The sequence below is a fragment of the Balearica regulorum genome, chromosome 5, assembly GCF_011004875.1.
Source record: "Balearica regulorum gibbericeps isolate bBalReg1 chromosome 5, bBalReg1.pri, whole genome shotgun sequence".
Classification (NCBI taxonomy): domain Eukaryota; kingdom Metazoa; phylum Chordata; class Aves; order Gruiformes; family Gruidae; genus Balearica; species Balearica regulorum.
This window is the reverse complement of record NC_046188.1, coordinates 42743258-42864731: the sequence shown is the minus strand read 5'-3', so window position 1 is coordinate 42864731 and position 121474 is coordinate 42743258. Positions and strand designations below refer to the sequence as shown.

General features: G+C 46.7%; 4 protein-coding genes across 5 annotated transcripts; 2 read left to right on the top strand and 2 right to left on the bottom strand.

The window, feature by feature from the left end:
* Window positions 1-3285: 3285 nt before the first annotated feature.
* On the bottom strand, window positions 3286-12104 carry PPP1R14D (protein phosphatase 1 regulatory inhibitor subunit 14D). Its single transcript, XM_010299312.2, has 4 exons — window positions 11326-12104; window positions 6408-6503; window positions 6162-6194; window positions 3286-4138 (listed from the first exon to the last, which is right to left on the bottom strand). Exons 1-4 carry the CDS (start codon window positions 11506-11508, stop codon window positions 4070-4072), a joined length of 381 nt encoding a protein of 126 aa, XP_010297614.1. The 5' UTR covers window positions 11509-12104; the 3' UTR covers window positions 3286-4069.
* An 8861-nt stretch (window positions 12105-20965) lies between these two features.
* SPINT1 (serine peptidase inhibitor, Kunitz type 1) lies at window positions 20966-41378 on the top strand. The gene is made up of 11 exons (XM_075754488.1): window positions 20966-21130; window positions 21316-21785; window positions 30700-30851; window positions 32368-32506; window positions 33579-33749; window positions 34453-34479; window positions 35457-35582; window positions 36461-36511; window positions 37322-37492; window positions 38210-38266; window positions 39385-41378. Exons 2-11 carry the CDS (start codon window positions 21359-21361, stop codon window positions 39579-39581), a joined length of 1518 nt encoding a protein of 505 aa, XP_075610603.1. The 5' UTR covers window positions 20966-21130; window positions 21316-21358; the 3' UTR covers window positions 39582-41378.
* Window positions 41379-59732: 18354 nt separating this feature from the next.
* RHOV (ras homolog family member V) lies at window positions 59733-66761 on the bottom strand. The gene is made up of 3 exons (XM_075754487.1): window positions 66422-66761; window positions 62889-62947; window positions 59733-62581 (listed from the first exon to the last, which is right to left on the bottom strand). The coding sequence occupies exons 1-3, from the start codon at window positions 66615-66617 to the stop codon at window positions 62141-62143; spliced, it is 696 nt and encodes a 231-aa protein (XP_075610602.1). The 5' UTR covers window positions 66618-66761; the 3' UTR covers window positions 59733-62140.
* An 8733-nt stretch (window positions 66762-75494) lies between these two features.
* On the top strand, window positions 75495-91861 carry VPS18 (VPS18 core subunit of CORVET and HOPS complexes). Of its 2 annotated transcripts, none has more exons than XM_075754485.1 (5): window positions 75495-75675; window positions 84433-84574; window positions 84755-84846; window positions 85584-87454; window positions 88181-91861. In XM_075754485.1, the coding sequence occupies exons 1-5, from the start codon at window positions 75585-75587 to the stop codon at window positions 88907-88909; spliced, it is 2925 nt and encodes a 974-aa protein (XP_075610600.1). In that variant the 5' UTR covers window positions 75495-75584; the 3' UTR covers window positions 88910-91861. The 2 variants fall into 2 exon arrangements, with proteins under 2 accessions (XP_075610600.1, XP_075610601.1); XM_075754486.1 differs by having other exon boundaries at window positions 75504-75675; window positions 85835-87454.
* Window positions 91862-121474: the final 29613 nt, after the last annotated feature.

Below are 121474 nucleotides of genomic sequence, written 5' to 3'. Positions count from 1 at the left end.
ACAGGTAGATAGGAAAATTACTTGAGTTGTTCTGATGTGGGAGCTCAAAATGAGCCCTGTGTTACATGAAGTTTAAGTAAAGAGTTACTTCCCTGAGGAGCTGGCAGTCTTAAAAATTAAAACAAAATGCTGTTCTGGCTTTGTGTTATTGTAGAAATGACACTTTTTCATTGCTATTTGACCTGGATAATTAGTCATTAGCAAGACAGCCCAATTTTGTCTTAGGTTAAATCCTTTGCCTTTTGCACGTACAGGAGAAGATGCAAATACTTGTTCTTATATCTCTCTTCTAAGACTGATCCAGTCCTTTGGGTTTCAGCCTATGTCCTTCCCAAGCAGTTAGTAGACATTTTAATTCTTACTTTACAGCTGGGTTGTTTTTGTTTCTTTTTTTAAATATCTATCTTAGTATGAGCTGGTGTGTTACTTGCAACATTTTGAACGCTTCATCAGCCACAACCAAACTTTGAGCTCCTTGTGCAGTTAGGTAGCCTGTGTCTCGTAAGCCCTGCCTTGTTCACATCAGTAGGAAAGGAGCAGGTTACAGCCAGAAGCAGTTTATTTAGTTTCCCGGATTGGTTTCTGTGGGGTCATCCCAAGGCATCCAGAAATGCACCCAACCCAACACCTGAAATAGACCTTAGTCATACATGGAAGAGTCTCTTCAGTCATATGCGCACATGCTGATGCTTTCCCTGCACCACTAATGGACATTTTTGTGGCTGCTGAGCTTTCTGCATGTAATTGGCCGTTTTAGTGGCAGCCCAATCACCTTTCCCTGAAAAGCCATTCCCACTGTAGCTGTTGGCTCAGTGATTTCCGTGTAAGAGGGGTAGAAGCAGTATCTAGATCAGCTGTCTGCAGGAAGCAAACCTAGCTGAATCTGTCATTGTGAAAGAGGAATGCTGCATGACTTTTAAGTGGGTAGTGCCCTTTTAGCTGTGTTGCTTACTCCCTGTCCTTGCCTTTGAAAAGGTGCTGGTAAACCAGTAAAGATATTGGTAAACAATGAATTCCTGACAGGCCAGATCAACTTCAGTCATAGCCATTCAAGGACTGAAGAATGCTTGGTATCTTCAAGAAAGAGAGTCAGCTTCTTTGCTTCTGTCTTTGTAGCATGCCATGAGGGTGCAAGAAAATTTGCTTTCCCTCTCAAAATGTTTTGTATGTGAACTATCAAACGTAGGCTCCCCGCAAAAAGAATTCAAAATAATGATAACACAGCTTACAAAGGCAGGTCTTGGCTTAGTTAAACTGCATTAACTTGCATTTGCTATGGTTCATGAGCATGTACATTGTCTCAAGTGCTATACATGGTCATGTGTCTAAATGTAGCAGTCAGAATATTTTTAAAGCCAATGTCAGTGTTGATCATAACTAAGGGGAAATTGCATAAAAGGTTATTTTATGCAGCTTCATAAACCTTCAGTTGGAAAAGCACATGAACTTTCATACCTTCTGAGTTATCTTGGTATAATCAAGAGGACAAAGGTCCTTTAAAGAAACATTCTTACACAGTATCTGCATACCAAACATGACAGCCTTATGCTAGTGATGGTCCTGAGAAACAGCAAAGTTAACTGGAAGCTGTTTGTAAAAAAAAATTAAAAAAAAAAATTAGTCTATCCTTATGGTCTGGGCTGAGAACAGCCAAAAAGTAAATAAAAAGCAAGTATGATTTATTACTTTTAAGAACTAAACAAAAAGAAGTTGCTCTGCCTTATTTTGCTTTTTCTTTTGCACCAGTGAGCTGAGAAATCATCTAGCACTGGCCACATCTTGCTTTCTTCCCCATGATCACACTGTGCTCATTTGAAGCACTCCCATGTGGTAGTAATGACCTTGTTATGTATCAGAACCAACTGCACGTCATAGGGGCTGCAGCTTACTCTTTATCTGCTACTTGCAGAATAAGCACAAATTCTGACAAGCAGAGTTTCAAGAACCTACTTTTTCCTGGGTTCTGACAATGTCTGCTTTAAAGCATAGACAAATTTCTCTTTTCATCACTCCATATTGAGGGAATACAGAACAATACGCAGGGTGGAGAAAATCTATCTTTTGGGCCAGAGGAGAGGCACCCCAGGTCTCTGCGCTGTCACAGCTCAGCGAAATAAAGCAAAGACTCTTGGTCGGGTACATAATTAATCTGGACTCCTACGCACTACTGTGCTGCAGCTAATTACAACTCTAGTTTAGGACACTCAGCTTATGGCCTGTCCACCTAGATCTTCCACCTGAACTTCTGTTTGAACCTAATGTGTGTTTTTAACAGTGTTCAGAGCTCTTTGTCAGTGTTCCGCTCTCCTTTCTCAAGGGGTGTGATACATGGATCTTCTTAGCAGGTGTCAATCCATGAGCAATGCCAGATCTACAACCAGTGCGGCTCTGGATTTAATTCTGTTCTTGTTGGTTTACTTACAAAGTTGAGGTTTCAGAAGGGCAGGCATGTCCTATTAGCCCTTTAATAAGCCAAAAATGGCATGTTCCTAGGGCTACCACAGATATATATGGACTGATAAAGAAAGACCATTTCTGCAACCTAGCGGGTGAAGCTTAGAGCCTCTTTGAGCAGCCTTAGGACAAGGTATGAGCTGCATGGCTCGCTAACTTCCAGGAGGCTGTCAGATACAAGAACAGCATGTGAAGGGAAGGAAGCCCTTACATCACAGTTGTTATGGCAGCTTGGATTTTGTCCTGAGAGATGACACTTCTGCTGGAAAATAGGAGAGAAGCAAAAGGTAATAGTCATTGCCCTGTTACTGTTAAAGATGAAAAGACTAATGTATTTAAGATATTACTGGTCCAGCCCAAGAGTTCTTGTTTGTCTATGTTAGCTAACCTGCATGTCCCTTTTGTTCCAGAGTTGGCCCCTTCTGTCCCTGTCTGACAAAACATGTACTGAAAAGCTGGCCTTGAACATAGTGGTACATAGGAGCCCCTCTGGATGCGACTCAGCAACTCATCTCTCATTTTTGAGTGGCAGGCATGAGAGCGTAGGGGCAGGACATAATGTGAGAGTCTGCTCTGCTTAAGCACTCAGCCTCTGTTTGCTGTCTTATTTCCTAGCCACACGTGTCAAGTTACTGACTTGCTGGAAGGCTGGATGTAGTTTCCTCTGTATTTTTCCAGGCACACATTAGTTGTAGCCAAAAGAGTTTGTGCAGGAAGACAGTGTGTCCTAGTTCACTTCTTATTTGTGAGACCAACCTGTCTGCAAAAGACTTGCTCTGATATGCTCCCTACAGGGAAATTAGGAGCGGGTATTCTTTCGCTTCAGTTTTTCTTGAATGTCTGAAAAGCAAACAGTGCACGGCTGGTTTTCTCTGTTTTAATATACAAAATAAGCATTTTCCCAACATCCTTTTAAATTATGAGAAAAATCGTTCCCAGACCTTAGTCCTTTAGAAGATGCTAAATTCCACAAAAAGGAAAATCAATCTCTCTTCCATTAGCCTTAGCAGCTGTTTCACTAACTTCCCCTTAAGTAGACCAGGTGCACCTAAACATTTTCCTTCCATCCTACTGTGTATTTTCTGTCCAACTTTCATGAATAACAGAGGCTTAATAACTTACAAAGTATGTGCAATGCTGTAGAGTCAGGTACAGCAGTAACAGGCAGGAGATCACACCTGGGGCCCAGCCAGACTGAAACAGGGTGCACCTTAACAGTAACTGATTTTCCATGGTGATGATGAGTGATAACCAATGCCTTGTTTTCCTTGCAGTGGACGGAAAGAAGTCTTCATGAGCTCCTGAGAACTGTATTCAGTGCTCCTCAGCCAGTATGGAAGTTCCTAGAAGAAACTAAAGGAGGGACATCTTGTCCTGTTCCCCAGGTTAAGATGCCCTTTAAGAATCAGGAAAATATACAGTTTAGCTCCCTGCTGTGTGCATAGATCTGGAAGAAGTGGAGACTTCAAACCACTGGTACAAAGTTCACAAACTTGGTGATGTTTCTCAACAGTAAGTTCTAAACATATTCTGACGTGATGTTGCTGATCCTGGTTTTTGTGGGCAAAACAGACGTTTCCTTGTAACCAAAGCTGGGTGTTCCATGCGGGCAAGGTCATTTCTTCTGAAGATTGGTGACTCTCCGGAGACCTTTCAATCGACTAAGCAATTCTGTAATGAAGTCCTACAATGAGAATTGGTTGAAGAGGGATGCCATGTTAATTCCAGTTTTCACCAGCCCAGAGTACTATGACACATGCATTATTCCCACATTCGCCTTCACATTGAGCAGAAACCAGAATTTTGACATCTATTGAGCAAACCTATCTTTTAGCTTAGGAAAGGAGACCTTTTAATGGACGAGACAGGTCTAAAAGCCCCTCCACTTCCCCTGGCTCGCTCTGGAGAAGCCATGTTTACTTTCTCCCCTGGAGCCAGCCTGCCCCTCTTCATCCCAGATGCCTGCTTTTTCCGCCTTGAGATGACCTCAGGATGCTGTTGTCCTCTGTTAGGTTCCACTGCTTCCTGTTGCCACCATAACCTCCTGCCCACTTCTGCTGCCCTCCCAATCTAGGACAAAGCAGGCTGTCCCTCTTGTTGAACCTGTAAAGCTCCATGTTGTGGATTGCAAACCATCCTGGAGCTGTGCCAGCGCTACAAGGAAGTGGCTGGCAGAGAAGAGCTGGAGCAAAACACACATAGGACTAATGATAACCTGAAGCAGGGGTTGAGAACAGGCAGAGCAGATAGATGAGAAGTTAATGGAGATAAACTCTGACTACTTTGCTGACACAGCCAAGGACTATGAACTAAACTGGACCATCTGGTTATTCCAAGCAGAAGTCAATGTGACTAGTGCAAACTTTACCCTCTGCTTGACAAGTAATATCACCATAAAGGAGTGTGCAGCCTTTCTTCACGCAAAGAGATAGCTACATATCCATGTAATTAGGCAAGATCACTGAAAGTATTGCACCTTGTTACCCTTGGTGCTGCGTGGAAGCCCACCTTCCTCACTTGGGTGATCAGAGGTTACCTGCCACAGCATGCTCTGGTAGTAAATGCTGAGGATCATACATACCTTTTCAGTCAGTCCCTTCAGAGGAAACCAGTTTGTTTCCTGTGTTTGCTTTCTGCTAGTAGGCTGTGTGGTCTTTCAAGGGGACTGGATTCAAGATCACCAAGGTGAAAGTACGTATTTTTGCCGATGGGGCAGCAGCAACTGTTTGTAGTTAGCAAGTACTATGTTGTCTGTGAGACATTTTCATGGCTCATGAATCAGTAGAGCAAACTCTGTTCAGTTATCTCTCTGGGAATGTGCGCTTCTTGCCCAGATCTGAAATTCTGACACCCTGAAAACTATTTCTCTATTGCCAGCCTTCTCTGCTGAACCCCTGCTAGGAGACTGACTGTAATGACTGCTACAGCTGAGTTTAATTTCAATGGTAGTTGTGCATCCACCTCCTTTCCTGTATGTTCATTACTGTACAGCTATATAGGCTCAACGAGATGTGGAGACTGATAAATGACGTCCAAGTCACATGCCGTGCACGTGACTGAAGCAGTGGTGGTGGACCCCATTTTGCACAATGCAGTGCAGGCAATTGCTGTGTGATGCGTGCACTACACTGCAAAGGATTTGGCTCCACTCCTTTGGGCATTGTGACAGCTTGTGGGATTTTTTTAACTCTCTAACTCAAAACCCATGCTTGTAAAGTTCACATGGGAAAAAACCCACATGTAAAACTAACTGCTCAGCAATTACCTGCCCAGTCCAATCTCAGGGCCATCCTACGTTCTTGTCACTTGTAACACTAGCGTGGTTTAAGCTAAGAATGCATTCAGTTAAGAGTATGCAAGATGGTTATGTGAGCTGTATCACTGTCTATGGCTTTTCTACACTGAGACCATGTAGCAACTCAGCCTGGTCAGCTCAGGATGTCCAAAACATGGAATGAACTTTGGCTGTAAAGCATAATCCCTTATTTGCTCCACTGCTCTGCCTGCAGCTCGCCCATGTAAATTTACATGTATTTTTCTAACACAGCCGAATAAAGTGGCAAACACCTCTCATTAGGAATTAAACAAATATGCAGCATCATGTTGGGCACAGTAATATCTTGGCTATTCAGCTAAGCAGCAACAGACTCTTGCAGCACAGTATAACATACATACATATATATATATATAGATGGTGCTTCACTCACCTCTGTCGGGCTGGAGCACTCATGGAGGATTTCCTAAAAGCCAAGGAGGAGTCATTTTAGTATTTTATAAGTTGACCTATTCTCCCCTCCCTACAAAAAGGGTATATAATCTTACTACATTTGGCAGGCTAAGACAGAGGGAATCAGCATGCAATGTTGTATACACATATTCTGTAACCCACACACCACTGCTTCTCTTTATGAAAGAGGTCCCTAACTTAAAGTCACCAAGTCCCTCTATCTGACCTGTAGTTTTAATTTTTGTTCTTCATTAGGGACCTCCAGGAGATCTTCAAGATCAATTTGTGGTTCAGGAGCTGCTGCCTCTGTTTCCTCTCTTAGCTAAAAAGAAAAAAAAAATACACAGTTAATAAACCTTCGAACTTCTAAGAACTCTAGAGGCCATCTTTGAAGAACTGAGCAGCTGAGAAGGAGCTAGTTACAATAAAATAATGCTGCAAAGTTGAGGTTAAGATATAAATCATCTCAAAATAAAGAGGTTCTTACAAAGAGGGCATGGATTCCATCCCCTCTGTGGTATCTGCAACAGCCACACATCATGATGTTCACATTCTTCATCTTTTCCCACCTCAACACTTGATACTGCTGCTCAGGGATCACGGTCCATCATGAGAAGACTCTTTCAAGAATATCCAGCTGCAATTGCCAACTGCAATGCAGTGTAAGCCAGCCTGGGAGAACCCACATCTATGAAGAGCACGCACAAGGGTTCACCAAATAGAAATCCAGCGGGCTTAATCCTAGAGATGCACAACTAGTACAAAGAGATTTTAGGTTTTTAGGCTATATACATTCATATAGTTGATATTTGTACTAAGGCTTTTTGCAGTAACAGAGAGAAAAACAATTACGCTTTTGAAAGGCCTAACGCTATTTTGTCAACTTTCTCTAACAGACATGTCAGGCATATAATATTCTCTAATGTAAGTGAGACCCCAAGCTTTGGCGATTGGAGTAATAATCTTGTCATGCATGTGGGTGTTACTTGGAAACTTTTGTAAATGTGGTCACAGACACATTTTAGCTCCACACGTCTCTACAAGATTGTAAGGAAAGCAGGCTGTGGCTTCCAGTGTATTTGCAAAATGAATCTTTGACAACATGACACTAGTGATATTTTAACATAATAATCAGCAGAATAAGGATACTGAGTAAAAAGTGCAGTGCCTAATTGCTGGACAGCATTTATGGATGGGTATGTAAAACATTAAATAATAAAGGCAATACTTACAGGAAAAAAAGAAACTTTTTCTGAGCAGTCTCTGATACCAAGCCAAACAGGAAGTAGAAAACCTTTGTTCAGCTTTGCTATGCAGCTGATTTGACAGTACGTAATAAAGCAGAGTTAAATATATTGTACTGTGACCCATACAGTATTTCTTCTTAAAAGTAATAGTTTTCATGTGACTTTATACAACAGGTGTTGATTCAGCCTGACTTTATCTCTGGCTGTTGTGGCAGCTGTTCCCTCTCCCCCACCCCACCCTCTGCAGTGGGATGAGGGAGAGAATTGAAAAGGAAAAAAAAGTAAAACTCATGGGTTGAGATAAAGACAGTTTAATGGGACAGAAAAGGAAGATAATAATAATAATAATAATAATAATAATAATAATAATAATAATAATAATAATAAAGAAAATACAGGACAAGTGATGCACAGCACAATTGCTCACCACCCAAAGCCTATGCTCAGCTAGTTCTTGAGCTGAACTGCCTCCCAGCCCACCCCCCAGTTATATACAGAGCATGACATCATATGGTATGGAATATCCCTTGGCCAGTTTGGGTCAGCTGTCCTGGCCATGTCCCCTCGCAGCTTCTTGTGCACCCCCCACCTTCTTGTTGGCAGGCCAGTATAAGAAGCTGAAAAGTCCTTGCCTGCTTGGCAACAACTAAAACACCAGTATGTTATCAACATTATTCTCATCCTAAATACAAAACACAGCACTATACCAGCTGCTAGGATGACAATTAACTCTATTCCAGCTGAAAGCAGGACACTGGCTAAGAAGCTAAATAGGCCAGGAGAGTGAGAGAGGCCACAAACTCCCTATAGCTTTTTCATCCTAGTACAGACAGTGTTCTGGCTTCCAGGTGCAGGGAATCATCTTGAAAATCAAAATTGTCTCCTGAGTCTTAGTTTTGTTGCAAAAAGGCTCATGACAGTAAATAGCATTGCATTCAGATTACCTGTATCAGGAGGCGATGTTTGAACTAACTTTACTGGCATTTGAATCTGCAATGCTGTTCTGACTCTGTCACGGGGGTTTCTGGAAGACACTGAGGAACGTTGCAAGGCCAAGGGCAGGTGGAGCAAAGGAAGAAGCTGACAAAGAGACAATGTAATGGAAGTCGATGGATCCAAGGAAGCCCAGACTAGCAGGGCTAACTAAATAGTCTTGCCACAATGCAGAGAGGAGAGCAGGAGGACCAGCTGGACACCTGGGTGATTACAAGTTATTTACTGTGGCACATGTATTTATTTGAAAAGATCCTGTGTAACCCCATGTTGTACCCTGTTAACGTCTCTGACCAATGATGGCATCATGTTATGCAGTTCCTGGTAGCAAATCTCTTAGGTTGGCCCAAATACACCAGGAAGCTGGGAAACCTGTTGTGCTGGAGAGGTGCTAGCAAGGGCAATCCACTGGTAATCTGTTCCTGTAAGGGCATGGCTGGATTTCTCACGTGCGCTTGCTGGGATTTTGTAGTAGGGAAAAATCCCTACTACTACTCTGATAACAGTAAACAGCTCCTAATTCTCAGAATACCAGAAGTGATAATGTAACCTGACTTGTTTTTCTGACACCTTTACAAGTGTATATATGTAGACTTGGGCAAGTAAGCAGCACACAGGGAGCCTCATCGTGGGTCATGTTACTGGTGGTACCAAGAAGTGCTTCTTGTCTATCTCAAAACCAAACACACACCCTCCCCCCACCCACCAAAAAACTCCCACAAACAAACAAACAAAAAACCCTACCCCAAAACCCAAACAAACAAGTTTATCTTTAAAAATGCAATAATTTCCCAAAGGGCAAAATGGCAAATCTCAACAGCCAGGGTAAAGGCTCTCTGAACTCACCTACCAGCCCCAGGGACAGTCCCTTAAAAACCAGTGGAGGCATAGTTGGCAAGTGACACTGTCACTGCCACTGTTCTTATGAACAGCTGTCACCTACCAGGACCACCACTCTAGCACTTCGCAGAAACACTCAGTTTTGCTTGTCTGACTTGGTCTAATGATACCATCTGCTCCTATGCATATAATATAATATGTACACTATAAGATACAGCTGAGAATGTATTACTATCATTTTTTAAATTAAACAACTGGAAATTCAGAATTAAGTCTTGAAACAATTATGAGCTTTTATCCTTTGTCATTTTTGCTAATCAAGCTATAAAATTGTTTCAGAAGTCTAAAAACATTAATTAACAGAGCAGAAGCAATAATATCTGCATTTTCAGAGAAGCCATGCATTTGCAACAGAAGGAAGTAATTTTTTCTCCATATTTGTTTTCTGTTGTGTGTTCTTTGCATATGGCATAAATTCAAACAGAAATTAACTATTTTACTCTCCCAACATGGCAGAAGAACCTGGTACGTTCCCAAATACCAAATAGGAAACAGTCACACAGAAAATCATGATGATGATAATAAACAACAACAGCAACAATAATAATAAAGACAGCCTCAGAGACAGGTCCTGAAGTTTGGCTCTTCAGCTGTGGAGCTGATACCATTCCATGGCTCTCAGGCCCAGAAAACCAGCCTGGAGCTCTCCCAGGGCAGACAAAAGCTTCTCTGTACCATCACGGCATACAGCACAAAAATCGCCTTTCCTGGGCTGTTCTAACACGTCCACCCCCACTGACCATTGCAATCTGAAACTGCTGGTGCTCAGAGTGGAAGACTCTAAGCAATCATCAGCTCTTTTTTCCTTGTATTTCAAAAATGTGCTTAACACTGTGCTGGGGTGCAAATACAGAAAAGAGGGGAGAAAGATCTTGACCGTTTATTTAGTCTGTCCCCATCCAGGACACGTGTAAGCTGTTTTACACAATTTCTTAAACCCATCTGTGTCTTCTGTTGAAGATGTACTGAGTCATAAGTCAAGAAAGCTATGTTCTCTTGCTGCATCAGCCATTGCCCTATAGATTAAAGCAAAAACCCCAAGTCAAGCTATTTAATGGGTTTAAGACCGTGATGTGCAATGTGGGCAAAGCCTTTCACCTTTTCCTGTACCACACTCCAAAGGAATTATCTCAACCGTGGAAAAGCACTAGCCCTTCTGAAAGCTCCCAGTCTAAGTGCCGTCCATCTAAGCACAAAATATGGATAGAAGCAATACTACCAGGTTAAAATTTCAGTGTATGCAGCCAGTGCTGGAACCCGACTTACTTAAATATCACATCACCCTGAAGAAAAAATGTCACGTGCCCTGCAACAGCTCAAGTACAGACTGGTTCCACCCAGGCACCGGACCTAGGCACTCCTGGATCTCTCTTAGCAGGACAGCTCTCAGATAGGCAAGAAGCACTTAGGAGTGACTCTTCCGGGTGCAAAGGGAATCTCAGGCAAGGAAGACAGCTCGGGGGGATTTGTGAAGATAAAGGCATAAGATCTCTACACACATCATTTTTTTCTTTCTTTCCAGTAGGGTGTCCAGACTCTGTAGCTACAGCCATGGCATTATCCTGAGTATCTCATTCAAAGAGCAGCTATAGCTACACTGTTGTGACCAAAAGAGACGCAGATGCACCGAATAGCTCTGACCCAGCTAGCTCAGATACTGCTTGCAGCAAAGCCACCGACCACGTGGAGCTCAGCAACAAGAAGCAGACGGGGTTTGTACGTCTCTCCAAGTCCTGCGACTCATGCTGAGCAATAGCTGCCCCCCGCCCCCAGCAGATGCAAGACCAGGCAGTTTAAAGTTAGCTGGATTACATCAGCGCCAGCGTCTCTGACTGCCGACAGACCAGTCAGAGAGAGTGCTGTAGCAGGTGGCAATAAGATACGTAATGAAGACTGAAGATGAGAAGCTATTTCCACTAAGGCAGAGCAAGCAAAACTTCTGTCCCAGGGCCTCTAGTCCCATTCATCTGACAAGTGAGGGGCTGATTTGCCCCAGCTACTCACCCGGCATTGGTACAGCTCCTGCAGCTGGGTGTTGATCCATTCCTCCAGGTCTAGCCAGCGCTGTAGGTCTTTACGGTTGTACTTTATGGTTAATTTGCCCAGTTTTCTGTGTGAAGATTCCTCACCAGGTTTCTCTGGTGTCTGGAAAGTCACCCGGGGCAGCGCGCTGGAGCCGCTGGCCATGCTCACTGCTTCCTCCTCCTCCTCCGACAGCAGGAACTCGCCTTCCTGTGGGCTCCCTCACTCCTTTTCTCTGTCTCCTTTAACCAATGCCTCTCTGCAACTAGCGGCTCACAGCACAGGCTACTTGCAGAAGCGAAAGGCGAGTAGCATTGGTGATCCCAGGCAGAGAGGTGGGGGAGACCGCACGGCCGGGGCAGCAACCAGGCTCTGCAGGCAGAGTTACAGCACCAGACTCTTGGGTTTCACCGTTGGCCGGTGCTGGGAGAGGAGTTGTTGTAATAACATCTGTTGTTAAAAGAAGCCAAGTGAACCAGGGAATTGATGAACCAAGTCTGTTAATATTTAACGCAAGTCAGCTCCAAGGGGTGGGGAAGAAGGAAGTTTTAAATGACTGTTTTTCTACAGGCATAACTTATGTGCATGTGCAATTCCAGAGGGCTGATCCATGCATAATGCATTGAATCCTGCTGTGTTCAAGCTCCACAAGCCTCTGTAAACTACTTTGCCTGCAGCTACAGGGTTTAGCTGCTGTTGAAATGGTGCTTTTGGCATTTTCCAGCTAAAGCACTGGACCCAGCACAGAAAAGAAGTGATCTGGAGTCAGGTGGCTACATCCAGTATTTTACAAGAGTGGGAATACTGGGTCAGTGACACTGCAAGCCAAACTTGGACTCAGCAGTCCCATTTTACATTGTTCTACAATCTCTAAATTTACTCCAGCTTTCTCAAAAATTTCTGTAGAAATCCCAGTGGCCTGAATTTGAGATAATTTGTGAAAAGCACTTCTGAGATAAAATAAAATATCTGTGCTCTCATTAAAAAAAAGTACAGTATTTGACATGATGACAGTGGAGGGGAAGACCTGTGGGATATAGCACTATGTCCTTCCCACATAAACAGGTAAACAGGTAAACAGGTTCACCTGTGGAAACATCATAAACTGCTATCTACTATATATTATCAGTGCTTCATTTGCAACCTGTTTCTTACCGGAAAACAGGTTAAAGGTCTGCAGCATTATTGCCCTATGCCATTTTAGAAAGATACATGTGAGCAGTGCTGATCAGAGGAACAAAAATCAGGCTGGCTGTGTTTATGGGGTGCCAGGGCACCGGGGACACCTGCGTTCCCTCCAGATGCTGTATCACACCTCTTTATTCATCTGTTCCCAGAGCCCTCCGGCAACCTGCCCAGGGGGCTGCCCTATCGAAGGGACAAACCAGCTGAGACCCTCTGTCATGAAGCAGATCCAACAACCCCAGTCTCATGATTTATGTGGAAAACGCAAGTAAGTGTCTGCTGCTCCTGGCACCCAAGGTACTTCCAGTTTGGGGACCAACAGCTAGATAAACCAAAGGAAAAGCAACCAACCCTTCTCCCACTGATAGCTTCTGCTGGGCAGCATGGGGCAGTTTCCATGGGGGCTGGTCTCCTCTGGAAGTTGTACCCAGGTCCCCCTGCCAAAGCCAGATTCCTGTGCCCAGAGGGATGGTGGTACAGCCAGCCAGCAACATCTTGTACACAGGGTGATGGAAAAACGGGCAGGGCCATTCCAGCCCTTCTTTTCATCCTGAATTTGAGCAGAATATAAAAGTCTTTTCTGATGGAAAATTCCACAAAATGCTCATCCTGAAACTTACTTCCACATCAGTGAGGGATAAAGTATTAAAGTATATCTGAAACTGATATTATCTTCTCTGCTTTTCAGACAGCCTAACATTTCTATTCAGAAGAGAGCTGTCAGCTATTTGATTCAAGCAGCTTTACCCATTTTCCCTCACTGCTTGGCTGTATCCTCCCTCTAATCTCACTCCTAAAACTCTCTTATTCAGACCAGAAAAAACCGTGTTGTGAGAGGCTCAGAGCATACTCAGTGAGTGCAGATTCTTTAGAGATTCTTAACTGTTAGTAACCTTGTGAAACCCATTGAACACCCTATAATGTGTTTATAACTATTGACTTTTCCAAGGTTAATATGCTGGCCCAACACGGATAGATTTTTCACAACGTAACTCTGGACCAAAGGACACACACTGCCAGGTGTCAAGTTCCTGTCTCCAAATATAAGTGCTCTCTATTTTGGGGTTCAAGGAATGACATTTTTTAACAGGGCAAAACAACTTATATTTTCTTTGGTCCCGAGGAACTCCAGACAGGCTGGCATTAAAACCAGAGAAAGAGGACAAGACTTACAAGAGAAGTTACCTGGCATCCCTGAGTCTGTCCAAATATTTGCAGCGGCTGAAGGGCTGGCAGGGAAGTTGCCCCCTTCCTCCATCCCCTGTGCTGACTCTGCTGCTCTTCATTGAGCAGTTCAGTTCGACTCCGCATGAAAGATGGGGTTTGCCCTGTTAATCTTTTGCCAGCATAGTTGAATGTATGAAGCACAGGATCCAGAGGTCACAGGATAGGTGTGAGAAAGAGGGAAAGGGGAATGTAACCTGCCCTATGGCTCTTCAAACAGCTTGAGCCGCTGTTGACTTGTAACCTCGCTTGAGCATGAGCAACGCACTGAGATGCCACATCTAAAACGGTCCACAGGCAGACTCACCCCACCGTCCGTACTCTATCGACAAAGTAATAAGCAGACGCTGGTGCCCTCGTGCTGCTCTATCAGTGTCACCCTATGACGTAATAAGACATTCAGATGGGCATGTCAGAGGCCTTCTCAGGAAAGCTGTAAGCCAAAATGAGCCAGATTACAGGATGTTCATCATACTGCTTTGGCTTATGTGAGCTTACTCATCAATTCTTTGTAGTGAGAAGGTGGCAATATAGAAATAAATGTTTACAGATAAAGGACGCCTCCTCCAGTAATAAACTATTTTAATCTATCATTAAAGCAAGAGGAAGAAGCAAAAAGACTGTGTGCAAGATCACTCCTTGAGGGTGTGGTAGAAGTTCCTGCAGGCACAGGACTGGGTGCTTCATACAGGGTAAGCGACATTGTCCCCTTTGAACGAGGCAGCATCTCCTATGGGTGCAGCAGCCACCTGCCAGTGCTGGTAAGTGCCAGCTGCCACCAAACAAGAAGCAGCTGCACGACTCTTTTCACAGTGCTGCACCCCATCCTGTCCTTCCTTGTGTCACAGCAGATTCAGGTGGCCAAAGGGACAGAGGACATTCACCATTTTGTTTGGACACGCACAGTGGGAGGATCTCAGAGATCTCAGACATGGCTGGGAGATGAGATCTTATTTTCAACCTAGTTATCTCTCCTTATAGCCTCAGGCATACAACCTGGGCCAAAATTTCAGAAGTGAACACACATACTTGGGCAACTAAGTCATCTAATCAGACAACAGGTTTTTTCAGAAGAGCTGCGCACACATAAGCTCCAATGGACCTCCTGCTGCAGTTGCTGGTGACCATGTCCCCCACAAATCTGCTTATTATTTATGTAGGTTGGTAAAGAGGGTTTAAACATGGCCAACACATTTGAGTGTTAGACTGAAACACTGCGCCTCAGTTTCCATGTGTGTTACCTGGGGTTGCTGCTCCTCCAGGCCTGCCCTAAGAGTGAGGTTTTGCCTGTGAAAGGAGAGAGGGATTCAATACTGTGGAGCTGGGCTTTTGTGACTGTCTATGGCCCCAGAGAGGGCCTCCAAACCAAGCTGAGCATCTGCATCGTGGTGCCAAGCAGCTGTGACACTGCTCCAGGCGGCAGAGCAACTAAGTGCACGAGGCAGATCTGGTTACGTTCCTCTGTTCTTGAAGCTAATAATCTCCATCCCACACCTGTGACCTAAGCTGGTGCTTCTCTTTCTCTCTGAGCTGACGACTGTGGTGTGTGCTCAATAATTCAGCAGGGTCCCGGCTCATCTTTCCAGAGAACCAGGTTGGCCCCTTTCTCTTGAGTCCCAGCCTAGAGAGGAATGTTTCCCTTTGAGACAGCCAGAAGCCACTCTCCACCTGTTTTAGAAAATAATCACTTTCCCTGTGGTTGCAAACATGATAGTTAACACAAATTAAACCAGGGAAGACAGCAGAGGTGACTGTATCCATACTATGTTGACTCCCCAAGGTAAAGAGGTTCTGCATTCTCCTATGAGCAGGAAAAGGCACAGAAATAATTTGTGCAGATCAGAAAATGTAGTCAGGGCTTGAGACTTAAAAAATCCAGAGCCCCGAGTGAGCAACCTCCGTACACCCAGCATCTTGATGTCTGTCATCCACTTCTCTCATCCTCCAGTGTCTCCACAGGAGCATGGAAACCAAAAAGGCTGCACCATTGACCCAGAGCTCTAGCAAGAAGAAGGAGAGTGCATCATTTCTCGCCTTCAACTCCTGGATACTTAAGGAAGCAGCCAGGGGTTTCCAGCTCACATAGTCCTCACCTCTCACCTGAGCAGTACTGCTACCTCCCACCAGCACGTGGAGAGGAGCCTATATATTCTTCAGTCAGGCGACTGGTAATCTGTCTTACTCCTCTCCCAAGATAGTCTCACCTTTCATAAGGCAATGAAAGGGCAGTGAGATGGAAGAATGCCAAGAGACAGAAGAAAATATTTCCCAACTTCGTATTTGACTGATCAACCCAAAATTGCACTATTTTGCACTGCCTCAGAAAATAGACGGGTCTCGGCACTGAAGAGGTCAGGCGAGCTAGCCTGCCTGCCTGCCCTCCCTCCTGCCTGGTACTGGCAGTCAAGTGAAGCGTAAAGGCTAATGGCTCATCAGAAGCTGAGAAGGATAAATGAGAAATAGTTTTACTTACTGCTTCGGCACACCAGAGGAGTACCAAACCCTGGACTCTCTCCTCATTTAGGCAATTAATTCTGCTTATCTGTGTTCATCCTCAGTGGGATGGGTAAGTATCTCCACTGAGGAGGAACACCCCCCCTCCCCTTGAATACTTAGGTGAAGCTGACAACATGAATTAGATGCCAAAAAGATTATTTGGGGATCTTTGAAAACCTATCCATGTTGTTTTGTTGCCCTCTCTCTTGTATTGCTTTCCTGTTTTCTTACAGAAAGAAGCCTGCAGCACTGAAAGCATTATCAGTGTTTTCATGTGGCACAGAGGTTTCAGCAAGCCCGTGAATGGTAGAGTTGGAGACGACAGAAGCACTGGCTGTATAGATGAAGGGGATCTGCCTTGTTTTCCAGCCTTCTTTCGACATTTCAGACTTGCAGAGGTCGTCTGTATAGTTCTTGCACCAAGAAGCTTATTGTGACCTGATCCCCTTGAGAGGGTGCAATTACACTTGCAGGGACCGTACTGCTCACGCCTGCAGGGAAATCGCCGTCTACAGACACAGGGGAGAGCAGCGTTTCACAGGACACACTGGCAGCTGGCCTCAAGGTGTGGAAAGGCAGAAGGTTCCCGGGGATGCAGTCACTGTAGGAAGTGATGGAGGAGAGACTCTGAGGAACCCCACGGCGGATCCTGTTCCACTCACAGGTGCTGTAAAGAAGAGCTCAGGTTGCCTACAGGGAATTCAAGCCGAAATGTTCAACTTATTCTAGTTACTGCAAACTGAAGTTTTGTTGCTTCACAAGAGGAGCCATTTCCATACCTATCTATCTCCCTGTAAAAGCCTAGTGTAGACAAGACAAAAATGCAGATACTTGCTCAGTGTAACTAATCTCAACACTATTTTTCCTTCTTCCTTTCCCACTGCTCCTACCCTTATGGGTTTACCTGGACAAGCAACATTAAAATAAAAGGCAGTGCCGTGCAGGGCTATAGACAAGAACTTCCCCAAAGAAACAATACACCCTCATTGTAACTCCCTTCCCCAAAGCTGCCCCCGATGCAATGGGAACAGGTCTCTGAAGGACTCAGCAGCCTGTCATCCTTTCCCTTGCTTTGTTCCACAGGACCGGTGGTTAGTCACGGCCCGATGAGGTCCCTCCCCGTCTCCTTCCTTTGCCACATCTTTGTGCCATCACTTGCATCCGGGTCTCGCCCCTAAACCACACCAGGAGCTTTAACCTGAGGCAAATACAACAAAACAAGCAAGAAAGCAAACCTGTCTCCCAAGCGTTAATTACACACAGAGCGGTTCCCAGGTAAAGCACAGCAGAATGGATTCATCTGCAGCAGCCGGTGGGACAAGCTGCTGTCAGGAAGTCATTGCAGGCGGTGATGCCATGGAGCTGGCCTGCACAACGGGGAAAAGGGGACCTGGACCAAGTCTTCCTTATTTTTCTGCCTGTTGGGGTCACTTCCTTCTGGAAGGTGGGCATCCACCTGCTGATGGGTGCTGGGGTCTCCATAGCAATCACAAGAAGGCAGGTGATGCAGGATCCTGCACCGAGTTTGTTACAAGCCATGCATGTCTAAGAGCTCCTGTAATCTTAGTCAAATATTAAACTACGGTGCAATTTAACCCTCCTGAGTCATCTCCTGAATAGTTATTGCAGGACTGAGAACAGCCACTTCTCAAAGACAGACAAACATTAACCATGACTCACTGTTTCAGGACCCCTTAAAAAACACTCCCAAGTCATAAAAATCACACACCCTACTTTCTCTTTACACTAATATGAATAACACACGGCTCAGCTGAAGTCGTGGGAAATTACGCATTTGGCAGAAGATGAGGGCTGCGATAGGATTTCTACGTTAGGAGGGCAAGGAATAGGTTACTGAGTTGGAAGGAAAGCTGCTGCAACAGAGAGAGGTTCCTAGTAGAAGTCCCTGATATTGGGACAAATCTCAATTAAAATTTTAATTACTGAACCTCTCCAGAAGAAACCGGGCATATTTAGAAACTGTGCTACCAGCACAGAGGTGGGATTCCTTACTCCTACAGTGAAGGACCAAAAATGTGATCTTTAAAGGCTGAATGAACAAGCTAGACCCATATGCCAAGCAGAAATAAATGGGTCAAATTTAAGAATACAGAGAATACAAAAAGTAAGATTACATACTTAGGAAATTATCATAAAAATTTTAGCTGGGGGCTGATCAGCTGAAAATGGTGGAGAGAACAAGACCAAGATCCATCAAACACGTACTGTTCATAAGATGGCTCTGCAGTAAGCCTATGAACGATACCAACATGATGTATTCAGCAACATATTTCCAGCAGAGAGAATATTAAATACTTGGTAATGGTGATCCATTCTTTAGACTGTGGCATCGAATTCTGTAACACACTTAGTAAAACCCCTGAAACTGGAAAATGTGCTGAAAAAAGGACATTAGGATAACAGAGGGGAAATGGAGACTCTACCATAAAAGAAAGATTGAAAGATCATGGCTTGCTTGCACTACCAAACCAAAGACTGAGTTAGGATATGATTTCACTAAAATAAATACAGCTGAAGACGACAAAAGGAGAGAAGCTTTTGAAATTAAAGGACAATATTGCACAAGAAAACTGAATATAAAGTAACTGTAAATACACTCGCGGTGAGCAGCAGCAAACCTTGCAGCAGGATGCTAGCACAGCCTTCTGCTGGGAGAAAAAGTGATTGAAACCTCCTATTCTTAAGGCTAGGACTGATCAGCTTATGAAGGGGCTTCATAACATTAAAAAAAAAAAAAAAAAGCTAGAGATGCCAATCCAGGAGTCTGTCCAGCTCTACGTTTGCAGGAGTTACGTTACTTGGCACAGGCAGAAGCGACGTCATGTCCTTCAGGTTTGCAGGAAACCTTTGACAGAGATTTTTGTAACACAACACGACTGCTGAGGTAGGTTGGATTATTGCCAGTTAGACAAAAATACCAAACCAGACTGTTTAGGAGCAGTTCTGCCAGTGCAGAGAGCCAAGCACGGTTGCTGGTTTGCAAAGGGGACACAGCAGCACGCTCCTGTGTCGGGGAACTGCACTGAGTCTCACCTGACTCCAGATTGAAAGCTTCAAATATTTATCCAGGAAAAAAATATATATCTTCTCCATGTTAAATACAAGAGAGAGCCCCCAGCAGAATGCCTCAGGAAATGCAGAATAAAAAGAGGAGACAACTTGTCATTTTTATTTATCTTTCCTGTATTTCGAAGATGTGCAGGACAGCAAGGTCAGCTCTCCCTTTGCTGCTGGCACGGTCTGCAGGCAGGTCCTAAAGACCAAGTATGGAGATGGGGGCTGAGTGTGGGGTGGGAGACTCCCACCTGCTTCGGACAAAGATTCATATAGCCCATAAGGAAAACAAACATCTCTCTGCTCTGCAGACGCGCATGTTTCCTACTGCCATACCATCTATTTTCATGGTTTAGGCTTTGCCTATATTTTTTTTTTATACCCTACCATAGCCAGCTCAAAGCAATTCCCTTTTCCAAACAGAAGTCAATACTATATGCATATGTCAGCATCAGGCCATAGAAAATCATAAGAGGTATTGAAAAAGAATATTCCCACAACATTACATTCCCATAGTGTTTGCCTGTGAGAGCCAGGAGGGGGAAAAATGTGTTTCTCTTAACAAATCCCATGAACAAACATGAAGCTGGATCAGAGGTACAGAAAGAAGCAGCAAGAATTGAAACACTGGACACCAGAACACTCCCCAAAACCGCAAAACCAGCTGATCTTCGAGGCACAGCTGCTGCTCACCATCTCTTTTTGAAGATATGCCTCTCGATACCATCTCACATTTGCTGCTGTTGTTTTAAGTGATGCAGTATTTCATTACAAACAATGTCCAAGCAAATGACAAGCACTCCCTGCTCTCCTACGGACTGTGACAGAGGGATAAGAAACAGTTTGCCCAGGGGCTTTACGACTGTTTACAGAGGGGGTGGATGACACCGGTGTATCTGTTGAACAGAGGAATTTGATCATGGATCTGCAAGTAGAAGCAGGAAGGGAGAAAACACATCCAAGTTACAGCCAGCAGCCTTTGTGTTCCCGTGGCCCCAAACAGCACCGTCCTGCGAGGCAAGGGCACTATAAACAGACCGTGACTGATCTATAGGAGATGGAGCAGAGCGGTGAAATGTTGCTCATCAGTAGGGATTGATTACTAAAAGTTTTCACTGCTGCTGTGCCAGGGGTCCCACCACGCAGGCAGCCTCTGGGCATGCTACCGAGAGCTTTCAAACAAGAGGAATATTGTTTCCTAAGAGCAGGGAATTCATGGTTATGAGATGCCCACACAGAGCACAAAACCTCTCGCAGCAGTGATGGCAGCGGGTGCTGCAGATGCAGCAGTGAGGTTGACTCATTTGGGTTAGCAAAACCTGGGCTAATGGTGCTCTGAGCCACAAAGCGTGCTGCACCAGAGCGCGAGGGCTACCAACCGGAGGACACAGACTGCATGCTCCCCGGCTTTCAGATCCTTCGAAGCATCCTAAGCACGGGGATGCAGCAAGCACCCGGCTGGTGGGATGCTCATACGGAGTGGGTGCCCTTGCACCTGCGTGAGCGAGAGCACGGCTCTGGGCTCCCACGGGGAGGGAGCCTTCCCTCTCTTCCCCAGAGGAGTGGAAGATGGTATCAGCCCAGCTCTCCTCCCCTTCCTCTTACGCAATTCAGCATGTAGGGAGTGACGATTTTTTTTTTTTTTTTTGTTCCCTTCTCTCAGGGAGTTGGTTTTCACTTCCTGCACTCTGTGTGCCTTTGTCTCCGCTGGACGCAGCTGAAGGCACACCTGAGGGCTGAAGGCACGGGGCGGGAGGACGAGGGGGACACCCCGCTCCCAGCATCGGTTTCACCTGAGACCGCCCAGGTGGGGAGCTGAGAGTGCATGCCTGGGGATGAGTTGCAGGGTGGGGGGACATGTTGGCCACCCCGGGGCGAGCAGGGACCCAGAGCGTGGCCTCAGCCACATGCTCTGGGTCCCCGCTCGCCTCAGGGTGGCATGCACCTGGACACCGTCCCTCCTAGCTTCATCTATCTTCTTTCTTCCTTTAGGAAAGGATAAAGGTCTTGAGGAGGTGAGGATCAGGGCACCAAGATGGCCAGGAGTCCAGGTCCGTGGCTTGTGCTCTGGGTCTGCTTGGTGCTGGCGGTGAACTTGGGCAAAGGGCAGGAGGGAAAACCCTTTGGTGAAATGTGCCTGGAGGACTTTACGGCAGGGATGCCGGATTTTGTGCTGGATACAGATGCCTCCGTCCAGAATGGAGCCACCTTCTTGTCATCCCCCATGGTCCATCGGAGCAGGGACTGCATGAGAGCCTGCTGTAAGGACCCCACTTGTAACCTGGCTCTTGTGGAGCAGGTCCCGGGCACGGAAGACGACCGGATCCAGGGCTGCTTTCTCCTCAACTGCCTCTATGAGCAGGCTTTCGTCTGCAGGTTTGCCAGGAAGATTGGCTTTCTCAACTTCTTGAGGAAAGAAGTGTACGATTCCTACCAGGCAATGCAGGATCATGGATCTAGTGGTAAGGTGCCCATAATGGATCTGTGCAAACCGGGGCTGGAAGAGCACTAATGGCCATTGGTGCCAGCTCCTCCAGCCATCATTTGTGCAGCTGTGCTGCCAAATGGTCGGGATAAAGCAGTGTTAAAGATGGGGTTTCTGTATGTCCCTCTGCTGCAAAGGTTTTCCCTAACTTTGATGAATTCACTTAATATCTGTGCCTCTATTAGTAAATAGAGATGTAATCATTCTTTAACCTATTTGAAGTGGGGGGAGCAAGTGTTTACCAAATGCAGGCTGAGTTTTGGATACTTGACAAAGTAGAGAAAAAGGTATTGTTTTTCTTCTCCCTCCTCCCAGGCCTTTGAGGTTGGAAAGCGAAATCCTCTAAAAATCTACACATCACCCCGTTTTAAAGGGCTGCATTAATCTCTTAATTGCTCAGGGGCTGGAGGCAGGACGCAATCCACTTACCTTTCATTTTGGCACAGCCTGAATCTTGTGAGCACCAGCCCGGATGGTGAGGTGTTTCGGTATCACCCTGCTTGTTGGGGCTGGTCCTTGCTGCTGGGGGAGGGAGAGGGAGCAGCTGGGGGGAGAGGCTGATTAGAAAACTCCCCCTTTGGAGCTGGGTTTCTCTTCTCCAGTCCCTGGTTCCTGCTCTGAAAGATTGCACCGAGATCCAGAAATCCAGGTAGAAAACAAACTAATCTGGAGCTGGCCACCTACCACATACTCTGCAGTCTCCAGAGAAGTGTTCAGAAAAGCTGAAAACACGGCAATTTCTCCTTCTTCCATGTTTTGTAGGAAGCCTAAAGAGGCTGGGACATCTCTAGCCTGGCTGGGTCTTAGGCAACCATAACCAGTTTCTTATATGTTGATATCTGGGCAGGGCTGTTAGGGGATATCTGTGCGGGCAGTCCTCCTCGTGCCCCCTCCCAGCCCACCCGTGATGGGGAAGAAAAGGATCTGTGAAGATGATGAGGGGAGCGTCCAGGTGGGCGCATGGGTTTGGGCTCGATCGCGTGAGCCAAATAGGTCTTTGATCTTCTACTGGGATGTGCCAGCCTGTAAGCCTTGTAGGTGCAGGAGGTGTGAAATGGCACCAAACCCCACACCGACCACTTTTGTCCATCCTAAGTAGCAGTGCAGGGGTTTGGGAGCAGGGCACAGCTCCTCTGGAGCAGCCCTTGGGTGTCCCTGGTTTGAGCCACAATGTGGCAGAAGTGCTTCTCCTGTCCTCCGTCCCTCCTAGTTGCTTCCCACCGCATTTTAGGGCCTTCTTGTAAATCTCTGTCTCACTGTTGCAGTAGTTGTCCTGTGTCTCCGTTCCAGGCTCAAAATCCTTTCCACGGGAGCTGCAGTTAGCAAGGAACTAGGCCCACATCTCCAGGACTGGAGGTGGCATGCTGGCAGCTGTCTGAACTCCTACATGCTTTGTTGTAGGAGGAAAAGGGAATGCATCATCTCCAGTACATCCTGATTTCACAAGATTAGATTAAAATACAGTGTACTGTTGAGCAATTCAGTCTCTTTACCTCCATGGACCAGCACCCCACAGGAGGAGACCACAACCCCCTCCTCCCTGTGCTGGCCACAGGGCCTGGCATCGCACGCGTGCGTGTCTCTAGAAAGTGTCCCTGTGTCACCAAGCTCCCTGTGCCACCCGCAGTGCAGTGTTTGCCACACCACGGCACCTAGCTAGAGCACCCCAGCCACCCATACGCAGGTGCTGCCTTGCAAACCATCCGTAATGCTACTTTCACAGATGCTGAGATGGCTGCGGTGGAGCCAGAAAAGCCAGGAGGGTTTATCAGGGAGAAGTGAAAAACATGCCAGAAATGCTGCTAGGGAAACTCTGCCTGCTGAGGCGGGCATGCCTCTCCTCATTCACGTGGGGCTTGTGCCATGATACCGCTGCGGGTGTAGGAAGGGCTCACTCCCTTTTACACCCCGTGTTTGCACGCTCGGAGGGTGCGGGGTGGCGGGCAGGTCTCCAGCCGTAGCGACAGGCACTGGGAAGCTCGTTACTTCATGTTTGGGTCAGGCTGCAACGTTCATGCTGTGCTTTCACGGGAAATGCGTTTCCCTCCTCTTCTGAAATCTTTAGGCATTGGCTTTTGACTGATACCAACAGCTTTCCAAATCACCTTGAATGACATCAGAGGACTGGCAGGGAAAGAGACGAAGTATTATTACTATTTATTAATCCAGAGCTGAAAAGAAGTTATTTTACTGGAGAAATACCAGATAATAACAAGGACTAAATCAGACCATAGGAGCTGGGCCCTCCTCTCATCACAGAAGTTGATGAGACACTTAAGAATTCAGAACTCCATTTTGGGTTCAGATCCAAACCAAAAAAAAAAAAAATCCAAACCAAACCCCCAAGCCCCTCCAGTCGCGATGCTGGGTCCATGCAGGAGGAACGGGCCTGTCCGGGCAGGAAGGCCGTCTCCTGGCTGCCGCCAAGGGGGAGAAGGGAAGGGTGCGAAGGGGTGGGAGGCCAAATGAAGGAGCCCCCGGGCGCTGAGCGCGTCCACCTGGCAGCGTAAGGAAGCTCTACGGCGTTTTTCCTTCCGGACCTTTGGAGGATGCCTGAAGAGGCCAGGTGAACCAAGTGTTAAGGAAACCATTTTCGGCATGTCAGGTTTTCCTCACAAATGTTTATAGACAAAAAATCTTGGCCCAGGTTTTGCACTGGAGACAAAGCTGTCTAGTCTTCCCGCTGTTGTACTGTATCGCTGTTAAAACGTGAAGCTCTGTGGCTGCTCTGGAGCCCAGGTTATTGTCAGCCCCCTGAGACCAGGCTCCAAAGGTCTGCAGGGAGATTATATGCTGCTTTGTCATCCATCCCTTTCATTTATGTGCTGCTGTCAGGTGTCCTAGGAGCCTTTAGGGTATGCCCATGTGGCAATCTTCAGCCGTCCTCTGCAATAATGAGGATTAAAAGAATGTTTTTTCTAGTGAATAGTGAAATACATATCTAGTGATCCCAGTGGGGGACATTAAACAAAAAAGCCACACATTGCAAGACCCACAGTACTACCAGAGGGAGCAGACATGTCGAATTAAGAGGTTTATATCTGTTCAGGAGGAGACTAGATAACACTTGAAAGAGAGAGCGCAGCTGGGGGCTGCTGAATGGGCAAATTTAATCTTGAAGTGTTTCCTGAGCCTGATGGAAGTAGCTGAAAGCTGGGAGAGTGTTATGGGGGAAACACTGTGTAGGCTTACACACTCTTGCTCTTGCTCGAGCATCCACTGCGAGACTTGGACACAGGGAGAGAGGCACCCTTGCTCTTACCCACTGCAGCCACTCTCACTGTTTTATGACTTCAGAAAAACCTGTGGCTACAGGCAACAATGAACACAGCTGAAATCTAGCTTCTGCAGATCATCTGACTATATTTTCAGTATTTTGGAGAACAAGAGCTTCTGAGTCCTGTATAAGCTGGTGGCGACAGCTTGGCTCTGTCTCTTGCCTGTTCCAGCTAACATAGAGCCCAAAGTCTCTGATGTTATTGTTAAGAGGCACTATCCTCTTAAATGATTCCCCAACCTGAACTTTGGTGCGAGTTTTCTGCCTGGCTCATGCGGGAGGGGCAGGATCACCATGCACTTTATTGGTAATAATGGAGCTCAGTGTTTAAGTAACTACCCTGAGCTTACTCTGGTCTAGGCAAACCAGTTCTGGGTGTGAAACTGGAAAATAACCTCCCTGAACCTTTGTCCGTTTCTTGAACTGAACCTTTTGTGGTGGTTGTGAAATGCTCGGTGACACTCTCCTCCTGTTGAATTCAGGGCTTGTGAGTGGGAGACAGGAAGCGCTGGGGAACCCACAGAGTTCAGGATGCGTCTGCTCCTGCCTCACCATGGGGAGAGATTTGCAGGTTAAAACTTTGGTAGTGCATTCAAAAAAGGAGAGCTCCCCAAGTTTGAAGCCCTTCTGTCTTCAAACATTTGGTCCCCCACTGGTTTCCATTCTGTGGACACAGTGCAACTGAGTGGTGCTGGGATCCCGTCCGGGGCTGAGACGGATCCGGTCAGTGGTGTGCCCTTGGCTGACACTGCTCAGCTCTGAGCCAGCTGCTCATCCTCCAGCACCCAGCTCAGGCCAGGACAGGGAGAATTCCACGTTCAGTACCCGCATCACAGATTCAGAGGCTAATGTATACTGGCAGGACCCTCGGAGACCAGCCAGTCCAGCTCCTGGCTCAGAGCAGGCGATGAGAAACTTCCACTCACTGTGAAGCTACTGTTTCTCATGCAGCGTTTACTGAAGTGCCACATGTCGTGGCTCTGGAGCTAAGGAGATTGGAGTAACAAACCGATCTTTGCAAAAATGGTACAAAGACCGATGGGACACTCTTTCCCTTTGCCTGCTAAAGCAAATCAGACTGGTTTCCCACACCCTCAGGAAGGATGGAAGGAGCCCAAGGCAGTAGCAGATTGCATTAATCTGAAAATATAATCCTTTCAGTCGTGCTGAAAGTTGTGTTTTAGAGAGGTTAGGTTGACCTGCTGTGTGCACCTCTTACAAACCACTATAGAAACCTCTAGAAATTAATGCTGAGAGCTGCTTGGCTCCGCATGAGTTGTCCAAAAACTGTATGGCTTTATTGTGACTGTGTTTGCTGCCCAGCCAGGATGAATCCCTACAGAAAGATCCTGTATTTCTCTTTCTCCAGGCAATGTGTTGCATTGCCTTGTTCCCTTCTCCCGCTCCTCAGGCAAATTAACACTGTGGCAGCAGCATCTCCCTTCCTTACCTTTGCCTGCAACTATGGAGAGTTTTCTAGTGTCGATGGGCAAGATTTGAATGAACCCTCCCTGAAAGCTGTTCACTTTTGAATGACTTCCCTCGAAGCAAGGTTGGAGCAAAACTTTAGTGTTTGTGGGGAGAGCCGCGCTGCCGCCTGCCCCTGCCCACTTACTTTTGCAGCAGGGAGGTTCAGCTGGCTCCTGATGCTTGACATCTCCGAGGTTGCGTGTCTCGTGGATGCTGGAATTTGGGTGGCCTCAATTCTGCTCCTGTCTCTACTACCGGTCTGCCCAGTGGCTTTTGTCCCCAGCGAGGTCCTTCCCTTTGCAGTGCCTCAGTGTCCCCAGCGCAAGCCGCACTCATCTCGTTTGGAAGCTGCTCCTGCCAGTGCACACAACAGCGGGGTGTAAGAACCCCTCGGTGACCATGAGGAAGCTTTCTGGCTCTTTCCAATGGCAAACTCAAATCATTCTGAGGTACTTCCAAGCATTGCTTTATAGTCTCACGTACTCAGGGTGTACCTGCATCAGCGCTGGAATGGAGGAAATCTGGTTTTCTGTGAATTTGTGTCTCGAGGGCGAGAGCTGATATTTGAACTCCAAAAGAGAAATACCCAAACTGAGAGTTTTGCGAGTGCTTTCTGCTGCAGGATTTCACTGGTGCCTGCATGTTCGCGTAGCAAGGTCCCTAATGGGGTCTTTCTCCCCACCTAGATGCTTATTTTTGCAGGCCTCACAGGAATTTAATATCTTTTAGATTCCTATTTCCCTATCAACTTTGGTTCAAGTTTTACTCATTGTTAGAGGTGAAGCCAGATAAACCACTGACTGCATAAGCCTTAAAATTAGATGAAATTTTTAAAAAAGCAAAAAAAACCCCCAACCCCAGGGACTGAGGCATGAATACACTGTGAGCCATATACATTTGTTTTTAAGCATTTTGGATTTACTCTATCAAGCTTTTCTCCAGGATCATAAAGAATCATACAATGATCATAGAATCATAAAATGGTTTGGGTTGGAAGGGATCTTAAAGATCATCTAGTTCCAACCCCCCCTGCCATGGCCAGGGACACCCTCTGCTAGACCAGGTTGCCCAAAGCTCCATCCAACCTAGCCTTGAACACTTCCAGGGAGGGGGCAGCCACAGCTTCTCTGGGCAACCTGTTCCAGTGCCTCACCACCTCAACAGGGAAGAATTTCTTCCTAATACCTAATCTAAATCTAGCCTCTTTCAGTTTAAAACCATTACCCCTTGTCTTATCACTCCATGCCCTTGTAAACAGTCGCTCTCCAGCTTTCAGTTTTCCCCTTTCAAGTACTTCCCCTTCTGATTTATAAATGGAAGCTGAAGTTGTCACTTAATGATGTAACTCCAGGAGCATGTGCTCCACATTAAGGAGCACAACACAGAGCAGCATCATAAAGCTTTAATCTCCCTGTTAATTACAGAGTTTTGCAGCAGAAACTTTCCATAGTCAAAAGAGCATTATAGCAAAGGTAACTTTCATTTTTCAAACAGACTTTCAGAGCAAAACAAACTGAATGGAGAATCTCCCTTCTACAAGCAGTGTGCTGATACTGTGGCTCAGTCAGCACTCGGTTATGAAGCTCAGGTGGAGAACAGTCACGTTGCCACTGAAGGCTTCATATACTCGGTGTAGCAGAAATACTCCAAAGTCACTGAGCTTTCAGACGTCCTAAGGAGAAAAGGGAGAGACTTGCAAATGAAGTCCTTCATTTCTAGTGGGAGTTCCTCCTTGGCAGTTACCACACATAAACAAGTACTCTGTTTTTCTGGAGGTGAGGAGGGTTAGGGAATTTGGCTCATCATAGGTGGGATCTGGAGAAGTTGCTGGGCCCATTGATCAGAACCCAGCAATCTGCAACCCAAAGTAACTAAATTGACCTGTGGAGAAACGTTTGGCCTACAATTTTATTTTTTTTAAGCGTACATGCTTAAAAATGTCAAGAAAAAATATTATTTGGAGTTCTTGTGAGTTAATGATCATGCTCTGTGTTGCTGAAGAACTGATCTTCCCCTTGTGCAATCGCACCCATCACTGCGCTCACCCTGGCAGGAGAGTGGCAGGGAGCAGGCTGCATTTCTCCCTGGCAAGCTCATGGCATTTGCCTGGGAGGAACAGCAGGAACGTGTCCCCTTTCCAGAGCTTGTACAAGGTGGCTGTGGGGCTGTTTTTCCTTGTTTGGTTTTGAAGGTGTTGCCAGCTCCAGTCATTGTTTTGGCCTCCGAATGCTCCCGTGGCCCTTGGAAAGACCTGTTGAAGATAAAGCAAAACTCCATTTATTTGTTTTACCAGCCCTGCTCAAAATCAAGAGGTGCCAGGCTCACTCGACCCAGCTTGGTGTCTTTCAGCAGACTTTGTGCCTGACTGAGACAGGACCCATCATTCTGGCATGCAGCCCTGAGTAAGGAGCAGCAGGGAGGTGTGCCTCACCCAAAGGCAAGAGGACAGCAGGGTGGGCATCTCTGCCTGTGATGCCGGTGTCACCTTCCTGGCCTCCTTCAGTTCAGCTGGGTGTTCCTCTGCATGTTTTGGTGGTTGGATCAAGCTCAACGATATCAGCTTGATCTCGTATTGTTCCCACCCAATACTTACATGAAAACATGGAATAAAAGATAAAACCGGTGGCAGATTGCAGAGATCACAGAGACCGGTGCAATAAACATAACCAGAAGCCCTGCAGCTGCACCAGCTAGAAGTGACTGACCTCTTACACAGTAAAACTGCAGCCCCATCAGCCCGGCGCGAGGGAGGTGAGCTGCAGGGCTGCAGCTGGGGAGCAGGCTGCCCAGGAACCCCAGAGGGCTGGCACCCACATACCCTCCCCGATTCTGCAGCCCAGCAGGCTGAGCACAATGCTTGAACGTGTGAACAAGGGGAGGTTTATTTCACTCTCTGGTGGCAGCAGCATTTGTAAGAACAGGATAGAATGAGTATGTCTTCATTTGGGAAAAGATACTAGAAAAGAGAAGATTCTGGGTGGATTTGTGGTAACTGATCTGGAATACGTGTTGCATAGCCCTCTATCATACTGAATTTTGTGATGAAAGAACTAAAAAGTAGCTTGTTTTAAATGTCAGTTTTGTTTGTGTATTAAAGGTTGCTTCAGTAGGCTCTAGCAAAAGTCAACAGGTGGGACCTGAATCCAGAAACACTCAAACAGGAAATTAGGAGCAGGTCTACAACAGTGAAAGTAATTAGCTGATGGAGTAGTTTTCCAAGGAGTTTGGCACTAATCCTCTTCTTCAGTCACAGTTGATGTAACAGAGTAATGGTAGAGTGATTTACATCTTAACTTATAAATGACAATCGATGTCTTTACAAAAGACTCAGGTTGAACTTGAACATTGAGTCTTGGACTTGGACAGGTGCTACCAGGTGGAGATTTATGGGCTGAGCTATGCAGGAAGCCCGCGATCAGAGGCATTCAGGCTGAAAGGAGTTATGAGTCAGGCTTGCGGTGTCATTGTATAGGCTGTTCTTGCTGGCACAGGCAGGGGTCAGTTTTCATTTCTTACAGTCTGGAAAAGTGTTTAATGGATTGTGGAGACTGCTGGTAAGCTAATCCGTGGAATGGCACGAAAATAATGATCTCATGAATGGCATTTGTGTGCTTTTTTTAAGGCGTGCATGTCAGAGAGTGGGGTGGAAGATGAGGTGGAGGAGGGATATTTTCCATCCAAATCCTGCATTGCATAGCTCTGGTTAAGTACACTAACACGGTGCTTAGAGATGGTGGTAGGAATGATGAGAGTCAGTTCCACATTCTTCAACGCCCACATCAGGTCATCTCCCCAAGTGGAAGGTGGAGATTGGTCCGTGCTGTTTTGCAAGGATGTGGTCCAAGCACAATGGCTGTAGCCACAGGGACACCCTCCCACAGTGGTTCCTGTGGGCAGAAGTGGCCAGGAAGCCAACTGGCTCCAAGGCACTGCCAGAGTGGGTCGCGGAGTTACTAAATTAGTGAGGTTGGTAATAACGGTATTGATTGCCTGCTGCTTGTTCAGGCTGCAAGAAGCACAGCTGTATAAAAGTGGTTGAAGTCTGTATTGATGTAGACTGGAAGAATCCCCTTCCCCTGTAATGGAAACAAGAACTGGACCCTTCAGCCTCTTACCCAAGCCTTACTCTGCATTCCTTCTGCAGATGACCATCCTCCAATAGCCCGCACTGGCATGGACATGAGGGTGCAGCCAGGGGAGCTGGTGATACTGAGAGGCACAGAGAGCACGGATGACCACGGGATAGTCAGCTATGACTGGAAACAGGTCCTTGGCAACCCCTCTGTGGAGATGAAGGTAGGGAGCTGCAGAAAGGAAGCAGCTTGTTCAGTGTCATCTGTAGTCTGCATTAGGTTGGGCTCTCACAGCCACTGACTTAGAGTTCACCTTGTCCTTCCCTCCTCGAGCCAATCCACCCAGAAACCTGTTCCCAAAAGCTGCAGAGCACTCCTCATGGTTGCCCCCACCCTCTCGCACACTACTGGGACATGGAATTTCTTGGCCTCATCAGGTCTCAGGCTCCCTGCACCAGGACGCCATCTCAAACCTTCCTGCGCAACACCTGATCTGCCTGGGTGGGAGCACCCATGAGGGCAGCAGCTTCAGTGCAAGAGCTGCCTCTGCTCCCAAGCTCCTGTAGTTCAGTGAGTTTGGTAGCAGAGGTGCTTCTTTGGTGCTTCTCCTCCTCCGGCTCTGAATAATCCGGACTCTGACTCTGCTTCTGTTCTCCTGGGGCTTTTCCTGGACTTTGTCTCTCTTTAGGGCATGGGTTCATTCTCCTGTTTTATCTGAGCTGGAGCAGAAGTCATGTCTCCTGACTGGCTCCAAGATCTCTGGGGTGTTAACAATTACTGTCTTATAGATGTTAAATGTGAATTGTGGCTTTAGAAGAGCAAATGATTACTGTTAAACTTCTGCAAAATGCTCTGGAAAGCCTTGGAGCTCATATGGAGCTCTTGTGGCACTTTTTGGAAGAACTAGCAAATGAGTGCATCAGGCCTACAGCTGATTTTGAAGATCAGCAATGACTAGCTCTAGGGTACTGAGGGGGCTTGAGGAAATCTGGAAGTGCTTCTTTCCTTTTCCCTTCTCCCCAGCCCAACCAAAGCAACTTTTAGGGGAAAAAAAAAAAAAAGAAAGCATCCTCTAGTATTTCTAGTATTACACTGTGTTAACTACTTTAAGATGATATATGGCACCACTGTGTTGTCGAAACCTAAACAAAAAGACAGATAGCATGGAAATGGAGGCCCAATATTGTTAGCAAATAAAGGGAAAAAGGTTGTGTTGATAATATCACAGGTTTCTATTCTGACAAAATAATTCACTCTCTTTTAGAAACCTCTTGGCAGGCAAAGAAATAGGCACTCATTTCCATCTCGGAAACTAAATATATTTTTCATATTCAAAATGAAAGACTATATATTTCTTAAATACACCTAGCTTATTCCTTGTGTGTTAAGTAAATTATTCATAATGGGGTTTATTTTTTAAAAAGTAAAATAAAAACTGCAAGTATTTCAGTCCTCTCCAAAGATTTTTATTTTCCCTTGTGCCTTCACAATGTCCCAAAATACGAAATATCTAATTAAGCTTGTGGTATTCTTTCTCTCTGCTATTCCAGCTGGGTACCAGCCCATGGATTTGGGAGGGATTGTATAGCACTGAGACATTTTTAATGCCAGATATCTGCTTGGGGGTTTCCAGTCAAGCTTCTTTCTTCCTAATGCAGGAACATGGGCCTTGCATGGCTTCACTCACTCCCTCATTAGAGTTCCTTTCTTCTGCATAAGTCTTTCTTTTGCATTCTCAGAAACACGAAGAAGATAAGGTAGAAATCTCCAACCTGCAGGTGGGGACTTACGTCTTCCAGCTTACTGTCACGGACACTGCACAACAGCAGGACTTCACCAACATCACCATCATGGTGCTGAACTCTGAGCAGACTGAAGGTGAGTCTGAGCCCACAGATGTCTAGCTGGAGTCCCCAAGCCTGGGTGCTGCTTGGGCATTACTGGTGCTCTTCTCAGACCAGTAGATGGGAAAAGAGCACAATCAAGAGACTGGACTTGCATGTCAACTTTTCCCAGTAAAAGCCTGCACCTGACCAGGAGTCATTCACAGTGGTCTATGTTAGGATTTTTGCATCCTCTTGTAGAGGACGTGGCGTGCGATAACCCCACCGCCTCCGCATGTCATTGCCCTCTGCTGGGTGATGCCAGAGTGGCTGAACCCCGGGGTGCAGCTGAGGGTGTAAGACAGGAGAACCCAAGAGGTCTTGTTGACTTCATGGTTTTGCTGTGAAGGCCCTAATTCCCTTGAGCCGTGGCATAGGTGGAGCCCTCTGCATGACATTCAAAGTGTCCCTGGCTTTATTTATATGTTTTACTTTAATGGCCTTGTTTAATGATCAAAATGTTCAGCATTACAAGTGCATTAGGAGCAAGGAGTTCTTAGACAAATGGTTGAGTAGTAGCTAAGCAGGGAATTTCTCCTTCTACCACAGGTATCATAAAAATACAAGAACAGCTATGTCAGGTGATGCTAATGGTCTGTCCAAAATCCAGTACAGTGCATCCAACAGTGTCCAGAGGCTGATACTTTGGAAGGAGTACAAGAACATGACATGCTGTCAGTAAATCCCTACAATGCTTGGCTAGTGCCCAAGGAATTTGCGGCTGGGAGATTTTTTTAAGCAGAAGATGGTGTCTTTGTGTTTAGTAGCCATGGATGAATCCTTTTTTGACTTCGTGTAATCTTTGCACAGCAGCAACATCCTGAAGCAAGGAGTATCACAGCTTAACTATGTGCTGTGTGAAGCAGCAGCTCCTTTTGTTTTTTATGGATGTGGCACCTTCTAATTTGATTTTGTGACCCTGGCTTTCATATTAGGAAATATATACCATGACTCCCTACTTGATGCCACTCAAGATTTTATAAATCTTTCAGACAAGTGTCCACATTGCTGATGAACTTTCCTTTGAAAGAGCTAACCAGAGCCTTTTATGTTAATTTTCTTGATAGAGCATTGTTTGACGCCTAAGAAGGTGGGTTGGTGTCGGGGATCTTTTCCACGTTGGTTTTACAACCCGAGCCTTCAGCAATGTGAGGAGTTCACTTTTGGTGGCTGCAAGCCCAACAAGAATAACTATTTACGAGAAGAGGAGTGTAAACTTGCCTGCAAGAATGTTAGAGGTGAGTCTGCTTTGAAAATCATCCCCCCTCTTTCTCATAGGATTGGGATGACCCTGTGGGAATGTACTGTAGATTCTTGACTGGCAGCTGGTTAGAGCCTGGAGAGCTGAGGACACCAGGATAATCATGGATGGAGGGTCCTAGTCTTACGCTACCAACATGTCTGACCCAGCTCCTGGAGCGCTGCTCCCTGGTCTGTTCCTGGGGTGCCTCTGGCTGCAGAAACACTCAGCGAATCTTCGTGTCACATCTGAAACCTAAATTCAGAGGGTAGCATTGTTCTGTGTGGAAGCCAGAAGGGCTTCACTCCCAAAATGAAATTACTCTTCTCCCTTGGCACCCTCTTAGCCAAGTCTGAGAATGACTTAGCGCTGCCTCAGATAAATGGGCTGAGCCTCTGCCAGGCCCTTTGTGGCACACAGCTTAAGGAGGAAGCAAAAGCCTTGGAAAACAAAGACCATTTGGGCGCAATCTAGCTAGTGGTGGGAAGGTCCCCTGTCTCCAGGCCTGCCTCATGTGGGTGCTACTCATCTGGGGGGTCTCTGGGTGGTAGACATCCATATTTCCCCTCCCTAACCCCTACAGGGCTTGCTTCTGGAAAATATGCACCACTTAGGTGAGATGAAGGCAATATAAACCTGATCTTGAGCTGACAAAATGATTTGGTGGTAAATTTATTTTATTTTTCCCCTTGTCTCTTCAGGTTCTGTTGGTGGGCGACAACAGCCAGGTAAGCCTCCTGTACCACGGTGTTAATCCTGCTGTGAGCTCAGGCTTAGCGCCTCACGTCCATTCCTGTGGCTTTTGATTAGCACTCAGTCAGCGTGGAAAGTGAGGCACTGGAGACTAATTTCTTTACTAAGCCTTTCACTTTTTATGTCATAGGATAATGCAGGTTGGGAATTACCTCTGGAGGTCATCTGGTCCAACCCACTACTCAAAGCTGGGCCAGCTTTGAGTCACATTGGGTTGCTCAGGACTGCAACCAGTCCAGTTTGGGGATCTCTGATGAAGGAGATTTTACACTTTCTCTGGACAACCTGTGCCAGTGTTTGATGATCCTCATTATAATTTTTCCCTTATATCGAATCACTTTCCCTTATAGCAACTTATGTCTGCTGCTGCTCATCCTATTACTGTGCACCTCCAAAATGAGTCTGACTCTGCCTTTTCCATAACCTCACACCAGGTCTTGAGCTCCAGCCCCTTGCTGAGTCTCTGCTGGATTCACTCTAGTATGCCAATGTCTTTAGTGCACTGGGGAGCTCAGAACTGGGCACAGTACTCAGCACTTGGGACCACCTCTGGAGCAGAGGGGAATGACCGCTCTTCTCTGTTGGCTCTCACAGCCCAGTGTGCAGGTTTCAGTTTGGCTTTCCTAATTTAATCCCCCATGCTTGGGCAATGTCTCCATATTCTTCCTGACTAGCTCATTCTTGCTTCCACCTTCTGTGTACTTCTTTTTGGAGAGGAAACATGGCTGTTCCCAGAGAAATTTTTCATTTATAAACAAGAAGGTTTTTTTTCTTTTTTTTTTTTTTTTTTTTTTTTTTGAGTCCAGGGTGGCACTGAAGAGAGACCTTAACCAATCTGTCTTGTTTCTTGTTTGCCAGCCCTGTCAGCAGCTTTTAAGTCCTACATAAAGCATCTGTGTGGCAGGGAGAAAGAATGAGTTTTAATGAGCTCTCTGAACTGTTTCTGATGCAGTGTGCAATGGGAACTGTCAGTCCCCCTTCTTCAGATGCAAGGATGGCTGCTGCATTGATGCCTATCTGGAGTGCGATGAAACTCTCGACTGCGCTGATGGATCGGATGAGATGTATTGTGAACAATGTAAGTACTTCAAATTCTGGCTTAGACAACTTAGTATCTGCCCAGGGACGAATGCAATGTAAGTTACAGTTGTTGACTCAGTGCTTTCTGGTGCCTTCTGTTCTTATCTCCTGACCCTGCATTACTTCTTTCCACAGTATTATATTTGCTGGTTCTGCCATCTCCCATATCTCTGCTGACTGCAAGAGGTGTTTCCTGCCTCTTAAATACTCTTCGACTCTCATCTCTGCACCTGTCTGTAAGACTCCAGAGGCTGTCGTCCCTTCCCTTTCCAATATTTTTCTCACTGAATGACCTTACCTGCTCTCCTAGAGTAGGGAGATGGGAAGTGAAACCATGATTTCTCCCAGTCTGTCCCTTAACATTCTCATGTTATGCTAATGCAAATGAGCGAGCTGCCCAGGTCTGTAATCCATCCTTCCTCCCTCCCTCTCTCTTTTCTGACAGAATTCCCATAATCTCTTTCCTATATGTGGGTCTTTTGTTGCCTTTTTAGGTTGCAAGCATATTGCCCTTTCTTACATCCTACACTAGTGCTCTTTCATACTTCTTAAAACCTGGAGTGATAGCAGTTTCCCTGTACTTCTCAATGGAAAAAAAAAAACCTAGGAGAGCAGCCTTTGTTTTCCTTAGTTTTGTCTCTGTATTTGTGGAACAGAAACCAGGAATAGTTTCTCGTTATTACATTTTATTTTTTCCATGTTCCCCTCATAGCTTTGAGATATCCAAGAACCTCAAATTATATATCCCTTTCCCTGGCTTGTGATAGCAAAGGAATGTGCAGGAAAGCCCTGTCTGCCCGTGTCTGCATGGATGGCGTCATTTCTTTTGTATTCAACTGGTGAGAGAAGTTTTAACGTGAAATGTTTCTCTCACAGATGCTCGTGAGTTCAATAGACTGCAGAAAATCAATGTCACACATAAGCAAGGTACGTACCATCCAGAGCACCTGGCTGACATTTACCAGCTTTTGGGTTTTTCTTCAGTTTGTTGTTTCATGGTAAAACTGCTTCCCTGTCTAATTCCAAAACCAGGTGTAGCATCTGGGTAGTGCCTGTACTAAAAATGAGCAAGGGCCTATTCTCTGACCTTGAGGACAGCTGTTTATAGCAGGCTTTCACTCTCCTGCCTAAAATTTTTCCACCCAAGCAGGTCTCATGCATATTGTCTGTTGGGCACAGTACCTGACCTGTACAAAACCTTGAAGCACTTTTTTGGAAATAGTGCAAACCAAAGCAGTGTGGGGGACACAACAGTGGGATAATATGAGTAGTCATATGCGTGTGCTCGATCCCATACCTTTGCTTTGTTTGTACTAGTGTAGACAGTGGCATTACCACTGGGCTGAAAGAGTATATCCCAAGTCAGCTTAAATGCAGTTTGCTTGTAGAGAAGACCTGAGCTGAACTGTAGTTTCTGTGTGTCCAGGCTCTTCATGTGTCCTTCTGCCTCCCAGGGACAGGTCATTTCTGCAGGTGATTGAATTCAAGGTCTAGCACGACTGCACGCTCTGATGTCCCTTTTTCCACCTTGCTAGTCGGGTTTATGAGCAGGTGGAAGCTCACCTTGGCAATGCCAATTTGAGCAGTTCGCAACTGGGCAGTGGGGACCCAAGAGCCCCTGGTCTGGCTGTGGATCCCCTCTGTCACGGTGCTTGTGCTCTTCTGTTGTGAGCAGAAAATGTTGCTGCTCTGGGAACACACTGCTTGGGCTAGAGCACCTCTCCCTTGCTTTTCCAGGTCACTGTGTGGACTTGCCTGATACTGGACAGTGCACTGAGAGCATCCCCCGCTGGTACTATAACCCATTCTCTGAGAAATGTGACCCCTTCACCTATGGGGGCTGTGGTGGCAACAACAACAACTTTGAAGACGAGGAAGAGTGCATGAAATCATGTTCAGGCATCACAAGTAAGCAGACATAGTGAGGGCAGGAGTTTTACTGATCAAACTATGAAAATCACTCCAGATTAAATTCTGTGGTCCCAAAGAGGCAGTGACTTGGGAGCCTTCAGTCAAAGCAGCTCTGCTCTCAAACCCTGGCCATGCCTCACAGTGTTCTTCAAGCTGATGGCTTACAGGGAACAGTGTGTATCTACAGCGTCTTTCTTCAATGCAGCCTGTCATTTCTCAGAGCTGGAGAACATTTGGGGTGCTGATGTTGAAAAAGGGACAGAGGAGGATGACAAAACTAACCAGACACATGGGCCTCTCTAAAAAGAATCTAACTTTCTAGCTTGGCTCCAGTTCTCCCCAAGTGGGAGGGGAAAAACTAAGAAAATGCTCAGTGGCACATATTAGGAGAAGTTTTAAACAAATGGGAGGGAAAGGTTTATACTGTAGAGCTCTGTATGTGTTGCTGTGGAGGCCAACAGCTGAAACAGGAGGAATTCTGCCAAACAGTATCTGTTAGCAGGCAAACTGTTGCTGCTTTTCTGAAGTGCCACCCTCAGCTACACTGTGCCTTCCAGCCTGCCCTGAAACCTCAGTACCATGGCTGCCAAGAGGGATGCTGTATGCATTCAGTCACTTCAGAGCACTGGAAATATGTTCCTCAAAACCCTATCTTATTCCTTGTTCCCAACCTTCTTTGTAAAACTTTTTTCTCCCTCTCTGCTCCCAATTCAGAAGCAGATGCCATTGGCCGGAGATGGGAATCATTTGAGTCCCAAAGTGCTATCTTAAGTGAGTAACAGTTTTTCCTACAGATCTTGCTTGTTGCTTTTACCCTGTCCTGAAAAATATTTTGTGTTTCCTTACAAATAATAGCCTTCTCTCCCACCCTGCTTTTGAAGCTGAGGGAGCAATGTGGGATTTGTGGGATACTAGCAGTGGAAAGAGATGCTTCTCTGCATCTGTGGTCCAATTTCTCCTTTGTGACTCAGTAGCTCATATCAGAGACTCCTGATTTTCCTTCAGTCATCTTGCATGAATGTTTCACTGTTCAACATCAAAAAATGGCAAGTAAAAGTCTTCCTAAGGGCCAAGTTCATATAAGAGCCACTAACAACTTCAAGAAAGAAGGCACAGATGGGTATGTGAATAAAGGTGGGTGCTAGACTGTGGAGAAATCTGGTGACCCTATACCTCTCTACAACTGCAAAGAACACCATTGAATTACAAGTTCTTAAAAGAATATCACCTTAAGGTTGGTGTCCTTTCACCACAGAGCTGTAAGGCCTCTTTCTTCAGTAGAGAACTCCTGAAATTATACACTTCTATTCTTCAACCCTAGAGACTGATTTAATCTTCAGGTTCACACCAGTTCTCAAACGCACAGATGATGCAGGACTTTGGTTGGCTGTAGAAGACTGTGCTCACAGCACTGCTACAAGCTTTATCCCCACAAACTCAGCCTGTCCACCATAGCTCACTCCGACAGCATTATCCCACCCAGGACGTGCTTTCTGCAACCACCCCTTGGTGGCCTCCCTGTTAACATATGAAGCAAAGCCAGTGTTGCAGAAGGGCTGGATATTCATAGGGGTGTCAAATGGCCAAGCTTGCCGAAGCCACCGATTAGCCTTTAGAGGGCGTGGTGCATCTGAGAAATGATGGGAACCATCGTTTGGGAGAGACAGGCTGGCTATACCCTGGCCATACCCTTATGCCATGCAATTGCCGCCTTTCTTCCTTGCCCAGTTGTGCAGTGACCGCTCTGCTGTCAGGCCTGCTAATGCCCACCTCTTCTCTTTGCCAGCACAGCTTCTGCAGCAGCTTTTGTGATTGCTTCTTCCTGACTGCTCCTGCTGCATCAGAGCTCATGCACCAGCCCTTCTAACATGTTCATGTGTTCTCCACAGGTTCCTTTGAGATAGTGATTGCCGTGCTCCTCGGGATCTGCATCATGGTGGTCCTGGCAATCATTGGCTACTTTTTCCTGAAGAATAGGAAGAAGAACAGCCGCCGCCGTGAGCCAACCACTGCTACCAACTCAACCCTCTCCACCACAGAGGACACTGAGCATCTGTTTTACAGCAGTGTCACCAAACCAGTCTGACCTACAGCCTCTCTCTCTCCAGCCCAGCACTCGGGCATTCCCCAAAACTTCTGGAGTTCTGTTTTTAGACACAGGCCTGTGCCTGAAGGACTCTTTCTCTTTGAAGAAATTTGTAGCATCAGGCCAAGATCTAGCCATGATTTGGCACTACTACTGTTTGTGATTGTCTTGGCTAAATGGGTGCTCTGGAAAGTGAGGATCTGGGAGCATTTTGATGCTCGCTGATGTCTATCCCTTCCTAACCTCAAACAATCCAGTGAAACTCTGAATTACATCTTTCTTCCTGCTCAAACCCGGAGCACAACTCCGCTCAACTTACTGAAGGACCCTGGGACTGCATCTGTGTAGCATTCACATTGGTGAAAGGTGCAAGCTCACCAGAGCCAGCAATTTTTTGTTTGCAGTGCCACTTTCTTCCACCCAACCTCGTATTTTCCTCCTTTTCCCCCAGTCCTCTGTAAGGCGGCCCTGCCTCCCAGCAGTCCTCCTGGTCTTAGTGAGACTCTTGAGATTCACGTAACCATCCAGACCTGTTCCAAGGGCTCTGTGACACTCTCCAGTGGTTGCTGTTTTCAAGATGGAAGGAAACAGAAATACCTGCTTTAATCACTAGGCTTTGCTTTTTAACAGAAAAGCACACCTAGATTTTTTTCTGCCTGGCTGCCATGTTACAGCCTCCTATGTACACTACGTGTCCACCATTTTCTCTCTGTGAGTTGCCCTGATTGCTTTTCCAGTGTTCAGTCCAAACCCAAACGTATTGAGAAAATATCTATTTATTCTCAAAGGAAAGGAAATGCCCCTACTTTTCCTGCTGATGGTGAGGGGAGGGTGGAAGGACCCAGCTCCCTTGCAGTTGGACCTTTGCTGCAGCTTTGATGTTACTGCGCTGTCCTCCGAGCACGCAGCCTAACCTGAGTCCCTGGCATCTCCCAGAGCACAGGAGTGGGCTGGATACCACTGGCTAATGTCCCTGGGCTTCCTCACTCCTGCTGGCCTGTCCCTCCCGGTGCAAGATGAGCCCAGCCCCGGGAGGTCCAGAGCTCATCCCTGGCCCCATGGCCATCCCCGCTTCGGCAAGGTTCTGTGTGTTCCCCTGTAGGCTGTTTGCAGTGAGGTGCTTCCCAGATCTGTACTGCTGCATCTCTGTTGTCCAGGCTTGTACCTCTGGGAGCTGAGGACTTTTGCAGGGGACAGAAGCTGCTATTTCTGAAGTGCCTGGTACACTTTGTTGGCTGTGGGGTTGGCACCGATCCCCAAACTTCCAGTGCGTGCTGCTCTTGGAAAACTGCTGTGAAGAGAGAGGAAATCGGTACGTGTGTGCTTGCATATGTGTGTGTGTGTGTGTGTGTGTGTGCGTGCATGTGTGTACAAAGCATCAATCTATGTACAGACTTTAGTTTAAATGCTTGGACCCTTTCAGGGTCGAGGGCAGACTGGCTCTGGAAGGCTCTGGTGAAGCCATGCCCAGCTCTGGGCATGGTTCAGGTCCTCTCAAGTGCAGCTCCAGGAGAGCTGCCTTGTTGGGCCGTTGCCTGGGCTGGAAAGGCGCACGGCCGCCTGCAGCCTGCTGGCAATCTGACTGCATGCTTCTCCCCATCACAGGCATCTGCCTCAGTGTCCCTGGGGCTGGTCAGATTCCTCCATGGCTTTTCATGATCTGTCTCGTATCATTTCTTCCATCTCTTTGTTTTCCCCACAGCCTATCATGGCCTATGCAATAAACTTAACATCTTGATTTTTCTGTGTGTGCGTGTGCACACTCACAGTGATAATAAACAGGAATTGTTTGTCTTATCTGGCTTGGGAGTGGTGTCTGAGAAGCAGTGACCCGCAGAGGGGGCAGGTACCGTTCCCATGCCTGCTATCTCGCACCCTTTCATCTGCCCAGACTGCGGTAGCTCAGGGGAGAGCGCTCGGGTGTTGCTGCAGCAGCAGCGGTCCCATGGCTTGGGGAGGGCTGGGAGGGGGGGATGCAACATCTGTGGATACCTGGAGAAGCAGCTACTGGCTGAGGTGTGCTGGGAGTGAGATCATTACCCACTAAGTCACCTGGAGAGCAAGGCAGGGTGTTACCTGAAACTGGGTTCTAGCTGGTCAGACTGGTTTGGGGTTTGGGTCTGAAACCAAAAGCAGACACTTCTTAAAACAGGAGTTGTAGCTGTGTCTCCAGGCTGGTGATCGCTCATGCACTGCAATGTAAGGTTAGCTGAATGTAAATTTGGCTAATGGGCAATGGATATGTATGGAAACCAGGTGAACCCGCCCCAGCATCACCGACCTGGCAGCACTGAGCCTCCAAACACTGCTCTACAGCGGGAAGGCTTTCTCCCCCACGCTCTGCTCTGGGCTGCGGTGTTTGCTCTGTCACTACCACCTCTCCCTTCCCTCACTCTACCCCAGCTCTCCCGTCCTGATGTTTCCAGCTACTTAATGCCTATGTTATCACCCATGTCTCCAGAAGAGCTGCCCCAGGAGCAGCTCTCAGCTGAGCCGTGCTCTGTTCGGCCGATGGGGTCACCAGTCCTGGCACGGTGCGGGTAACCCCTGGCACGTGAGTGCCATTTGAAATGACGGCTGCTTCTCTTGATAGTCTCCAAAGAGAGAAACTGACGTGTATTAGAGTATTTTCCACTTAAAGCACATATCTGTATCTCCTGGCTAGACGTGGCCCTAGTGGAGTCTGCAGGTCCTGCCAGAGCCCTCCCCTTTGCTTTGCAGCTCACCAAGCACTTTCTCCTTCAGCCCAAAAGCTAGAGGGGAGTGAGAGGGGGTGCAGGGGCAGGTGAAGGGGCCAGACCCTGCTCCCGCTTGGCAGCCGGCAGGCACTCTCCGCTGCAAGGGAGCTGCTGCTCCCGCTGCTCCCGGGCGTGGGGGGGGACGGGGGCTGTGAGGAGTGCCACCATTTTGGCACAACACGACCCAGGGAGGCTCAGACGCGCAGCTGGCACCGGAGCCAGGCAGCGATGGCCGTGCCACATGCCCACACCTGTAACCGTGCACGCCGGGCGTCTGCATTCCCCACGTTTTACCATGCGGTGTCACTCAGGCTGCGTCAGCAGCTCCTGCCTGAGGTGGCTGGGGAAAGGCCCTGCACCCCTGCACCCCCCGGACCCCCCGGGCCTCCCACCCGCCTTCAGCCTCAGCACCCCCTCTGCCGCCCCCTGCCAGAAACCAGGGTTTCTGCTCTCAGGAAAATCCGGGCTCTTTAAAACGGGTTTGTTTTTCAGACAGGAACAGGAGTCCATATTTTGAAACTTTCTGCAAAATAAAAATTCCCCTCCTCAAAAAACAGAATTGAAGACTGCCTCACTGTCAGCTGATTAACAAACATAGTTTTCAGTGAAAACTGAGCCGCCTTGTTGTTTCACTGGCTGTACCTGACGGTGAGCACACTATTCCCCCCAGCTACACCCAAAACTAAGCAGTTATGTGAAGTGTGGGTCATTTTTGGGCAGAGCTGCTCCTCCTGGCACAGAGCTCCCCAGCGCGGCCCCTCCAGAGCCCACCTCCCCAGCACAGCCACTCTGTGGTGCAGGAGGGTCCTGGGGGTCTGGAGCTGGCCCCTAGTCCTTGCAGTGGGTGCAGGCAAAGCATCCCCACAGAGGTCAGTGTTTTTTGAGGGGGTTGTTTGTATGGTTTACAGAGCCAGGCTCCTGCCAAGCCCCGGGAGCTGCTGCCCGCTGTGCTGCTCCGCCAAGGGACGTCTGCTGCCTCTTCATAAGCACCCAGTCTGGTTTGGTGGTGGCCTCCACCTCTGCAGAAGGAAGCCTCTCATCCCTTCCTGACCAGCAAAGCATTTGACCCACCTTGCTCTGACCGTCAGGAAGGAGGGCTTGCCCGAGCTGTTGGCTGAGTTAATCCCAGCGGGCTGGAGGAGATCTCGCAGGCTTTGCGTGGCTGTGGGGCTGGAGGCAGAAGCATTAGCTCACAGCTAAATATCAGGCATCTCCGGCTTCCCCATGGCACAATGGCTCTGCAAATAAACACAGCAGCTGCCCCGGCACAAGAAGGGATGACTCCACAGTGACAGGCCTGAATGTTGTCCCTTGCACAAAAGCCACAGTGATGTGATACTTTCTGATAAGTTACTTCAGTTCTCCAGCCTGATTTATTGCTTAAGGAAGACATTATTTTGGCTTTGAGGTCAAACAGTTCATTCAGGTTAAAAACAGGGCTCTAAAACTGGGGGAGAAGGAGGAATAGGGTTGTCTGCAAGCTCTGCATAATGTACATAGAAATTATGAATGTCATTTTTCAACAGAACTGCATATTACTGTAATAGTTTATAGTCACGGAGAAATACAGTCAGCTATAGAAATTATAGCAGCTCCGATCTCTTCTGCAGCATGTAAAAGGGCATGGAGAACCTTTCTGCAAGCCTGGCTGACCAGTGTCATGGGGAGATGATTGGTTCCTGGGCAAGGTGCCACCTGAGGCGTGACAGAGATTCTGTGGCCCTTAGTCAATGGTTGCCTCTCCGAGATGTCCTCATCTCCAGCTGTGTCAGGAGTTTTGAAACTCACCATCGGTTCCTGTAACAGCTCTAGGAGATTTCGCGGAGGCCAGACCCAATATTTAATTACCATCTTTGCTAAGTTGCCCAGAGCCAACCTACATGAGAGGATATACAAAATGATAGCAAGCAGCTGACAGGAGCTGCAGAGGCCAGGAGCCCTGCTGGAGCCAGCCAGGCGCTCCAGCGAGAAGAGGGGAAATTTTCCACAAGTCTCGGTGCAGACGAAGTGTCTGTGTCTTTGTTCTCTGCTATGACACACCTGACCCACATGCCGGCTGCTTCAGGATTGTTAAAAAAATATTTGTGACCGGTTGAAGTGAAGCATTGGCCCAGGAATTTGAGCTGCCGGGACTCCCCCAGCCAGAAACTCTTCTTTAAATTAAACGATAGTGTCCTTCTCACGTAGGCATCGTGAGAGCCCTTCCCTCCCCCAGCTGCCTGCCTCCTGCCTGTGCCTCCACCATCAGCTGCGGGCTGCACTGCTGCATTTTTTTATTCATTATGGGGTTATTGTTCAGCCAGAGCAGCTGCCAGGGTGGTTTGCCAGCCCCCTTGATGTGTTCTCAGGAGAGGGCAGTGGTATCTCTACATCCCACCCGGTGTTGCCTCAGACACTGTACTGTCAGACCAGCAGAGACTTTGTGCGCTGCTAAGATGTGAGATGCCCTAAGCCTCTCTGAGCCCCATAAGATGTGAGGTCCTGTTCCCTTCCTCCCCACCTGCGGCCATGTTGTGATCCATGTTACCATATCTGAACTCCCTCTGGTTTCTTAATCCACCTGCAAGGCAGGGAAGAGCTGGTACAACATTCAGAAGAACAGAGAATTGACCTCAGGTCTCCCAAGCGTCTTGTGAGTCCTCTGTGCCTTGGGTCTGCTTCCCCTTGGTTTTGTATGGGTTATACAGAGCCAGCCCCAGCTCCTGGGGTAACCAGTTCGGAAGCAAAAACTTGCAAGTGAGACTTCAAAAAAAAATGTATGGAGGTACTTCTCCCTCTTGTTTTTATCTATTTGGATCAGTTCCCCAGACTATTTTGCTGACTTCTCCTCCTCCTCCCAACACACACGATGTTTTGACACAAATAAGAGAATTTTTTGGTGTGTAATCAGAGGACTTCAGGCAGCAGAGCCTTCCTTCATTAAAACCAAAGCAAGCCAAAACAGTCCTTTTGTAGAATGTCATCAAATTTGGAAGCTGGTAGCTGTGCCTTCCAAGCCTTTGCCACACAACCCTTTTCTCTGCCTTGGAGGCAGCTGTAAATCTAGAGTAGAGGATGAAGGGGCATTTGTGACACACTCAAGGAGGTTTAATGGCAGACGCAGATGCTATGGGGAGCTGTGGGGTTGTTGCATGGACCGTGTGGCTCCGCAGCTGAGCAGACAGGAGCTGCTGCCCAGGATGCAACTCTTATTCTAATGTCATCGCTAGAGGTTTTTGGTGCACGAAGTTTCTGTTAAACCAGTTTGAACTGGTTCTCTCTCATATTTAGAAACTATCCCTGCTTATGCTGTAGAATTACACCCTGTCAACAAATCTTCCTTTCCCTCTCATCCTAGTATTTTGGGAGAGGGGGACAGCTTTTCCCCTTTACCCCAAAGCCTGGGCTAATCTGTTTTAAATGGAAAACAAATTTTCCCAGGAATTGCCTCTTGCCTGCCATGTCTTCTACTAACTGATCCTTCCACCACCCTTCAACTGCTCAGCCATGCAATTTCCATCCGCCTTCTGCTTATCTCCCTGCTGCTAAGGGACCGATCAGAGACAGGATCTGCTCAGAGCACAACCCTGTAGATAAAGGGGAGAGCTGGCACAATGTGTGTGCCCAATGTCATTCTTCCCATCACTTTGTATATGCACGTTCTCAGCCAGCAAGGCTTTATCTTCTTTCTTTCCTGTTGCATTCCCATCACATTACTGTCTTAAGCATACAAGGCTGCAAACCCCATGCAAATACCTGGCCATCAAGAAAATGAGTAAGCATCTGAAGGACTCTGCTTGGAAATAGTCAATGAAGGCAGATACTGCTATTTGAATACTAAAAGCATTGTGTACTGGGGAAACTTCCACTGTTGGACAACTCTGGGGCAATGGGTGGGGTCCAGAAGGAAGCCCAAGTACCAGGAAAATAGTTATTTGTTTTCATCAGTATTTTTCCACCACTAGGGCTGTTCTCCCTTTGCAAGGCCCTGGGTGCGAGGAACTGATCTGAGATCTCGTGTGCTGTACCTCACAGCTGGTGTTTCACAATCCACTGCAGCTTCTCCCAGACTGCCGAACATGTTCGTCTCCATGCACTGGAGGCGAGCTGGGCTCCCTCATGTGGGTGCTGGTCATCGTATCGGCAGTCTTTTTGGTGGGACAGGCTGGAAGGGACGTTCCGATTTGCTGCTGGGTGAGCTTTCAGCTGGGCTGTTCCTCTGTGTTGGTGGGAGCCTCCAGCCAAGGGTGCAAGATAGGGCAGGACCTCTGTGTGAGCAGCAGCCTGCAGAGCTGATGGTGAAAACTGAGCCCAGAGGAGCAGCTCAGCATTACAACTCAGTCTGTCCTACAGCAAGCCCCTGCTGAAGGGGTAGGCCCACCCTCTGGCTGCTTTCATTACATTAGCACTGCCCCCCCAAACCAAAAAGCTATTTGTTTTTCAGGAATTTGTTTTCTGCTAGTGCAGCTCCTTGAACCAGCTCCCCAGGGTATCAGCTGAGCACCAGCTCTGGCAGGAGAAAACCTACAGGAGCATCCCTTGGAGAGCATCTCTGACGGAAGCTAACCTGGAAACGTCAAACCATACTCATCAGCCCTGACATCTCCCCTGGCCCCGTATGCCCCAGCTCTGCCACACCGGACTAAGGGTCTAGAAAACTGCATCCAGCTTCTGCTTGTTGTCCTGCAAGTCACATCCCTGCTCGGTGTATCTCTTCATCAGCAGATCGGGAGTAACATTGCCATCTCGCCTCTCAGCCCTTCCTGTGGTTCGGAGAGCTTTTCCCTGCACTGTTTGCAGCGGGGCTGGTGTCTGGGACAGGCTGCTCACCAGCTGTCCTGCCTTGGCCCACGGCACTGGGGCTGAGGGGGCCAGGAGCACTGCCCCAAACTGCCCTCATCCCCCCTTTCACATGGACCTGCAACCTCATGAAAGGCTCCTTCTTCCCCATGCCTCCAGGCTTTCTGTAAATTGCCTCATCCAGCTGCTGAGAAAAGGGGGCTTTCCCAGCTTTCATTTATTCTCCACTGGTTCAGGTTTATGTTAATTGTGTGTGATTAGCCAGCTGTGGGCTGGAAACTCTTCTGACAGCCCATTCCAAGGAGGCTGTGAGGAAAGAGCTGGGAAACGGCGGTGGTGAAACCTCCATGTAAAACTGCGTCCACTTCTCCCTTGAGTCTGGATTTTGGCCGCAGGAGGAGCAGGCTGTAACAGCCTGGGAGTGCAGGCTTAAGCAGAACCGGTGTTTGGGGCAAAAGCGGCCACTTCTTTTGCATAAGTCGCCTGAGACAGCGGGCTGAGGACTGCCTGGCAGGGTTGTGTGTGTGACCATGGGTAGGTCAGGAGAAAAGCTGCTCTGAGAGCCAGGAAGTGACATCTTGGGCCCCGGCTCACAGGGTCTGCATCCCTGGAACCGCATCCTCTGACATTTTGTCCATGCAGTTATTGCATTGTACGTAAAGCGGGTGCAAAAGGCCACTTGGTCACTATTTGCCTCTGGGTGAAAAAAAAAAAGTGGTGGTAGCACTTTTTTTTTGATAGCTCTGAAGAGCTCAGCAGGTTTCTAGGCTGGAGGGAACAAAGCCCTGTGTCCCTGCTCCACTCCCTGCGCTCCAGTGAAGTTCCTTCAGAAGGTTTTTGTAGCTGGGGTGCTCTCAAGTCTCAGATGACCTGCAGACTGGGTACTCGAGCCTCCCTCTGCTTGCTCTCTTCAGCAGAAGCAAAGCAGAAATGCACAGTCGTCGTCTCCAGACCTTGAGAATTAACTGGGGAAATGAGGATGGCAGGGAGCACAGGACATTTGTCCTTCCCTGGGACATAACTGTCCTACCTGACTCCGTCCAACTAATGTCCTTTCTACTCCATAGCTCCTAATGACTTTTCCTCCTGGGATGGCCTAATCAATACGTAGCTAATGAAATCCAGAACAGTTAATCTCAGCTTGTAATTGGCTTTGGAGTCTGTGACTTCTGTTTCAAAATGGAGAAGGGCTCATGTGCCCAGGTATTTGCTATTTTAGTTGAGTGCTGCCTCTTCTCACCAAGCTCAGACCTTGGTCAGATCCTTATACTCTGTAGGGTAGGAGAAAGGCAGATGTTCTGGCTGGGGGGGTCGTTTCTCTTCTGTAAAGAGGGGAATGGATGCTAAGCTGCGACGAACTTGTGAATATACCTGATCCTGTCACCACGGCCTCCTCTGCTGCCCCTTTCAGCAACCAGATGCACCCCGAGATCAGCTGCAAAGCACACCGAACCCTCCTCTGTCACTGTCCCACAACCAATTGCTTCCCAAGCTCTGCCACAGAGACGTCACGCGTGAACAAGTGTTTCTTTTCCAGAGTCACTTCTGGTGCCCGTGCAGGTGCCTTTGGCAAGGGCTGCCGCCTGACTGACGCGCTCATCGCAACGTCTCTTGGCCACCTCCCCTCCGCAGCAACACTACCAGAAAACAAACCCCGCTCGCTCGGTGCTGCTCCGCACCTCGGTTCCCACTGCAGTGACTGGGCCAACTGGGCTGTGGTCAGGCAGCAGGCAGGTAGAACCGGTACCTGAGGCATGACCGGACTTGTTCAAAGTCTTACTTCCTATTGCTCTTGTTTGCCCCCCTCCCCTTCACTTTCCCATAAACTCTACCTTTGTTTGACTTGACTCTCAGGACTCCCTTCTTTTTTTTTTTTTCCCCCCAGAGACTTCTGATATCCATTGCAAGATGTCTGGAACTGCCAGACCGTGTGGCCCAATCCAAATATCACAGCATCAGGTAGGAGATATAGCATCTTTCTCCAGTCACAGAAACACTGTCTCTCTCTGTACGTTCCTGGGACCCTGTAAACTTTCTGCACCAGATGTAGTGGTGTCAGAAAGGAAGTGGTAATATTTTTTTCCAGTTTGAACTACTGAGGAGATTTTTGGCACTGTGCAAAGCACTCCAGTAGCAGTCTGGGTGGGACACTTGCAAACCTTGCGGAAAGCACCATGGGAACCCTAATGACTAAAAATGTGCCTTGGCTGCAAAAACCAGTTCCTCTGATTCCAAGAAAGGTAAATTCAGTTGAGTGTCTTACAGCAAAATTCAAGTTAAGGAATTGTTCACCCCAGTGTATCTACATGAGACCCACACTCTAGCTCCTAGGCCTGGGAGATCTCCAGCAGCTGTGTGGAGGTAAAAATGACCTGTCTGTCTTCTCACCCAGCTTAATGGTGCTTTTCAGCAAAGCTGAACCAAACTCCAGGGTGCCTTTCATCTCCTTGGAGCAGAAGACAAAACAACTCCTCCTTGATAAAGTTCAGAGCTTGACTAGCCACCTCCTGGTGACCAGACTGCTACCTCCATGACATGGGTTTGGGGCTGTCCGCTGAGGTGCTGTGCTCCCATCCCTGGTGTCTTGGGTCGATTTTTGTGCGCCCTGTGCATGGCTGATGGGGGCAGAGTCCTTCTCCCAGCCCAGGCAGCAAGGAAGTCAGCTCTCTGCCCAGTTGTCCCAGCAAAAAAGTGATGGCCGGGAGTCTAGGCTCCCGAGTAAGGACTCTGTTACGAGGGAAGAGCCGATGCACAGGTGCTTCTTGAAACTGGCCACTGAAAGCAATGAGGCAAACCGTGTTTGGTTCCTAACCAAGTCTATGCTTGTCTGTGCTGCAATTAGAGTGGAGTAATACATGTTGAACATAGTATGGTACAAATTTCTCATAGAGTGTTGTGGAGCTGGGCAAAGCTCGGGAGCCACCCCCAGCATGATCGTAATTGTAAGGTATGGCAGTCCTTTGAAACTGCTTTTGAACGCAGGGCTGGAAATGGCCTCCTGACTCATGTCCACTTACCTTCTATTTTAGACAACTTTGTCATCTAGTAGTTTTCATAAACAAGACATGCTCAGTCTTCAAGGGGAGGGGTTTGTCCTCACACTGTTCCAGCTGAAACCTCTCCAGAACCTCCAGGCTCTGTGACCAAGAAACCATCTTCTACTTTCCAACCTGTCTTGACTTTTGTCCAGTTTGTGCCCATTTATTTTGTGTCAAAAATTGTTCTTTTGCTTAAGAAGTTACTTTTCTACCCCTAGCATGAGCAAGCTGAGAATCTAGTGCAGAGGCTAGCCACTGGCTATGTCTCAACCTCCCCCTGCAGTTTGTCCCAAACTGCAATAATTCATGTATCTGCTGGTTACAGCACTGGATCTTCTAGCTCCACAGTATTAACAATGAATCTCACAAAATAAGAGAGTCTTCAGAAATTCTTAGGGTGTCTAATGAGGCTGAGATTCGTTGATTCACCCTAGGACAAATCAGAGGGACTGCCCTGCTGTGCAAGCATCCCTGCTCCTCCCAGGTAAGGGCAGATGTCAAAGAGGATCCTGCTGTGGCCAGTGACTGTTTCTAAGTCACTTGTTTATCAGCAGTACTCAGCCGAAGTTCAGACAGGGTGAGAGGAAAGCAAACCTTTGTGTTTTCATGACCAAATATATTTTAGCATATCAAGATCTATGTGTTAGTTTAATAGCCTCTCTGTTTTCCACCTCCTGAAAATGGCAGGAAGCACTCCTGCACCTTTGCAATGCCTCTCCAGTCCCCAGGCTTTAAAGCCTTATACGTTGTCTTCGCTGAATTGAGGCAGCTATTTAAATCAGGGATGGGGTCTCCACTGGTGCTGTCTGCTTCACAGATACAAAAGAAAGAGATCATCCCAGCTCTGAGGAGTTTATTAGCTGATGCAAGCATGACCCCATGCCATCTAAACCTCCTGGAAGCCAGTCAGATTGATGCTCCACTGATAAACGTATCAGCAGCTGAGGAGCTGTGCACAGTGCGGCTCCCATAATTACTAACTCCGGTTCAAAGGCTTTTATGCAAAGGAACAATGGGCACCAAAACAGTGTTGCAGCCTGCTATGCACCGCCGTGTTTTGCTGTGATGGAAAGGCTTGCCCTGTCAGACAAGCCTGCTTTTCATGTCCCTGTCCTCTTCATAACACAGAGGTAATTCCTACTGGTAAGGAGGCTATTGTCCATTTAAGAACAGGAGCCGGGGATGAACACACTGGCTAAGGTGATGAAAAGAGGTTTTAGCAAAAAGGGAAGTGCCAGTCAAAAAAAAAGAGCTGTTTTCCTCATTGGAAATCTGTCCCTATTATCAGATTTCCCTGTCACTGGCAGTGCCTGAGATGGAAGTGACAGCTCATTTGTTTTGCACTCACTGACAACAGTTGAGTGCATCTGTGCGTGTCATGAAGGAACGTGCAGAAGACATCGGCATTTTTCCCTCATGTCCATTTTCCCTTTCTGCTCACTGAGTTGAGATTTGTGGCCTTTGAAAATAAGTCTGCGTTCAGCATGATGTGGAAAACGTTGTGGGACGTGAGCTGCCACCCAGCCAGCCCCTGCCATTTCAGGGTGCTCACTGACTTGTTCTCACCGACTTCAGAACCAGCTTCTTCTTGTGCAGCTTTGCAATCAGCGATGCATATTCTGACCGGGCAGCTTCCTTAACAGCCAGAGCAGTATTTATTTCACAGGGAAATGCTTTGTGTAAAGCAATGGTACCCTGCTCAGTCAGCACTGATGAGGCAGGACTCCGCAAGCAGCACCCCACAAGTGGGGTAAGTCCCCCTCAGGAGCTTCCCAGCCCTTGCAAGAGGCAGGCCCTTTTCCAGCTCCCTGGGTTTTCAAGGGCTCCGGCCCTTCTGCACAAAACTAGATTATCCCTTAGTGATTTTCATCTGGTTACTGAGACTTGGTTTATTTGCAGTCAGTTGCTTTCCTTCCTGCTCATTTTTCTTTCTCAACCCCAGAACACCAATCCCGTGTATTTGCACAGCAGCACCCCAAAGCCAGATCTACAGACAGTGCATCCAAATCATTGCAGAACAGAAGAAATCTCTCCTATCTGGTGGGCTACTTGGAGGGGAAAGGAAGAAATAGAAGGGGAGTTATCCTCACAGAGTTATCCCAGCAGTCCCCCATCACTCATACTTCTCCAACCTCATTTTATAGTATGGCAGGAGCAATGTGAAATGGTCTGAGAGGTTGTGCTGGAAGTTTGTGCCCTTTTAAACCACCAGATTTCTTTTGCTCTCCTGCAAATGCTTACTTGGAGCACTGCAGATATGCACAGGTTGCTGGGCCAGGGCCACCTGAGTGTTTATTTGCAGAGTCAGGATCTCTACGAGGTTGACGCAGGCTTTAGTGGGGCGGATGCCTACAGCCAACACTCAGAGTCTGTGTTGGCAGGCTGAGCCAACATTTATTGGTAAATAATAACAACAACGTTAATGTTAACAAAGCATCATCTGCTTTGTGTTGTGCATAATATCAATAGATTTCACTTTCTTTCCAAGTACTACAGCTTGCTGAAACTCCATTTCTTCTCTGGGGCATATATTTCTAGATTTTTGTTATGACCCACACTGAACCTTGGGATTTCTGTAGGACAGAAAACTTTCCCTCTAGGAAACCATGAGTCCTTTCTCTCCTAAATGAAAGCAGCAGCATAGTCTGTTCACCTCTGAGGGATCTCCCTTCCCAAAGAGCTGAGGGATCTCAAAAGGGATCTGCTTCCAGCCAGGGCTCTTAGGGCATCAGAGCTGCAACAGCTGAAGGTGCAACTCGTTTCTTCTCAGCAGGAAGGTGGAGATGTCTGAGTCAGGAGTGGTCAGTGTGGTTGGGTTGCTCCAGGGTTCATCCAGACCCACTGCCGAGAACAGGCCTGTGGTCCAGCAGCCCTGGCTGCATTGCAGCGGGTGGTCACCAAAACAGGACTGTTCCAGCCAAAAATCCATTGGAAAAAGCTAATCTATCAAAATGTGAAAATATTGGTTAGATAATTCCTGGCCAGCACCAGCCTGTAACCCTCTTACTGGTTCCACCAGGTGAGGTGAAAAGACAGGGATGTGGAGTACATGGGACTGGGTAGTAGGGCTTACTCCTTGCCAGGAGAGTTTCCCAGGCGTGGAATGACCAAAGGCAGCTGAGCTCTCCAGGCAAAGATGTCTGGAAGAACCTTGCAGGGGGAAGCAATCTTGCTGTGAGTCACCCTAGGCTCAGGTCTGATATCCCTGCCTAAAGAGGCAGAGGTAATTGCCTCTGATTAATGCTGGCAAACCTCTGTGAACTCCAGTTGAGGATATGAAAGGACTGACATGCCTCTTTGAGATGGGGGTAAGATAGAGTACAGCCAAGTGTGGGAAGAAAATTAAGCTGAGATGTAGTTTTTAATTACCAATAAAGCCATGCTCTGGGATGGAGGATGGAGAGCAGGACTCAGTCTCTTCCTACTCTTTTCTCTTTTATGCTCCTTGACCCATAGAAAGGAGTTTGTGGAAGAGCAACCAGTGCTTCCTGTAGAGTCCCATTTATAATACTTAAATGCTTGTGCTGCCCCTTCATCCTTTCTTGCTGGGAGGCTGTAATTATTTCGATCACAGATGTGGCCAAAGATTTCTAGCAGGTGCCAATGAAACAGAGAAGGGCAGCATCAGTGCAGTCAGCACTGATATTTAGCAGAAGCAAGACTACCCCTTTGCTGGCTGACTATTCATCTGGAGGAGGCAGGAGGAAGGCTGGACTCCGGAGTGTGCCATTCCCTCTCGGTGAGCACCCTGGGTGCTCAGCAGCCCCACTCCGGTCTCAGCTCTGGAAGAGGGAGAGGGAAATGGGCCAACTTGACAGCAAGTGGCAGCGGGAGGGCTTCAAGCCCCTTGGGTGCATCTTTTTGCACCTGAGTCTGTCTGCACCTGAGTTAGGAAGTGTGATCAGAGCTTGGTGGCAGTGAGCTAGCTTCATCCAGCCATGTCGGGTACTGTGACAGCCCAGCAGCACAGACTTCAGCATGCGCTTGGGCATGCCTACCCAGGCCATCGGCTGCTGACCCACAGAGCTGGCCTTCTTGGAAATGTGTGCTGCTCTTGTCTGGCTGATCTTCTCTTCTAAACTATGCAGACGTGTCTCAATAGTCAGAATGCCTCTTCCTCCTCTCCACCCATAAGTAAAGCTAGTTCTCAGTCTAGTTTGGGAATGGTTCCTGCTGCTGCTGGGCTCCCAGACCTCCTGCGTGGTGGCCTTTAATCCACCTGGGCTGTGGCTGTGCTCAGATAGTTCTGCCTGTGCTACAGGCACCAGGTAGAAGCAGCGGAGCCAGACATGAATGTCCCATATTCTGCATTTTGGGTCCATCTCTGTATTTTTCTCTGGGGACTTGATAGTGCTAGCTATATGAAGACACCACATTTCATTCTTCCTCCTCTCCTGCCACATCTCCAAGGTGGCATATGTACCATTTAAGTAGCAATATGTATAGGGCTTCCTTTTAGTCATCTCCTAATTTTCCAGACCATGGGGTTTCATGTTTCCTTCAACAGTTCTGAAGGATGGAGTCATTTGCTCTAAATGAATACTGAGTTTCCCCCTTAATTGCCTGAACCCCAGAGCTGGAGTTTGGTTTTCCAGATCTCTCTGGAAACTCACAGAAGATAATGGAGACTGGTGTCTGGACACATCTCAGGGCTTTTGTCCCATTTTGAGGTCCATGAGGAGAAGCGCTGTGATGTTCCTGGCAATAACCATCCCCCTGCTATGGCACCCTGTGAATACCAGTTAATAAATGTGTATCTCACCCCGTGGAGGGGAGGGAGCTCCCTTTTGCAAATGGCAAAGGGAAAGCCATTCACCCAAACCCACACAGGGAAATTATGTTAAAGCCTGGGTTATCACTTCCAGGTTTCCGGTGACCCAAACTATATTTAGACTTACCCTCTCTCCCAGCACCTAATGCAGTGTCTTTATCATCTGAAAAGAGATGTTTGGAGACAGTGAATAAGGGCACCACATGGAAAGGTAGGATGCTGCTGTTACTGGAGCTCATAAGGCAGTCACCCAGGTGCCGCAGGTTGTCCTGTTCCTCCCAAGGTATGGTTGTATTTTATCGGTTAGCACGGAGTCCCCATATTTCAGGCTTAGCATCCTTTGACAGGAGTCTCGTATATGTAAGACTTTACTGTTAGACGCTAATAACTTTTGTTATTCTACAAATCTGTTTGGCTAACAAAAAATAAACCCAGTCATCCTATAGAAGATATCACAACATTAGATATCCTCTCCTACCCTCCTTTCAGATTATACACTGCTGCCCAGATAATATTCCAGGGTGGCTGACATCTTTCATCTGCTCCATGTTATTAAAACCCCTTAGCAAGAGGAATGAATATTCATCTGCGCTATATATAGCACCTTGCGTATTACTATCCACAGCTGGGAGTACAGCTTGTGTACCCACACTCGGATCTTTACGGTTTGGTTTTTGCAAGCCTTTTTTAATTCTGCGGCTGCCGAGCTTCTGGCTGGCTGGTGGCGTTGGCGCTCCGCGAGGAGCCTGCCGCTCTTTTTTTCCTGGTGGAGGTTTCACAGGGTTTCAAAGCCTCCCTCCAGTGTGGTTATTAAAGGCTTTTGTTTATCTTGTGAAATCTGCCCCGTGAATGCTGACACTGACTGAAGTGCTGGGAGAGTTTCCCTGACTCTTCCTCTCGCTGTCTCTCACGGGTCTATTCCCATGAAAATGATCTCAGGTGCGCCATGCGTCATCAGTCCGCCCCAGGCACTCTCTGACTTACTGGCAGGGAAGATGAATGCGCACTTTCTGAAGCTCTGCCCATAGCCCAGTGCTCCTCCTGCCTCCCAGCCTGCTGCAGTGCCGCAGAGAGCTGTCCCAGCCGCCCCAGCGGCCCCAGCAGCGGTGGGCACCAGCCATCCCCAGGCACACACCGCTCCCCAGGCGGGCAGCCCAGCCGAGGGCTCACTGCAGGATTGCGGCTAGGGCTCTACAACACCACCTGAGAATGATCTTCACCGCTCAGGCAGCATTTTCCCAGCCTGTCTCCTTTCCCCTTTGGATGAGAAAGCACCTCAGTCTGCAGGGCTGGGGTGTTGATGCTCACTGCCAGCGAGATCCCAGCTACATCCCTGGCTTCTCCCTGTGCCCCTCTTGCCACTGAGCTACGGAACCAGGTGTTCACCTGGAGAAGCAGAGGGTTAAGCTCGGTGGCAGGGTGAGACACTCACGGGGATGGTGGAGGAAGGGCAGGCCCATGACTTGAGCGCCCTGAGCCCGCCCAGAGTTTAACAGCGGTGATGGCACCACCAGCACAAGTGTGCGTGGCCGCTTGGAAATCACCGGCGCTGTCCCTGTGCCACCGTGCCACCAGCACAAAGGCGGCAGCGCAGCCGCCGCAGTGCCGCAGGAAGGGGGCTTTGCCATCCGTGCTTGACTCACTAATCCGCGCTCTCCCATCCTTCCTCCTCTGCAAGACTGTGGAGGTTCCTCCACGGGAGGTCGAGCTCTCCCACCCTCGCCACCAGCAGAGCCAGGTCCCACAGGTGGGCTCCTGCTGCCAGCCAGGGGCTGGGGGAGCAGCGGGCACTGTCCCCTGGCCAGAAAGCCAGGCCTGGCTCCGAGGCTGAGCGGCCGCTGCAGCGCTGGCCTCTGTTCCGCAAGCCTGGGGAAGGTTTCAGCAGCGCCTGGCTCGCTTTCTGAGAAAACAAGGAAAGAGAGATTTACCCTAAACCCTGGGAAGCCCGTGTATTTTCATTGTATTTTAATTTTAAGAGATTGTCTGCCCCGCCCAAGATTATCTCATGGGAAAGAAAAGCCTGGCTCAGTGACTCGTGGTGAAACTTGTCCCCGAGCCAAATTTCCCGCACCTGATGTTCCTCCACAGCAGCAGAAACCAGAGTATTTCAGTTCACAACACTGCCCCAGGGGCAGCGCTGGGGGTGAGGGGATGGAGGGGGAGGATGGGACCCACATCTCCTCCTGCTCTTCCAGAACAAGTCCTGCAAGTTTGGATGCCGAGTGGCTCAGTCCGGGAGCTGGAAAGGGCACGATGTCACCCTGGGAACGGAGATCACGTGGAGCTGCAGCAGAGGGAACCTGTCTCAGGGATACGTCGAAACATACCCTGTTCTCTTGTGCAATAGGTCTTTGCAAGTACAATGCTGTATTTATATGGTGGGAACGGAGAGCCCAGGGCTGGACTCTGCAGAGGCATGAGTAAGCATCTTCCAGGAGGCCCAGGTGCCGGCTGGGCCAGCTCTTTGATTCCTCTTCTGGGAGCAGATGCAGGCTGGGAGCTGGGCCTTGACCAGCATCCTCCAGTACAGGGAGGACAGTCTCAGAGACATATTGTAAAATTTGAGTAGTGTCTTTTTTCAAATGCTTTACCTCCTGGGCCCATTACAGAGTGATTTAGCATGGCTCCAAGAGAGGCAACAATGTAAAGGAGAGCCGAGACCTCTAAGCAGACCGAGCGGGCCAAGGACAGTCTCCTGGACACAGAGGATTCTCGGTGGGGTTGGAAGAACAGCAGTCCGATTGAAGCACAGGCTGTGAGAGGACAAACATTTCTTGTGGTGCCAGTGCCTGTTTGAGCAGTGCCTCTGCTCACTCGTGCTCCCGCAGCGTTCCCACGCTGGTCTTTGTGAGGCCGCAGAGAGGACCACAGGAGAGGACCAATCTAGCCCAAACCAGGGGCAGGAAGGCATTAGGAACAAAGTTGAAGCAGGCTACTTAGCTGTCACTACAGTTGGGAAAAGTCAAACCGGAGCCTGTTTCCAAGCTGGCAATGGTTGCCTAATTGATAAATAGCATTAAACTTGGAGCAATCTGAAGAAAAAGCTAGTTAGCACCTGAGGATCAAATTGGGGGCTGTTAAGAAGGTGATAAGGTTGTTAATGCAATCATACCCCTCTCAGGAAATGGGGGAGGATGCCATTCCCTGGTAATTGCATTTCAACAGGGTTCAAGCACAGCCAGGTTCCTGCTGCTGGACTTATGTGAGCTCCTGACCTGGTAAAAATTCAGTCTGTCCCTTCAAAGTAAATAGGACGTAACCTACAGGGCATGAAGGTCTCCTGAAAGGACCTTTCAGACTTGCCCTTCTGGCACTGGAAGGAGGCTGTGTTGAGTCAGACGAAACTTGGTATTATTTTGGGGATTAATTCCCAGTCAGGGTTCAGTGGAAGCTCGGGAAAGCATTGCCAGCTGGGAACCTTCTTGGCACAGCTAAGCCCATTTAGGGTGCGCTACCTACAGAGAAAGGAAACAAAAGGGTCCTTTCCACCCCTGTTTCTGCCATTGCTGGCACCCCAGCTCAGCTCCTTTGGAGATGGCAGCCAGCACGCTGGCTTCATGCAGAATTACGTGGTGCATACCTGTACTGAAGCACTTGCAGTGTTGCTTATGCTGGTGGGAAAGCCCTGATGAGTTACTCTGCTGGATGCAGGACTGTGCAGGAGCCTGCTGACCAGGATCCAAGTCAGAGACCTGAGCAAGAAAGAAGGTACTAGAGTGTTTCTACCCTAGAGGTACGCTGGGGGTTTTTTAGCATTTGATCCTGAGCTTTATGCTGTGGAGCAAGTCAGATCAACTAATCATAAGGATCCTCTCTAGCACTAAAGTAAGTGGCATTCATGTGGAATTGTGCAGGCCTGGTAATGGGCTTGGCTAGCTTCATCCAGCCTGGTGGGGTCCTTTGTGTTGGCAACAGTCTCCCAGGAACTCTGTGCTCTCACCATCATCTGAAAACATAGGTTGGTCAAGCAGCACTGCAATGCAGAAACAAGCCCAAACTGTACCAGGGCCAGGGAGTAGCACAGGTCCAGTACTGCACCATGGAGTGGGCTAGAGCAAGGCTTTAAAGGTGCCTTGAGTGGCTTTGGTAGGACATGCCATTTAATGAGATAGATTCACCCCCACCCCTAGGAGCTCAGCTTTGTTCACTGGTTTCAGGGAGTTTTAGGGTGCTTATTGTGCACATGACAGGATATGGCTCAGTGGGATGACTCACTCCCCATAAAGTTAATTCACACTTTCCTGCTATTTCCATTCACAGGTTCTTCTGTAAGCTGTAATGCTGGGAAGCTGCAAAGCTGGGAGCTGGCTCCAAATAATCCCACAGGTAGCTTTATATCCAGCAAACAGCAGACTGCACAGACAAAATTTTTCAGCGCTTGAGTAGTGTTTCACTACCAAGTTAAGTTAAATAAGGCTAATGACCGCCAGCCTAATGACAGAGCAGCATGCTGTTATTAAAGCTCCAAAAGCAAGTCCTACATGGGCTTGCCTCAGAGAGTGATAGAAGGGCCTCCTGACTGGTCCCAGGATCGTGTGGCTTCTGGGGAAGAGGCGCTGAAAGCCTTGGAAGTTTGCTACTCCATCCCCCTCCTTGCTACTTCACCACAAGTGGCTGCTGAAGGAGAGGAAAATTAACTGAGGCAACAGAATGCTCTTGGAAGGTTTCAGCTATGAGGGGATTTTTACCATTGCTAGTGGGGGTTAGGACATGGAGGGAGAAGTGGAGCAATTTCCCTCTTATGCTATTGTCAGTAAGATGGAGTAACTCGTCCTCCATCTTTAAGCCCAGCTTGCTGCACACTGACAAAATTACAAAACACAAACTGCAGACATTAAAAAAATTTATTTGAACAAATATTAGACACAATCACAGAAGAAGAAAGCAGCTCTCAGTACAGTTTCTTTTCCAGAAAGAAATAATCCCTGTTTCATACCAAGTTACTGCAGGACAACCCTTGCTCTCCCCAGCAGGAGGGGAGGCTGGTGCTCTTTCCACCCGTGGATTTGCCCCATAGGGGTATGGCGTGCTCCTTCGCAGGTCACACCATGGCCCTTGGTCTCACAGGCTAAAGAAATGCATAAAGACCCAACAGACAAACTGAACTAGTGATACAGCAAAGGTACCTGTACAGGTAGGAAATACACGCAGGGATGCATTGCTGAGAGCTTTGTTCAAGAAGTGGTGTCCTGCCTAGAGGCGTGTAGGACACGTCACTTCTAGCTACCGCCTGCCTTTGTACTCTGCATCTCTTAGGACTCCTCACTGGACCTGGATGGCATTTCAGCTGGGGGAATCCTTTCAATGTTCAGCTCACTTGGACACGCCATTCTTTTCAGGTCTCTAAGCCTTACCCTACAAACAGCTCAAGGCTGTGGGCCACTTCCCTTTGCAAGAAGACCTGCCCACCTCTTTCATCCTATGATACTACCCAGGGAGGGAGCAGGCTTCTCACATCCTGGGGACTACATGAACTGTGCCACAAAGAGAGATGGTTACGAGAGATGTTTGCAGGCATTTGTTTGGATCCAGAGCCATACTGTGTTCCTTGCATTTGGGTTTTTTTACAGGCCCACTGGCCCAGGTATGCTTGCTTTTGGTGCAGGGCAAACAATCCATAGCTATATCCCCTTCCATCACATTACTCCAGAGCACCCCCAAAGTGATGGGCCATAGCCAGATGCAGAGAACACCCTGAGTATCGAAAGCATTGCTTGACAGACCTGCCATGCTCTCTGCTACATAAACCAGAACGAAATGTCTCTGTGAAAGAAGTTTAAGAAATTGATGCAAGTTCTGTAATAAAATGTGAGTAGACTCACTGGGAAATTAATCCTCTGAGAAACAGGTGAGAGGGCAACGGAGCAAACATAGTGAATGTTTTTCTCTGGCAGGAACTTCATGGATTTCCTTTGCTTTTGATTTCAGCAGATCAAGCAGTGGCTTTTAAGAAAGGGAAGCACAACAGAAAGAAGCCCTGAGCCCTCCGTTCCTGTTCTGCAGCCTCAGGAAGAACAGTACCAGGTAAGTTCTGTTCTCCTGCATAGATCTGAAACTGAGGATTTTACTGACCAAGAGGAACTCTCTCTCCCTACAACCCCATCCTTTTGATTCAGAACTTAATGTATGGACAATATTACTTTGAAATTGAGATCACTAGGAAATTTTCCAGGTCCCTAGAAGATTCCCTGAATATTAGCATCTCAACCAAGTAGAAGCACACCTTTCATTTTACAATGTTCATTCTTCTTTCTTTCTCCATTTCTTCCTTCCTTACATCTTTTTCCTTTTTATTCCCTTCCTTTTCTTCCTTCTCTATTCGCCTTTGCTTACATACATGGCTCTCTATCTGCACTTCACCCCTTGGTAGCATTACAAACCTTTCGCTGACAGTTTGGTCTCTGCTAGACAAATAGAGCCACTCAGTGCTGCTGTTCACCCATTTTTTTCTCCCAAGCCACCACACACACAAAATGCCTTTCAAAATAGGTCCCCAAGTTCATGACTACCTCTTAAGATAGGGCTATAGCATTGGCACCCAGAGTGCAGAGTCCTCTTCAGAGAACATTTTGCTTAAAGAGTTACTGTAGCTCCCAGTGCATTTTCTCTTCAGCATTTTCTCTTTTCTTTAAGAAAAACCCTCTCAAGGGTACTCACAATACAGGGCCTTTAAGAAAGAGTGCTGCTTTTTCACAGCCAAGTGACTTCTACCTATTTTGGCAAGCAAAATCAGAGGGGGAACCCAAGTCTCGTGTTACACACTCGGCAGTCCATGTCTGACCACGTTGCAGTCACCCCCTGCCCTACTCTCTGCCAAGCCTGTAAAACAGCCAAAACATAGGCAGGCTTCCACAGTGCCTCACGTTTATTATGCTGCGGACTCCAAAAGTGTTAGCTTTGGACAGAAAACTGGTCATTTTGGACAATGTAAGGAACCTGCCTGTTCTGGGGTACTGAGTCTTGGTGTATTAAAGGCTCCCATTTGTCTGGGACACTACAGACATGTCCAGCAGGTACTTATAGCTGCCTGGACCATTCCACATCCCAGCACAATGGAAATAGAGTTCATATCTCCTAGGCATCTGATACTGTAACCCAGCAAGGGCCAGGTTTCCAAGCCTAACAGCTTATCATACCCTCCTTGCTGGGGCCATAGGAGCAGTCACTCCAAGAAGGTGCAGAGCCAATACTGGCATCAGGTGTTTCTTTCCCCCCCCGAAGCTCAAAGCAGCTTCAGACAAAGCAGAAGAACTTCTTCCAGCGGCACTTGGAGAGAGTTTTGATGCCTTTGGCAGTCATCTTCTTTTCCTGCCGTGCTTTGTGCTCAACACCACTGACAATGGCCATATCGAAAACTTCTTTGAGGTTCTTCTGGGTCAGTGCTGAGCATTCCAGGTAGGCTTCAGCCCGGATTTTGTCAGCTAGACCTTCTGCCTGAGGCCGGGGCACGGGCTTCACGTGGTAGCGATCCAGGCTGATGAGGACATTGACATCATCCCGCAAGTCTGCCTGCGTCCCCACTAGTAGCACCGGTGCCCGGGGGTTGTGAGTTCGTATCTCAGGGATCCATTTCTCAGTAATGTTTTGGAAGGAACTTGGGTTTACCACACTGAAGCAGACAAGGAAGACATCGGTGTCGGGGTAACAAAGCGAGCGCAAACAGTCAAAATCCTCCTGTAGAAAATGGAGGGGAAATATTAAAAAAGGCTTCACTGCACTGAACTCTTATGATGTTAACTAGGACAGCAACACCCTCAGAGGCAGGGCATCGTGCTAACTTTGTGGCCATGCCATGGTTCAGGCACAGGTTTCAGAGCCGAGGAAGTCTGTCATTCACCTGTCAGACTGCCATACTAGCAAATGGCTGATGCTGGACTAGTGCATTTCCTTTCTTCCCAGTTAAACACTGCCTTCCTCAAAAGCCTGCAAACAGTCCCTGTCCCTCAGGACCAGAGCTGACAGCTGCTTTGATAGAGCTTACCTGTCCAGCAGTGTCCCACAGTTGGATCCGGACTGGGGCTCCATCCACCAGGACCTGCACTGTAGCAGAAAGAGAATAAGGATGAGTCTAAGGGAGTTGTCCAGTATACACATGTACACTCATACTGGTTTTTCCCCAGAGCACTGGTTTGTATCCCACTGAACAGACTCGCCAAAGTCATTCAAGTCTGTCCTTGCTCAGCATCCTCCCCAGCCTCACCAAAACAGCTGAAGCTTGCACTGGGAACATTAAAAGACCTGCAGTAGACCTTCTGATTTGATTAGCCCTCAGGTGTTTTGGGCTCTTATCCAGTATTTTGAAAGAATAGTTCCATATTACTGGACAACTGCTTTTCTAGAGAAGTAGAGCCCTTAGCCAAACAGTGCCCTCAGAACAGCCTGTTGTTCTTCCACACCCCAAGAAAGCACATAAACACAAACTGAGAACTCCAGCAACTTGCTCCTAGCTTCTTGGCCCAGGGTGGAAGTTCAAAACAGTCTCCATTAAACAAGCTATTAGATTTTTCCCATCCAGGCCAGAAATATGGCCTTAAAAAAAAAAAAAAAAAAAAGAGAGAGAGAATGTTTCTATAACTGTCCCAGCTAAGGAAAAACAAAGACTTAAAACCAGCTTTGAAATGAAGAAGCCATTAAGGAAACAGTGATGAGTTTCCCCTTCAGAGACTATGCACACACTGAAAAACTGCTGAGTTACACAGGTAAGGTCTGCTCCCATTTCACTCCCTAATCACAGTAAGCCTTCATGTGGTAACAGCTGACTCAGACACTCAGACTGAGGGCTTGCAGGACCTCTGATGGAAATCTGGAATGAAACTGTTAGATGTTTCTAACACAGATACCACAGAGACTATCTAGGAACCAAGAAAAAGGAGAATAGGGGTTGGGGGAGCTGGAAATCACTTGAAAGTCCTGACAAGGTAGCTGGTGCTGTTCTCTGGTGAATACAGGCAGAGATCCTGGCTAAGGTGACAATGGCTGGCACTTGACACGAGCTAGCTAAACTCCCTTGCTGTCCCCAGGGAGAAGGTTTTATTGTCCTTTTTGTTAAAACAAAAAAACAAACCAAACAACCCCCCCCAAAAAAATCCACAAAACACCCCCCACACCCAGAAGCAGGATCAATATTCTGTGATTTTTTTTTAAAGTAATTAGCCAGGTGAGAAAAGTTACAGAAACAACTAACTTGGAGAGTTTAACACAAGCTCTGGGAGGAGAGAGCTCCTTCTTCCTGAAAGTAGTCTAGGGAGAAGGAGGGAGACACAGACAAAAGATGAACTGAACTTTGGTGGAAGACTGAGACTGAAGGAAAAACGAAGGGGTGGGTACATGCACCACAGTGCCGCTCCTCGCAGTGTATCTGAAAGTCATTGCTTCCTTGTGACTGGGAAGCGGTTGGGTTGTTACCATATCTTTGACCGAGAGGAGGAAGAGAAACCTGTTCCTGATCAAAGAACCTGCTAGATCCTGACTTGATCTTCAAGTCTCTGGGCATTTGCCTTTCTAGTATCTGGTTTCTTCTGTCTCACAAGTGCGTTGAGAGAAGGAATTAGCATCTCTGAAACGTTTTACAGTCTTCAGAAGAAAGGCACCATATATATTACCTGCTGCTCCAGTGCTTGCACAAGGTTTTTCATACCCGCTGCTAGCCTAAGCTATGCTAGCAACTCTGCGACAGCCCTCCAGATACCGCCCTCAGAAGGTACACACCCTCAGGATGAGGCTGGATTTCGGTACAATAGCGCAGGGGCCAGCAGAACAGGATGGACAGCCTGGTGGGGAAAGGGCACTGGGTACACGTTTCACTCAAGGCTGCTCTACCTGGCAGTGACACCCAGCAGGAAGCAGCACTCAGACAGATGTGGCTGGGTCACAGTTCCAGAGCCGTTCCCCTGATAACACAATACTTTCTCCTATCTTGTTATTGGCATTACAGTCTATTGACCAGAATTAGGGTTAGGATGTAAACTGCGAAGCTCAGTTCTGCCGGCAGTTTCAATTGCAGGTATTTCCCCAAGAGTGGGGAGAATTGGGCTGAAGTTTCTGAAATGGATCTTGAACTGTGCTCCGTGAATCCAGGGAGGGACTTTCTTCAAGTTTATCTAGGTTAAGAGTAGGGGTGGGAAAGGAAACTCCTCTATTCTCCCATTTCCTCCCAATAAGCAGAAAGTGAACTTTGGAAATTTTTAATGGTTTTGATTTCTGTTAGTTGCAAATGCTCTGCACCTCTGGAAGTCAGGCTTGGTACTTGGACATTCAGAGTGGGGCTAAACCCATGTGGAGCTATCTTCAAATCCCTTGCTGCTAATTGGGGTGTCTCTGAACTCATACTGCCTCCAACTTTCTGGATCATTTTACTATGGATTTGCCCTTTCCAAAACTGCAGAGGCTAATAACTATGGTAATGCCAAGCCTCTCTCAGCCCAAACTGTACACATCAGTGTAAAGGGAGCAGTGAGAGCAGTAATCTTTCCCTTGGAGGACTCGAGGGCTCCTTACATGGTTCCCAAAGGGCTGCTGGACCCTGAACAGCAGCGTGTTCCCAGTTCATTTCCTTCAAGGGCAGTGGAAGAGCTTGGAGAGAGTCAAGGCAAATCAACAGTTCCCAGTGTAAGAGTGAGCAACTGGGGGACATTCAGACAAACAAAACACTCCCTCTAAGTACCCCCGAGACTATGACACATTAGAAGTCTCATTCCTGGCCTGACTTGAGCCCGTCTCTAATCTACCGATCTATACTGTCATATACTGTTGTGTTTCTTTGTATCAGATGAAGATGAGAAATCTTTCAAAGGGCTTTGTACTTTCCTGGGGTTTATATTAGAAATTGGAGCCCAAAAGAAGCGGAGTGGAGAAGAACAAAGATGGCATTTACAAAAGTGGAAACTAATGAGAGCTCATCAGCTGACAGGGAAGGCAATTCTAGCCGGGCTCACAAAGCTCCGCAAGTTTTTGGCAACCTCTGTTCAATGCTAACTTCGGTGGACATGTGGGGAAAAGGATTTTTTTTTTGCTGAAAATCAGTTGAAGCTAGAAAGCCTACAGTACAATGCTGTGATATTTCTAAAGGTAAAAACCAACAACAAAAAGTTAAGTCCTTTTTCATTTACCGATAATAACACCACAAAACTAGGAAGGTGCCCGGTTTCATGGAACTTGCAAGGCAACTTGACACACGCCCTGTTGACACATAAAGCTGCAAACTGCAGGGCTTCCACCTGCTAAACTTCACTAAACACCTGAGGGACTCAGTCCGAGTTGCAGAAAACGCCCTTGGGCTTTATCCCCCCGCCAGGCTGTGCTCACCCTACACCCGCAAAGCCCCCCTCGGTGCGCAGCCCCGGCGGCAGCCCGTCTCACCGGGAGAGCCCACCCGCGTCCCGTGGACTGCGCCGGCCGCTTCTCCCGGGAACGCCGCGTCCCTGCGCCAGGCGGGGATCGTGTGTCTCCCCCCCTGCCGCCGCCGCTGCCCCCCTCACCCTGCCGAGGCACCGCGGAGCCCGGGCGAGCGCCTACCGGAGAAGGTGTCGAGGGCGGTGGGCTGGTACTCGTCGGGGTACCCGTTGGTGGTGTAGCTGACGACCAGGCTGGTCTTGCCCACGGCGCCATCGCCCACCAGCACGCACTTGATGCCCAGCTCCGGGCCGCTGCCCCGGGGGGGGCTGTGTCTCCGCAGGGCAGGCGAGTAGTCCAGGAGCTCCTGGGGGGGCATGACACTGGCACCGGGGGCTCGGCGGGGCTCAGCGCGGGGAGCGGCGCGGCGAGGCCGCTGCCATGCCCGATCAAGCGAGCTGCAGTCGGGGCTGCGCGCTGCCGTGCAGGGCCAGCTTCTCCGTCCCGCCTAGCACCGCTGCTCATCGCTACACCTGCCGCCCTGCGCCCAAAACCGGCCTCCATTTCCCTAGTCCCGCCCCGGCCCGCCCCGCCGGGAGGGCCCGGCCCGGCCGGCTCCTCCCGCCGCCGCCCCGCGGGCGACAGTCGCGGTGCTGCGTCCCCCCTCCGCCGCGATGACCCCCGGGCAGGCTTTGCTCTCGGGATTTCGGTAGGACACAAGTGCCCCACCGTACTCCATTTTGTGCACACACAGGGGAAAGCCGTGATCCGCCCCTCACCCCGTTTTCTTTTCAAAAGAAGCCGCGCTGAGGCATTTATTTCCACTCACCAGCAGCCCCACCTGGAGCATCTGTGATTCCTGGCATGACAGGAGTAAAATCGACAGAGCTGGTCAATATTGTGAGGGCTAACAGAAAACAAATGCCAGAAATACATCACATTTGTTAATTATGTGATTGCCATTGCTGAGTTCCTCTCACCCAGCCGAGCTGTTGCTACATGCTGGCAAAAGCCACAAAGCGTATTTTCCCAGCCGCATGGATACACACAGGGGTTCCTAATCTACTGCCCTTTTTCATATTCACCTCTGGTAGCTCACACACTACATGTGCCCTTGGTAGCCTTGGTAGGAGGTGGCTCCATCCCAGCCCTGGGGAATTCACTGCCTAAAGAAGTACAACTAAACAGAAGGGTGGGAGCACCCCACTTAAAAGCAGAGGCCACACTATCGCAGCAACCGTTGCACCCCAGTGTAACACCGTCAAGTGATTGAAAACAGTGGAGGGAAAGTATTCATGCATGCAATACCCAGTATTGCAACATCAGCTTTGAAAGTGGGGCTGTTTCCTAATGGAGGAGCTAAACTCTGGCTGTTGATGAATGCCACCAATTTTGTTAGGTGATGTCCTTCACCATACTCTCAGGAAGGGAGACCTGTGCTACAAGGAGATGTGTATTAGCAGTTCCTGAGCTTGTGTCTGACTGTGGTTTCCATTCACACTGAGAAGCTACCTAGGTGTTTCACCTATATTAATGCTAAACTTGAGAAGACATCTTTAAGTCAGACACAGTCTAAAATGCTTTTCCCCATGGCTGACAGGTCACAAGCACTGCAACCCCTCAGGTTCAAGAGTCTTGGCTGGACAAAGCATGTCCACTCTTTGGAGATAGCCCACAAGCTTTCTGGGAACAACAAGAAGGGGTTTTTTCTGCAGTTTTCTCCAGCAGTTTGCTTTAATCAACCTCTTCTGTGTTTTTGCTAGCAAACCTTAAATTTCTATAGCCACAAAAAAATGGAGATGGCATTATAAACTAGGCTGCTGCTAACACGTGTGCCAGAAAGTCTTGCTACAGCAACTGGCTGCTCACTCAAGTGACTGGCTTGCATTAGTTTGGCTTTTCCCAAGTGCCACGCTCTTCAGTGCTGGTCCAGAGCCAGGCAACAGCTGAACTGCTCCAGAAGAGGCAGAAAGCGCAGGGACAGGCGACACTCGGTAAGGCGTGAGGTGTGGCCGTGCCTCCAACCAGACTGGCAGGGACATGCTACACCGCAGCCGGGGCAGGCAGCATGGCAAGTGAGGATCTTCCGGAGGTTTTTCAGTGCATTTCAGGCACAGGCTGACATTCTGTGAACTGTGACATTTCCATCTAATTGGAAGATATGAATGTAAATGAGGGATTATTCACCAAATTATTCACTGCTAGCAAGTGTCAGCAGTAGCAGGGGGAAGAGATGGAGAGAAGCTGGCAGCTCTTGTTTCCTAGATGCTGTTTACTTGGGAATGGATGTCCCTCAGAAAGACACACTGTTGCCCCACTCCAAGGATTGGATCCGTTTTTCTCTTGTTCCCTCCCTAAAATCTCTTCCTTCAGTGGCTCTGTGCTTTTTCACTTGCAGTTTCTGACAGCCGTTGGTTGACACACGCTTAACTTGTGGATGAGCTTAAGTGATTTTTAATCTATATTTAAACTAAGCGATTAAGCAAACAAACAGGGCAGCTCCCACGGGTTCGTTTCTCAGGTCTTGCGTTGCTCCTGACAGAAGACGCAGGTTTAGTTGCACAATGTAGCGAGGAGTCAGACATTTTGGTTTTGCAAGATTTTTATACAGTTTTGTGGGGGGTTTTTTTGGTTTTTTTTTTTTTTTTTTCAGTGAAAGTCTGTCCCATTCCTAGAGCTGTTGAACTGACAGCCACGGGGACAGGCTCTGCACGGGGAGCAGGTAGAGCAGGAGAGCCCCGTTGCATGCTGCCTCCCTGACGTGCTCCTCTGCCAACATCGGCTCTCTGGCTGAGTGGGAAACACGCAGTCTGCAAGGCTATGCTTGGCCTGTCTCCCAGGAATTATAATTACTACCAATTATGACGGTATTCCTCATGATGTGAATTCCCATCCACTGGGAATTAAGCGCAGAAGATCAAACTCTTTTCAGGCAGACCAAATACAGATTTCAGGTACTGTTAGCATTCAGCTGTTATCCAGCTGGGCTGTTGTGCGTAGCTTCTTCAGTTAAACAGAAAAGCTGCTCCATTAGAGTATGCAGTGATTTACAGTGGAAAATCGATTTATGTATTTAGGCAGTGTATGTCACCACTGAACAATATACATCAGTACAAAGCCCTATTATTAAGAAAGCACTGTTATTTAGAGGAGACAATTCCTTTTCTCCCCATTTCTATTAATTATAGCCACCTTTCTCACTGGAGCTGTAGCAGGAGAAGTCCATCTATGGATTGAGTTAAAAACAGTAACTAAGCCAATTTGGATGAGGAGGAAACCAGGACTTGTCTCTTGTGGTGGGGGCAAAGCTGTGGATCAGCTCAAACTGTTCCTTACGCTCTCCTCTCTGAAGTGCAGTGTTACAATACTGGGAAATTGTGATGGTGGGATTTTTTTGCAGCTAGCAGTCCTGACTTTCACTGCCTCCTGAGCAATACTGCACCTCCGACAACATTGTATTCTGCCTCTCTGCTGATCTCATTTGTAACTTCGTAATTATGTGTGGCCACAGACCAATTTGCCTGAAAAGTCATAGAGTGGGAGCCACTATCATAGCCTTCTGCAAAGCCTTCTGAACTACTTGCAGCGCCTCAGAAAAAGCATTGCATGTTGTGGGAGTTGGCAGACCTCAGTTTTAAAAATAGCAGGGATCCCATCTTACCAAGGGAGAGAGAAAAATTTACCAGCCACCCTTAACATGGTAGTGAGCAAACCTGGCCTTCAGCTTTACCTGCGTTTGTACAAGTGGGCTGCGTATGTCAATACACTCCCTTTACAAACGATGCCCTTGGATCACATTTCTGAATCCTTTCACAGTGCTACTGTGAGGAAACATGAAACAATGAGAAATGGGCGGATGATGAGAACAGGCGACGATGCCATCACACACAGGGGCAGGTGGGTGGGGATCTGGATCGAGAGAGGGGTTAAACTGGAGGGCAGGTGCCAGAGCAAACCATGTCCCGTGATGTCAAGAGATACGCTGAAAAAGTCGAGATACAGCCGCTGCCCAGCCGATCGCCTTCATAATCGCAACCAACAAGACAATCAGCGCTGAGTCACCCGGCGTTTTGTCATGCACCTGAGTGTGCATCCTCCCTGGGAAAAATCAAGCGTAATTACCACTTAAAAGAAGTGACAGACAAAAGGATGAAGACAAGAGCCTGAGCCTGGTTTTCCCTTGTGGTGTACCTCGTCTAGTCACTGCAACCTGCAGGAAGTGATGTCAAATGCTTCTCCGTATCATTTTCTATCGACCTTGCAGAGGCAGAAATAGTCACAATGCACAAATCAGTGGAAAATCAGGCTTTGGCTATTAACGGGAAAATTACTACAGCTGAAATCAAAGGAGAAAGATCCTAGTATTTGCTTTCCCATATAGAGCTCTTGATTGATAGTAGCTCTGTAGTTTCTGAGTCCACAGCAATAAAAATACTTTACGATTCTATAGCAGCTAATGGGTATTTCTGGTGTGCACTGGAGATATGTGATTTTGTAATGCCCTTTAGGAAAATAAAGAAAGGAGAGAGATGACATTAGAATACAGCTTTCAGTATCCTGGCCTCTGAACTTCTTTATTCCTCTCTGGAAATGAAAGCAATGCCATGAGGGATGCACAGGTATGTTCTGGTTCATCTGCTCACTGCCACTCTAGTTAAATGCGGAGGCAAAGAGCTACAACAATAATCCTTTATTACATGTTAAGGTTACAGAATAATAAATAAAAATGAAATGGCAATGCCACTAGCTTCAAAAATATTTTCTTAAATGTTCCAAGGAAAGATAAGCACCTGTATTGTACTCAACCCCTTTCTCCAAGAGAAATTTATCTCCTATCTGAACGAGTCCTACCTCTCAGATGTTCTATAAATAGTTTAGAAGTATGTTGCCATCTGCTGGAGAAAGTCCATCTTGTAATAAATCCACTAATACATGTGAAAAAGTGGGCAAGGTTTAAGGCACTCAAAGCCCTTTCTTTGAAACAGCAACAGCAAACTTCAGACTAAGGATAGGTTGGGAGACAATGCTCTGAGTGTAATTTAATTATGTCAATCAATTAGACACTTCACGCGAAAAGAGGAGTTAACACTTAACTGGAAGGGTGAGGGAATTAGCAAGAGGAAGGTGATAAGGTTCATATCCCCCATGCAAAACAGGGAAAGGCAGGAAGTTAACAGTGAGGGGCTGGGTTGAAGAGGGAGTGCTAGGAAAACCGTAAAATGCTGTAAGACTATCTTCTTATCTCTGCCAAGTTACCAGTTTCAGTTCTCAAGCTTATCACTTCTAGTCCTTCCTTGAGGATCTGAACCCGAGGGATTACTCACAGAGTGTTGGTGATGGGATTAATTGCAGAGTGCTGGTGATGGGATTAGTCACAGGGTGCTGGTGAGGGGAAAAAGGTTTTCGCACTATAAAAAGCATGTTTCTGTCCTTTCTCTCTGGTGTGTGGATGCTCATTCTAGGGCTGATGGGTTACGCTCGGAGAGTTTCTATGAGGGCACTGAGTGTGCTTACTGAAGGGCAGCATGCTCTGGAGTGCACGTGTAGCATCTACAGATCTTGATAGTTCACTTGCGGGAAAACTTCTTAAGGTGTCAGAAGAGCTGTGGTAAGCAGGTCTGCCGTTGCTGCTCTGGCATAATACAATTCCACTGAGTGTTTGCTGGGCTGCAGGAAGCGAGTTTGGAGAGCTTGGGAGGTTAATGGTTAGGAGGTGGGCTCTGGCAAACTCATTTGGAGATTTGATCTCTTCCAGTGTAAATTATAATTGTTGTAAGTCTTCCCATGCAGGTTCCAGTTCAGGTTCTCATGGGTACCCATGATACCCATAGGTACGCAGCCACGGCACTTTCTTTTACTGTAGTAAATTTGTACATAGAATTCAAGCAGTCATTCAAAGACACTGTCCATGTCACTGGGGAAGTGTCCCTCTTGGGAGAAAGTCTCTTGATTGGGAGGGGGACATAGGTATCAGCAGCACTTTCCTCAGAGCAGGTACAGAAGTGTCTGAGAGCCTGGCTGTATATCACATCTTTGTTGGCACCTTATGGAGGCTGTTGCATTTGGGGAAATAGACACATTTGCCTATGGCTTTTATGAATGCAGTGAAGGAATATTCTATATCCAGTGAGGTGGAGTGATGATCAGTACCATGTCTGTAGTGGAAATCTGTGAGGAAGTCCAGAGTTTAATTCAAATTATAATTGTGTCACTAGGTTATCTCAGGGGCAGTTCAAGTCATTTAAATCTGAACTGCCTTTGTTCTGCCCTTACCTCTTCCCACAGCCACAACTTCCTGCCCTCTCTTCTGCACCAGCACTCGTGTTTGGATTGTGGATCATAGAGTCATCTGCTGCGGAGCAATGAACTGGCTCACTCTGCAGTCATACACACACTAATACTGGCACAAAGTATGGGCCGGACAGGGCAGCCGGGAGCGACAGAGACGTAGTCTTGTGGAAGCCCAGATTTAGACAGGCTTAATCTGCAGGGAATCTGGACCTTGAACACAGAATATGTTTGTCAATGCCATTATCTGGAATCTCTTCCTCAAGGCAGCTGAAGAGATTAGCATGTCATATAGCATCTAGATGTTGATAGCTATGTCCATAGCTTGGAGAAAGTGTTAACTGTTTAAGCCAAAAGTACTGCAAGCATGACCACAGCCATGCAAAACCAAGACCAGAATTTAGATTTCCAATACAAACGCATCACCGAAATCACTCACTCAATTCTCTCCCACAAGTCCCTCTTACAGACTTACACCACTGCTATGCACAAAATGCAATCATCTCATTCTCCACGCCCTCCTGGTGAATCAAAGAGCTGATAAATCCTTTGCCCGCAACCCTTGCTCTCCCCTTCTTTTCAGAATATGAAATCTGTGAATGCAGCACTGGGATATAATTATTGCACATGTTTGTAAATTAAATAATCACATGAGATGATAGTGCAGATGGACGGAGCAGGCTTGTGGGCCTGAATTAGCTTTAGGCTGATGTTTCATTTCCAAATAAGGTGAGGATCTGGCTTCCAATTTAACCACACTAAAATCAGACAAAGGTTTCTCATGAGATATCAGTCCTAACTGGCAATAATATCTGCCAGAATGAGAAAGAAAATCTCTTCCATTTCTGGACCAGACCAAGAAAAAAAAAATAGTATAAAGATATATCCTGATCTAGGCTTTGAATGGAAACACCCAATAGAGCTGGACACTGAAAAATTTGGCACAAATTTCAATTTAGCCTAATTTCCAGATATATTTTGAATTTATTTTCCCCTTACTAAATGTGACTAAAAAAAGTATAAGCATCATTGTTGAAGGCAACAGGGGGAGACCTCATGCACAAATATTTCATGCACAAGTATTTCTATTCTATTCTCATCTGAAATGAGGGGTCAAACTATGTTCACCCCTGTTACCTAAACATGAGGTGAAGCTGCAACTGATGCAGAGAAGGACCACTTGGATGCTCCAGGGAACTTAACTGCCACCTCTTTTTAAGAGGAAAGAAGCAAGAACATCTTGGTTTGGTAAATCCTGGATTTGGTACATCTGAAAGAAGGCTATGATTGGTGATGATTTTTGCAAAGGCAATTCATGCCCTAAAATGTCCTTTAAACTAAGGGACAGTGTTTGAACAAGAACAAATGTATTCAGACTAGCCACAGCTTACATTAGACTAGAAATTGGAGCTTGAAATCATGACAGTAATCGGCATTTGGAATGGGTATCAGCAGTCAGGGAATGAAATACCCACACTTTCAGACAGAGCTTGATGGGGATAAAGAAAGGACTATATGATGTGGTATCTACAAGGGCGGGAGAATGGATCAGATAGTCCAAGAAGTCCCTTCCTACCTCATTACCCTAAACCTAATGTAATTTGTGTGTACCTTTTGAGAAGCTGAAAGAGAACAGTTGCTGTTTATGATGATCAGGACGATTGGAGAGCAAAGGAATGTGGTTTTGTTGTTTTGGCTCAGAGCTGCCACATGAAGAGGGTAAACAGCAGAGGCTGGGGCTGGGTCTCGGCTCCTGCCAGTGCTTGCAGGCAGGCTGAGTCAGGAAGATCAATCTCATGTTTTTAGCAAAGCAGGCAGAGGTGACCCCCCGGAGGCCATGGGAGCCTCCAGGGACCCAGCGAGCGTGGGACCTGCATGTCTGGCCCAGTGTTGGGGAGAAGGCCTGAGGCTGAGCGACGCAGAATGGAGCCCTAGTTTATGGGAGCAAGGTGTTCAGTAACAGGGCAGGGAAAAAGGAGACATAACTTTCTCATTTGTGCAAAGTCAACCACACGCCATGGCTACCAGTGGTGCCTCACTGCCACCTGACGTGCAAGCGAAGTTTGGGAAGACCTCCTTTGCCTTGTAATGGATCCCTCTGTGCTGCAATCTGTCCTGTACTCTGTGTGACAGTATTTCCCTGTTCCTTCCAGAAAGTGTGGAAGATAAGATATAATATACCATATGTATATGTACATCTGTATTCATTTTATATAGGATGAAACCCAGAAGTGTTGTATGACAATAGTCTTCTCGTTAATGCCATTGTTATAAATTCTGCTGATTTAATCTAGAGGGTAAAGCTGTAAATAGCAATTGTTGGCATAATCAGAACAACAGCTTCAAAGTATTACTTAGTACTTCCAGCTCTGAAGTGCTACTTAGTGATACAGAAGCTGGGTCCAACACGCCGAGTCTAGAAAGCTGGGATAAACTTGCAGAGCAGATCTAACACAGTTCAAGCACAGCCTTACAATGGATCCCCATATGCTTTGCCACAATAGTTGTTTTAGCAACAAAGCCAAGATTTTACCATGCAGTGCTACAGAAGAATCATAACACAGAGTTTGTACAGGAGTGTTTAAAACCAGCCTATTACTGGTTGCAGTCACTAGGTACGTTTACTGTAAAGCATGCTGATGCACTGCCAGGTGAGCGATCACATACACAGCCGCACACAACAGCACGGCAGCGTGTAGAAGCCACGGCCAGTGCACAGGCATACAGGGCCTGCAAGCCTTGCTGGGTCTGCACACACCCCAAGACCCAGAAGCAAGGGTACAGGCCGATTAGCCATCTTCAGGGTATTAGGGACACGAAGGTCCGGGCTGTGACTCCAGGCACAAGTAACAACCGCGAAGCAACAACAAAACGCCCTTCCGCCGCCATTTTGAGACGGGAAAACCCTTTCCCCCAAGGCGGCTCCCGCCCCGCGCGCCGGCGAGAGGGACGGGGCCGAGGCGCAGGCGCAGTGAGCCACCGGGCGGTCACGTGACGCAGATCAGCTGAGCTTTGGCGGAAGCGGCCGGCGGGGGTTTGGGGGTGCCGGTGGCCGGCCATGGCTTCCATCCTGGACGAGTACGAAGATTCCTTGTACCGTTCTGCCTCCGTGCAGCAAAGCCGTGCCAGCGTAGGCATCCCGCACTCCGGTAGGTGCGCGGCGGCGCCTACGCACCCCCTCTGCTCGGGCCGGCCCCCGGGGGGCAGCGCGGCGCTGTGGTTACAGCCAGGCCCTGGGCACGTCCTGCTCGCTGCCTCTCGCCCCCCACCCCCTAAGTGGAGGACTAGGCCCAGTGTCCGCCTGGCTGGAGGCCTGCTCCCACCGTTAGCCAGTCAGTGGGCCCGCCGGTGTGCGGGGATTTTCCTGCTGGGAGGGGGGAGGCGAGGTGGCAGCCCATTAGCTGGGGGCGGGATGGGGAGTTGGGCATGTCAGGCTGTGGGGAATGCTTCCAGTAAAAAAAGTATTGCTGTGTATGTGGCATAACATTCAGCTGTGTTTTATTTCTTTATTGTTTGCTGTGTAAAATGTTTTGATGCAGGGGACACTCAATTCCTGATGAAGCTCAGGGGTGATGCAGGTCATCTTGGCAAAACTGAGGTGCTGGTTATCTGTGGGAGGGCTTCCTGAGGGCATACCCCCCTGTGCCATGAAGTGGTGTGTGTCCGAAACACGTGTACGTGAAGTGACATGCCTTCGTAGTCGCAAATTATAACCACACCTCAGCAATGTTCAGTTCAGAGCTGTGGTAGTTGTCTGAGATCATCTCATCAGCTTGCTTCCTTTTTTATTTTTTCCCCCCTCCTCTCTGAGGAACCCAGCTGTTGCAGCCACAGCATTCTGGCTGTGTGCAGCGTTATACCTGTGTGGGGTTAGTTTCCTAACCCAGGGGCAGTTTACCAAAGGCTTCATTGTTTGGAGTGCTTCCCGTAGGCCATGATGGCAAAGTTACTGCTGAAGAAGGTTACCAAGAAAGCACTCTGTATCATTATTAAACTTTTCTATCAAGATCTGTGAAGCTTTGGTATCCTGCACTGTTCAGGGAGGTGTACAATCAATGTAAAGTAACAGTGTGATGACCAGTAAGTTGTTTCTTTCCTGTGAGAGAAAGCAAACAAATGGCAGGTATATTCTATGATAAATTCAAGGATTATTAGATTCAATAACTGTTCCTTGTTTGATGCTTCCTCACAACATTTTATTGAGTGTGGCAGGGAAATGTAGGCTATGAGAGGATTCTGTTCTACCTGGTATTGTTGTAGTAGTACCAGCTGCTGTGCAGAGCTGGCATTTTTGAGTCACCAGGATTGGAAATGCGTGGATACGTTCTTTCAAGTTTTTTCTTCATATAGTGTTGCCCACTCTTAACTTTTAGGGAAACAAGGTTGTGAGGTTTATACATGTGGCAAGAATTGATGAATTGTGTCATACTATGTATATTATTGAGTGTAAATACACAGACAGAATTACTCAGAGTCTAGGTAATGAAGTAGATATGTTCCCTGTGTTTGTTTTAACATGCATAGTTATTTTGTTGTGTAATGTTAGATACAGAATAAGTGTCCTGAATAGGTGTTGTGCAAAACAGTGTTGGGACAAGCCATGTTGCCAAAAATAAATTTTCAAGGACTCAGCTTTTCTTCCTGACGGCTGCAACACTGTCTTCAGTCATGGTTGTCTTACAGTTGAGAAATCTGCCTGTTTGCTGACAATTGATGTTGGCAAAGGACACTTTGGAAACTGCTTAATTGCAAAGGCACAGCCTAATCAGGATTTTATTTATTCTTAAATCAGATAGAAGTGATGGTTTTGAACTAAACTTGGGCTGGTAGAAGTTGCGGTCAATCTGAAGTTTAAATAAATTGATTTTGGAAAAAGATGTGAGTAAGTAGGACTGCTTTCAGGAAATTAACTAAAGGTTAGGTTGGAAATTCTGGAAGAGGTTAAAACTTACTTCTCTATTTCAGTTAGTTGTTCCCTGTGCTTGTTAAACTGCAGGTGCTGTTTCTCAGAGGTGTAGGTAACCAAGCAGTGACTTTGTTGCCAACCTAGAGTACTGCAGTTTCAGTGTGGAAAGACCTGCTTTGACCCACTAGACTTGACTGATGTTGGTGAGCTTAGATCTTTGAACAGATTAAAAGCTTTAAGGAGAAATGCAGATTTGCCCAGAAATCGGGATAGGAAATGCTGCAGTAGAATCTTGCCTGAACAAAAGAGGGACATTGGGGTCAGGATGAAGGAGCAGACTGTTTGAAAGGAATGCGTGTTATAAAATAGACATCTCCTTTGTATAGAGTACTGTAAGCTAAAGAAGTGCATCCTTCTCCTGTTATGGGCTGTAGGTAAAATCCTTATGTTAGTGGTGATGATCCTACAGTTGTTATAATTGCAATGGACGCAGTCCTAAAGAGTACAGAATGCTGGAATCCAACCCACTGGCTTGAACTATGGCTGTGTAAGAAAAAAATCCCAAACAACTCACCCCAACTCAAAACTTCCTACCCTGTGTAGGTGGTCGTTGTTCCCTTTTCTTCCTGTGTTTGGGTTTCCTTGCTGTCTCAGTCACTCTTGTTTTGGCTGGTGGCAATTTGAAAAAATTTCAGGATTGCCTAAATGAATGTGACTTGGTGATCTGTTGCTATGTGGGTTTTTCCCATCAGAGTAATACTTCCTTTTTATATATGTAAATATGTAGTTATATTTGTTGGTTAGCTGGGACATCACATGAATCTGCAGCTTGTGAGTTTTGTCTGCAAGTTTTGAACTGCAGTTCATACCAGCAAATTTAAGCCATGGCATTGCAGTTCATTAATCTGAAATGAAGAATATCTGTTTTGCTTAACTGGTAAGAGCTGGAAGGAATGCACGTTTGCATAAGTGCTAATGTTTAAGATGTGGATCAATGTGTTAAAAAAAAAAAAAAAAAGTTCTGAGCGAAAGGCTGCCTACTGAGATCGTGGTTGCTTTGTCTGTTCCTGCATGTGCGTCTTTCCTCTAAAACAAGAGTCCTTTAAAGATCCTGCAGCTGGTCTAGTCTTGAGGCAGAGGCAAGGAGAAGGCATTGGTGGAATAGGCAATTAAAGGATTTTTGTAGTGTTAGCAGGCTGCTTTCCACTATTACGCCGGCCTTTTCAGCAGCAACATGGCTCAAATCAGAGGTTTTCAGGATAATTTGGGGGAGGTTATAGTTATTGAGTGTGCTTTGAAGTGGTGCTGTAATTCCCAGTCTAGAGAGTGTCAGGCCTATGCTCTTTAGGATGGAAGCATACAATTCTGAGATACAATTCCAGGTTTCTTTTTTACTTTAAGTTTACACCTTCCTAGTTAGCTACATTGGCCATGAATGGCCTTAACTTGCTATAGCTCTTTTCGTTTTTAATCTTCCTGTCCAGGCTAACTGTTGCATGGATCTGCTTGCTTTAGAAATCCTTCACTCACATGTGGAGAGAAGCAAATGGGTTAACCTAGCAAAATATCAATCTGTCTTGCTTTCTGGCTTGAGGTAGCGTGGTCACACTGAGATCCTTTGCTATTTTGTCAGAGGGTTATGTAAGGCTTTGTGCTTATGGGAAATTCAGTCACTGGGAAGGCTTATCTCATGGGACAGATATGGATGAAACTTTGTGATAAGATCTGTTTGTAGACGTACATGTGTTCCAGGATTTTGCTAATGAGTATCATTGCTTGGCTTTGGTTTTATATGAATGCCTTCTTATTTTGCAGTTCACTGGAATGTGATATAGCCCTGTACGTTAGGGAGTGCTTTGATTGTCTAGAGCTTGATGGTGGCGATAGGGTTGAGTGTTTATGGGTAAGAATCAAGGGGAAGGCCAACAAGGCAGATATCATGGTGGGATGCTGTTATAGACCACCCAACCAGGATGAAGAGGCAGACAAAATAGTCTATAAGCATCTTGGGGGTGTCTCACGGTCGCTAGCCCTTGTTCTGGTGGAGGACTTCAACTTACCAGACATCTGCTGGAAATACAACACAGTGGAGAGGAAACAGTCCAGGAGGTTCCTGGAGAGTGTGGAAGATAACTTCTTGACACAGCTGGTGAGCCAGCCAACAAGGAAGGGTCCCCCACTGGACCTGTTCATGAACAGAGAAGGACTATGGGTGATGTGACAGTTGGAGGCCATCTTGGGCACAATGATCAGGAAATGCTAGAGTTTTTGATTTTGAAGTAAGGTGGGTGGGGTCAGCAGAACTGCTACCTTGAACTTCCCGAGGGCAGACTTGGGCCTGTTTAGGAGACTGCTTGACAGAGTCCCTTGGGAGGCAGTCCTTGAAGAGCAAAGGAGTACAGGAAGGCTGGACATCCTTCAAGAAGGAAATGTTAAAGGTGCAGGAGCAGGCCATCCCCGTGTGCCAAAAGATGAGCCAGTGGGGCAGACACCCAACCTGGATGGTGAATGGAGAGCTTTGGCTGGAACTCAGGAAAAAAAGGAGAGTTTATGGCCTTTGGAAGAAGGGGCAGGCAACTCAGGAGGGCTACAAGGATGTCACGAGGTTATGCAGGGAGAAAATTAGAAGAGCCAAAGCCCAGTTAGAACTTAATCTGGCTACTGCCGTTAAAAGACAATAAAAATGTTTCTATAAATACATTAGCAACAGGAAGAGGGCTAAGGAGAATCTCCATCCTTTATTGGATGTGGGGAGAAACATAGTGACAAAGGATGAGGAAAAAGCTGAGGTACTTAATGCCTTCTTTGCCTGTCTTTAATAGTAAGACCAGTTGTTCCTTGGGTACCCAGCCCCCTGAGCTAGAAGACAGCAACAAGGAGCAGAATGAAGCCCCCATAATCCAAGAGAAATGGTTAGTGATGTGCTACACCACTTAGACACACACAAGTCTATGGGGCCGGATGGGATCTACCCCAGAGTACCGAGGGAGCTGGTGGAAGTGCCTACCAAGCCGCTTTCCATCGTTTATCAGCAGTCCTGGCCAACCAGGGAGATCCCAGTGGACTGGAGGTTAGCAAATGTGACACCCATCTACAAGAAGGGCTGGCAGGAGGATCTGGGGAACTACAGGCCTGTCAATCTGACCTCAGTGCTGAGGAAGGTTATGGAGCAAATCATCTTGAGTGCCATCACATGGCACGTACAGGACATCCAGGTGATCAGGCCAAGTCAGCATGGGCTTATAAAGGCAGGTCCTGTTTGACTTTTCTGATCTCTTTCTATGACAAGATGATCCACTTAGTGGATGAGGGAAAGGCTGTGGATGTTGTCTACCTGGACTTTAGCAAAGCCTTTGACACTGTTTCCCACAGCATTCTCCTGGAGAAACTGGCTGCTCATGGCTTGGTGTGATGGGTTGACCCTGGCTGAGGGCCAGGTGCCCACCAGAGCCGCTCTATCACTGCCCTCTTTCATTAGACAGGGGAGAAAAGGTGCAATGAAAGAAAACTTACGGGTCGTGATAAGGACAGGGAGAGATCATTCTCTAATTATCATCACGAGCAAAACAGACCAAACTTAGAGAGGGAATTCATCTTATTTATTACTAAGCAAAACAGAGTAGAGGAATGAGAAATAAAGCCAAATCTTAAAAACACCTCCCCCCACCCCTCCCATCTTCCCGGGCTCAACTTCACTCCCGGCTTCAACCTCCGCCCCCCCCAGCGGCACAGGGGGACGGGGAGTGGGGGTTACGATCAGTTCATCACGCGGTGTTTCTGCCGCTTCTTCATCCTCAGGGGGAGGACTCATCGTTCCCCCGCTCCAGCGTGGGGTCCCTCTCACGGGAGACAGTCCTTCACGGCCTTCTCCAACGTGAGTCTCCTCCACGGGGTGCAGACCTTCAGGAGCAAACTGCTCCAGCGTGGGTCCCCCACGGGGTCACAAGTCCTGCCAGCAAACCTGCTCTGGCGTGGGCTCCTCTCTCCACGGATCCACAGGTCCTGCCAGGAGCTTGCTCCAGTGTGGGCTTCCCACTGGCCACAGCCTCCTTCAAGTGTCTCCACCTGCTCCGGCGTGGGGTCCTCCACAGGCTGCAGGTGGAATCTCTACACCCCCTCATCCTCCCTCCATGGGCTGCAGGGGGACAGCCTGCTTCACCATGGGCTGCAGGGGAATCTTGCTCCGGCGCCTGGAGCACCTCCTCCCCCTCCTTCTTCACTGACCTTGGTGTCTGCAGATGTTCTTACATCTTCTCACTCCTCTCTCTGGCTGCAAAAGCGCTCTCTAACTGTTTTTGTCTTTCTTAAATATGTTATCACAGAGGCGCTGATTGGCTTGGCCTTGGCCAGCGGCGGGTCCGTCTTGTAGCTGGCTGGCATTGGCTCTATCATCAGACACAGGGGAAGCTTCTAGCAGCTTCTCACAGAAGCCACCCCTGTAGCCCCCCCACTACCAAAACCTTGCCACGCAAAACCAACACACTTGGACAGGCATACTCTTTGCTGGATAAAAAGCTGACTGGATGGCCGGGCCCAAAGAGTTGTGGTAGATGGAGTTACATCCAGCTGGCAGCTTGTCACAAGTGGTGTTCCTCAGGGCTCAGTATTGGGGCCAGTTCTCTTTAATATCTTTATCAATGATCTTGTCAAGGGAATTGAGTGCACCCTCAGTAAGTTTGCAGACACCACCAAGCTGGGCAGGAGTGTTGATCTGCTTGAGGGTAAGAAGGTGCTACAGAGGGCTCTGGACAGGCTGGATCGATGGGCTGAGGCCAGCTGTATGAGGTTCAACAAGGCTCAGTGCTGAGTCCTGCGCTTGGGTCACAACAACCCCATGCAACGCAGCAGGCTCGGGGAAGAGTGGCTGGAAAGCTGCCTGGTGGAAAAAGACCTGGGGGTGTTGGTCGACAGCCGGCTGAATATGAGCCAGCAGTGTGCCCAGGTGGCCAAGGCAGCCAACAGCATCCTGGCTTGTATCAGAAATAGTGTGACCAGCAGAACTAGGGAAGGGATCGTCCCCCTGTAGTCGGCACTGGTGAGGCTGCACCTCGAGTGCTGTGTTCAGTTTTGGGCCCCTCACTACAAGAAAGACATTGAGGTGCTGGAGCGTGTCCAAAGAAGAGCAATGAAGCTGGTGAAGGGTCTAGAGCACAAGTCTTATGAGGAGCAGCTAAGGGCACAGGGCTTGTTTAGCCTGGAGAAGAGGAGGCTGAGGGGAGACCTTATTGCTCTCTAAAACTACCTGAAAGAAGGTTGTAGCCAGGTGGGTGTTGGTCTCTTCTCCCAAGTAACAAGTGATAGGACAAGAGGAAATGGCCTCAAGTTGTGCCAGGGGAGGTTTGGATTGGATATTAGGAAAAATGTCTTCACTGAAAGGGTTGTCAAGAATTGGAACAGGCTGCCCAGGGAAGCAGTTGAGTCACCATCCCTGGAGGTATTTAGAAGATGTGTAGATATGGTGCTAAGGGACATGATTTAGCGGTGGAGTTGGCAGTGCTAGGTTAATGGTTGGACTTGATGATCTTAAAGGTCCTTTCCAACCTGAACAATTCTATGATACCTGAGCTGTTTTGTAGTTTTTTGCTTCCTCACAGGAAGGCCATAAAGAGTGCTATCCTCATGTAGGAATAGAATGTTATGGTCTCTGCAAGTCCTGTGGTTTTGGGTGCAGAGGTCTACCCATCTTCAGTGAAAGCTAAATGCTGCTTCTCTGTGCACTGCATCTTGTGTTTTGCCTGTCTGCATTGAAGATCATAAGAGTTTTTAAAGCAATAGGTTTCTAAGTTTTATTTATTTATTCGCATATTTCTGCAGAAGTATGTCACTTCCCTCAAGTCAGACCTTACGTCTCCTTCATAAGTCATCCCTCAACAGACCTTCCTATGGATGCTACGTTTCCCAAGCTGGTTGGGACTAAACTGAAAAGCTGAATACTTAATAAGTTGCATGAGCTAACTTGCTCTGGTTGTACACAGTCCTGTTTTCAGTTCATTGATTTGACAGGTTTGCTTGGTTGGGCTTCAGACATAGCATGTGTCCTGTAAGGTGGCCGTGTCTTGTCAAACTTTAACCCTTAACTCTAACCTTAACTTAATTGGGTATTTCTTAGAATTGGGGCATGGTTTTGAAAGGATCTGAGGATTAGGTTAGTCTGGCTCCATCTTGGGATTTCCCATGAAACAGTAGACAAGTCTGAATGGGTTTTGACTCAGGAAGCAATTTATGCCAAGATTGGAGCATTGATTCGGGTCTTGGTTATTGTTTTGACTCCAATAAGTAGTTCACGTGCCTTCCAGCACAACTAGAAAGTTACAGTTAGGATAGTGTTGCAGTTGGTAAACAGGGTTACGGTAAAAGCATCATTGTGACCTCCAGCTGTGTTCCATGCAGCAAATAATCCAACAGACTTCTCTCTATGATGAAGTCTACTATGTGGATACAAAAAACCCCAACATGACTTTTAAAATAACTGTAGCTTGTGAATGATGGATGTCAAGTATGGTAGCTCATTCAATTCCAACATGGAATAAGAGAGAAAAATATTTCAATTAATGCCACAGTGGTCTCTTGGGTAGCTTGTATGGGAGTGTCAAACCAGAGCCCTCTTTGTGTCTTATGTAATACCAGCCATTCTTTCCTGTCTTGAACAAATAAACTGTCAACCAAGGAAAACAAATGACTTTGTGATTCTACTCTCATTTTCAGCTTTTTATGCAGTTTATGTGACAGTATTGTGGCTTCCCCTGGAATTCTGTGTGCTTTCAAATTAATGCTTGTGACAAGACAGCAAAGCATGTTACTGCTTTTCTTTCCTGTTACCCATATCTACATGAGTGCTGCTCTCTATGTTCATGCTCCAAGGAGCACACTCCCTTTTCAGTAAAAATCAGAGCAGGCAATGATCCTTCTAGTCTTCTAGGTTAGATTATAATGTAGTGTGGGGTGGTTTTTGTGGGTTTTTGTCTTGTTTTGTTTTCAAGTGTTCATATTCTTTCTCCAGGATATGTGAATGCACGACTGGAGAAGGAAACACCAATATTTAACAAGCAAAGGATTGATTTTGCTCCTCCAGAGAAAATTAACAGCTTAGTGGTCTCCTCTAACCAGCTCTGTATGAGCCTTGGCAAAGACACCCTTCTCAGGTAATGCTGCCAGAGACCTGAAGTTATTGCCTGTTTTCCCCTGCCTTTTGTTTTCTTAAGTTGCTAGAGAACTTAAAATTACACACTGAATAAGAAGCCATGAACCCAATATGGAAAACAGTAAACAATTATGCCTATGTGAACTTTTGTTGAAAGCATGCTTTCATGGTTTCTTTGCAGGATTGATCTTGGGAAGCCAGATGAACCTAATCAGGTAGAGCTGGGACGCAAAGATGAAGCCAAAGTCTACAAGATGTTTTTGGACCACACAGGTGAGGCAGTGAACTATGTATATTTACAGACAGTGGTTGGCAGCAGATGCAATTGAATGTGCATAACAAGCACTGGTGAAGGAGTTCTCTTTCTGTGCTGTAAATAAGGAGAACAGGTGATTCTTCTGTGGGCAGGACTCCATTGCCCAGGGGCCCTGCCCTCTGATTTGCCGCTGTGCTATTAGAAAAACACTGGCTTGTTCTGTGTATGTTGTTGCTTTTGAACTCTCTGAAGTGAACACATGCAATTAGGCTGTTCTGAGCAAGGCTGCTAAAACCAATAAAAGGAAATCTCTGCAGACACCCTGTGCTGTATGTGTTTATATAAGAATTTTTAAAAAGGACTGTAAAACATCTGCAGCTCGTTGTAGCCTTGACTGATTTTTTAAAAAAACCAAAAGTTTGGAAAGAGATGCTCATATCTGTCACCATCTGCCAGGGATAGGAGACAATTCTGGGAACTGTTTGTCCTTAGAACACTTATTGAAATGGAAGAATACCTTCTCACTGAAGCATCTGGGACTAGTGATTTAAGTTTGCAACATATGGACTGCTGTTCTGATCCAGCATGGAAATCCCCCACATTCCTATGAATGCCTGGGAAAGTCTTGAATTAAGTATGTTGATATCGGAGCTTATCAAATGTGAGGATTAGAAGCCTCAGGAATTTGGCTTGCTTAGGCACAGTCTTAATTTGTTCTCTCCTTCTCCTTCCCATACCCCTCTCCTGTTGGCAGGCTCTCATCTCCTGATTGCTCTGAACACCAGTGAATGCCTTTACTTGAACAGAAGTGTTCAGAAAGTGCGAGCACTCTCCCGCTGGAAAGGCCACTTGATTGAAAGTGTGGGCTGGAACAAATTTCTTGGTTCAGAGACCAACACTGGGCCCATCCTAGTGGGGACAGCCCAGGGGCAGATCTATGAGGCTGAAATCTCTGTCAGTGAGGGAAGCCTCTTCAGCACTAATCCTGACCAGTACTTCCGACAGGTCTACACGCTGGAGGAGGAATCGGGACCTGCCCCAGTGTGCTGCTTGGAGATTGAACGGGGGATAGAAGGGAAATTTTTTATTATAGCTACCACTCGAAAGAGACTCTTCCAGTTTGTTGGCAAAGTGCCTGAAGGGACAGAGCAGCAAGGCTTCAGCTCCATATTTGCTATGCATGCTGACCATTTGCCCAGCTTCCGGGAGTTTCCGGCCAGCTTTGGTTTCAGTGAGATAGCCTTTTACACCCCAAAACTGCGCTCCAACCCACGTTCCTTTGCCTGGATGATGGGAAATGGTGTTTTATATGGTACATTGGATTATAGCCATCCTGATTCAATTTTGAGTGATGAACAGGTCTGGGTTTATCCTTCTGATATTGACATAACTGTGAACAAGCCAATATCCATTGTACTTACCCAGTTCCACTTCCTGTTGCTGTTGCCTGATCGGGTGAAGGCTGTATGCACTCTGAATGGGCAGGTTGTTTTTCAGGATCTGTTCCTGGAGAAGTTTGGCTTATTGACACGCATGATCAAAGATCCCACAGTCCAGCAGATATGGATCCACACTGAGAAAGTAGTGTTCCGCTACCACGTCCAGCGGGAATCTAGAGATGTGTGGAAGATGTATATGAATATGAACAAATTTGATTTAGCCAAAGAGTATTGTAAAGACCGTCCAGAGTGCCTAGATATTGTGCTTGCAAAAGAGGCAGAACACTGCTTCCAAAACAAGAGGTATATAGACAGTGCCAAATGTTACGCGCTGACCCAGAACTACTTTGAGGAAATTGCCCTTAAGTTCATTGAAGCCAAGCAGGAAGAGGCCCTGATGGAGTTTCTGATTAAGAAGCTAAGCAACCTAAAGCCTTCTGAGAAGACACAGACTACTTTACTGACCACGTGGTTAACGGAGCTGTACCTGAACTGGCTAGGTATTTTAGAAGGAGATCCCTCACAGAGAAATCTCTATTTAGATACACGGGAGAAGTTTCGCACCTTCCTGAGCAGCCCTAAAAACAAAGACTGTCTGTTCAATAACCGTGCATCTATATATGAGCTGTTGGCAAGCCATGGGGACACAGAACACATGGTCTACTTTGCAGTCATCATGCAGGACTATGAGCGCGTAGTAGCTCACCACTGCCAGCATGATGAATATGATGAAGCTCTAAATGTGCTGTCCAGACACAGAGATGAGAAGCTGTTCTACAAGTTCTCTCCAGTCCTCATCCAGCATATTCCCAAGAAGGTAGTTGATGCTTGGATTTCTATGGGTTCTAGATTGGATGCCAGGAACCTCATTCCAGCCCTTGTTAACTATAGCCAGAGTGCCAGCACCCAGCAGATCAATGAAGCCATTAGATATATGGAGTTCTGTGTCTATCAGCTGGAGGAAACCCAGCAAGCCATTCACAACTACCTGTTGTCTCTTTACGCTTTGTGTCGGCCGGACTCACTGCTTTCATACCTGGAGCAAGCAGGAACCAACCCAAACAGGATCCACTATGACCTGAAATATGCATTGCGCCTGTGTGCAGAGCATGGGCATCACCATGCATGTGTCCATATTTACAAAGTGATGGAATTATATGAGGAGGCTGTGGATCTTGCCTTACAGGTATGTGTGTGTCTGTGCACGAATGCTATGATATATAGGAATGTAGTTTGTTCAAGTTACCTTGAACAACCAAGCATTGAGAGGAACTGGACAGACTCATCAGTATAGGAGCTGTGCAGCTAAGTCTAGGAAGAAAGACCTGTCTCTGTTAACATACTTCCGTGCTTTCACAATTGTTTTAAGTAGACAGCTGACTGTGGCAAGCCATAAGTGAGGGTAGAGGCATGGAAAGTACGAGGGGGAGTACTGTCCGTCCAAAGCTCAGTCCCTAACATAAAATACCTTTAACTTACCTGCATTTATGCAAGACTTGTACAGCTATTGTTCAGGATTCTAATTACTTCCTATTCCTAGCTGTGATAATTATCACAGAAGAATGCCTTTGTCAGCTTAGTCTGACCTTCAGGGAGATGTTGGATTTTTTTCTATTAGCATTGCTGTGTCTTTGCTGAAATGTATGGCCAGCAAAGATGCTGTAACATGGATTTACCCTTATTGTAGTGCTGGGCTTTGTTGTTCTTTGCTGGGTAGCAAGTAAACCTTCAGGGAGGAATACTGGTGGAGAGGAGAGGTATTTGACGTGTAAACAATGAGCAGGCCAGTAGTGCAGCTCTAGGCAATGAGACAGCAATAGAAGTTTTCTATTAATGCCTCCTATAACGGACAGCAGAGTTTGAAGTTGAAGAAGGAAGCTTAACTCGGTTTCCTTTTCTGTCCAACTTCTAGGTGGATGTTGATCTTGCCAAGTCCTGTGCAGATCTCCCTGAAGATGATGAGGAACTCCGGAAGAAGCTCTGGTTGAAGATTGCTCGCCATGTTGTTCAGGAAGAGAAGGATGTCAAGAAGGCAATGGCCTGCCTCTCCAGCTGTGCCCTGCTGAAGATTGAAGACGTCCTGCCATTCTTTCCAGACTTCGTCACTATTGACCATTTCAAGGAAGCAATCTGTAACTCCCTGGAGGACTACAACAAGCACATTGAGGAGCTGAAAAGGGAGATGGAGGAAGCCACGCAGAGTGCCAAGAGGATCCGAGAGGACATCCAGGAAATGAGAAATAAGTATGGCTCTGTGGAGCCTCAGGAAAAATGTGCTGCATGTGACTTTCCACTTCTAAACCGCCCTTTTTACCTTTTCCTGTGTGGTCACATGTTTCACTATGACTGTCTCCTCCAAGCAGTTTTCCCAAACCTTCCTGCCTATAAGCAGGCAAAACTTGAAGATCTGCAGAAGAAGCTGGCAGCTACCAGTCAGCCTTCCAAGACCCACCATCGTCCCAAGGACGCAGACACCATTAGTTTGGGGAAGGGGCAGCAGAGCCGGGAACAGATCAAAGCTGACATTGATGATATTGTGGCAGCTGAATGTGTGTACTGTGGTGAGCTGATGATCCGGTCCATTGACAAGCCTTTTATTGATCCCCAAAAGTATGAAGAGGAGATGCAAAGCTGGCTGTAGTTTTCCAAATCTGCAACTGTCAATGCACCAGAGAGGTTTTATTCACAACTTGTGAAGCTTCTGTGGTGGGAACATAGCCTCCAGAAGCAGGAACACAGTGGCTTCTGTGGAACACTAAGGAAAGAGTAGTGTGGTCATGTTTTCAGGATTACAGTGATCTAGTCTTGAAAAATGGGGAGAGATAGCTATGGCTGTCTTAAGAACTTGAACAATAGTTAAAGCTAACCTACTGGAATATATTAGCAGGTGTTTGCTGCTTGCAGTTCTTCTGAGGTTCTCGGTGTGAAGCTAATGGAGTGCCTTGTTGTCCAGAAGGAATTGGGAACAGCCTGTGATTTGTCTTCCCTGTTGTATGGTATTTGTTTTGGTGAAGACAAGCTTAAAGGGAAAGGTAGTGAAGAACGCTAAGCAGTCTAGCCTTCATTCATCACTTTGAAAGTAGAATTGCCTTCCATTTCCTTTTTGCTGAGAGTCTATAACCACGTACATGGAAAGAACATGAAAGGACAAACGGTCTTGCATATGTATTTTGTAAACATCGTGCTACACAAATACATGTTTCTACACAATGTAATACAAGAATGTGTATAATTCTCAAGCAGGAGTGTCTCATAATACACTCAAGTCATTTGCCTGCAATTCAAGGTGTATAATTCTTTCCCCCCCCCAAGCTTTATGGGCAAGCCCATACATTTGAATTTTCTCTAGGTACTGTTTCTGGCAATACTTCCTAGCCTGTTCACCCCTTCCATCCTCTCTCTATTTCTACTATGACTGTCTTTGTATAGTGGGTCTTGGCTTTGTCTTCACCCCAAAATAAAATTGATGTATGCAGTAGTAAGGTTTCAACAGATACTCTGCAAGCAGGAACACAGCTCGTTGTATTGTCCTGCTCTGGTCCTCTTCAAGCTGCACTTGAGCACTGGACTGGAGATCCAGTCATAGCTTCCCTCAGGGGTAGACTACAGAGAAGTTCTATTGGTGTGAAATTTGCTTTGTCATGTGAAGCCAGTACCTTGTGACTAGGCGGTCTTTTGCCTTCCTGACAGTATTTGATAGTTTCTGGAGATGGCTGCAGGTCAATGCTTCTGTCTGTTGCTCTGACTTGGAAAATTCTTCCCAGAAGGTGGCGATCACTACATTGTGGGTGAGGGATCAAAACATTTTATTTAGCAACTTAGCCAGGGTTCCTTGTTTTATTTTTGAAGAAACTAAAATTTTAATGAAGTTCTGCTGTTTTGGGCTGAATCATAAAGGTAGTAATTGGCAGAAGAATGGAATGATTTAAATGAAAAATTATGATTCGTGTAATTAAGGCAAGAGAAAGTACTGTTTTCTGAAGAACGTCTTCTGAGGTTTCACGTGAACATATGTGCTTGTCTTGAGCACCTGTCTCAATCTGCTAGTCACTTACCCTGTTTGTAGGGTTGTAGAAATGGGTCTTCGCATCACTGAAAGAGAACATACATTGGTTTCTTCAAGGAGCTGACGTAAGAATTTTGATAACTGTTCAGAGCTCCAGAAGAACATCCATGCTTTTGTTGGGAGCTTCAGCCTGAAATGAATTCATTTTATCAGTGTAAAATGACATGAGTAATAAAAATCAGAGCTGACAGTAGGAAGACCTGGAGTTTTAAAATCCTCTTTTCCTTGGAGCCATGGGATAGGCAGTCTCATTGCCACCTGGTAGTGTTTGTTGGCTTTTCAGAGACCATTGTTTTGGTGGTTCCGTTGAGCAGTGGTTCAGAAACCCCACATACTCTAGTTTTCTTTGGCTCTGGATAGTCTTTTGCTTTGAATAAGTTGATGGGTCTGCCAGAAGAATTTGTGATGAAAACTAAATATGATGTCTTTGAAGTTCAGCATTAAACCTTTTATAACTGACCACTCCTGAATCATCATATTTTCATGTAAGCAGTGTGATATTTAAGGTTGTATATGTCATTATAAAGCAACAGTAGCCCCCCCATCCAAACCAAAGGCAAGTGGCAGTTTTTCTGCCCTTCAGCAGAAACATGAGCAGCAGCTCATTCTGATAGGGAGTAATTTCAAGTTATTTATTTTCATTTGAGACTTTCTTAATACTTGTTCCATCTCTTTACTTTTGGGTTTTTACAGGATGCTTTCCTGGTATATTAGAACTGTTACAGTCCTCCATTCTTTTTTTATTAGTGCTACAAAACAGTCGCATCAGTAAATGTTTCTATTGAGCTCTGAAGATTAGCAGTATTATTTGCTTATAGGCCATTCCAGGGAGATGTGCTCATCCATGATATTGGAAGAAGCATGTGCCCATGGGAACTGAGGCACAGCAAGTCAATAAAAACCCTCAAGTCTGCCTGAGATGGGGTGGTAGGGGAAGGCACCTCAATAACCTACTGATTCCAGTCTTAGGTATTAATATGTCTCAGTTAACAAAACTAGAACTAGGTTGTTTTGCTTTGTTTTTAAATGACTAGTGTGCAACGTTCTCTGAGGGTTGTAGGCTTGTGCACCAGATACGTACACCACAAATCTCATGCTTCCTCACTATTGTTAACTGAAAAATCTTTTAGGTCATTTGCTGTCAAGGGTGTAGAGAATGTTTAATGCTTGCATAGATTCCAGCAGTGATTAAATGACTAGTGTCAGTAGTGCAGGAAGCTACATAAAGGTATCTTCTGAAGTTTCCTTACACTGTCACATGCTTCAAAAGTTTCAGTAACCACTCACCTGTGCTTCTTGGCAGTTTTCAGTATTGCTCAGTAAAAAAAGGTAAGAGGGGGCTGGAGGGAAGTGGACTGCTTACTCTTCTCCCATAAATCTAATCTGCAAGATCTCTTCCTCTTTGCTTTCAGAATAGCATTCTTATCTTTTCTCCTTGTAATTTCAGCACAGTTACATTTTAGAAATCACAGTCCTTTGTATGTTTTTTTAGCTGTGAATGAACTGTGTACTAGCTGTTACAAATGATGTGGCCTTGGGCCTTGTCCTTGTCTGTGTGAATAACCTCTGCCACTGAGTTCAATGCAGCATAACCAAAAGGGTGAGTGGGAGCCCCAGCCCTCTGTAACTAGAACAAGTGTCTGTAGCTAAATAGAAATTGAGTTGTGCAGGCAAGGCCTAAAGCAAACATGTGCCTACTACCTCGCCTCTCCTAGGCTTCAAACAAGGGATTGGGGAAATGCTGTGACTTGGGGGAGACAACGGGTGAGTGTGTGTTACGGAACAGTTTGTAGAGAATTTCAGATGCCCTTGCTGTTGGTCTGTGTAGTCAGAAGCAGCTAACTGAAGCGCTGAGAGCTGTGTGTTTTGTCTCTTAAGAATAAATGAGTGGGCTGGAAATTTAGGACAGCAAGTTCTTAACAAGCCACTAGATGTCACCGCTGTCCATTTAAATACTGAGGTTTGCTGCAGAGATGTGGTGTGTAGCATGAGAAAGAATGGTGCAAAACGGTGAGGAACTGAAGCAGGTTCCCAGTGCCTTGTGGGGGCGGGGGAGACAGACCTGTAAGGTAGTTATTAGAGGCAAAGATGCTAAAAAAATTGTCATTAACTAAAAGGAAATTTCAATTCACAGATCACCATTTTTCAGCTTTTGAACATCAAAGGCTGGATTTATTCTCTCAACAAATGAGTATCAGTCCTCTTTTGTTTAATTGCAGTGTAGTGTAAGTTCCCTGAGACCTAGCTGATTTAATAAACTGTAGAGAGATCATCCCTGGGCTTGGAGTTGCTGTATCTGTTGGGCTTGAGTCCCAGTAGCAGAGATGGTAGAAGTGAGCGTGAGCCAGCTCCTTAGTTGCCTGAGTCCACGTCTAGTGTGTTTGGTTAAAAGCCCCAGTAAAGCTGGGTTTGTGATATAATACTGCACACTGACTGGCATGAACAGAGAAGTTAATGTGTTTCCTTTTGGCTCTGAGTTGTGGAGGTCATAATCCAAATAAAGGGGTAAGTGGGTGTAGGAACATCTTGTACTCATAAAAATTAGATGTTAGTTTGACTCAGTCTGTAGTCATGTATTAGCATGTAGTTCTTGGAATGGGTAGTTCCCATTCACTGCTGCTCTGTCACTATCAGCATATAGACTGTCTGTTTACAAGTGCAAATACTTAGCTTCTAGTGGAAATTGATGGGAAGTCTGTTGTGCCTTGCATCACTTCATCCAACAGCCCTGTACTGAGCTGTGGGAAGATAGACTGAAAATGGGCCTTTTCCTTGCAACAAGTGTGCTGAGCTGAAATTTGAGGTTTGAAATATACACGACTTATGGAATCTTGGATTTTTTAATTATTATTATTTTTATTCAGATGGATTAAGTATTTGTCTCCAGAATAGATGGAGTACCATGTGATTCACTGTGATACGTATAGTGTTTATGAGAGAATCTTACAGCATCCTTACAGCAAAGAGAGGCTGCCCAGAATCTCCTATCCTTTTTGTACATGGAGGAAGGGATCCCCTAGAAAGGAGAGGGAATCAGAGAATCATTTAAGTTGGAAAAGACCTTTGAGATCATTGAATGCAATCATAAACCTAACACTGCCAAGTCTGCCAAGTTTTGGTTTCTGTAAAATAATTTGGCTGAACTTTTATGTATCTGACTTCAGAGAGGCTTCCCCAGTGGAACTGCGATATTGCCGGATCTGTACTTTTCACACTGAGGTGCTGAAAAAGAAAAAGCTCTGTTTCCTTTGGAATAGAAATTTTGGTAAAATTGAAGAGCTTAGGGCTTGAAAATGGAACTTAATAGTAGTGCCTGAAATTTGCAGTGGGTTGTGTATGGGTTCAGCTCCTAAACTATCTGCTGTCTCTGATCATGCCCAGTCCAGACTTTATACCTTTTGAGCCCTCTAGGATTTGAGCTTCATGCCCTTACTGTGATTTTGGACAAACCCTTTAACTCAGCGTTTGGATTTTTTCACTCCCAGATCTCATGGAAAGGTATCAGGCTACTTATTTGGGGTGTGAGCTTTAAAGCAACCCTGGCCTGCCACTGCTTTCAGGTGGAAGGAGGGGAAAAAGATTAAACAAACTTGTTAGATCTACCTGTTGAAACTGGTTGGGATGGAGAGAAAAAGGGGCTTGGGTGTTTCCTCTCTGCAATGGCCAGAGGTATTGGAGGCAGCTCGTTTGAGTCAGACTGGTTGCTTAGGAACAAGGAAGCTACAGGAGCACTCTAAGGTTACAAATACAGCTATAACTGATCCTACAGTCTCTTTTTTTTTTTTTTTTTTTTTTTTAATTGTGGAGCAACTCAGCAGAGGACAGTTTCCAACTTGCAGCAAGTCGGTATTGGGTTCAGACTTGCTACAGTGCTTCACAGCCCCTATGATGATGGTTGTAGAGCTGTTTTAATTCAGCACTTGATCTGCAGAGCTTGGTTGATGTGGAAATAAGGACAGCTGATGTGTCTGTACATCATGAAGCTGTCTCACTGCACAGAGATTTCCATCATATGCTTCCAAACACCACACAAATACCCTTGTATTATAAGGGTACAGGCTGTACCTGATGTGTGTCAGGTAGTGATTTTGGCACTTCCCTACTTTTCAGGGGTTCATACATTCCTGCTACGCTGCCATGTTGGCTGTAGGCTGGGTTGTCTTCAGAAGAGGATTTGATCTAGCCTTTTGTCTGTTTAACACGTAGTTTGTTTGCTTCATCTGTGACTGCGACTGATACTGGTAGAGGTTTTTGCAATGGAAGTGTTCAGGAGAAGCTGAACCGTAGCCCACCTCTCCTTTCATGCTCCATATTGAATGGTGCATTGTAGCTGGTGGCTTATATGAAAAGGATTGAACAACTGGTTTGGTATCCAAAAGCAGGTATTCTCCGCTTCATGCACTCAAAATCCAAGTGCTGGTCACTTGACATGGGACATGATCTTTGGAACACAGCCTGAACTTGGAGGTTGCTGGACTCCGCTTAAGTATACATCTGTGTTTTTTCCAATTAGTCAGTTATTCAACAGTCTTTTTTTCATCTCTCTGTGTGTATATACTGAATAGATTTTCTGGTAAATAAATGATTACTGTGGAACTGAGCTAATAAAGTTGTTCCTATCTATAGATTCTCTTTTATTTTCCCACATTGATTAAAAACAACATGCACAATGTGGTTTTCTCTGAGAGTAGATTTGGTGTGTTTTCATCTCTAATGTTTCAGCTCTAATCCCCTTTTCACACACAAGGGTGTGTATATTGAGCCAGTGTCTTTGGATGAATTAGGAATGTCACTGACAAAGAGGAACACGAAGGCTGCTGTATTAGTTTTTTAGGGCTTTTCTCTCCAGACTCTACATGACAATTAGTAGCTGCCCTGGCTGGTTGTAATGGCCGCTGCGTGTTTTTCACCACAAGAGCAAGATACTTATTCTCTGTTAAGAGCCTGTGAAGGTACGGGTAGTCAAAAATTGTTGGTCTTTGGGCTAATTAACATGGTTCTAGCAAAATAGCTGTTGTCCACTGTTTCTCATAGTAGCTATAAAGATGATAATATGTATAGCTGATCTAAATAAAATAATATTCCATATGTAGCTGAACCATATGTTGCCATCCTTGATAAGAGGGCCATAAACTTAGATCAGCTTATGCTGCTTGAAAGGACTGAGGAGAATTTTGCTGGGTGAGGAGGAAACCGAGAGTTGAGGCTTACTCTCCTAGATGTCCCAGTTCTTTGTTTAATACTTGCCTGTGTGACACAGCATGACTGTCTCAGAGCAACATCTGCATTTGTGTTTCATTCTGCTGAGCAGCCTTTTTTGGGAGAAAAGCACTTCCTTATGTTCTGCAGTCTGTTTCAAACACTTGCCTGCTTGCCCAGTTAATGAGATTGGAATGACTAGGACCATGTCATCTTTCTGGTATGTTCTTCTGGAAGGTTGCTTATGGTAATCCTTAGTATGTGCTTCAAAGACTTGCAGTGGCAAGGTTTCCAAAGCAAAAAATACTTCAGTACAGGAAACATCTAATGAAAGCAGAACATACCGAAACCCATTCCATGATAAGCCAGAGTTTGTTCTCATTCTGTTGAAAATTTGTAGTGAGAAAGTAAGTATAAACTGTGAAGTAACATTTTTTTACTTCTTTCAGCTCGGATTTCTGAAGGAACACGTGAAAGACAGAAATATCCTCTTCTGTGAGTTTGAGTGGGTGCAAATCGGTTAATGTGGACTGTGCTGTTTATAAGTAGCATCTTCTCAAATTTGTTGTCAGCCTTGTGATCCTTGATCTAACTAACATTTGTACATGCAGCCAGTTTTAGGAGACTGGAGTGGAACAACATATAGCAGTATTCAGCAGTCAGCAAGCCTAGACTCTGGCAATAGTTTCTTTGCTGGTGTAGAAGCAGAGTTTGCTCCCTGAAAGCTGTTTTTCTCTTCACCATGGTTATAGAAGCAGTAGGGAGTTTTCAGAAGAATCTTGAGTAGCCCTTGTATCCTTACGGAGAGGTACCTAAAGTGGTAACTTCATGGAATTGAGTGAGTCAGTGCTGCATTTGCACAGCTTTGAGTTACAGGGAGTTAGTCTATTGATGCTGTGGTGCCTGAGCCAGAAGTAAAGGTGTGGATTATTTGCCTGCCAGGCATCTTGTCCTGCCCTGAATTATGCTCGGAAGAAAATCAACAATTTGGAAAGTTCAGGCTGAACTTAAGTTGAACTGAGGAAGTAGGAAGAATTTCTGCACACAACATAGGTATTACTGTCGGTCCTTCAGCACATCTGCATAATGTTAGGCCAGAGCAAGCTTACTGAATGCTCTCCATAAGTCAACCAAAATCTATAGGTAGGGCCTTGCGCAGAAGTTCAAAGTGCTCTCTTCTTATCCTGTTCTTTAGAAGTCAGAACATTTCTGGAGCTCACTGCCTCCTTATGAATCAACAGTGATGGTGGAGCCATTTCTTTTTGATGCCTGCTACGCTGTACCTTCTTTTACTCATTCTGCTGTCTGCTGGGACAGGCACCAGCTCAGCAGCCACCTGTGTGTCCCACTCACTTCTTTCACCTTCTCTGCTCAGTGCTTTAGCAAAGAACTGTTTGATTCTGGCATAAATATAAAATATAGGAAGGGTTCATAGGGGGTGAACTGTGAAACTCCCTGCCACTAAGCCGGAAAAATAACAAAGAAATTAAGATAATGTGGTGGGTTGACCCAGGCTGGAGGCCAGGTGCCCACCAGAGCTGCTCTATCACTCCTCTCCTTCTCTAGACAGGGGAGAAAAAGTACAACGAAAAGCTTGTGTGTCAGGATAAGGACAGGGAGAGATCACTCACTAATTATCCTCACGAGCAAAACAGACTGAACTTAGAGAGGGAATTCATCTAATTTATTACTAAGCAAAACAGAGTAGAGGAATGAGAAATAAAACCAAATCTTAAAACACCTCCCCCCACCCCTCCCATCTTCCCGGGCTCAACTTCACTCCCGGCTTCAACCTCCGCCCCCCCCAGCGGCACAGGGGGACGGGGAGTGGGGGTTACAGTCAGTTCATCACGCGGTGTTTCTGCCGCTTCTTCATCCTCAGGGGGAGGACTCATCGTTCCCCCGCTCCAGCGTGGGGTCCCTCTCACGGGAGACAGTCCTTCACGGCCTTCTCCAACGTGAGTCTCCTCCACGGGGTGCAGACCTTCAGGAGGAAACTGCTCCAGCGTGGGGTCCCCCACGGGGTCACAAGTCCTGCCAGCAAACCTGCTCTGGCGTGGGCTCCTCTCTCCACGGATCCACAGGTCCTGCCAGGAGCTTGCTCCAGCGTGGGCTTCCCACTGGCCACAGCCTCCTTCAGGTGCCTCCACCTGCTCTGGCAAAGCAATAGGATGGCTGCTTTAATGAAGTTTGACATTAAAATCTGAAGAGATCCATGTTGAAGAACTGATCTGGATTTTTTTTGTTCATAACTGCTTTTCTGGTGCCACAGATGACATCTGCAGAGGATTTGGCTTCTCACTGTGACCCCTTTCTTTCTGACTAATGCTATTAATGAGTATGGGAGGCTCAAGATGGCTGGAGAAAGCATTCCTTCTATTGACAAACAGCTATCTGATCTTGAACAGAAGAGACCGAGTTCTTCTTCCCCCTTTCAAGATGGGGTCACACAATATCTCCATTTCAAAACAAAAATCCTCAAAAAGCAGTGTGGTAAATCTCTCTCTACCAGCTCTAGTTCTGTTCCCTCGCTGAAAGTTTTAAATTACCTATTTTGGGTCACAAAATATACGGAACCCTTGGGTTTTGGTAGCAGTCCAAGTTGGTAGCCTACAAAAAATTACTGTGTCCAGATGCCTCCTGTCTGTCGGGGTGTAAATGCAACTGAACTAGGCTATTGTAGGCTGTTGCTGTTAGATGGAGACTGCAATAATGTCCCTGAAATGCTGAATAAAAAAAAAAAATAGAAAAAAATATGTTGGATTTGAGTAAAGGGGGGTGTTGCTCTCTGCCCTAATGTAATCCAATATGTATCAAAGTCAACCCTTTCCTTTAATAGCAGGAAGGAAATAAGATCTGTATCTCTTGGGAACATGCTTCTAAAACTTTCAGTTGCGTTCCTCTGTCTCCTTTTAGTCCCTTTGAATAGTAAAGATTTGCATTCTCACTTTTTAGTCACAGCAGCCTGCATATTAGATCACTGGGGGATGTTGTTTTTCTGTCACAGTCTCATTATCATCTTAGCTTGGGTGTTGGTGCTCCTCTCCCATGTTCAGGTGCTTAATAAGGATTCTTATCACCCCAAAACAGTTACTTTGGATCCCAGCCCAGCATGCGTGGGCATTGGCAGCATTTGGGTATTTATAGCGATTTCTACTTCCTTCTTTTCTTTGGGCATCTTTCTTACTGCAGAATTCCTTGTTCCTCCCATGCTCCAATGAATGCAGTGCTCCCAGGGTGGTGTCTGGGCAGTAGATGTTATGCATGTACCTTCTAAGCTGCTGGGGGCAGTGCAAGCAGGTATAACACCGCAGTGGCCTGCAAGGCACACTGTTAAAAAAAAAAAAAAAAAATAAGGGCACTTTTTTTCACCCCTCTCCATCTAGTTTTGGGAGATTACTTAGATTTGTTGATTTACTGTCTCATTGTTAAACACGGATATCTTGACATTTCAAGCACCATTATGATGTGATTAGAGAGGGTCAAATACTCAGAATGTTTTTCTGGTTAGAATTGTCCTCTGGGTCTATACAGAGCGGCAGAAGGGCAGACAGCATGGATTGGATCTTTCAAACAGCACGGTACTGCTTTTATTTTGATTCATTCTTTGAAAGGTGAATCAATAAACTGATTCTTACAGAGGTTTTCTTTACAACTACCACTTTCATCTCTTACTCTGTAGGTACTCATGGTAGAGAAGAACAGCAGCAGGGGTAGTCACCTGACAGCTGCATTTGCTGACCAACTAGCCAGCTGACGATGGGAACGCAGAGCAGCAAATTCCCCTTTGCTTTCCCTTAGCGGATGCACCGACTGGGTTTCGCTGTTCTACCCAGCTGCCGTTTCCCTCAAAACTTGTAGGAGTCTGGTAACTTTGAGACTCTGCCTCATTCTGAAATTCGGTTGAAATCTGTCAGTATGTCTCCATTGGGAGCTCAGCACCAGTAAGTGTGATTTAAACAGCTTTGTTTCTTTTGGAAGCCAGAGGAATAATGTGAATATTATATCTGAGCTGCTGTAATCAAGACTTGGAAGAACTGTGTGGAATGGAGTAGGACCCTGAATGCACAGCTGGAGAAGGAAAACCTGCAGGGAACATACTTTGAGCATTTCTTACCAGAAGGCACTAAGAGACTAGATGAGGAGCCATTACTTGAAAGAGTCCGTAGCATCCTCTACGTCTCATTAACAGATGGTTCTAGGAGGCAACCGTGGAAATGCAAACCCATGCGTGTTTGTGCTTGTTCTGCTCTGTGCCTCTCCTGGCAGCACGCACTGGCATAATCTGTTAGAAATTAACCTTTTGCTTGAGATATCGTTACCAAGGCTGGTATAATTCATCCCATTGCCTGTGACAAATCTGTGTTTCCCCCCCTCCACACTCTTCCAACAAGAAGGAATTCTGTCAGAATGGTAGAGAAACGCTGGGTGCAGGATCTCGCACTTGCGACAGGCAAACTATCTTCTCCTGCTCTAAGTTTTTCAGTGCTTTCATTGCCAGGATTGTCCACACAATCCTCTACCCCAATTACCCATTGATTAGGGCTCCTCTGGTAATCTGCCAGATGCAGGTTTGTTACCAACAGATGGCAGAAAGCATTTGAGGTAATGAGAGAAAGGATAACGATTGCTGATCTGCATAATAATCAGCTTGTGAACAGGTTTCATGTTTTTTTCTCTGTTTCCACTGGCTCAAAGATTGCACTGTCGGACAACCAGGCACCTTCTCTTGAGTTAGAGAAATAATAATGGAGGAACTAATTTCTTCGAGCCACTGTTAAGATTTCTGAAGATAGACATACTGTCTACCACTGACAGATTAAGATTTTTATCCAGAGAGTCAGAGATTGTTTCCAGAGTGCCAGGAATGAACATTCAGTCCTCTTGTGATCAAGACCTCTAAGCAACCAGTGTGGTCAGAAATACTTTTCCTTTCTCTCTTCTGACAATTTGCCCCAGCTCTGCCATGAGGCAGGAAGATCCCTTGGACCAGCAGCACCTTTGCACTGTCCAATGCCTAGTCTGAAAAAATGACTTTCCATTTCTATGTGTTGTGGAGTTCTTCAACCCAGTTCTGCTGCTTTGCACTTCGAGATGGCCACACTGTTGCCACATACAAGCCTACATCTAAACTATTCCGGAATCCTTGCAGGAAGAAGTTGTCTCTGATATATTCCAGATGAGTGTTACTGGAGTTACATACCTCATAAGTCTCTGGTTTCCTATGCTATGGAAGACCCGTAGTGTGGACTTTTACTATTTGAAATCTATATGCGTTTAGACTGTTTCCATTAGTAACTGTCCCTATATGAAACAAGCCATGTAATGCTAACCCAAAAATTGTCTTGGTGTCATTCACTGTGAATTTTGGCAAAGGATTTGGGTTGAAGAACTTTCTCCAAAAGTAGCATTACACATGTGCAGTAGGTGATAATGCTGGGCTGTTCTCCTTTATTCCCCAGGTGGGCTGGTAGACACGGTGGACAAGTTTCCATCAAATCCCTTTACTTTGTGAAATCCTTTCTTCGTTCAAGATCTAGAAAGATCCAGATGTTTGAAATCTGGACTTGATTCCACAGAATAGTAAATGCAGATGATTTCCCTGAGAATCCTATCTTTTTACCCTGGGTGCTGATAATACAGCAGCCGCCTGCCAATTCTTTGGAAGGACAATGTTTATCACAATCTCATCTGTATCATGCGCAGCCGTGCACTTGTCGCTAGTAATTTTAGTGTCTGAACCTTACAGGGCAATCACTGTCTCCTCTTGTCAGTGTGTTGCAGCTGTATAATCTGGAGGAAAAGGAGGATTTTTATTTTTGAGCTTATACTCTAAAGCACAAGGCTTTATTATTAAATCTTGATGCTCTGCTACAGACATTGCTGTTGGTTTCAGGATTTTCCTGTCCTTAGCCTGGTTTCTAAGGAAACAACGCCTGGGCATCTGAGCTCATGCACATTTGTTATGTCCTTTTTTTTTTTCTGTGTCTGTGTTTTCCCTCTACAATTCCTGAATCTATTTGCCAAGTGCAATTTTATTTGACACGTACGTTGTAAAGATACTGACTTCCTGTAAGTTCCTTGAAAATAGGTGATGGGGCGTGAGTCTTATTTGTGGCTCCATAGACAACACCCATGGTGTATGCTCAAAGTTTAGATACTAGAGAATCCATGTGAAGGAAAATTGGGGAGGCTGTGGCCAGAGGAAAAACGTCTGACACTGGGGCTTGTTGGACACATGTGAGTCCAAATGCGAATTCATATAACAATCATCTTCTCTAATTCAACTTCTGCAACTGTGTATGAAACAGAGTCACAGTAGTTACTCGGGGCGGGGGGGGGGGAACCAAGTTCCTTGTATCTTTTCAGAGACTAGCTACCACTGTCCTAATTTAGCACCACCACAATGTTACAAGCTATCATTGTAGGTGCCTGTTAGACACTTATTAAAATGTTCTGTTTATTTTCTGGGAAGAGAATGCCTGAACCCTTTCCTGTGTTAGAGACTGATGTTTCTAAAGAGTGATGGGAGCTTTTAGCCATTCTGTTGAACAGGTGACCCCTGATTAAGTTGGGGTTTGCCCAGAAGCCTTGCAGGGAGGCAGAAAAGCTCGAGGCAGAGATTTCACGTGCATCTGAGCTGGCATTCATTTTTTCTGGCTTGTGGGTGACACCAGTGGGCAATAAGGCCTGACAAGGAATGTGTAGGGAGGGAAGAGTTGGGAAAAGGGAGAAGGACTTTCATCTCTTGGTGATGGTGAGCTATTTAGTTTACTGTGTCTCAGACTGCTGAGAGTTTGGGTATGTAAAGATAACGTGTATTCCTAAGGCAGGATCTCTCTTGGTGGAAACAATAATCATGACAAATGGGAGTCAACTGCGAGACTGTGTGTATCCTGACAGCAGCATGCTGGGTGAAAAACAGACTTCTTGGAACTGATCAGAGTGTAAGTAAAAACAAGTGTGCGGGGGGGTTGTTTTTGTTTTTTATGTTTCTCCCGAAGAGCACTGTCTGTTAATACTTCTTTCTCTGCTGTATCTCAGAGGCCTGCCTGGTGTTAACTGACTCCTGGGAAATCAGCAGACTTCAAGGTGCAGTATTGCTGCAGGAATAATTCTTTGCCACAGGGAAATTGGGGGACACTGCGGCAGGACTGCTTCTTCGAGTCTGTACAGGCCGCTTGGGTGATGGTAACAGCACAGGCTGCTGGTAAAGAGCAGAGCACTTTGTTGGGCAGCAGAGATTGGGGAGAGGTCCCACTGGTTCTCAAAGACAACTTCTTTAGCTGGGTTGGGGGTGTGGGGTGGGAAACCAGGAGAAGAGCTGGAGTCTGGGCTGTGTCCATCTCCCCCCACCCCATTAATCTTTCCAAAAGGCAGTTATATTTGTTAGCTGGTAGAGCTGAGTTACTTGACTGCTGGCAGAGGGTAATGCTGCTGAGCTTGGCTCCTCAAGAGGGAGGTTGAGCAGGACTGCTCCTGCCACTCAGTTCCCGGGGACCACGTGTAGATTGATACTGTCACACTAGTTATGATGCTTCACGAGATGTACTGAAGCTTCTACATCAACCTTTTAAGTCAAGGAATGCAGAGTAAGGGTTTATTTAGGGGACAAATAGAAGTGCCTCTAGAATAGAGAAACAAAAGCAGTGGGGCTTTAATGTTTTTAAGAGCACCCCTCTCCATAGGTTTCCTTGAAAGCATTCTCAAGGCTGCTGTGCAGTGTAATGTCACTTCAAGCCCATACAAGAGCAAAAATGCTGCTCTTTAGCAGGTGAAACAGATGCTCGAATGAATGAGGCTGCGTTGCTTAAGGCAGTGTGTTCAATGAAGCAATGTCCAGAACCTTTCCTGCTGGCAAAAGTGAGGGTAAGCTTAGAAGCTGCTGAGCTACTGTTAATAGCTTATCACAGTTATTTTCTCTCTGCTGTTATCCTGGCTTTGACTCCTGGCTTTGGTCCACCTGGTAATACTGTGCACCTCCTGTGAGAGATGTCCTGTGCTGCCTTTTCTTAGGCAGCAGAGAGGTGCAGGGTTTTATGTTGAAAAGCAGTTGATTTGTTATTGAATACAGAATGCCTCAATGCTTTCTTTGGCCTTAGTCTCTTGCAAATGAACATAACCAAAAGGAGTAAGAGTGATTAGAGAATAAGTAACTCGCATTTCTACATGTCTGTCTGATCCTTATTTGCACGTGCTTATCCAGAGTGTTGCTGAACATTTGCATTTGCTACTGCTGAAATTGGTGCTCAGCACTCTTCTGAAATAAATTGCAGGGGTTTTGTTTTTTATTCAGTACACCTGCTTCCACTTTCTTCCTCCCTTCCATCTATGGAAACCCTCAGCAATGCCACTTTCAAGGCTTCAGAGAGTCAAACTACAGCGAAAGCATTGCCAATGACTTTACAGAAAATAGTGGCTGGCACATGGCATCTCTAATTCCTTGTAGTGCTTAACTAGTCTGAGAATGCTGAGCTATTCATTAACACACATAACAACAGTACTGTGTGGTACTTCAAAGGGGGAATTTAAACTCCAACAGTCCTACTGAGATATTTTATTGCCTTCGGCTTGAGGCCCTTTCTTCCCAGTGAAGATGTCTGGCTTCATAGGTGCAGGTTGTTTTATTTACAGATGGCATGCTTTTAATTTGTCTTTACAGGGACTCTTTCATAGCAGCCCCAGCTCTAGAGTGAATCTGAGTGTGTTTTATGTGTGATGTGCTGGGTAATTCTGAGAGAGGACTGGATACTTGTAGAGGCTAATCTTTAATAAGAGCTAGGAAGCATTGCAGCCACAAATGGTATAACTTTTTGGGTCTCCCACAAAGTGTTCCACTCTGTTGTACGTCCTCAGTCCTGGACAGGTCGTGGTGAGGCAGGACACTTCATAAGCCTCTCAGTGCTCAGAAGCTCTAGGTAAATGCTAAGAGCTGCAGAATAGGGATGATGCAGCTAGTGTACAGGCAGCAGATTAAGCTGACATGGCTGAACTGATCAGGATCCCCAGCTGTTCTGTCCCTCCCCAACGTTGTTGCCTTACAGTGGTGCTGGCTGGGGAGGATCTGAGTAGACGAGAAATCAATGCTCAAACTTTTAGAGAATAACTTTTAATCTCTTCTTGAGCCAACCTGAACAGCTCTGCTACGTAGGAAAGAGGATGTAGTGGTGAGGAGCATCTTATCTCTTGATAGTTCACAGAAGATACCAAAAAACACACAGTGAAGTTAATTTTGATGCATGATGGTGGTAGAGGAGCTGCTATGCCTCTTTTCTGGCTGATCCTGCAATGGGGATGCTGCCCCCCACTCGAGGGAGAAATGGTGGATGGTTGCAGGAAGGGAAGGGTGAATTGCTTCATAACTATCACAGTTTAATCTGCCAGCACATATGAGAAATGCCACAATTCTGATTTTTGTTCAGCAGGGCTGTTTCCTGCTCTCATTTACTGGGCTGGCCAAAGGAAAAGTTGGGAGGCTATTTTTAACTGAGTATCGATGATTTTTTTTTTTCCCTCCTCCTTTTTTTTTTTTTTAGTATGATATGGAGTAAAGGACTCTTGATACCTTTTTCTCCAAACTGATGCAAACCAGAACCAAATAAAACAGCTCATGATAAGTTGCTGTTTGCTTAATGCTTTTATTCTTTGAAGGTGTAAAAACCTTAGTACATCTTCCTGGTTCTGATACTTGCCTAGTCTGTGGCCTTTGAGTCACGTAATGCTATGATAAAATGGGAAGAACGGTACCTGTGGCAGATGGCTGTGTGGCTACATCAGGCCCTCAGAGGAAACAGCAATATCAGACAAGCTTCTTTCTGAGTCAGAAAAAGCTCTGTCACCATGTATATGAAGGGGACGGGGAGAGGAGGGCTCCCAAAGAAAGTGTGCTGGAGGTTTTCTGTCCTCTGGCTGGACTGCTGCCAGAGCTGGTGGTGGAACGAGCGCTGCAACAGATTAAAGTTACACTAATCCAGATCATCCAGAAATGTGAGAACCCCAATCATGCATGGGGAGGCCAGAAAATTAGACTGTTGCCGTTCTAAAAAAGAAAATACTCTTTCCTAATGTTCCACTGGGACTATCATATTGCAAACCAGTGACATCACTGTGAGCACCTAGTAAGTCCTTGGTGGTTTCCTGCTGCTCTTTCTTCATGTCTTCATTCCTCAGGAACTGAGGAATACTTTAAAGGCTGCAATCTGGGGGCAACTCACCTATTCAGTGTTCAATAGATTAATGTTGATGCTTCCTTAGATGTATGGCGTGTTTGCACCTTGATCAAGATGTGCTCAAGTCTTTGAAAATTGTTATTTAGAAAAGCAGCACCTGCAATTATTATCTAAGCGCACTAAGCTGCAGGCTTGGGAGTTCAGGGTGGAGATATGTTGCATAAGCACTATCAGACAATTACTATCGTACAATCTCAGCACGTCCTGGACCTACGCAGTGTCTCTGAGGAAAGCAATGCTTCCACAGACAGCTTTGTTTCATCATTTAAAATGTGTTGTGATTGAAATAATGTCGGTCCGTACTGGAATGCCACACCAGCTGAACTTCCTTTCCCTGCCCAAAATACAAGTTTTTCCTGCTTTTCTTTTTAGTTGAGCTTCTGCTTATCCTCTTCTTGAGGTGTTTTTCTGTATTGCAGCAGGGCACGATCTTGCACATTCTGAGACATCTCATTACTGCCTTTTTTGTCTTTTTTTTTAATCTGTCCGGTAGAACTATTCTCCCTGGCACACGGAACAGTTCGGGCTTCAATCTGGGCTGATGCTACAGGTGAAATGCAATTGTAGCGAGTCAAAACAGAGGAAGGGGGGATTCTGCTCTGAGGATTGGGCATGCTGGAACCGAACAACTTTGTGTATATACAAGAAGCAGCACTGAATGCTTCACTTGCAGTCGTGCAAGTTTCTTTGGCAGTCTGCTCCTGGTTTCCCTTGTTATAAAAAGTAGCAAATGCACTTCCACCAAAATTCTGTGCACAAGTGTTGACTTTGATTTGACTCTTGGGTACAGACAGGAGTGGTATCACTGTGGTCATAGCTTATAGATTTTTCCCCTGGGAAAAAGGCAGCCTTCATAGCGAGGCAGACTATGCATCTCTCTTGTTAGCTTTCATAAAATAGAAATATCCATAAGAGCAAAAATTGTAGGAAAGCAATGAAAGAATGAGGTGTTCCTGCATGTGTGTTTAGATGTTGCAGCTTAGGTATGAAAGGCAAGCTCCTGAGGCAGAAGGCCTCAAGGCCTTCAAGCAATCTTGCCACTCAGAGAGCAGACCTCTAATACCACGAGACCAAGAAATCTTGACACGTAAAAAAAGTGGTTCTTTTGCTTCTGTTTTGGGCCTCCAGCATTTGTCACACTTCCTTTTAAAACAGAGAAGGACAGAAGCTAACTTTAAAAATGCAAGTGCTTCATCATGATCTGCCTTCAGAGTCTGGGCTTTAAAAAAGAAAAAATGTGAAAAGAAAGATGCAGAAGATGGTGACAGTGACCGTTCCATCTTGCTTTAGTCAAGCTCTTCTGTACCACGACCATGTGAGGAGACATAGCTCTGATCTAAAAGTGGAGTCATGCTGCACAGCCATGTGGCGTGACAGCATGCACAATACAGGTGATGTCACCTGGCTCCCAAAGTCTCTCAGGTTTCCTGTGGGGGCCCCTGCCCTCACAACTTCGTGCCTGTCTCTGCATAACTGATACCCTCTGCCTTTTGCATGAAGAAAAAGTTAATGCCATTCCTTAACTAAAGCAGTGCCATTTTTCCCCCTAATGAGCCCCTGCCAAATGCTGTATCTGAAAAGAATCTTTATTGTGTGCAAATTTTCCTCTGCAGCTTACAAGCTGATTGATCCCTGTGGGTCAAGGGGAGAGTGCCAGGAGAGGGAAGAATTCGCTTCTGCCTTTTCAAGACTAATCCTGAAATGCAAGTGATCGCATGCTGGAAAGTGTTTCTGTACGTTTCTGAGAATTATGAATATAATCCAATACAGCTGTTGTGCTAGCGCGGCCCTTCCTCTCCTCTGGCACCAGATCGGGCCCCTGGATTTTGAAGACCTGTACAGGAAACCTCCACACCTGATTGTACAAAATGTTTTTGCTTGCAATGAAACTCAGCAGGACCCAATACTCTGCATTAGTATTATTGCCTCTTGTGCTACAGAGGGTCCTGTTAAAACTTTGGCTAAGTGTAGGGCAGTCAGTTTGGCTTCCCCTGAACCCCAGCAAAGCAGAAGGAGGTGCTTAGCAAAAAGGAGTTTCACCTTTGTTGTGTTGGGGGCACTGTAGCTCCTCAGTCTTCATCTGGTGTCGGGACGGTGCTGGAATCGAGTGTTGTTCTGCCAGCTGTAGACTTTGTCCTGAATGAGATTGATTTTCAAAAAGCAACGAGGGTGGGGGAAGAGAGGGGAAAAAATAATGTGGTGCAAACACAAATAATCTGTGCGCACTACTGCGCCAGGATGTATTTGCCACAGTTCTGTGGGAATTTCTTCTTCCTTTCCTAAAAGAGAGGAAAGGGGAAATATCCACTGTTTTCCTTTAATTTAGCCATGTTTTTTAAATTAAGAGAGAGATTTGGAAAGTCTAACTGTTTTTGCAACCCCCACTATAAAAATTGAAGCTGCTCACAGAGCTTACAGGCTCCTCTACCTCTCCAGTGCTGTTTTTCCAGCGATGGAGAAATCTATAGTTCTGGCCCTGTGGCATTTTTTACAGGCAGTAGGGATGTTAATGCCAGAATCTTGGCGACTTTCCAACCAGAGTAATTACATTCTGCCGACCTGAAATTCTTCCTGCTTCTACGCAAGGTCACTTTAGGCACCGACGGAGCCGGGGCTACAACCCAGTGCCCTGCTTTGCCCTCCCCTCCATCCCCTTGGTCTATCCTCCAGTCACCTTCTCCTCAAAGGAACAGAGGGCTCCTTGCTCGCTCTAAGGTACCCAGTGCCCCGTAAAAATTGAGCTAAGGAAATGGGTCTGAACAAATCCCCTGAACTGCTGTCATTAGGTTTTGAAGTGTGACCCGATATCCCGCTTCCTTTGATAAGTCAGGGGCTGGGATTTTTAACAGACAGTGGCTCTTTTCTTGTTCTCCCGTTGACCCCTTTTGGAGCCAGTGTGGCACAGCTAATTCATGAAGGAAATTACATTTATTACTTTTCCTAGCAAATGCGCCCTCTCTGCAATGCCGTTTTGTGCAGTGTAGGGCAGATGCAAGTCAGCCGGCCCATTTTCCTAATTTCATTTGGAAGGATCAAGAGACACCATGCTGGTCTCGCAGGATGGGGGCTCAGTCTAGAAAGAAAAGGCGCAGCAGGCTCCCGCATTGATGGAATCTATGGCATCGCCCCAAACGTTGGTTGTCCAAAAAAAAAAAAATCTCAAGGACAAAGTGTATCCTTCCAAAAACAAAACAAACTGCCCCAACAAAACCAAACCAGCCTTTGTGACAGCCCTGACTAGGAGGAAGGGATCTGGTATTAGGGTAGTAACTCAGACATCGTTTCAGTGTAGATCTGCTTGTGCTGCCTTTGCCTTCCCCTTCTGCAAGGCAGAGCTGACAAAACCCTTGACCAGGAAATTCTGATATTCGAGGCAAATCTTTTTGCATGCCATATCTGCCCAGTCCCCTCTGTGGCTGTGCACAGACCTAAATCTCCAGCCATTAATCCCACAGGTCTTTGTGTATTAATTCTTTACAGTGCCTCTGTGCTTGCTTTCCTCTTATGCCTAGTCTCTCTTTGATGTTCCAGTTTGCAGGTTTTTAAAATGACACAACCTAGGAAAGAGGGTTGTGGGAGGGAGGGGGAATAAAACATGTGAGAGTCATGTTGGCCAGCTTTGGGATTGTTTTTATTGTAAGAATGCTTTTAGTCAAAATTGCAGTTATCCTCATTCACACTCTCTGTTTTCCTTTTACCCTTCTTTGCCTCTCATTTTTGTCTGATTGCTTTTCTTAGGGAGGAGGTGCTGGAAAGAGGCATGGCGATCATACCTGATGTAGTTATACAAAGGTGGTTTGGACAGAAATCTGGATGGTCTTTCAAGCTTTCTGAATTCAGTAGTGCTGTCAAAACAAATGTTACAGGACTTGGACTCAAATTTGTCATTCTTGTTTGAACGTGGTAAAAAGTGAACAATCATTCAGAGCAAACATCCACACCACCTCCACCCCAGACTGAATTTAGCACTTGTATGGCTTTAAAAAACTTAAGTGAAGAGTCAGGAAAAGAAAGTGTAATTGCATTTCTACTTCGATCAGACCTAATTCAGTCCTGTGTGAAAGCTTAATTTGCAGTGGATGAGACTAGATTTGATGCTGTCTCTTGAAACGTGCAAGATAGAAGTGCTGGGACGAAGTCAGGTCTGCAAATAACAGTGAAATCGCATGAATAGCATACAGCTAAATAGCATAGCTAAAGGTTAAAAAGGCTGATCTAATAGGGAAAGCAGATGACCACCTAATATTAAAGCTGTTTTTTAAAATGTATTAACCCAATTTTTAACCTTGCAGTCAGCTGCCTCAAAATACTATTGCCTTTAGCTTAAAGCCAAAGCATCGCTCTGCTACACAGAATTAAAATAACCTACAAATAGAAAACAAAAGAAAAATAGAAATCAGCATATTTGATACCCTTGTTTGTGATGTCTTGCTATTGTGTTTGTGTCACCAGTATGGAATGCGGGAAACCATTCATGGTACGTCGTGTGCTCGAGGTGTGTGGTTCTGGGGCTTTCAGGTGTGCCCAGCTGTGCCACTGGCGCGTCGGTCAGACGTGGGACATGAACGGGCTTCGGCATGTCATGATGTCTAATCACTGCAGCATTTGGTCCTTCCAGCTCTCCCCCTGATGGCACCAGGTTTCAGCAGAGAATTTGCTTCATTAAAAAGCACCAGTTTAGGAAGTGGCGGGGAGGCTGCAAGACTGACTAGGTAAAGAGAGGGCATGTTTGCTGGCAGGCAAGAAAGCAAGGCAAGGAAAAGGGTGAAGTCTGCAGATGGGAGAATTAGTGCCTGCTGTTTGTGGGGCAAGGGCAGAAGGAGCTGCCTGCCAGAAATCTGGTGCTGGCAGAGGGATACACACGCACACGCACGCACACGGAAGGAAGTGTGTGTGTGTGTATTCATGGGTGCATATGGCTGAGTCCATGTGCTTAGACATGTGGCATGTTTATGCAGATTCTCTATATGTATAAACATACCAGGAAGAGGTCTGCCTTTTCAGAAGTGATTCACAGTTTGGGGTGAGCTAACACGTTGCTTCTGTGCAGCTTGCTTTGTCGGGAAGAGTTAAGTTCCTTCTGCCCTGTTATTGCAACCTTCTGAGAAGTAAACAGCAGTTATCTTGGAAAAATGTTTGGTCTGATGTACCCACACACGGGAGCAGAGTATGGAGCCTGCAGTCCCGCTCAGCACGCGTGTGGAGAAGCCAGGTTCCTGAGAGATGCAATGCTAAAGCTGACACTGTCACTGCATCGACGCTGAATTTTAAGAGCAGCCTCAAGGCTGGGCCTGAGGCCAAATTTGCCGACTGTCCACACGCGGGACTGGGTTGAGGGTGAACCAGTGAGCGTATTCAGGGAAAGCGCCTTGAATGAGCTCTGTGTATTTACTTGCCGCGCAGGCAGGTCCCTGCGTGCCGTGCCTGCCCCATCTGCTCTTGTGGCGATGGCACATGACTGACAGGCACACAAAATACCCCAGGCTCTGCCTCAGTTGTCACCTGCCACAGGGGCAGCTGGGATTACAGCTCCACTGCAGCTCAAGACTAGTCCAGCTTCAATCCCCTCCCTGGTTTGGTCTGCTCAGGTGCAAATTTTTGCAGCCATGTCACATCAGGAGATGCCTTTACCCATTTTGTGGTTCATTCACTCCTCCTGAGCCAGGTTCCTACTAACTACCCGCCACTGCTGGGACCTCTGAGGTTCCCAGGTGGAGGACCTCAGTGGGACACAGCTTTGTGGCCGGTACCTTTGTGCTGAGACACACATGTGATGCAGTACTCGAAAGGCAGTACGCACTGTGCACACAGAAAATCACTTTTCAGACACGGTATAAAGTTTTTCAGTGACCCAGTAGAAAAGTTGCTTGTATTGAACTAAGCATAGAAGCATAAATAAAAGATAATTTACCCATAAGATGCATAAACTGGAAAAGTTGCGTGTCAGCCAACTCTTCTCTGGCTTAAGCTTGATGTACTGCATCAGCAAATTGCGAAATGAAGGTTTTTTTCTCTAAGATTCAGTTCACTCTGAGGAAATAGGCAACATACATCTGGCCACAATTACATTATTAACAAAGCAACAAATAGAGTCTTAGATTTTTATTTTTTTTTTTTTTAGGCTCAGACATCACTTGTTTAGGTTCCCTACTTCTCTCTCTTTTTTTTTTTTTTTTAAACCTTTGAAGCTTTAAATGCCATAAAAGCAGCCAAAGCCTGCATGGCTATCAGACAGTGCTCATATTAAAATAGCATGGTGCAGCATTATGCTGGACAAAGATCTGTGCAGAAGCAGTTTACTGTACTATGATTTATGGCCCCACTTCAGCACAAGCACTTGAAGTACTTTGGTGAACTGGAGCTGAGTTCAGGTTCAAGTCCCTGTCCTACAGATGTCTCCAGGCTTTTCTTATTGATGGGTTTGCCATGAGAAAGGGGAAACCTTGGAGACAAACATAGAGCACAGGCAATGAGGGCTAAAAAGCACAGACCTTAAAAGAACTACATCACCTGTAAGGCAGATAGCAGCAGGCAGGTCTGGCAAGGGCTGGTATAAGAGTATCTGAAATATCCCTTTCCAGCCCTGGGGTGCACCCTCATGCCTAAACTAAAGCTTTTTCACTGGTCAAGGATCCAAGAAATTCCTGTTATCTTGACAGTTATCTTGAACCTGCACCGGGGCAGCTGCGAAACCTTCCTCTTTCTGCAGCACAGAGCTCTAAGATCTGAGCGCTCATTTAACACCCCACCCCCCGCACCGGGGTTTCAAGCTGCTTTCTGGATTGTGAGCAAGACTTCAGGCTGCAAACTCCGCTTGCATGTCAACATGGGGAACGCAGCAGCAGTCTCCTGGGTCTCAAGGGGTGCACGGTGAGATGGGGAGCGCTGAGCTGTCTCTGTGTGTGTCTGTTGGGTGATTGCTGGCTCATGATACGCTGTTCCTGACGAGTGACCCAACAGCCAACTGATGCTAGCAAAGGGCCTGTCCACTAGTGAGGGTAGAGTTTGGTACTGCCTGATGCATGGAGTGCGGAAGGATCATCCTCCAGATTTCCTCTTATCTATGCACATTGTAAAGCCTGTCCTCCCCAGCATCTGAGAAGGCAGTGGTCCTATCTTCCTTTGAGGACAAAAGCCACAGAGGGTCACAGGCTGGCTGATGAGCACAAGGCTGTTCCTGTGACATTAGAATGGCTCAAGGAATTCTGTCTGTCCTTGTTTTGGGGAGTACTGGCTTCTTTGTATGAGTCTTGGTTAGAAATTAATGCCACTGGTTTTGGTTTGAATGGGTTCAGCTATAGTAGGACTTGGCCATATTTGTTGTTCTGGGCACAGATTTTCTGAAGGACTGCAAATGAGGGAGTGCAACAGAAGGAATTATAGATGTTGGGATACATCTCCTTTAACACTATGTGAAGTCTCTACTGTCATTTGAAAATCTAGAATTAAGGTCTTTGTGTTTTCTGTGCTATGCATTGGTTAAATTTGCCGGCAAGACCCTCTGCTTTCTGGATCACTCTAGAGCAAAGGACTAAAGATGTTAAAGCAGCCTCAGAGTGATCTGCAGCAGCATCTGGGTGATACATCAGAGTCGGAGGAAATTCTACAGCATTGGAAATTGGAAGTGCTGTAGAAACTGTAAGGAATATTCCTGCCTACCAGGAAGCATGTGGAGTCCAGTTGCTGTTTCTGGCACCTGGCAAAACAAGACAGATGCTCTTTGCGTAAGCCAGGTCTTTCTCTCCAAACTTTCCTCAGGCTGCCTGCAGACTCTGGCAGACGACTCTACGGACCCACTGCATTTCTTGGCAGCGAAGAATGGATTCGGTGATCAGAGCTTAGGAGGTGCACGAAACAGTGCCACTGTGGGTTGGGCGGATGCTTCCCTTGAATACGTAGGCATTAAAAACCAATTTGTGGTAAGAAGGAAAAAAAAAGAACAGGAAAAATCTTAAGAAACTGTTACAAAACAAGTACCAGAAGAACATCTTGCCTGTATTTAAACAGGGAGAAGAGGCCAGGCGCTAGCCTGCCAGAGGAAGATACCAAACATGCAGGAAGGAGTGGGAGGCTCAGCAAGCTTAAATGGCCAGTGGGTTGGAGACAAGGGCGAGCTGAGGGAGTGCTTCCAGCCTTCCTGGGGAAAGGGCTTTCAGGGAGCGCTGTGAAGGGCACCATGGGCTGAATTTCAGGAGAGAGGGGGCAGAACGGATGGTTGCTGGCATTGTTCAATCCTGCCTTTGAGCACATCAGAGGAAAGCCATCTGACCTAGTCCCCTTCTCACTGATTACCCTCAAGTCAGGACCGCAACAAGGTGTTTTGGCACCCAAAGTACGTGTCACTTCCATCAGTTTTCCCTCCTCTTTTGCTAGGTTCCTTCCAGCTCCTGCCACTTCTAGTCCCCTTCCGCAAACCTCTTCTAGGACCAGCAAGTATGCCAAGAGCAGCTGATGGGTTCAAGCACATATACTCCCTCTGCAGTCCTTGTTTTGGAGGGCGGGACGCAGAGCTAAGAACTTCCACATCACCAAAAAATGAGACATTTGCATTCTGTGCAATTCATCTTATGTCAAACTGGAGGCACAAAGAGAAATTTTAATACGTGTGCCAAACACAGTAAGTCCACAAGTCTCTGCGTGACACCCTCCCTCACACCACAACACACATGCAAACTATTTCCAGATTGCAAATATAGCTGTTTAACTGTATTCATTATTTGTTTGGCCTAAGGAAGGAGTTAGGTGTCTGAACAGGGAGTTCAGCAGAATTCAGGAAGCTGAGTTCAGGTTACAAACCCAGAATTTCCCACTGTCCTCTCCCACTTAGCTGAAATCCACCTTTTTTTTTTTTTTTTTTCCTTTAAAAAAATCACCATGCCCAGAAAAAACTTTGTTTTGATTGTGCTGAACAAATTAGTACCTGCCTCGCTCAGAGCTCACCTAACCCATTCCCAGGGGTGTATTTTCCAGAGAAGAGACACAGGATGCTGGAGAGTAGTTTTGATGGCTTCTGTTAAAAAAGTTTCACTGCGTGGGAAAGAACCCAATACCTGTTGAGCCAGAAGATGAATGCAAGAGGGAGCTGGATGCTGGGTATGAGGCAGTTAGGCATGGTTGTGTTGCACTGAATCCCTTAGCCTCCTTCAGAGAGGGTTAAAACCCATTACACCTGGTGCTGAGTATACCCTGGTAGCATCTCAGCTGTTTTCAATAGTACACAATAAAGACCAAATATTCCCTTGTCCTTCTTTTCCTAAACTCCTGATATATAGGATACTGAGGGGTCCCTCACCTTTCTCTTAGCTTTGTCAGCTTTCCCCCTCTGTCTCCCTAATAAAACCCTTCTCCCCTTTGCAGTGCTTTGTGATGAGAGTTACTCAGCTCTCCCAAGCTCTTTCCTCAGAGTCTTGCAAGAGTATTGGCAGTGTTTGTAGGGACTTTCTCCTTTTGGGATGTATCTTGCTGGAGCTACCAGACCCCTCTCCTACCCCAAAGTAGTCTAGCCCTGAATATTTCATCTCATCTTAAACCAGGCATTCAAGTCCATCAGATGGATTTCTATGTGATAAATGTCAGTTTCCAGCATTTGCCCATCGTGGAGCCAAGCAGGACCAGCTCGGACACTGGCCACCTCTGGAGCAGGCTCAATCTGTCCCAGAGTTCTGCACCTCAAGGAGAGCCCAGGTACAGCTCTGCCCGCCTTTTCACTTTCCCCAGGGGAATCTGCCTCATCTTGTTCTTCACGGTTTAGCTGTGTCCTGAGTCATTTTGCTAGAGCCTTGTTTTATGCTTGTCTGGTCTATAATGTGCTTGCGTGACACAGCGGCATCGCTGTGTGCACACCTGGTGGGTTTGGGGCTGCCACCATGTTTGAGAGTACAGACCAGCATTCCAAAGCAACGGGAGATCATCAAGACCACTTTGGCTAAAGTAATTCAGACTCCCAGAGCGAGGTTGCACAGATAGGTGCTGCTGGATTTCATGGGAACCAGCGTGGTCAAACATAGAAAAAAACTGAGGAGAAAAATATATGAGATGACACTAAGGCCAGAAGGATGTAGCTCAATCCAAGGTGAAACCTGGAGGAAGGAAATACAGTACTGGTGGAATATGAGAAGTGATTTTAAATCCTTGCAAAGATACCTTTTGTGACCATGGCCCTTCCTTCTGCTATATCAGCACTTTGGCGGTAACAGCTTGGGAGTCTGAAATCAGTTTCTAAACCCTTGACCTCTCAGTGTGAAAAAGCAGCAGCAGGAGGAGGTGGATTTGCTGGGGATAAAGCTCTTATCCACAAACTGTTTATTGTTTAATATCAATCTAGGGACAAAGATAGCTATAAATCCATGGGAAGCACCTATATTCTGTGTACATTCTAATACCAAATGGGATGTGTGCCAGGCAAGTGGACTGTGGAGTAGCTGGGCTCTTACTCTGTGAGGAGAAGTTTGCCAGAAAATTGGATAAATTACAATTAGACAAACATTAGATTATTCAAGCAGGTACTATTACATTTGTGTTTATCTGGATCAATACAGCTCCTTCTTAAATCTAAAATATTTATTTAATTAATTTTGTTTCCAAAATTGGTACAAAAATCAAAGAAAGCATAAATTAAATGTTTTGATAGGATGTGATTTTTCCTGCCTTTATGCCTACTTTCCCCCCTCTGTCTGAAATGCCCTATTTGCAAATACAGTTAGGATAGACTTTCTGAGTTTGAAAGGATGGAGACAGGACAGAGAAGTGGCAAGTTCAACAGCATCAAGAGGTGACTTTTCTATCCAGCGCTGAATATTTGCTTGCTTAAGAGTGTTTACCCTGGTCCATGTGGCATCCTAAAATGTGTCCCAAGGCAGGCATCTAGCTCATTTTTCCTTATGGGCTGCCCACAGAAACTGTTCTGGGGGATGCAAACCCAGGTCTGATCATCTTCTCAGAAATCCCGATCCCCCTTTCTTGGAGATCAATAGCTGACTGCACAATATCCACCTCTAGCCTTCAAAGGCTATTCTTTCTCCTGGGAGACGTGCGTACCTCTGTTTCTGGTAGTTTTTCTAGCAATATCAGCTACTCCACAGTTCTGAGTCCTGAAAGCCTGGCGAACTGGTAGTCTCGTGGCTGTATGCCTGTGCTCGATGGGAAGTTATGTGCCAGAGAGCAGGGACTTTGCACTCCTAGTTAGGAGGTGGTGTGGTGGTGTGCTTATGCCATTGCAGCACAAATGTGTCACTGCTCTGAGGCTCTGCTTTCCTTAAGGGACTTTGAGACTTGGGAGAACAGGAATAAGTGATTTTAAATGTCAGTAGTTGACAGCTGACCATAGCAAGGGCTCCAGGAACCACCTTCCTCAATGCACAAAAATGACCAGTTCAGTAGCAGTCTCTAGCTTGTTCCCTGTCCAAAGCTCTATGACAGTGACCACCCTGGGTTTGTTGACAAGACATTTGAGCCTTGGGTGCTTGGGTCATCTTTTTTCCATTTCTTTTTTCCCTAGAGTATTTCAGTGCATTACAGGGGAAATCTGCTAAGTGGGTATCAGTGATCTTCCACGCCAGGGCAGGGTCATTACTGCCTCTCATGACTTTGATGCTGGGCAGAATGATGCCATGGCAGCATGGATGTCTGCTCTGACCTGGTGTCTCTTGACACTTGTTCCAGGGCATTTCTCTGCCTCTGTAGAGTATGCAGAGACAAAGAGCTGCCCTTACAGTGCCTTGTCCCTGAAAAGCTGTCCTAAATTGTGGAGAAGGACAAGCTGGCCATCTGAGGAGAGTTCATGGCTTCCTCCTACTGCTGCCTGCCACCTCGAATGATAAAAGCCTTCCAACTCTTCCATGACACTGCAGCAGCACAGGCACCTGCCAACTTGTCTGTGACCTGTGCTGCCCTCCTCTAATGGCACTTCACCAGCCCGCCATACCCTGCTACCAGATATGCCACAAGAACTGCGATCTGCCTAGGGCTGCGTGTATGCGGGGGGCAGACTTTTGGGCCTGCAGACTTTTGTCTCACTTTGGCTTCTCCACGCAGCAGCAGGGCTTCGTCAGTCTTAGATTGCCACAGCTGCTGCTCTTTCTTACCTCAGACTCACCCTTTCCCTCCAGGACTTCACATGTCCCCAGACATCTGGAGCATCTGGCATACCCATGTCAGCAAGAGAGGGCAGTCCCGGGCTTCCCCAGGAGAGCGTGTTTCTGACTTCTTGCTGCTTAGGAAGCATGGGGCTGGCCTGCCGAATGGCTCGTCGTCTGCAATGCAAGCAGCATCTCCCCCTCCCCACCCCCAGACAGACCCAGATGCCAGGGTCGGCAAGCGAGGGCACCACGAGGGGACCTGCCAGCTCTGCCACTGCAGCTGCTCCCTCTGTTGCTGGCAGCTGGGCTTGAATATTCATGGCAACAAAAGATTAGCACTGTGTGTGCTTGGCACTGGAGGCAGATAAACTTTCTTGAGGTGCCGGTGGCTCTGTTCTCATCCCATTCAAAGAGCTCGCTCCCTCTCCCCCACTCCACTTGTCTGCTTCATCGACCAGCTGATTCTCTTGCTGTATAAATGGCCTCTGTTGGGAGAGGGAGGCGAGCAACTTGATTAAGCATTCAGCAAAGTGGTTCGGAGTCCAGACAAACTAGCGCGGATCTTGCCAACACTTGCACTCAATTGGCACCGAGGAAAGCCAGGAAAAAAGCTCATTTGTAAATGGGCGAAATTTTGCAAGGCATCCGAGTGGACTTATGAGCTGCTATCCCCTGCTCAAGTGATTTAGACATTTAAGACCATCATTCCCTCTGACTTCCACTGAGATTTAGGGGTTTGAGTGTCTAAAGAACATTCAAGAAGGAGATAGATCTTTCAGTTACTTAGAAACTTTTCAGTTTCACCTCACACCATCACTGATGGGTTTAAAATGCTGTCTGCCACATCTCCCTCCCTGATCTGAGCTGGCCTGGGGGAAAAAAAAAAGATCAAATTAAGGATTGTTATCAAATTATTGATGCTGGTCAGAAGTGGAAGAGGAGAACTCCTTTGCTCTCCTACTTTTGCCATTAGGTTATAATTTGTGAAAGGAGCCTGGAGTTGTGGCACGTTGTAACGCTGGTGAAGTTGACAGCACAGGACTGGCAGCTTTGAAAACTGCCTCAGATGAAGGGATGACCAACCTGGGCGGACTGAAAATGTGAGCTGGGAGTGTGAAGTGCTCCTGTGACAATCTAGGAGATGCCCTTACTTACAAAACATTTAAACCACACTTGGTCCCTTTGTCAGCATACGTTTTCAGTCCTCCATGGGCTGGCAGGGCTGGGTCACATTCAGCCCAGAGCAGGTGGGTTGCTCGTGCTTGGAAGGGAAACCTGCAAGGGTAACAGGCAAACAGTGGCTGGAGGCTGAAGAAGGGTTGGTTACAAATGACCAAGCAAAACCATCAGCGTGATAGCAGTAGCGTTTCAAAAGCGTTCAAAAGTAGGCAGAAGTGGCTGGGCTATGGGACTGTCTTGCTCTCTCACCCAGTACGTCTTCCTCTTCCCACACAGGCAAGGCTGGTGGCAGCTGGTGGCCGGGTGAGAAGTGTGACCAGCTGAACCGCTTCATTGCTTCAGCGGCCCTGCTCAGGCTGCGGTGCTGCAGCTTTCCCTTGGGAATCATGTTGTCCTCACCACATGCTGTGCTGGGAGGCGAGGTGCCCAACCCAGGCTTCTCAGCTTCCCCCAGGACTTCACATTAACACTTAGACTTTTTGACCTCTCAGGTGAGTGCTTTGTCAGTTAGCCTTTGGTAGACAGAGCAAACTTATCCCCCTAGATTTAAGAGAAGGTATCTTTTCAGTCAGTGGAGAGAAAGCAAATCATCTGAGCTGTTCCAGCTCTCTGCTTTAGGGTGAGATGAATCATATCTTAGAAGCACCTGCATCTTCTCAGTCATCAGAAGGGAGTCTAGACAACTAGATCAAATGTAGACATCTGTAAATAGATAAAGTGGCTGAACTGATCTCCCCCAGAGCAGCCAGGGATAGCAACACCCCAAGGAACATCAACATCTCCAACAGTGTCTGAAGTCAGAGGGATGAACCATGTTCATGCTCTGAAGATCTGGGGATGTAATGGCTCGGCACCACACAGCATAGTTTTGTGCTGACAGTAGAGAGAGGAGTTTTCTAGATCTTCCCCGGGACATCATATAATGAGGCTTTGGGGGCCCAGCAGTAAACGAATGCCACAAAAGGCTGCCTGATGGGATCTGCTCAAAGTAGCCAAATAATTATCTTACTTTGGCAAACCACTCAGGTCTTCAAGTCAGGATAATATTAATAGTTTATTATTTGCTGCTGTGTGGGAAATGGGAATAATTTTGAGTTTTCAATAATTTGCTAGGAAATTAATGTCTGATGCCAAAAGCAAGGCTGCTGCATTGCTAACCATTCTCCAAGGATGACAGTGGGGGAAGGAAAGAGCTTAGGGGCATGACCACCTGCTCCTTCTCCATCTGACGCTGCCATAGTCACAGTCTGCCCAGATTTGGCTTGACAGGTCTCTTGTGAGGACAATTGAAACAACTCATTAGAAAATAAGAATAAAACTGTTCAGAAATGAAAAGTAAAATTTGCTTCTGCCAGTTTCATGAGTCTATTGGGAAACAGGATCCTCGCTGTGCATGAAGTTGTGTTGTAAGGCCAGTGCTGTCTAGGAGTCCACAAGTCTTTTTCTAAGAGGCAAAATGGCCAACATCCTTAATTGGACAGATCTGTTCAAAGCTCATGTTTTCCACTCACGCCCTCACAAACGAATTCCCGGTAATGATGATCACGCCTTGGGCTGTTAAGTGGCTGCCATGGACTGGGAGGCCGGGTCAGGCTTTTCAGCTACATATTGCTCTCTTGTTTTGAGAATTCACTTGAGGAGATGTAACATGACATTGTGCTGGTTCATTCCCAAGCACCAGCAGGACTTTTCTCGCCTCTTCAATATTCTTTTTTCTTCTGTCAAGCCCCAGTTAGGATCTCAAGAGTTTTCCTTCAGCAGATTATCATTTCTTTCTCCTTTCACTGATTTTAACAGAGCTCTCCATTCTCCATCTGAGGACAGGGAGCATTTACCACCCTGTGCATTAGTCGCCGCCTTCCCTAGCCCATGTTGCCACACAGTGCAGCATTTGTCACTGTCATATTCTGGGTCATGGAAATGCTGCTCGCCTCATCCATGCCATGTGTCATGAGCATCTCTGACTCCTTCACTCCTCTCACAAGCCATCATTCAGCACGACGATTTTTATTGGATCCAGCCACATGGAGACACAAGCTGGAATTAACACTTTATCATGCAAACACAGAGCAAACTGCCACTTCTTCAAGTCTTTCAACCTCTCTTGAGGTGTCTGTCTCTTTGGGGTCATTGCATTCACGTGCCTAAACAACACTGCCTCTGCTGATACCAAAGCCATGAGCGTGCCCAAGCTGTTCAGTGCAGCATCTCAGGTGATAAACTGTGTCACCTGGTTGTGCACTGCAGCTTATTCGCTGCCAGTTTCACTAGAAGAACAGAAATAAGAAAGCACCTTCTCCATGGCAGCACTGGGACGCTGCAGCTTTTCCCCAAAGAGCAGCCTCTGGGGCAGCCCTGCCTCATTCCTAGACATAATCACAACAGCAAGTGCGTGACTCATGTGGAGAGCAAAGCCAGCTCAGCCTGACTCATCTTGCATGAAGAACCGGCCCAGG

What these genes read in the sequence shown, in the direction of transcription:
- PPP1R14D (XM_010299312.2), bottom strand. Translation starts at nt 11,508, where the DNA reads ATGGCCAGCGGCTCCAGCGCGCTGCCCCGGGTGACTTTCCAGACACCA. An exon ending in AGGAGCTGTACCAATGCCGG is followed by an intron (nt 6,504 to 11,325) that starts GTGAGTAGCTGG and finishes TTTTCTTTTTAG; the next exon opens with CTAAGAGAGGAAACAGAGGC. An exon ending in AACAAAAATTAAAACTACAG is followed by an intron (nt 6,195 to 6,407) that starts GTCAGATAGAGG and finishes CTTGGCTTTTAG; the next exon opens with GAAATCCTCCATGAGTGCTC.
- SPINT1 (XM_075754488.1), top strand. Translation starts at nt 21,359, where the DNA reads ATGGCCAGGAGTCCAGGTCCGTGGCTTGTGCTCTGGGTCTGCTTGGTG. An exon ending in TGCCTGCAAGAATGTTAGAG is followed by an intron (nt 33,750 to 34,452) that starts GTGAGTCTGCTT and finishes TTGTCTCTTCAG; the next exon opens with GTTCTGTTGGTGGGCGACAA. An exon ending in CAATGTCACACATAAGCAAG is followed by an intron (nt 36,512 to 37,321) that starts GTACGTACCATC and finishes TTGCTTTTCCAG; the next exon opens with GTCACTGTGTGGACTTGCCT.
- RHOV (XM_075754487.1), bottom strand. Translation starts at nt 66,617, where the DNA reads ATGCCCCCCCAGGAGCTCCTGGACTACTCGCCTGCCCTGCGGAGACAC. An exon ending in CGCCCTCGACACCTTCTCCG is followed by an intron (nt 62,948 to 66,421) that starts GTAGGCGCTCGC and finishes TTTCTGCTACAG; the next exon opens with TGCAGGTCCTGGTGGATGGA. An exon ending in TGTGGGACACTGCTGGACAG is followed by an intron (nt 62,582 to 62,888) that starts GTAAGCTCTATC and finishes CATTTTCTACAG; the next exon opens with GAGGATTTTGACTGTTTGCG.
- VPS18 (XM_075754485.1), top strand. Translation starts at nt 75,585, where the DNA reads ATGGCTTCCATCCTGGACGAGTACGAAGATTCCTTGTACCGTTCTGCC. An exon ending in CGTAGGCATCCCGCACTCCG is followed by an intron (nt 75,676 to 84,432) that starts GTAGGTGCGCGG and finishes TTCTTTCTCCAG; the next exon opens with GATATGTGAATGCACGACTG. An exon ending in GGCAAAGACACCCTTCTCAG is followed by an intron (nt 84,575 to 84,754) that starts GTAATGCTGCCA and finishes GTTTCTTTGCAG; the next exon opens with GATTGATCTTGGGAAGCCAG.